The 124,839-nt window shown below is 45.9% G+C and overlaps 3 protein-coding genes across 7 annotated transcripts; 1 reads left to right on the forward strand and 2 right to left on the reverse strand.

The window, feature by feature from the left end:
• Window positions 1-18,459: 18,459 nt before the first annotated feature.
• On the reverse strand, window positions 18,460-67,123 carry TADA2B (transcriptional adaptor 2B). The gene is made up of 2 exons (XM_069744788.1): window positions 66,817-67,123; window positions 18,460-20,120 (listed from the first exon to the last, which is right to left on the reverse strand). Exons 1-2 carry the CDS (start codon window positions 67,084-67,086, stop codon window positions 19,128-19,130), a joined length of 1,263 nt encoding a protein of 420 aa, XP_069600889.1. The 5' UTR covers window positions 67,087-67,123; the 3' UTR covers window positions 18,460-19,127.
• A 16,309-nt stretch (window positions 67,124-83,432) lies between these two features.
• Window positions 83,433-97,759, reverse strand: LOC138657181 (TBC1 domain family member 14-like). Of its 5 annotated transcripts, none has more exons than XR_011317022.1 (5): window positions 97,461-97,730; window positions 94,143-94,261; window positions 86,466-86,575; window positions 85,665-86,343; window positions 83,433-84,670 (listed from the first exon to the last, which is right to left on the reverse strand). XR_011317022.1 is itself a non-coding variant. In XM_069744790.1 (5 exons), exons 3-5 carry the CDS (start codon window positions 86,573-86,575, stop codon window positions 84,605-84,607), a joined length of 435 nt encoding a protein of 144 aa, XP_069600891.1. In that variant the 5' UTR covers window positions 94,143-94,261; window positions 97,461-97,759; the 3' UTR covers window positions 83,433-84,604. The 5 variants fall into 5 exon arrangements, 3 of the variants coding, with proteins under 3 accessions (XP_069600891.1, XP_069600893.1, XP_069600892.1); XR_011317023.1 differs by having other exon boundaries at window positions 85,990-86,343; window positions 97,461-97,690; XM_069744790.1 differs by having other exon boundaries at window positions 86,085-86,343; window positions 97,461-97,759.
• A 96-nt stretch (window positions 97,760-97,855) lies between these two features.
• Window positions 97,856-100,338, forward strand: CFAP184 (cilia and flagella associated protein 184). The gene has a single exon (XM_069744789.1). It carries the CDS (start codon window positions 98,157-98,159, stop codon window positions 100,284-100,286), a length of 2,130 nt encoding a protein of 709 aa, XP_069600890.1. The 5' UTR covers window positions 97,856-98,156; the 3' UTR covers window positions 100,287-100,338.
• The last annotated feature ends 24,501 nt before the right edge of the window (window positions 100,339-124,839 follow it).

Genomic DNA, 124,839 nt, shown 5'->3' on the forward strand with positions numbered 1-124,839 from the left:
CAGATTTTTTTTTTTGAAGGATAATACCAGACTTGTGTGTGTTTTAGTGCGAGTTTCGTTTGTCAAGTTGTGTGTGTTGAGTTGTGTGTGGCGACATGCATGTAGCGACTTTTGTGAGATGAGTTTTGTGTGGCAACATGCGTGTAGCAACATTTTGTGTGTCGAGTTGCATGTGACAGGTTAGTGTAGCAAGTTGTGTGCAGCAAGTTTTGCGCATGGCGAGTTTTGCACGTGGTGAGTTTTATGTCTGGTGCCTTTTGAGTATGTACAAGTTTTGTGTGAGGCAACTTTTGCATGTGTTGCAAATTTTGTGCATGTGGCAATTTTTCCGCGTGTGCAAGTTTTGCGTGTGGCAAGTTTTCCATGAGGTGAGTTTTGCACTTGTGGCGAGTTTTGCATGAGCCTAGTTTTTGCATGTGGCGAGTTTTGCGCGTGGTGAGTTTTGAGCGGTGACTTTTGTGTTTCGACTTTTATGTGGCGAGGTTGGTGTATGTGTGGTGAAATGTGTGCTGAGGGTGGTATATGTGTTCAAGCACGTGGTAGTGTGTGGCGCATTTTGTGTGTGTGTTCATATCCCCATGTGTGGTGAGTATCCCATGTCGGGGCCCCACCTTAGCAACTGTACGGTATATACTCTTTGGCGCCATCGCTCTCATTCTTTAAGTCCCCCTTGTTCACATCTGGCAGCTGTCAATTTGCCTCCAACACTTTTCCTTTCACTTTTCCCCATTATGTAGATAGGGGCAAAATTGTTTGGTGAATTGGAAAGTGCGGGGTTAAAATTTCACCTCACAACGTAGCCTATGACGCTCTCAGGGTCCAGACGTGTGACTGTGCAAAATTTTGCGGCTGTAGCTGCGACGCCTCCAACACTTTTCCTTTCACCTTTTTCCCCATTATGTAGATAGGGGCAAAATTGTTTGGTGAATTGGAACGCGCGGGGTTAAAGCCGGTAATTCAATTGCCGGCTTTTGCTATCTCCTTCTTAAACCCGACATAATAATAATAATTTTTATTTATATATCGCCAACATATTCCGCAGCGCTTTACAAATTATAGAGGGGACTTGTACAGACAATAGACATTACAGCATAACAGAAATACAGTTCAAAACAGATACCAGGAGGAATGAGGGCCCTGCTCGCAGGCTTACAAACTATGAGGAAAAGGGGAGACACGAGAGGTGGATGGTAACAAATGCTTTAGTTATTGGGACCGACCATAGTGTAAGGCTCGGGTTTTCATGTAAGGCTGCATGAACCAGTTAACTGCCTAAGTATGTAACAGTACAGACACAGAGGGCTATTAACTGCATAAAGTGAATGAGAACATTCTTTTTTTTTTTTTTTTTTAAATAGGCCACACAGGAATCGTTACGTTAATGCATTGAGGCGGTAGGCCAGTCTGAACAAATGAGTTTTTAGGGCACGCTTAAAACTGTGGGGATTGGGGATTAATCGTATTAACCTAGGTAGTGCATTCCAAAGAATCGGCGCAGCACGTGTAAAGTCTTGGAGACGGGAGCAGGAGGTTCTGATTATTGAGGATGCTAACCTGAGGTAATTAGCGGACATGATATGAGACATGGTTTACATACAGTAAACCATCTCATATCCCCATTTTTTTGGCATATTCGACACTACTAATGTCAGTAGTGTGTATGTGCAAAATTTGGGCGCTCTAGCTATTAAAGGGTTAAATGGCGGAAAAAATTGGCGTGGGCTCCCGCGCAATTTTCTCCGCCAGAGTAGTAAAGCTAGTGACTGAGGGCAGATATTAATAGCCTGGAGAGGGTCCACGGTTATTGGCCCCCCCTGGCTAAAAACATCTGCCCCCAGCCACCCCAGAAAAGGCACATCTGGAAGATGCGCCTATTCTGGCACTTGGCCACTCTCTTCCCATTCCCGTGTATCGGTGGGATATGGGGTAATGAAGGGTTAATGTCACCTTGCTATTGTAAGGTGAGATTAAGCCAGATTAATAATGGAGAGGCGTCAATTATGACACCTATCCATTATTAATCCAATAGTCTGTAATGTTTAAAAAATACACAAACACATTATTACAAAGTCTTTTAATGAAATAAAAACACAGATTGTTTGAATATTTTATTATTCTGGTAATCCACCTGAAGACCCTCGCTCTGTAACAAAGGAAAAATAAAAAAAACAATATCTCATACCTTCCGATGATCTGTCACGTCCCACGATGTAAATCCATCTGAAGGGGTTAAATTATTTTACAGGCAGGAGCTCTGCTATAATGCAGCTGTGCTCCTGCCTGTAAAACCCCAGCGAATGAATGGAAATTAGGTCAATGACCTGTAGTTACCTTCATTCGCGGTGAGGCGCCCTCTGCTGGATGTCCTCATATGACCTCGAGGCTGGGAAAATATTCTGAGAAGTTCCCACGCTCGAGTTCATATGAGGACAACCAGCAGAGGGCGCATCACCGCTGTCAGAGCAATGCAGCTGTCAGAGCAATGCAGATGTCGGTGAATAATAATAATAATAATAATAATAATTTTATTTATATAGCGCCAACATATTCCGCAGCGCTTTACAAATTATAGAGGGGACTTGTACAGACAATAGACATTACAGCATAACAGAAATACAGTTCAAAACAGATACCAGGAGGAATGAGGGCCCTGCTCGCAGGCTTACAAACTATGAGGAAAAGGGGAGACACGAGAGGTGGATGGTAACAAATGCTTTAGTTATTGGGACCGACCATAGTGTAAGGCTCGGGTTTTCATGTAAGGCTGCATGAACCAGTTAACTGCCTAAGTATGTAACAGTACAGACACAGAGGGCTATTAACTGCATAAAGTGAATGAGAACATTCTTTTTTTTTTTTTTTTTTAAATAGGCCACACAGGAATCGTTACGTTAATGCATTGAGGCGGTAGGCCAGTCTGAACAAATGAGTTTTTAGGGCACGCTTAAAACTGTGGGGATTGGGGATTAATCGTATTAACCTAGGTAGTGCATTCCAAAGAATCGGCGCAGCACGTGTAAAGTCTTGGAGACGGGAGCAGGAGGTTCTGATTATTGAGGATGCTAACCTGAGGTAATTAGCGGACATGATATGAGACATGGTTTACATACAGTAAACCATCTCATATCCCCATTTTTTTGGCATATTCGACACTACTAATGTCAGTAGTGTGTATGTGCAAAATTTGGGCGCTCTAGCTATTAAAGGGTTAAATGGCGGAAAAAATTGGCGTGGGCTCCCGCGCAATTTTCTCCGCCAGAGTAGTAAAGCTAGTGACTGAGGGCAGATATTAATAGCCTGGAGAGGGTCCACGGTTATTGGCCCCCCCTGGCTAAAAACATCTGCCCCCAGCCACCCCAGAAAAGGCACATCTGGAAGATGCGCCTATTCTGGCACTTGGCCACTCTCTTCCCATTCCCGTGTATCGGTGGGATATGGGGTAATGAAGGGTTAATGTCACCTTGCTATTGTAAGGTGAGATTAAGCCAGATTAATAATGGAGAGGCGTCAATTATGACACCTATCCATTATTAATCCAATAGTCTGTAATGTTTAAAAAATACACAAACACATTATTACAAAGTCTTTTAATGAAATAAAAACACAGATTGTTTGAATATTTTATTATTCTGGTAATCCACCTGAAGACCCTCGCTCTGTAACAAAGGAAAAATAAAAAAAACAATATCTCATACCTTCCGATGATCTGTCACGTCCCACGATGTAAATCCATCTGAAGGGGTTAAATTATTTTACAGGCAGGAGCTCTGCTATAATGCAGCTGTGCTCCTGCCTGTAAAACCCCAGCGAATGAATGGAAATTAGGTCAATGACCTGTAGTTACCTTCATTCGCGGTGAGGCGCCCTCTGCTGGATGTCCTCATATGACCTCGAGGCTGGGAAAATATTCTGAGAAGTTCCCACGCTCGAGTTCATATGAGGACAACCAGCAGAGGGCGCATCACCGCTGTCAGAGCAATGCAGCTGTCAGAGCAATGCAGATGTCGGTGAATAATAATAATAATAATAATAATAATTTTATTTATATAGCGCTAACATATTCCGCAGCGCTTTACAAATTATAGAGGGGACTTGTACAGACAATAGACATTACAGCATAACAGAAATACAGTTCAAAACAGATACCAGGAGGAGTGAGGGCCCTGCTCGCAAGCTTACAAACTATGGGGAAAAGGGGAGACACGAGAGGTGGATGGTAACAATTGCTTTAGTTATTCGGACCAGCTATAGTGTAAGGCTCAGGTGTTCATGTAAAGCTGCATGAACCAGTTACCTGCCTAAGTATGTAGCAGTACAGACACAGAGGGCTAATACTGCATAAAGTGTATGAGAACATGATGCGAGGAACCTTTTTTTTATTTTTTTTTTTATTATAAATAGGCCACACAGGGATCGTTAGGTTAATGCATTGAGGCGGTAGGCCAGTCTGAACAAATGAGTTTTTAGGGCACGCTTAAAACTGTGGGGATTGGGGATTAATCGTATTAACCTAGGTAGTGCATTCCAAAGAATCGGCGCAGCACGTGTAAAGTCTTGGAGACGGGAGTGGGAGGTTCTGATTATTGAGGATGCTAACCTGAGGTCATTAGCGGAGCGGAGGGCACGGGTAGGGTGGTAGACTGATACCAGGTGAATGGTCTAAGGTCTGTTTTGTCACACACGGTCATTAGGTGCATCCGAATATGCTCAACTTCCAGCATTAGAGGTTGTATCCAGTCGCAATGTAGGGTAAAGAGAACCTTGGAGGGTCATTATTAGGACTCATTTACTTAACAATATTTTTGTTAAAGAAAAAAAAATAAAGACCACAGTTGGACCAATTTTATTAAATGGGGTGGTGCAGACTACTGTGCTGTTTTTGTTTTTTTTATTGTTAGTTTTTCACTCACCAAATCTGTGTGTTAAAAAAAATCTATTTTCTTCCGTAAATCGGACAAGACTCGCCCAGTGAAACTGGAGTGTGCAAAAAAAATCAGATGCCATATGGAACCACAGTATAGCATCTGATATTTATGTATATATTGCAATTCTATAACATATGAAACTATTGAAAATACTGTAATTGCTGCTGTAAAAAAACTGATTGCATATGGATAAGTTAGTAAAAAAAAAATCATCTGAGTTTTCGTGATGAAAATCTGACTAATTATATATATATATATATTTTTTTTATTACAATTATGCGAACCTGGCCTTAAAGGGAACCTGTCACCTGAATTTGGCGGGACCAGTTTTGGGTCATATGGGCGGAGTTTTCAGGTGTTTGATTCACCCTTTCCTTACCCGCTGGCTGCATGCTGGCCGGAATATTGGATTGAAGTTCATTCTCTGTCCTCTGTAGTACACGCCTGCGCAAAGCCGCACAGCCCTCCATGTGCTCTCCAGAGGTAAGCCTGACTGCCATTAGGTATCGAGATGAGATCCTCAGACCCCTTGTGAGACCATATGCTGGTGCGGCTGGCCCTGGGTTCCTCCTAATGCAGGACTATGCCAGACCTCATGTGGCTGGAGTGTGTCAGAAGTTCCTGCAAGATGAAGGCATTGAAGCTATAGACTGTCCCGCCCGTTCCCCAGACCTGAATCCGATTGAACACATCTGGGACATCATGTTTCTCACCAACCATCAACGTCACATTGCACCAGACTGTCTAGGAGTTGGTGGATGATTTATTCCAGGTCTGGGAGGAGATCCCTCTGGAGACCATCCGCAGCCTAATCAGGAGCATGCCCAGGTGTTATAGGGAGGTCGTACAGGCACGTGGAGGCCACACACACTACTGAGCATCATTTCCTTGTTTTGGGGCATTTCCACCGAAGTTGGATCAGCCTGAAATTTGTTTTCCACTTTGATTTGGAGTATCGTTCCAAATCCAGACCTCCGTGAGATATTAATTTTGATTTACATTGATAATTTTTAGGTTTTATTGTTCTTAACGCTTTCCACGATGTAGAGAATAAGGATTTACAAGTGGAATATTTTATTCAGTGATAATTAGGATGCTCCCTTTATTTTTTTTGGAGCAGTGTATTTAGCAATAGCCTGCGAAGCCCTAAGCTGTTGTGAATTTTGCTTTTGGGCTCCCTCCGGTGGTTGTAGGTGGTAATGCAGTTGTCCCTGAAGGGCAGTCTTGGTCAGGTGTTTCTGCTGATTGCAGTTCTGACTGGGGTATTTAGGTGTGCAGGATTCATTAGTCCTTGCCAGTTGTCCATGGTTCTGGGAGGAGTAGGTTCTCTGTCTGGTTCCTCCTGCCTTGCTGTTAAATCTGCAAAGATAAGTGTTTGGTTTCTTTTTCTGTGGCACACATGCTGTGTGCTAATAATTTTGTGCTATTCATTGTTTTCTCTCGTCCAGCTTAGATTGGGTCAGTGTTTTCTCAGTCTAGTTGGATTCTCAGGAGTTGCAGATATACGCTCCCATCTTTAGTTAGATGGTGGAGTTTTTTGTATCATCTGCTGTGGATGTTTTTTGGAAGGGTTTTAATACTGACATCTTAGTATTCTGTCCTATCCTTTCCTATTTAGCTAGAAGTAGCCTCTTTTGCTAAATCCTGTTTCCTGCCTGCGTGTGTCTTTCCTCTACCACTCACAGTCAATATTTGTGGGGGGCTGCCTATCCTTTGGGGTTCTGCTCTGAGGCAAGGTAGTATTCCTACTTCCATCTATAGGGGTATTTAGTCTTCCGGCTGTGTCGAGGTGTCTAGGATTTGTTAGGCACACCCCACGGCTACTTCTAGTCGCGGTGTTAATTTCAGGATTTGCGGTCAGTACAGTTTCCACCAGCTCCAGAGGAAGTTCCATGCGGCTCCAAGGCCACCAGAGCATAACACTAAGCCCTGCCTACAGGCTGTATTCAGCCACTCTCCCTGATCCAGCTGTCCCTAGGCTAAATGCAGAATGTATCGCATAGAAACAGCAAAGCAGAAGGTTAGCCCTAAGGATTTTTAGTATGATGGTTCAGCAAAGCTTAACTACTAGAGGACTCAAATTCCTAAAACTGTTGACACACAGGTATGGATAACTACTCTCTCCCTAGAATTGTCCAAGCTGTGCAATGGTGTCTGATGAAGTAATGTGGCCAGCCAATCATAGTAATGCCACTACCAAAATGGCTACGGCTATACAGTGACTGGAAGGCAGTCCCCAAGTTTATTGGCTGTGTAACAGGTGCCAAAAATGCAGGGATTCGAGCATTCAATCTGAGCACCAGCCACTGTTCGACGATCAGCAAATATTGCCGAGCATGTTCACTCATCACTAGTAAATCATCATCCATCATTGAGCTTGTTTTGATACTTTTAGGCTACGTTCCCATGATGAACTTTTGCTTCATTATTTGATGCTGTGTATTTTTGCTGTGACAGCATTGGGATTGGGACAAAAAGAAGGTTTGGTCAGGGCTGTAAGGACCAAGCTTAAATCACAAGGAGGAGTACTCCAAGAGGGGATGGGTCTAGGCCTGGCCGATGCCTAGATGAATCTGGATATTCACCGATTCCCAGCCAGGTCAGGATTGTATAGGGCCCCTAATGCGGTGACTTGAACTTTTAAAGTACTTGTAGCTAGCCCTTGTTCCAATCCCTTCTGCAAAAACTCCAAGATGGCTGTTAGTGGAATCCCCCTTCTAACTTGGAACCTGAAAGGAACTTTTGCCATGTTTTCCCATACAGTTAGGTGGTTATAGGTTTTCTACGTTGTAGCAACGTGATTGTATTTCGGGGAAAGCCCCTTCCTACTCAGGAGAGCTCTCTCAAATTCCAGGCTGTCATGTGTAAGTTTGTTACCTGAGGATGAAGAATAGGCCCCTGAGAAAGAAGCTCCGGAAGTACCCAGGGGTCGGGGACGGACATCTTCCTCAGCCAAGAAAACCACGTCCTCTTTGGCCAGAAGGGAGCTGTCTTCCTGGATTTTCCTCAGAACTGCCGGAATCAGGAAAATTGGAGGAAAAAGCATAAGCTAGGTCGTGATCCCATGGAATCATGAAGGCATCTAACGCTATACGGTTCCCTTTGGGATCTATTGAGCATTTACATCAGTGGTCCCCAACTCCAGGCCTCGAGGGCCGCCAACAGTGCAGGTTTTCAGGATTTCCTTAGTATTTCACAGGAGTTGGAATCATCACCTGTGCAGATGATCACATTACCACCGATGCAATACTAAAGAAATCCTGAAAACCTGCACTGTTGGCGGCCCTCGAGGCCTGGAGTTGGGGACCCCTGATTTACATAGTTTACATAGTTATTAAGATTGAAGGAAGACTATATGTCCATCTAGTTCAACCCATAGCCTAACCTAACATGCCCTAACATGTTGATCCAGAGGAAGGCAAAAAAACCCCATGTGGCAAAGAGTAAGCTCCACATTGGGGAAAAAAATTCCTTCCCGACTCCACATACGGCAATCAGACGTGTCTACCTTCCTGTTCTGACTGTTGGCGAGTAGAGCTATGGAAGGACATCCCCACCTTTCTGCAATCTGATCGAACACTGACTGATTAAGTTCCCACTCGCCCTGTCTCAATTCGGTCCAACTTAGGAAATTGGCCCTGCGAGTCTCTGTGCCTATTATGTGGAGTAAAAACACCAGGAAAACAGGCAAAAGGTGCTTACCTGTCAAGGCCTTGAATCAAATGCAGTATCATGGTGCAACAGGCCCAAGTAAAGATGGTATTACTGCACCTGTGTAGTTGCCAAGTAAGACCCAGCCTACAATCAGGGATTGGCCGTTTGTAACTAGTGCAAACAAATAATCTGCAGCAGTGTTCACACAGAGTATGCACAGCATCTGGATCATAGCCTATTAGTAATGCCCTGTGGCGGGCTGCCCAGTGCTAACTGTAATGCTTCCTGTGTGAACAGAGGCTACAGTCCACAAAGCCATCTGGGCCCATACTGGGGACGTGATGGTATGGTACTTTAGGTCCAGAACAGTCATGAAACAGCATTTTTACTGATGTTTTTATGGTTTCCATCTTGAAGGTTTGAACTTTCAGTCGCTTATTCAGTTTCTTTAAAATTTCAGATCGTTCTGAACATTCCATCTGGCTTTTTTCTCAGGAACAGAGGAGAGTAGAATCATTCGCCTCTTGAAGGACTGCTTTCTCTATCAGACCCAGAACATAAGCAGAAGGTGTCATGCCAAAGGGGAAAAAAAAAGAAAATGGCCCCAGACAATGTCAGACCTGGCTTTATCTGGGTGATATGGCAAGACCGATGTGTCTATCCAAGTCACACAGAGCTCACTGTCGCCATTTACTGTTATTCCAAGTGCAGGGGTAAGACAGCTGTGCTGCAAAAACATTACATATTCCGCTTTGCATCTATTCCAGACCTTGGATAACAATGCCCTGGTATTTAGATTAGATGCAGAATGATGTATATAAAATTCTGCAGCTCTGATTTCACAGCACTGACAGAATTGGGGTGAGAAGAGCAGAGTTGTGTCTCATTACATACAACCATCTGTATCCATCTCAGAAACACAGCTCTGTGCACCTCCTGCCTCTATTAGTCACAGATAATGCAGAGCTATGACGACACACTGCTCTGCTCTCCTTCCCCATATTGACAGTGCTCTGAGATGAGAGCAGCGTGTCAGATACATATCTATGTCTCCATCACTAATTCAATGCCAGCTATTACAGCAGTATTGCCCGATGCCTGTGATGGACACATACTGGCATACGTAATGATGCACAGCTCTGTTCTCCACCTGGTACTTGTAGTAATAGTAGTTGCTGGCAGGAAGAGGTGCGACCTGGGAAGCAAAGCAGAGCCGTTTGTCATTATGTCTTACTATATCACTCAGCAAAAGATCTTTTCCAGGGGGCATTTTTTTTTCCTCCTGCATGACACCTCTTGCTTATGATTGGGCACCATTAAACAGGGAAAAAAGTAACCTCCCCCCAAAGAAGAATCTCTGCTAATGTCCCCCTTGGCTATAATGGAAATTAACTTGTAAAGTTTACATGCTCATCTCTGCAACAGAGAAGAGAAATAAAACTTGTTCAGATCTTCAACAATTTTATCACAATGCAGGCAGGTTTAAAAAAAAAAAAAAAAAAAAAAAAAAAAAATGGTGAAAGGTCCTCAAGATCGCTCAGCAGGTCCGATGCCCGACTGCAGATTCGTTCGTTCATTATAGGGTTGTAAGCCCAGAGGTCAGCAGCCATTTAGGGAATCAATGAGGTGTCGGGTGAGTATGGGCACTGCTGACCCATTCTTGCAGGGATTGAAGGTCTGTGGAACGATACGGTTCGGAGTTGTCAGGCCTTCACCGATCAACAATTGCCCATCCTGATGGAATCAGTCATAAACAACACACTGTCCAATAATGAGGCTGCCAAAAGATACTTACAGGGCGGAGAAAAAGAAAAAAAAAAAAAAAGTGTGAGCATAGCCCAAGATCTAAAAAGACTATAAATATTTTGGGCTCAGAGTCATATCACATTGGAGAAGTTCAACAACACAGACAGAAGTCAGTTTCACAGAAACGTTTAATGTCATACAAAATGGAAATAATGTCTTGTGTACAGAGACCGGATTCACTTCAGCTGCCAAACAATAAATGAGGCCGATGCGTCCGGAGGACGAGGCTTTACCGAACATCACTAGACATCTGCGCTCCATGGACGCCCTTCTAGAAAACATGGCAATGTCCGGAACAATTGTGTAAACATTAATGTACAAAAGTGGTACAAAACCAGCACAAGAACTAAACAGAGAACCACACAAAGAAATCGAGGTATGCCGAGGAAGATCCGATCTGCGGGCGGGCGGGATTTGTTTTTGGTGGGGTCACGGTTACATAGAAAGCATGGTATATTTCATGGTTCGTATACGGACCGGCAAGTCTCCTGACCTGAACTTACAGTCTCTGATGTGTCTATAAGACTGCAATTTTGGGTCAGTTCTGACCATTGTGCTCCGTATACGCACCAAGAAATATGGCTCAGGGTGAACTCAGCCCAAGACAGTTCTCCTGATGCTCTGCTTACCATCTCCAGCATCATCATGTAATCTCTGCCCTCTGGTGTCGGACTGAGATTTTTTTGTTTGGCGCTTCTGTTGCACAGTAATTTGGCACATCTGGGGGGAAAATCAGCACTGTAAGGGTGTATTTAATTGTGTTTTGATTTGTTCATTAAGGCCCAACTAGAAAACATAGGTCAACGTAACTTGTGCTTCCATCTCCAAGCAAAAGTAACACAGCCAAATCAGGGCCAAGTACACCGGTGACTTAGGGGTGGTCACTCAATAGGTGAAAATGTAAAGATTTGGGATTATACGTGCCCTTACTGAACTGAGAATATAGCTTTAGGCAGGTAAGAGGAAACCAATCAGGTCCCGAAATCCCAATATTGAAATAATTGATCCCAAAAGAGTTAGAAGGACATCAAACCGAAATAGCTTACATTCATGCGCACTCTTTCGAAAATCAAAGCATATTATACTGAGTGAAAACTCAACCATAACCTGGAACACATCTAATTCACCGTACCCAAAGACCAACCAAGTGAAAGACAAGAACATGGACCAGCTCGCATGGAGAAATACAAAAAACAGAAAGGGTCTGGTGATGGAGGACGGCCATATGGACATGGATGAAGAGGCCTAAAGCCCAATGCTGGCTTTAAAGAGGACAAGCAACAGTGTAAATGGTAACTCAAATTAACAGTAATTTATTAAACCAATTATTAAAGGGTTTTTCCACCCCTGAAATGGTTTTAAAAATGAAAAACCAAAAAAAAAACAAAAAAACTTCACATTCTATAAAATTCTAATAGGAAAAAAAAAAATAATCAAGAGTTGACAACTCCCTTAAAGTAAAAATGTTCATTTCTTCTGGTAAACCTTGTGTGGCAAGATTAAACATTTCAGACAATAATAAAGGGCATGTTCCTAATTATCAAGTCCCTTTTGGTGAAATAAATGGATTGTGCATTTCATCTTTTGTTTTCTAGCCACCCGGTGATCTCTGGTGAAAAAGTATTGAAAGCAGAACTTTCACAAAACACAAAAAAAAAATCTATTTGTATCCTAAACCAAGCACTAAACACTATTACATCGAGAGGAGCAGAAAACCAGGACCAACAAAGTGATAACCCGCAGAAGGACACAATGACAGTTCATAGAGCAGTCTCTCGGGTATGTGGTCAGTCAATGACATCCCATCACACCGCACAAATATCTCCATTAACTTCCTGCACACATTTATTTGACATAAATCTTGCAATTTTCACCTTGGGTAAAAGGACTTGTTTATATTTCCTGTCCCTTCAGGATGACTTTTCAGAAGTCTCATGATCATCAGAGGCAGGAGTGCAATGACAGAACATATCTCTCTACTAGTGATGAGCGAGTGTGCTCGATACTTCAGATTTCCGAGAATGCTCGGGTGCTCTCCGAGTATCTTGGGCGTGTTCGTAGATTATGTTTGTGTTCCCGCAGCTGCACGATTTTCAGCTGCTAGACAGCCTGAATACTTGTGGGGATTCCCTAACAAACAGGCAATCCCTGCATGTATTCAGGTTGTCTAGCAGCCGCAAATCATGCAGCTGTGAGAACACAAACAAAACACGAGCATGCCCAAGATACTTGAACACCCGAGCATGTTCATTCATCACTACTCTCTACAAAACTGATAACCCAGGATCTACCAACCACAATAGGCGATGTCACAGCTCCATCCCAATTGCACACGCTCATTAGATGCTCCAATGTAAAAACAGAGTCAGTTTATTGCTGCTAATGTACATGTGAATTTCCTAAAAGGACAGAAAGTGTGGCTCTAAGTGTAAAAATTGCAAGATTTATTTTCAAGAATAGACTGAAACAGTAGATCATTTTCTGATGAAGCAATGTCTTTAATGCGCGCTGATGCATGAGGTAGGATATTAAGCCAAATCAAAGTCTTCTGCAAAAGGAAAAACCACTCATGCAAAGTTTGCAGTTTCAGGGGGTATTGGACTTCAGGTACTGGTTGGCAGGGTAAGAGGCTTTCTATGGAGGTCCGAGAGGAAAGAATGAACATGACCAACTTTCAAAGATCAATGGAGATGTTCAACCAATACCACTGAAGCTTAGAAAACTCAACTCAATAAAAAGACAAGCTGGAATAATCTCCGACCTCCTTGCATGTCTTCCAAACAATGGATAAAATAGTGATTTAGGAAAAGCCCAAGCATTTTATTTCAGCAAGTAACATCCCAAATAAGTTACAAGTGTTATTCTGTTGATCCCTCTTCAGCACGAGATCATCATTATCATCCTACCTGAATCAAAAGGGCTTCAACACAAACCAGGCCAACACTCCAGAGAGCATGCCAATGGGCCACATCACAGGGGGTCTCAATACTTTTTTTTCCCCCCATAGGTGACAAACTTTTGGATAGAAAGAATTGAGTGGAAGGATTAACAGGATCCCACTCCAACGGCCACCAGACCTGAGCCTTGCAACCTTCTCCTGCTAGCTGGCATCTTCTTTTTCTGATTAGTAAGTCTGGCCCAACGTCAGTCTTGGCGCAACGCAGACACGACAACGTTCCAGGCCTAAAAATCAAAAGCGGGGCTGGGAAGTTGGCACGGACTACAGACATGGCCATTGGACCAGGGTCTTGGGAATCATTTTTCTCAAGGCTAATAGAAAGTCATCTATACCCTATTTTTATTTCAACTGGAAAACTGGTCCTTCATCAATCAGGGTACAACGCCAGACACAAACACACTGCGGTAAAACTTTCCAGATCCCGGAAGTACTAAGTAACAAATTACACACATCCAACTTTCATAGCTAGTCACCATCTTCAAGTTGCAAAAAACTAATCACATCTGGTAAGAAAAAAAAAATAAAATAAAACGATTGATAAATAAATATTTTAAATGATGGAAATTATTGGAAAATCAATTGTTTAATTTTTTTTTGCCAAAAATTGATTTTCCAATAATTTCCATCATTTAAAATATTTTCAATCCTCTATAGTGGGCAAAAGATAATCAAAAAGATAGGAATTGAATGGATGAATGCATAGTATGGGTTTCCCTTTAACTTCACCACCATTACATTTCGTTGACAAAATAATATACGCCTCATATTAAAAAGATTAAAAAAAAAAACAAACAAACAAACAAAAAAACACTTAAACGTAAAAACAAATCCTGCACATATAATTACAAAGTAATCAAAATAAATAGGATACGCGCATGATGTACAGTCTTTATATCGGTGTATATATATATATATATATATATATATATATATATATATATATATATTTTTTTAGAGGGGAAGCAAGGAAACAAAGTGTTATAACGGGATCATTGTGACCATTTCTAAAGGTACCTTCACACATAACGATATTGTTAACGATATCGTTGCTTTTTGTGACGTAGCAACGATATCGTTAATGAAATCGTTATGTGTGACAGCGACCAACGATCAGGCCCCTGCTGGGAGATTGTTGGTCGCTGAACAAAGTCCAGAACTTTATTTGGTCGCTGGCTCTCCCGTGGACATCGCTGGATCGGCGTGTGTGACACCGATCCAGCGATGTCTTCACTGGTAACCAGGGTAAACATCGGGTAACTAAGCGCAGGGCCGCGCTTAGTAACCCGATGTTTACCCTGGTTACCATCCTAAAAGTAAAAAAAACAAACACTACATACTTACCTACAGCCGTCTGTCCTCCAGCGCTGTGCTCTGCACTCCTCCTGTACTGTCTGTGAGCACAGCGGCCGGAAAGCAGAGCGGTGACGTCACCGCTCTGCTCTCCGGCCGCTGTGCTCACACAGCCAGTACAGGAGGAGTGCAGAGCACAGCGCTGGAGGACAGACGGCTGTAGGTAAGTATGTAGTGTTTGTTTTTTTTTACTTTTAGGATGGTAACCAGGGTAAACATCGGGTTACTAAGCGCAGCCCTGCGCTTAGTTACCCGATGTTTACCCTGGTTACCGGCATCGTTGGTCGCTGGAGAGCGGTCTGTGTGACAGCTCTCCAGCGACCAAACAGCGACGCTGCAGCGATCCGGATCGTTGTCGGTATCGCTGCAGCGTCGCTAAATGTGAAGGGGCCTTAACTCATCTCTACAGTAAGGAGCGCACTTTATTATTTAAATTGAATTTACCAATTGTTAATCAAAAGGTCCCAATGACAAGTCACGATCAACAAGGAAACCACATAGAGTGGGGAGAATAAGTATTTGATACATAATTTTGCAAGTTTTCCCACCTACAAAGAATGGAGAGGTCTGTAATCTTTATCGCAGGTACACTTCAACTGAGTCAGAATTTAAAAAAAAAAAAAAAACACAGAAAAATCACATTGTATGATTTTTTCCATAACTGAATTGCATTTTATTGCATGAAATAAGTGTTTGATCACCTACCAACCAGCAGGAATTCTGGCTCTCACAGACCTGATAGTTTTTCTTTAAGAAACCCTTCTGATCTGCATTCATTACCTGTATTAATTGCTCCTATTTGAACTCATTAGCTGTATAAAAGACACCTGTCCACACAATCACAGCCTGACCTCTCCACCATGGCTAGGACCAAAGAGCTGTCTAAGGACACCAGGTACAAAATTGTAAACCTGCACAAGGCTGGGATGGGGTACAGGACAATAGTCAAGAAGACCTCTCCATTCTTCGTAGGAGGGAAAAAACTTGCAAAAATCGGCAGTGTATTAAATACTTATTTTCCCAATGTATGACCAGTCTATATGGCCAGAAACCAAACCAATGACCATACGGGGCACAAGACTGGGCCCTAAACGTCAGTGTGTGGCCAGCATAAAGCTAGCCATACAGAAGAGATGAAAAGCCAGACTTAGTGCGTATGGAAGCCTCACTCCATTTCTGGACAGAAGGATCAGACTTGGTCTTCAATATACCCATCCCCCGGCTCACATCCCGCAGTCGCTTACTCTTCTCTCCCCATTGAAATAAAGATGAGACCCGAGCGCTGCCTCTTCTGCTTCAACCCATTTTCAAGATAAGATGACTAATTAAAAAAAAAATGTAAACAAAGTTTTTTTGTTTTTTCTTTAAACTTTAATAACTGTATTTTAGACTAAAACATTTTGTAGTTGGGCATCCCTTAAAAGTTTTGCACCGTTAAAGCTTTTATTGCCTCTGTTCTGCACACTGATGTAACTGAGAATCTGTCAGTGAGCTCATTAGGACAGGGGACAGTTTGTAAGCCTGTCAGTGAGCTCATTAGGACAGGGGGACAGTTTGTAAGCCTGTCAGTGAGCTCATTAGGACAGCGGACAGTCTGTAAGCCTGTCAGTGAGCTCATTAGGACAGGGGGACAGTCTGTAAGCCTGTCAGTGAGCTCATTAGGACAGGGGACAGTTTGTAAGCCTGTCAGTGAGCTCATTAGGACAGGGGACAGTTTGTAAGCCTGTCAGTGAGCTCGTTAGGACAGGGGGACAGCTTGTAAGCCTGTCAGTGAGCTCATTAGGACAGGGGACAGTCTGTAAGCCTGTCAGTGAGCTCATTAGGACAGGGGACAGTTTGTAAGCCTGTCAGTGAGCTCATTAGGACAGGGGACAGTTTGTAAGCCTGTCAGTGAGCTCATTAGGACAGGGGACAGTTTGTAAGCCTGTCAGTGAGCTCATTAGGACAGGGGGACAGTTTGTAAGCCTGTCAGTGAGCTCATTAGGACAGCGGACAGTCTGTAAGCCTGTCAGTGAGCTCATTAGGACAGGGGGCAGTTTGTAAGCCTGTCAGTGAGCTCATTAGGACAGGGGACAGTTTGTGAGCCTGTCAGTGAGCTCATTAGGACAGGGGACAGTTTGTGAGCCTGTCAGTGAGCTCATTAGGACAGGGGACAGTTTGTAAGCCTGTCAGTGAGCTCATTAGGACAGGGGACAGTTTGTAAGCCTGTCAGTGAGCTCATTAGGACAGGGGGACAGTTTGTGAGCCTGTCAGTGAGCTCATTAGGACAGGGGACAGTTTGTGAGCCTGTCAGTGAGCTCATTAGGACAGGGGACAGTTTGTAAGCCTGTCAGTGAGCTCATTAGGACAGGGGACAGTTTGTAAGCCTGTCAGTGAGCTCATTAGGACAGGGGACAGTTTGTAAGCCTGTCAGTGAGCTCATTAGGACAGGGGACAGTTTGTAAGCCTGTCAGTGAGCTCATTAGGACAGGGGACAGTTTGTAAGCCTGTCAGTGAGCTCATTAGGACAGGGGACAGTTTGTAAGCCTGTCAGTGAGCTCATTAGGACAGGGGACAGTTTGTGAGCCTGTCAGTGAGCTCATTAGGACAGGGGACAGTTTGTGAGCCTGTCAGTGAGCTCATTAGGACAGGGGGACAGTTTGTAAGCCTGTCAGTGAGCTCATTAGGACAGGGGACAGTTTGTAAGCCTGTCAGTGAGCTCATTAGGACAGGGGGACAGTTTGTGAGCCTGTCAGTGAGCTCATTAGGACAGGGGGACAGTTTGTAAGCCTGTCAGTGAGCTCATTAGGACAGGGGGACAGTTTGTAAGCCTGTCAGTGAGCTCATTAGGACAGGGGACAGTTTGTAAGCCTATCGGTCTCTTTCTCAGCTGCTGTAGGACCACAACAAAGCGGAGCTGAACATGAACGTGGTCAGAAATCAGCTGAGAAGTTCAGAACGAAAAATAAAACCGATAATAGAGCGGCAAACTGTACTGACAGATTCTCAGTTTACTCATTCTGCAGCCAAGATGGGCAAGGAAGCAAAGGGCGGGTAAAAGTCAAACAGAGCAAAAAATTTTTAATGAAATTATAAAATTATTTTTTAGCAAAGAAAAAATTACACCCCTGAAAGGGTCCATATGCAAAAGATTTCAAAGATTTCACTGAATTCTCCTGCAAGATGGTCATTTCAGCATTCAAGCAGTCCAAGGAACGAATTGTAAAAAAAAAAAAAAAAAAAATCTATCCACAAACCTGACAGATCATGGCACAGATCAATGATTCTGGCCCTATCTGGTGGAGCAGACGCAGGTCCCCTAATGGCAGCGATAACTCACTTTATAGCCACAATAACAGAGCTATGAGTGAAGCACGGCCCTCGGCGCCTCCAATTTCCAAAAATCTGAGTTATATATGATGCTAAGATCAATGCCCAAAGGGAGTCTGTCAGCAGCAGCATTAATTAGATAATGAAGCTTCGTTCCGTGGCACAAAGCTCCCAAAAAGGTTTCAAAGGCCGTTCATTTAAGGCTAAATACAGGAAGCTGCGAGAGCGTTTATGGGGAAGACGGCACGAAATAAAACCCCATTTTCTCATTAATGCTGCTGCTAAAACTCTACGGTAACGTATATTTCAACTCCTCTACACCTTTCCATCTGCAGTAGCGCAGGGGCGAAACGACTGAGACTCCCCTACGGATCAAACGCCTGTGTGGCAGCGTATTCTCTTGCTAAAACGGATTTAAAAAAAACAAAAACATATGGTAAACCACAATCAACCGGATAACGATCTTTGCAAAAACTTTATAGAATTAAAAAATAAAATAGTATTTTTAAGGTTTCGTTGGTCTCCAGCAGTCACAGTGCAGAAGGTGGAATTCATCGTGTAGATTATTAAGCAGAGCAGTGCAAAATACAAATACCCATCCGTGGCCAATGAATTGTGTCCGGACATAAAGTCGTATACTCGGCCCACGTGCGCTCACTAGCGGTCTCACAGTGTGGACATCAAGTACCATCCAATGGCAGTATCACTATGAGGACCACCCAATCTATAGGGCATGTCGAGTGCCACCACTGCCACAAATATACCCCTTGATATGTTACCATTCCCCGATCCTTCACAGCCAAAGTTTTTGCAATAAATATAGACGACACCCTACTAGAAACTAGTTCTTGGCACGTTGCTCATGAAATTCGTATTCCATAAATGCCCCATTAAAGGTAAACTTTTGCCGTTTTAGACATTAGGTAGCACCTCTTTAGTATTGGAAAGAGAACCGTGGCTTTCATTCTAACGCATGTGAAAAATATATCGCTGTACAAATAAAACAAAGTGTATTTAAAAAATATATACAAGTAACGTCTCTGTCTGTACAAGGCTTTTATATATATATATTAGAGTTATTGTTTATATTTATATATTAAAAAGAAAATGTGGGAAAACCCCCTTCATGAAGCGTCTCGAGATATCCAGCCGCTCTCGGTCAAAAAGTTTAAAATCCTTTTTTTTAGCACTTTGTCTAAGTAGCTGGGAAGACGGCTCTTCGATGGGATGCCCTGCCTTTTCTGAAGGTGGTCCTTAATGATGATGGTTTTGACAGTCAGGTAACGGGTGGGGCTCAGATTCAAAGAACTGCACAGAACTTTTTCCCTGTCCGATAACATCTCGAAACCTTGAAGGTTTTCGATGGCGGAAAATTCTCCGTCTTTGCCGTCTTCCCTTCCTCTTTTGTTGCCTGCAGTGTTTTTATTCTCTTTCCGCTTTTCCCGCTTGTGGCGGGCAGCTTCGTACTCTGCCGACTCTTCCATCTTGTTGATGCCGCTTCGTCGGTACCTCTGTAGTTCTCGAAGCTTCGCCCTTAGCATTCGCTCTTTGTGCATATTCTCGAAGTAGTCCTCAATTTCCTTACAGGACATAAACTGATAAAGCGACCTTATTTTTAACCGCAATTCCTTCTCTTCTTTTGAGACTTTCCTTTTGGCAGGTTTCTCTTTATCCTTTTTATCTTTTCCCAAAAATGCTGGTACCAAGTTATAGTCCCGGGTGATATTTTTCCTCCTTTGCCGTTCTTTCAGTTTCCGGACATACATATCCACGCAAGATTCTTTAAGTTCTACTTCAACGTCGTCATCGTCGTAATTGACAGACAGGCTGCTGATTAGCGTTTCGGCCTCCTGATCATATTCGATCTCGTAGTCGTCACGTAGCGGCATGTACCCCAGCTGCTGCTGCTCCTGCACAGTGATGTCTAAGGGAGGTAATGGAGTGGTCAGGCTAGGCGACAGGGGACCACCTGTAGGACAGGTGTGGTCCGTTACTCTGTTGGGAATGTTGTCCGGTATGCATGCCTTGCCGAGGTTTCCATGGATGTACATACTGACGTAGTGCTCCATCACTTCCTGGGGAGTCCGGTTCGCACCAACATGGGCAGCCATATCCTCCTGATAGAAAGCACAAAATAAAAAAAAAAGTCACATTAGCCAAGTGGTACAATATACATGGTACATAGCTGACAACACAACCAACGTCCACAGATCATGAGTTAGAACACAACCAGAAACACCATGTTAAATTAGACAAACAGAACCTTCTTGGTGGAGCAAGTCCAAAATATGGTTGGAGTAGCCAAGATCAAAGGGCTACCAACAGGAAGGAGTATGCACATAGACACACGTAAGCTACAATCATTGTCAGGAGCCAAGGGTGATAACAGAGATGAGCGAGCGTGCTTGGATAAGGTGTTATCCGAGCACCCTCGTGTCATAATAGAGTATTTTCCGTGTGCTCCAATAAAATGCTTGAGCCGCTGCGGCTGTCGATAGCTGCAATATATGCAGGGATTAACAAACCGCCAATCCTGAATGTGTGGCAGCTGTCAAAAAGCCGCGGAGACGCATTTTTTTCGAACACACGGAAAATACTCGATTATAACACGAGTGTGCTCGGATAACGCCTTATCTGGGCACACACTGCAATAGCTGGTCTTCAGGTCCCAAGGTGAAAGTTGGCTTCTGAGTGCTGCAGTAACTAGGACCTAAGGGTCTGTTTACACAGGAGATCATGCAGCGTTAGGTGACCAGTGATTGGTAATTATTTACTGGTCAGAAGTCACTTAACAGCATGTTTACACAAGTCACCGCTCTAAAACACGCACCATGAACAATCTTGAATAAACCAATGCGATGCAGATTGCCATTGTTCTCGCCTGTTTACACAGCACTGTGCGCTGCCAAGAATAATGAGCTTTTTTGCAGCACAAAAGTTAAATTCACCCAATGAACAAGTGTTTTGCTCCTTCCTTCTGGGAATAAATCACCTGTTTACACTGCGAGATTATCAAGAAACGAACATTACCAAGAACTCTCACTGACAATTATCTTACGGCGTAAATTGACCAAGTTTTTGAGTAGATTTTCATTCCACGGCTGCGTGTTCATGGTTCTGCCATTTCCAATCATTGCACTTGGATAAGCATATTCTTATCGGGGACAATTATGGCATGTGTCGCCAAAAAAAACAAACAAACAAAAAAACCCCACTGCTTAGGCTACTTTCACACTAGCGTCGTACGACACACTGCGTCGTTGCGACGTACCGACGCAAGCAGTGAAGCGCCGCACAACGGAGGCAGCAGATGCAGTTTTACAACGCATCCGCTGCCCCATTGTGAGGTGCGGGGAAGAGGGGGCGGAGTTCCGGCTGCGCATGCGCAGTCGGAAGTGGCGGACACGACGCACCAAAAAACGTTACATGCAACATTTTTTGGTGCCGATGGTCCGCCACAACACGACGCAACCGTCGCACGACGGTTACGACGTGTGGCAAAGCGTCGCTAATGTTACTCTATGGGGAAAAAACGCATCCTGCAGACAACTTTGCATGATGCGTTTTTTCTCCAAAACGACGCATTGCGACGTGCATCGTACGACGCTAGTGTGAAAGCAGCCGTACAGTGCTGAGTAGAGCCTAAATCGTGTTTTAGATGTGGGGAAACAAAATGCTGCATTATACAGTGACAGCAAAAATGGATGGGATGTCCAAGATCTAATCCACACAGTACATTATTTTCTTTGCATTTTTTTCCCTTGTTGCTGTGGTGTGGTTTTTTAAATTTCAGCTTTTAAATTACAGCTTTAGTTCTCTACTGCAGATTTTTCCCCATTGAAATAGAAATGGGTTAGCACTGGTGGTGAGCGAACGTGCTCAGATAAGGTGACGAAATTGAGGTCTGAGATTTTCACTTTTAATTGACTTAATAGCAGATTGTCTTCTTACACTTAAGGTACCGTCACACTAAGCGGCGCTGCAGCGATACCGACAACGATGTCGATCGCTGCAGCGTCGCTGTTTGGTCGCTGGAGAGCTGTCACACAGACAGCTCTCCAGCGACCAACGATGCCGCTCCCCTGGTAACCAGGGTAAACATCGGGTTACTAAGCGCAGAGCCGCGCTTAGTAACCCAATGTTTACCCTGGTTACCGTTGTAAATGTAAAAAACAAACACTACATACTTACCTTCCCGGTGTCTGGTCATGTCCCTCGCCTTCAGCTTCCAGCACTGACTGAGCGCCGGCCGTAAATAACAGCGGTGACGTCACCGCTGTGCTCTGCTTTACGGCTGGCCGGCGCTCACCAGTCAGTGCGGGAAGCTGAAGGCGAGGGACATGACCAGACACCGGGAATGTGAGTATGTAGTGTTTGTTTTTTTACAATTACACTGGTAACCAGGGTAAACATCGGGTTACTAAGCGCGGCCATGCGCTTAGTAATTCGATGTTTACCCTGGTTACCAGTGAAGACATCGCTGGATCGGTGTCACACACGCGATGTCAGCGGGAGATCCAGCGACAAAATAAAGTGCTGGACTTTCCCCAGCGACCAACGATCTCCCAGCAGGGGCCTGATCGTTGGTCGCTGTCACACATAACGATTTAGTTAACGATATCGTTGCTACGTCACAAAAAGCAACGATATCGTTAACGATATCGTTATGTGTGAAGGTACCTTTAGCCAAGGAAAAAGGACGCCGGCTTTCTTCATTATGCCACTTGCATCATCTTATTTTATTTATTAGTCTTACAATTTAATTTAGAGGATTGACAATTTGCTGTAAATGTAAACTTTATCTTTATGTACCTGGGATTGATTAACGCTGCTTTATTTCTTTCAATTCTGCATGAAGGAAAGCGAAGTCTTATGCCCATAAAACCACAATGTAAATTACGTGCGTTTTTTAAATACAATTTTTGGTGCCAACTAGTGAGGAGTGTATGTGTACACACATTGGTTTTTTTGTCATCAGGATTTTGTGCTTTGCAGTGTATTTTTACATAGAGCATGTCACTTCTTTCAGCTATTTTTTCACTCACTGACTTGAATGGATGGTGAAAAAAATGCTGCAAATACACAGGTTGACTTTTTCTGCAGCAGAAAAGTCAAGGAGAGCCATATGCTTGACAGCGCGGCAAACACCGCTTCTGATCGGAGGGGAAACCATCCCGCCGGTCAGAGAGCCGCGGCTCCCCGCTGTCAGAAGACAGAGTAAGCGCTCAGCTGTGATCGGAGGTATAAGTTTACCTCCAATCACTGGTGTCAGCTGATGACAACTGCTCCCATCATCTGATACCTGCTGCCGCTAATAACAGTGAGAGCAGGAGCGGCGGATGGGAGTTTTCATCAGCCGCTCCTGCAATGTAAATAATTAAAAACAAAAAACCCTGTGTGGGTTCCCCCCTATTTTTTTTTTTATCAGATATTTTTATTGATCAATAAGGATAATACATGGAAATTGCATTATTGTAAACAGTAAACATATGTATTTTTACTTGTTGAGAAACATTTTAGCCCCAAACCATACTCCCCATCCTTTAGAGAACTGATGAGAGCCGCCCCAGTTTGCTACATCATACATAGATAAAAGAGAAAAGGAAGATGGCATATCGAGGGGACAAAAGGCCCAAGAACAGGAACAAGGTCACTTAAATCAAGTTGACTCAAGCCAAGGATTCCACAACCGGTGGAAGAGGTCCATCTTGTTTCTCTTAAAGTAGATACTCTTCTCCAAAGCAATAATATAATCCACTTGCGTCATGAAGTCTTTTCTTGTTGGTGGCTCTTCCCTAATCCAGAACCTGGCGATCAATTTTCGCGCAATAAACAGCAATCTAGCAATAACCATTTTATACAAATTGTCAGTTACAACAGAGGTGTCAAACTGCATTCCTCGAGGGCTGCAAACAGGTCATGTTTTCAGGATTTCCTTAGTATTGCACAGGATTCTGTGCAGGTGATTAAATTATCACCTGTGCAACACAAGGAAATCCTAAAAACATGACCTGTTTGCAGCCCTCGAGGAATGCAGTTTGACACCTCTGAGTTACAATCTCTTCTACGTAACCTAGAACACATACCAAGGGATCTCGCGGTATAGAACAATTATATGTCAGTCCCACTTTGCTCAGCACCACAATCCAAAAGGACAGCCTGGGGCATTGCCACATCATATGGAGGATACCCGCCTCGGACTGCGAGCACCTCGGGCATTCTGAATTAGGTCTCAGACCAGCCTTGAATAACATGTCCGGAGTTCTGTAAGCCCTATGGATAACAAATAGTTGTGACAACCTCCCAGGCTCACTCATCGAGATTTTGGGTACGTATTCCAATATTGAGTCCCAACGATCATTGTCGATCACCCCAGGTCATTTTCCCATTTTGCTCTGGCTCTAATAGGGTGCCGCTCTAAGAAAGAATAAAAGGAATTCATATATTCCCGAGATCGCCCCCTTCGTGCCTCCACCCATAAGGATAAAATCCAGCATGAGGTCTACCTGAATCTCCACAGGCCCTCTCCTACACTGTGCCTGAAACGCATGAGAGATGCGGCTATACTGATACACCTCAGAGTTTGGCAGTAAAAATTCTTCCTGCAGTACCTCGAACTTCTTAATTCTGCCCCGATGTAAAATTTGTCCCATCCGAGAAATGCCTGCCTCCTTCCAGACATGAAATCCCAGCATCTGTCTGAACGCTTGTAGAAAACAGTTATTCCAGATGGGTGAGAACCTAGTAAGTGCCCTCACTCCCCTAATTCCCTTTACTTTGTCCCAGACCTTATGAATAAGCCTAATAGTGCAGAATTTAGAACCTTTCTCCCGGAAATGTCCACCCTACAGACCCTCACTCAATACTTTCAACCCCATCAGTGTCTTCAGGCTACAGGGTGCCCACGCCCCACCAGACTCCTCGCCCCATCCCCTAAAATGCTGACACCGTGATGCCAAAAAGTATAACCAAGGATTAGGGAGCGCCAACCCACCCTCCGTCTTTAGCCTTTGTAGAATTTCCTGTTTAAATCTGGGGCTTTTTCCTCCCCAGATCAACTCACCAAACAAGGATCTGATCCTACGAAATCTATTCTGCGATATCCAGATAGGGGAGTTGTGTAACACATAAAGGAGTTGTGGCATCACAATCATCTTTATAAGATTTACCCTACTGATTACCGATAAGTGTAGCTTTTTCCACACCTGGATTTTAGTGCGTATTTTCCGCAAAAGTGGTGCCAAGTTCAGTTCCTCAAAACTAGTTAAAGGGAGAGCAATCTGGATCCCCAAATATTTAAAATTTATCAACTAACCTCAGCTCTGTAGAAGAATCTCTCATTTCACTATCTCCATAATCCCCATCAACATCATATTGAATTTGTCCCAACTGATCCTTAGTCCCAAATAGCTCCCAAATTCCTCAATGATGGCCTCCGCCCTAACCAGGGTCCCCTCAGAGTCCTCAAAAAAAGCAAAATATCATCAGCATATAACGCTACTTTTTCTTCTGAGTCCCCGTACATAAAACCTCTCACCTCCTGGGACCCTCTTATTTTGGCAGCAAGGGGCTCCACCGCCACTGCAAAAAGCAGTGGGGACAAAGGACAGCCCTGTCTAGTTCCCCTAGACAAAGAAAAGGTCTCAGAGAGAGCATTATTAATTCTAATTTTGGCCACTGGAGAAGAGTCGCACCCATGAGATGAATTTAGGTCCAAACCCCAATCGTTCCAGCACCGACCACAGGTAACTCCACTCCACGCAATCAAAAGCCTTATGGGCGTCCAAGGATACCACAACCCTTTTACCGACATTGTCGGAAGGAATTTGCAAATTTAAAAACCACCTTCTCAGATTGAGTGCTGTTGACTTATTGGGCATAAAGCCTGACTGATCCGGGTGAACTAGTTTGTCAATCACCCGAGTCAACCTATTTGCAAAGGCTTTTGCCAAAATCTTTATGTCAGCCGTCAGAAGTGATATTGGTCTATAGGATTCTGGTAGCTGTAAGTCCTTGTCGGCTTTAGGGATGACCACCACAATAGCCTCTCTCATTGACAAAGGTAGCTCCCCTCTTTCCAACGAACTATTGCACACCCCCGCCAATTTGGTCAACAAAGTTTCTTTCAAAATCCTATAGACCTCAGCTGGAATACCGTCCGCCCCCGGAGCCTTACCCCCAGCAACGCCCGCCAAAGCAGCCCCCAATTCTTCCTCCCCAATCGGCTCCTCCAACAACTCACATTCCTCTCTGCTCAACCTAGGCAAATCAATCCCCTCCAAGTACCTGGTCATGTCCTCTGACCCCCTCCCCACACTAGAAGTATATAACTTCCCATAGAATTTTCTAAACACTTCCAAAATTTGCTCCCCCCGAGTAACCAGAGACCCATCCTCAGTTTTTATGGAGTAGACATGCGAGGCACCTCTCTGTGCGGAAGCCACTACCGAAAGTAAATGCCCCACCTTTTCCCCTTCTGAATAAAAAGTTTCTTTTTGAAAAGCCCGCAACCTCTCCGCTTTTCTCAAATATAGCGGATTAACCTCCTGCTGAGCCAGCCTCATACGGCTCTGAGACTCCTTAGGGTACCGTCACATTAAGCGACGCTGCAGCGATATAGACAACAAGCCGATCTCTGCAGCGTCGCTGTTTAGGTCGCTAGGAGACGTCAGACACCGGCAACAGCAGAACGATGCAGGAGCGATCCAGTGACGTACTTATCGTTCTCGCTGGTTGTTCGCTCCATGAAGAAACATTGCTGGCATCGTTGCTTTTGCTGTCAAACATGACGAATCACGCCGACCTGACGACCAAATAAAGTTCCGGACTTTCAGCTACGACCAGCGATGTCACAGCGGGATCCTGATTGCTGCTGCGTGTCAAACACAACGAGATCGCTATCCAGGACGCTGCAACGTCACGGATCACTGTCGTTCTCGTTGGAACGTTGTTCAGTGTGAAGGTACCTTTAGTGCGATGGGCACCCAGTGCCACCTCAGCTGCCTTCAGTTCCTCCAAGATAGCTTGATCCTGTGCTCTAGTCTTCGTCTTATTTATTGAGATGTCTCAGAACAAAATTCCCCTTAAATACGCTTTCGTGTCCCACACTACATGGCGTTCAGCACTACCTTCACTGATCTTAAAAAATTCCTCAATCTCTGTCCCTACCCTTTCCATGTCCAAAAGTTGTAGCCAGGAGGGGTGAATTTTCCAACCCATCCTCCCCGATCCAGCCTGATCTGACAACTTCAGAGAAACCTGAACTGGGCTATGATCTGATAAAATCTAGGACTATATTCCACCCCGCTTAGCAATTTGTTCATCTCATCATTACCCAAGGCGATATCAATTCATGACAGAGCCGTAAGTAGTCGAATAACAGGAGTAAGAGTATGTGTTAACATTGCGAACCCGCCATAAGTCAATCCAACCTATTTCTCTAAGATAGTTTCCAAAAGGAGTGTCATTGCCGTCTCTGCGCAACAATGCGTGATTACTCTTGTCCCAGTGGTCATCAGCTATATTGTTCACATCTCCCACCACGAGAAGGGGAACCCCATCCCATCCTCTCAGACTCCAATATCTCCTGAATTTTCTTACCAGAGTATGGCGGGGGTATATATAATGAAACAATGCAGATCAAACGATTGAAGATTTTACACACTAAAAGAATATACTGACCGTCCTTTTTAACCTCAATTTTCCTTCACTAAATGGGTTTCTTGCAGGCATATCACCGAGGGCCTCTGTTTCAGTAGGTACTGAAATATTGCCGCACGCTTAGTAGCGTCCGCTAACCCCCTGACATTCCAACTTATAATATTAACATCCCCTCCCATTTCCTTAAAGAAAGATAATAAGGGAGTACAGTCTCCTCCAGGTCTCCGCCATTACCCCCCTCCCCCCCAACCAATCCAACCTCCCCCATCTGAAACTCAAAATTCAAATAAAACGAACTTTCTTTCTCTGTATGAGAACCGAGATCACTTAACCTAGAACTATGCCCTTCACTGTCCATCTCTCCTCCTCCCACGGCGACCAGTATGAACTATTCATTGCGCCGCCGAACACAATACTTTGACTTTTGGGTGCATTCTGTATGATAACACGAAGCACATTCAAAGATCAAGAAGAGGTAAAACCAGTAAAATTACGAATCCTCGGTATCAGTCTCATCGGTTCTGGTCCGTGCCAATTTTCTTGGCATTAGTATCCAGCCAATGCGTAGCTTCCTCCGTACTTTGGAAAAAATGAACACGATCCAGCGCCACCACCCTGAGCTTAGCCGGGTAGAGCATTGAATATTTTAAGTCCAGTTCTTGGATCCGCCGCTTGACTTCACCAAACTTCATTCTGAGTTTTTGCACCGATTCCGAGTAGTCCGGATAAGTGGACATCAGATTCCAGTTTATACTTAGGCCATCGCTGATCCTAGCCTTCCTTAGTAGGGTTTCTCGATCCCGGTAGTTCAAAATTTTTGCCAGTATAGCACGAGGGGCAGAGCCGGGTGGCAGGGGCCTAGTGGGGACTCTATGAGCCCTCTGCACCGCGAAGTGGTTGGTGAGGTCAACGCCGCCCACCGAGTTTTTAAGCCATGCCTCAATGTATTCAGTGGGATTATTCCTCTCCACCTTCTCCGGCACCCCAATTATTCTTAAATTGTTCCTTCGGGAACGGTTTTCGAGGTCATCTATTTTAAAGGGAACCCGTCACCCCGTTTTTTCAAGATGAGCGAAAAATATCGTTAAATGGGGCAGAGCTGGGCTTTACATTAGTGTACTTTGTGAGCCTTTATTTCCCACCTATCCCGCCGAAATACCTTTGTAAAGTTGCCGTTTTGCGCTGTCACTCACGCTGGTCTGGTCAGGTGGGCGTGGTGACAGCGCTGTTTCTCCCCCAGATCTCCATTGGTGGCGTAGTGGTGTGCGCATGCCCAATTGGCGAATCCACTACTGCGCAGCTGAAGGAAAGGAGCGCGATCTGCGCTATTCAGCCGTTTATCGGTGGGCGCGGCCATCTTTGTGAGGCCGAGCGTGCACAGATGGTTCTTCTCGGCTTCCCGGGGCTTCAGGAAAATGGCCGCGGGATGCCGCGCGTGCGCAGATGGATATCGCGGCGGCCATTTTCCTGCAGCCGAGATGCGAACTCTGCTTCAGGAAAATGGCCGCCGAGATCTCCATGTGCGCACGCGCGGCATCCCACGGCCATTTTCCTGAAGCCCCGGGAAGCCGAGAAGAACCATCTGCGCACGCGCGGCCTCACAAAGATGGCCGCGCCCACCGATAAACGGCTGAATAGCGCAGATCACGCTCCTTTCCTTCAGCTGCGCAGTAGTGGATTCGCCAATTGTGCATGCGCACACCACTACGCCACCAACGGAGATCTGGGGGAGAAACAGCGCTGTCACCACGCCCACCTGACCTGACCAGCGTGAGTGACAGCGCAAAACGGCGACTTTACAAAGGTATTTCGGCGGGATAGGTGGGGAATAAAGGCTCACAAAGTACACCAATGTAAAGCCCAGCTCTGCCCCTATTTAATGATATTTTTATATCATCTTGAAAAAACGGGGTGACAGGTTCCCTTTAAATTCCAATTCTGCAATACGTTGAATATATTTTTCTCTTTTTAGCAGTTCGTTTGTCTGATCCTCCACACTGCCCACACGTTCCTCCAGCAGAGTTAAGGGACTTCATTTCAACTTTTAAGTCATCCACCCTTAAGTTCAGCGCAGCCAGGGCAGATTTGCAGTATATAACAGAAAAAATGTCCTGCAATGTTGGTTCCCCCATGTTTGCTTGCTCCATACCATCAAAATCATTAGCCTGCACCGGGCTAGCAGCAGGTATCATATTGCCAGCACTGTGCACTTCCTGCACCCTCCCTGGGGAACGCTGCTCCTCCACCTCGCTGAGATTGTCCTCCCCTCCTCTGCGGGACCTCCTTCTCTCCAGGCCCCTCAGCGTCCAGCAGCAGGGCCCCCACCTCCTCAGTGAGGGCGAACCGCTCCAACCTGGTTATTACCTCCAGCGGTATGAAGCGCTGGCTCTGGCTGCCTCCTCCACTGCCACGGCGCCATCTTGGATTTTTGCGCCCACCGCAGGCGCCGACTGTTTACGGCGTGGCATCGCCGCTCCTCACCGCTCACTATCCCCGATGCTCTCCTCCGTTCGCTGGGGTCCTGCGGTGCTGCACTGCCCGGTTTCGGCGTTCGGCAGCGCCTTCAAGGGTAAGTATTAAGAGCGGTGCGGGGAGAGAGACCCGACACACGTCCGCTCACATAGCTCGCTAGGCCACGCCCCTTCCCCCCTATTTTTGATACCAAGCCAGGCAAAACTCACAGCTGGGGGTGTTGTGAATTCTGTGGTCGAGCTCCCTCCTGTGGTCATGGGTGGTACTTCGGCTGGTTCTGTCTATGAGCTTCCTCTGGTAGATGTGAGTGGGGCTGCGGCTTCTGAGTTTCCTTCCTCAGGTGATGAGGTTAAGTCGTTAGGTGCTGCTCTATTTAACTCCACCTAGTTCTTTGTTCCTGGCCTCCAGTCAATGTTCCAGTATTGGTCTAGCTCTCTCCTGGATCGTTCTCGTGGCCTGTCTGCCCTGCATAAGCTATGTTTTGCTTGTGTTACTTTTGTTTGCTATATTTTCTGTCCAGCTTGCTATATTGGTTTTTCTTGCTTGCTGGAAGCTCTGAGACGCAGAGGGAGCACCTCCGTACCGTTAGTCGGTGCGAAGGGTCTTTTTGCCCCTCTGCGTGGTTGTTTGTAGGTTTTTGTGCTGACCGCAAAGCTATCTTTCCTATCCTCGGTCTATTCAGTAAGTCGGGCCTCACTTTGCTAAAATCTATTTCATCTCTGTGTTTGTATTTTCATCTTTACTCACAGTCATATGTGGGGGGCTGCCTTTTCCTTTGGGGAATTTCTCTGAGGCAAGGTAGGCTTATTTTTCTATCTTCAGGGCTAGCTAGTTTCTCAGGCTGTGCAGAGTTGCATAGGGAGCGTTAGGAGCAATCCACGGCTACCTCTAGTGTGGTATGATAGGATTAGGGATTGCGGTCAGCAGAGTTCCCACGCCTCAGAGCTCGTCCTATGTTGGTAACTATCAGGTCACTTTGTGTGCTCTTAACCACTAGGTCCATTGTGGTTCTGAATCACCTGTTCATAACATGGGGGCTGCAACCCTCATTTTTGACAACCAGCCTTGCTAAAGCAGAAAGCCGGGGGCTGGTATTCTCAGGTTGCTAAGGGGCCATGGATTGTGGCTGCGCCCCAGCCTAAAAATAGCAGCCCACAGCCACCCAGAAAAGGTACATCTATTAGATGTGCCAATTCTGGCACTTTGCCCAGCTCTTCCCACTTGCCCTGTAGCGGTGGCAAGTGGGGTGATAGTTAAGTGGGTTGATGTCACCTTTGTATTGTCCGGTGACATCAAGCCCCGAGGTTAGTAATGGAGAGGTGTCTATAAGATGCCCCCATTACTATCCCCATAGTCACATTGTAGGAACACACAGTCACCCAGTAAAGTCCTTTAATTGAAAAAAAAACAAAAACAGATTCCTTTAATAATCTCAATTAAACCATACTTACGACCACACCTAATTCCACCGAAGCCGTCGTTCTCCTGTAATAAACCAAAAATAAAAAACAACATCTATCCCTCACCTCTCCGTTGTTCTGTCCCACGCCATAATCCACGTCTGGGGGATAATTAGTTTTCAACCTGGACGGTGCCAAGGACAGGTATGGTATATTGATGTTTTTTTATTTTCGTTTTATTGCAGGAGGGCTTCTGTGGAATTAGGTGAGGTCATAAGTATGGTTTAATCGAGATTATTAGTTACATAGTTAGCAAGGCTGAAAAAAAACACATTTGTCCATCCAGTTCAGCCTATATTCCGTCAGAATAAATCCCCAGATCTACGTCCTTCTAATGAACCTAATAACTAAGATACCATATTGTTACGCTCCAGGAAGACATCCAGGCCTCTCTTGAACCCCTCGACTGAGTTCGCCATCACCACCACTTCAGGCAACGAATTCCAGATTCTCCCTGCCCTAACAGTAAAGAATCCTGTATATCCATAGCCCCTTCCTAGGCCAATAATATCAGCCTGCTGCAGTCTGCATATCCTTTGCTGGCTATTAATCATAGGGGAACCCCATGTCATTTTTTTTGGGGTCCCCCATTTTCATTGCCAGTAAAGGCTAAGTATGCACCTGTGAGCTGATATTAATAGCCTGGGAAGCTCCATGGGTCTTACCACTTCTCAGGCTATTAACATCGGCTCCCAGTCGTCGGCTTTCCCTCTGCTAGTTAGGAAAATTGTGTGGGAGCACACGCCATTTTTTTCCCTAAAAATAATCTTTAATGAAATACATGTACAGTAATTTGCGCACACTGTACTAATTGTACTTATCACAGACATCAGTATATGTACCTATTCTATTTGTATGCAATCCATGTATTCTACTCTGGCGGCGTCTGCACTACACGGCTCCTGAATTGCAGGCTTTTATTCCATTTATGATATAAAATTATAATATGTATAATTTTTACTCAAAAAAAAATAAAGGGAACACTAAAATCCCACATCCTAGATATCACTGAATGAAATATTCCAGTTGTAAATCTTTATTCATTGCGTAGTGGAATGTCTTGAGAACAATAAAACCTAAAAATGATCAACGTAAATTACAACTAATATCCCACGGAGGTCTCGAGTTGGAATGATGCTCAAAATCAAAGCGGAAAATGAAGTTACAGGCTTATCCAACTTCAGTGGAAATGCCTCAAAATAAGGAAATGATGCTCAGTAGTGTGTGTGGCCTCCACGTGCCTGTATGACCTCCCTACAACGCCTGGGCATGCTCCTGATGAGGCGGCGGATGGTCTCCTGAGGGATCTCCTCCCAGACCTGGACTAAAGCATCCGCCAACTCCTGGACAGTCTGTGGTGCAACGTGACGTTGGTGGATGGAATGAGACATAACGTCCCAGATGTGTCCAGTTGGATTCAGGTCTGGGGAATGGGCGGGCCAGTCTATAGCTTCAATGCCTTCATCTTGCAGGAACTGCTGACACACTCCAGCCACATGAGGTCTGGCATTGTCCTGTATTAGGAGGAAACCAGGGCCAACCGCACCAGCATATGGTCTCACAAGGGGTCTGAGGATCTAATCTCGGTACCTAATGGCAGTCAGGCTACCTCTGGCGAGCACACGGAGGGCTGTGCGGCCCTCCAAAGAAATGCCACCCCACACTATTACTGACCCACTGCCAAACCGTCATGCTGAAGGATGTTGCAGGCAGGCAGATCGCTCTCCACGGTGTCTCCAGACTGTCACGTCTGTCACATGTGCTCACTGTAAACCTGCTTTCATCTGTGAAGAGCACAGGGCGCCAGTGGCGAATTTGCCAATACTGGTGTTCTGCGGCAAATGCCAAGCATCCTGCACGGTGTTGAGCTGTGAGCACAACCCCCATCTGTGGACGTCGGGCACTCAGTCCATCCTCATGGAATCGGGTTCTAACCGTTTGTGCAGACACATACACATTTGTGGCCTGCTGGAGGTCATTTTGCAGGGCTCTGGCAGTGCTCCTTGCACAAAGGCTGAGGTAGCGGTCCTGCTGCTTGGTTGTTGCCCTCCTATGGCCCCCTCCATGTCCCCTGGTGTACTGGCCTGTCTCCTGGTATCGCCTCCAGCCTTTGGACACTACGCTGACAGACACAGCAAACCACCTTGCCACAGCTCGCATTGATGTGCCATCCTGGAAGAGCTGCACTACCTGAGCCACTTGTGTGGGTTGTAGAGTCTGTCTCATGCTACCACTAGTGTGAAAGCACAGCTAACATTCAAAAGTGACCAAAACATCAGCCAGAAAGTATTGGTACAGAGATGTTGTCTGTGGTCCCCACCTGCAGAACCACGCCTTTATTGAGGGTGTCTTGATAATTGCCAATAATTTCCATCTGTTGTCTAATCCATTCGCACAACAGCATGTGAAATCGATTGTCAATCAGTGTTGCTTCCTTAGTGGACAGTTTGATTTCACAGAAGTTTGGTTTACTTGGAATTATATTCTGTTGTTTAACCCCTTCCCGACCCATGACGCCATGTAGGCGTCATGAAAGTCGGTGCCAATCCGACCCATGACGCCTATGTAGCGTCATGGAAAGATCGCGTCCCTGCAGATCGGGTGAAAGGGTTAACTCCAATTTCACCCGATCTGCAGGGACAGGGGGAGTGGTACTTTAGCCTGGGGGGGTGGCTTCACCCCCTCGTGGCTACGATCGTTCTGATTGGCTGTTGAAAGTGAAACTGCCAATCAGAGCGATTGTAATAATTCACCTTAAAAACTGGTGAAATATTACAATCCAGCCATGGCCGATGCTGCAATATCATCGGCCATGGCTGGAAACACTGATGTGCCTATCACAGTGATCAAAATAAAAAAAAAAGTAAATGAACCCCCCCTTTATCACCCCCATCGGTAGGAACAATAATAAAAGAAAGAAAATATTTTTTTTCTTCCACTACAGTTAGAACTAGGGTTAGGGTTAGGGTTAGAGAATGTGCACACGTATTCTAGTCCTCTGCGGATTTTTCTGCAGCGGTTTTTATAAATCCGCAGTGCAAAACCGCTGCGGATTTATCGCGGTTTTTCTGCAGATATCACTGCGGTTTTCTATTGGAGCAGTTGTAAAACCGCTGCGGAATCCACAGAAAAAAGTGAAATGTACGGAATGTAAACCGCTGCGTTTTCGCGGTTTTTTCTGCAGCATATGCGCAGCGTTTTTTGTAAACTCATGGGAAACTGCTGTGGACCCGCAGCGGCGGAAACGCTGTGGATCGGCAGTGTTTTCCGCATCGTGTGCACATACCCTTAGAATTAGGCTATGTGCACACGGTGCGGATTTGGCTGAGGATCCGCAGCGGATTGGCCGCTGCGGATTCGTAGCAGTTTTCCATCAGGTTTACAGTACCATGCAAACCTATGAAAAACCAAATCCGCTGTGCCCATGGTGCGGAAAATACTGCGCGGAAACACTGCATTTTATTTTCCGCAGCATGTCAATTCTTTGTGCGGATTCTTGTTCCTCAATAGGAATCCGCAGGTGAAATCCGCACAAAAAACACTGGAAATCCGTGGTAAATCCGCAGGTAAAACGCAGCGCAGTGCCTTTTACCTGCGGATTTTTCAAAAATGGTGCGGAAAAATCTCACACAAATCCGCAACGTGGGCACATAGCCTTAGGATTAGGGCTGGAATTAGAGTTAGGGTTGGAATTAGGGCTAGGGTTGGAAACAGGGTTAAGATTAGGCTTGTGGTTAGGATTATGGTTAGGGGTGTGTTGAGGTTAGTGTTGGAGTTAGAATTGAGGGGTTTCCACTGTTTAGGCACATCAGGGGTCTCCAAACGCAACATGGCACCACCGTTGATTCCAGCCATTCTTGCGTTCAAAAAGTCAAATAGTGCTCCCTCCCTTCCGAGCCCCGACGTGCGCCCAAACAGTGGTTTACCCCCACATTTGTGGTACCAGCATACTCAGTGCAAACTGGGCAACAACTATTGGGGTCCAATTTCTCCTTTTACCCTTGTGAAAATAAAAAATTGCTTGCTAAAACATCATTTTGAGGAAAACATCATTTTTTTATTTTCACGGCTCTGCGTTGTAAACTTCTGTGAAGCACTTGGGGGTTCAAAGTGCTCACCACATATCTAGATAAGTTCCTTGGGGGGTCTAGTTTCCAAAATGGGGTCACTTGTGGGGGGTTTCTACTGTTTAGGCACATCAGGGGCTCTGCAAATGCAACATGACGCCCGCAGACCATTCCATCAAAGTCTGCATTTCAAAGCGTCACTACTTCCCTTCCGAGCCCCGGCGTGTGCCCAAACAGTGGTTTACCCCCACATATGGGGTACCCCAGCATACTCAGGAGAAATTGGACCCCAATAGTTGTTGCCCATTTTGCACTGTTACCCTTGTGAAAATAAAAAATTGCGGGCTAAAAAATAATTTTTGAGGAAAGAAAAAAGATTTTTTATTTTCATGGCTCTGCGTTATAAACTTCTGTGAAGCACTTGGGGGTTTAAAGTGGTCACCGCACATCTAGGTTAGTTCCATGGGGGGTCTAGTTTCCAAAATGGGGTCACACGTGGGCGAGCTCCAATGTTTAGGCACACAGGGGCTCTCCAAACGCGACATGGTGTCCGCTAACGATTGGAGCTAATTTTTCATTCAAAAGTCAAATGGCGCTCCTTCCCTTCCGAGCCTTGTCATGTGCATAAACAGTGGTTTACCCCCACATGTGAGGTATCAGTGTACTCAGGAGAAATTGCCCAACACATTTTATCCTGTTGCCCATGTGGAAATGAACGAATTGAGGCTAAAAAATTTTTTGTGAAAAAAAAAAGAAGTACTTTTTCATTTTTACGGATCAATTTGCGAAGCACCTGGGGGTTCAAAGTGCTCAGTATGCATCTGGATAAGTTCCTTGGGGGGTCTAGTTTCGAAAATGGGGTCACTTGTGGGGGAGCTCCAATGCTTAGGCACACAGGGGCTCTCCAAATGCGACATGGTGTCCGCTAAAGATTGGAGCCAATTTTTCATTGAGAAAGTCAAATGGCGCTCCTTCCCTTCCGAGCCCTGTCGTGCGCCCAAACAGTAGTTCCCCCCCACATATGGGGTATCGGCATACTCGGGACAAATTGTACAATAACTTTTGGGGTCCAGTTTCTCTTTTTACCCTTGGGAAAAATAAAAAAATTGTTGCTAAAAGATCATTTTTGTGACTAAAAAGTTAAATGTTCATTTTTTCCTTCCATGTTGCTTCTGCTGCTGTGAAGCACCTGAAGGGTTAATAAACTTCTTGAATGTGGTTTTGAGCACCTTGAGGGGTGCAGTTTTTAGAATTGTGTCACTTTTGGGTATTTTCAGCAATATAGACCCCTCAAACTGACTTCAAATGTGAGGTGGTCCCTAAAAAAAAATGGTTTTGTAAATTTTGCTGTAAAGATGAGAAATCGCTGGTCAACTTTTAACCCTTATAACTTCCTAGCAAAAAAAAATTTTGTTTCCAAAATTGCGCTGATGTAAAGTAGACATGTGGGTAATGTTATTTATTAACTATTTTGTGTCACATAACTCTCTCGTTTAACAGAATAAAAATTCAAAATTTGAAAATTGCGCAATTTTCAAAATTTTAGCCAAATTTCCATTTTTTTCACAAATAAACGCAAAAATTATCGACCTAAATTTATCACTAACATGAAGCCCAATATGTCACAAAAAAACAAGCCTTCGCGGGCAGGGTCCTCACTCCTCCTGTACCAGTTATGACTTGTATTGTTTAAGATTATTGTACTTGTTTTTATTATGTATACCCCTCCTCACATGTAAAGCGCCATGGAATAAATGGCGCTATAACAATAAATAATAATAATATTTACCCCATATAATGCTGCACAAACCTTAATTATGGCCCCATAAGATGCTCCATACACTTGCCCCATATAATGCTCCACAAACGTTAATTATGGCTCCATAAAGATATTTGCGCCATATAGTGCTGCTCAAACGTTGATTATGGCCCCATAACATGCTCCATACAGACACTTGCCCCATTTGCTGTTGCTGCGATAAAAAAAAAAAAAAAAAAAAATCACATACTCACCGCTCCGTCACTCAGGCCCCCGACAATTTCAATATTCACCTGACTTCGTTCCAGCGCCACTCCATCTTCAGCGTCTTCTGCACTGACATTCAGGCAGAGAGCGCGCACTAACCACGTCAGCGCGCCCTCAGACCTGAGCGTCACTGCAGAAGACGCTGAAGACGGAGTGGCGCTGGAACGAGGAGCAGGTGAATATCGCGCAGCGCTGCGCTCCCCCTCCCCGCTATACTAACCTGCTCCTGGCACGGTCCCTGCTTCCCCGGCGCCGCAGCTTCTTCCTGTACTGAGCGGTCACCGTTACCGCTCATTACAGTAATGAATATGCAGTTCCACCCCTATGGGAGGTGGAGCAGCATATTCATTACTGTAATGAGCGGTACCATGTGACCGCTCAGTACAGGAAGAAGCTGCCTCCGCCGGGGAAGCAGGGACCTGCAGGGACCGCGCCAGGAGCAGGTGAGTATAATTAGACAGCCCCCGCTTCCCCTCCCCTGCCGACCCCTGGGTATGACTCGGGTAAAAGCCGAGAGGGGGACTTTCAACCCCAAAAAATGGGCTGAAAATCTCGGCTTATACTCGAGTATATACGGTAATTGAAAGTTGGCTTCTGGGAAAATTTAATTTTTCCTGTTTGCAGATATATTGGGGTATGTTCCCATGGTCAGTAAACGCTGCGGGTTGGATGCTGCATACATCTGCAGTGTCCAGCTGTTACAGCATAATGGATGGGATTTCAAGAAATCCCAGGCCCACGACTCACCCGCAGAGAGAAACATGCGGTGCGTCTTTCCAGACCGCAGCACGTCAATATATGTAGCGGAGACGGTTAGTCTCCACTGCGCAAATTACCCATGCACTTTCATTAGATGCGGTAAAGCCGCATTATCTTCCTAGTTACGTGTATTAAGTGCGGGAACGCAGCTTACTACGCATGTGTACTAATTTGCATAATCGTGAATCTTATGACACAGCTGGAAGTACATGACACAGGAAATGGAGGAAAGCAAAGACAGAGGTCACCTCCTTTTTAATAAATAATTAAAAAGAAGCGTGGGGTCCCCCTAGATTTGTTAACCAGCCAGAATAAGGCAGCCTACTGGGACTGGTATTTTGGGCTGGTAAAGATCCAATATCCATGAACCTTACCATCGTGATAACACCAGGCCACAGCAGTCTGCTTACCTTGGATGGTTAGCAAAAATAGTGGGATCTTCGCAAAAAAAAAAAAAAGTGTGAGGTCCTCTTGTTTTCGTTAACCAGCCAAGGATAAAAGCAGACAGCTGTGGCCTGGTATTCTCAGGCTGGTGAGACCCATGGATTTTGGCCCTCACTAGCCTAAAAATAGCAGTCCGCAGCCACCCCACAATTGGTGCATCCAAAGATGCGCCAATTGTGACACTTTACCCGACTCTTCCCACTTGCCCTGTAGCGGTGGCAAGCGGGGTAATATTTGTGGAGTTGATGTCACCTTTGTATTGTCAGGTGACATCAAGCCCACAGGTTAGGAATGGAGAAGAGTCTATAAGACACTTAATCATTACTAATACTATAGTTGCATGGTAAAGACACAGCCAGAATAAAGTTCTTTAACAGAAATAATGACACAGACTCCGTTAACCCCTTTCTGACCTCGGACGGGATAGTATGTCCGAGGTCAGATCCCCTGCTTTGATGCAGGCTCCGGCAGTGAGCCTGCATCAAAGCCTGGACATGTCAGCTGTTTTGTTTTGAACAACCAGAGGTCTATTGAAGAAAATTATGGTTGTTAATGCCAGATTGCTGTGAGCGCCACCCTGTGGTCGGCGCTCATAGCAATACCGCAATTCTTCTACATAGGAGCGATCTGAGCTTCGCTCTTATGTAGCAGAGCCGATCCAGTTGTGCCAGCTTCTAGCCTCCCATGGAGAGTATTGAAACATGGCAAAAGTAAAAAAAAAGTTTTAAAAAATATGAAAAAAAATGAAAATATAAAAGTTTAAATCACCCCCCTTTCGCCCCATTCAAAATAAAACAAAAAACCCCAAAATATACACATATTTGGTATTGCCGCGTTCATTATCGCCCGAACAATAAAAATAAAAGGATTAACCTGATTGCTGAGTGGCATAGCGAGAAAAAAATTAGAAACGCCAGAATTACATTTTTTTTTTGTTGCCGCGACATTGCATTAAAATGCAATAACAGGCGATCAAAAGAACGTATCTGCACCAAAATGGTATCATTAAAAACGTCAGCTCGGCACACAAAAAATAAGCCTGCACCCGACCCGAGATCACAAAAAAATGGAGACGCTACGGGTATTAGAAAATTACGCAAATTTTTTTTTTTTTTTTTTAGCAAAGTTTGGATTTTTGTTTACCACTTAGATAAAACGTAACCTAGACATGTTTGGTGTCTATGAACTCGTAATATTGAAAAAGAGAAGCGGGCGGGGGCGTGGCCTAGGCAGCAATGGTGTAAGGTGTGCGGTGCCTAAGCTCCTGAGTGACATCGTCTGAAATCAACTCAAACCGTGGAAAAACAGCATCCTTTGGTAAAAATAATCGAGGATATGTTCCCAGTATCTCTCTAGGATAACAGAGAGCCTAAATTTGTGACTTAATTGTCTCTTCTGAGAGAAATTCCTGTCAGCATTTTGAGGCCTGTCAATCTTTGTGACAGGAATCCTCAGCTGTTTTTCCTGCCGGTTTTCTCCCTGTTAAATTGACTGTGATTCCTCAACTTGTCCACCCAGTACTGTGACAACCCACCTGACAACAGAAGAACCCTCAAAATTAACGGGTCACAGAGTTTATTACCTTCACCCCGACACCGGCTCGGCTAATTAGAGAAGTACCAGCTCTCCGGGCGCCATCTTAGAAAATCGTCATCTGACACAATAGGAGTATTTACCTGCCCATCTCTATACAGCACCAAGCCTCCCCGGTCTGAAAGGCGGAGGCAGAAGAGAACAATTAAGGATTCAGGGAGGATCCGGTGAAGTGACAGACAGCGCTTCTCGCCACCTCCAACACTCCCCTGGACTTTGCATCATAGGAGAAAACAGAAGACGCCGCCATTTTATTGGTGGCCAGCGGCGGACCAGGCGGCACACACGACCGACTCCTGTTAAAGCTGCGCTGGACAACCCAAGCTGGACCCGATCAGCTGCAAATCTAATCGGCGGTAAGTTCCAGCTCCTGGCTGGGAAAGTCCCTGCACCGGAAGACGACAACGCGGCAACACAAGCTGAGGACTTAGACAGCCGGCCGGACTGCTTCAGCGCCATTTCTGGAGGTGGTGAGTTCCAGCCGTTGGCTTTGAAGACCCTGCCAGATCCACTAGCAAGAAGAGGAGACTACAACACAACTAATCCTGCTGACGACTAGTTAGGAGCCTGAAGGGCTTTTAATGCAAAAGAGCTATAACCTAATTTCTCTGGTAGGATTAAACCCAGGTGAATAGTATTAGTTTACACACCCCTCTGCATCTCTGCATAGTCATAACTACTGCCTGCCTATATAGTACCTTCTCTCTCCTAAATTATATTCTTAGGGTTATTCTAATAAGCAACCCTTTGTCTCTTACTTCAGAGTTACCAGTAGAGAATTCTGATTAATCCTCCCTAAAATTCTTCCACGACAACATATAAATCATTCTATATAACTCCAACTTTGCTGGGAGATTTAGAGTGTGGGCAACCCTCCTACCCTATTCTGTGACTGTCTTAGTTACTACTATCTGAATTCTAGAGCACGGATCGGGGATAATTATGAGTAAATCCTCGGCCAAACCCCAATTCTCAAACATGGCCTTATCTAATTCTCAAAAAGCCCAAAAATTTAAAGGGGTAGGGCGAAATACATCAAAAGACTTGATAACTAAAACAAGTCCCAATAGGTCCAGGTCCCCACTAAAAGATGAGGAAGATTCAGACCACGAAAAACTCTCTAACCAAAATGAAGTAAAACAATCCTCCCCCACTACTATTATAGAGATGGATTCATCTACCTCTTTAAAGAGGAAAATTCCAGAAGTTATAGCCGAAAAATACACTACTCCACATGACTCATCTGACGAGGTCTCAGAAACCTCTCCTAACTTGAGTCCAGCTAAATCCAAGCAAAAAATAAGCAACCCAAACATAGACGATACCCAGGGATTTGATCTGAATTCTGTGGGGATTCTTATATCTAAATTGACAGAGAAAATGGACAAATTCGAAAATGGTATGAATGAAAAATTTGATAAACAAAATAAATTACTAGAAGACTCATTGTCCCTCCTCAGCAAAAGGATGGACGGGTTTGAGGACAGAATTAAAAAAATAGAAGAGAGGCCAGATCTAACCTCTAAAATAAATAAAGACATCACAAAAGAGTTGCACAAGCTGAAGCTCAAAGTAGCGGATTTAGAAGATCGAAATCGCAGAAACAATATTAAAATTAGGGGCATCCCCGAGACCATAGGCCCAAACAAACTGGAGGAATTTACCAAAAAATTATTCAGGAAAATTATTCCCTCCCTAACAGAGCAAGAGTTAGAAATTGACAGAATACATAGGCTGCGAAAACCGCCCACCATCCCTAAAGACCTACCCAGAGACACACTCATTAGAGTGCACTTCTTCAAAACAAAAGAAAGAATCCAAAATTACTTTAGAGAAAATAAACATTTCCCTGAGCCATTTGAAAAACTAAAAATATATGCTGACCTCTCCAAAGAAACGATTGAAGGGAGGAAAACTTTTCAAAGCATTACCATACCTCTCAGGGACAATGAAATCTCCTATAAGTGGGGATTCCCACTCAAGTTAATAGTCAACTACAAAGGCAACTTTATCATTCTTAATTCTCCAGAAGAAGGCAGAGACTTCTTGCACTCCATCAGTATTCCTCTTCAACCACGACATAAGGATCGCCTTGACTCTGATAGTAAAACATGAAGAGTTTTTGTTCAAGTTTATTGTTTACTTAAATGGGAAACTATCCCGATAAGAAGCTAATACCTATTTTTGGTCGTTCTTGTTAATGTTACATGGGTATAAGTTCAACAACCAAGAAGGTGTTGCTTGGGAGCTAGTAACACGAACTTTTCCCCCAACAGGTGAAGTCAGGTTCACCGTAGTGGATCACTTCAAGTGGACATTACAGTTTATTGTTTATTGTTCTTACTCTTACTTAACGTATATTGATTTCTTAATCCTCACAGGTTTGCTGCTAAACAATGAGTTTAAAGATATTATCTTACAATGTTAGAGGCTTAAATAGTCCACACAAAAGACACACCCTTTGGAGAGAACTATCCAAAAGCCATGCCGATATAATTTGTTTACAGGAATCCAAATTTAAACACTCAGAAGAAATAGAAAGAACCATTCGTCAACTCAAGGACTTTAAATCGCCAGGCCCTGATGGTTTTGGAAACGAATATTATAAAACCTTCACCAAATTACTCTCCCCAAATCTACAAAACCTTTTTAATATAGCTAGTTCCTCAGGTAAATTCCCAGCAGAAATGTTAGAATCGACAATTATTTTAATTCTTAAACACAATTCGGACTTAACCCTTGTTAATAATTACAGGCCAATTTCCTTAATCAATACAGATCTGAAAATTTACTCCAAGCTAATTGCAAATAGGCTCAAATCCTATTTGCCGTTATTGGTTCATGGGGACCAAATGGGTTTTATAACAGGTCGTCAAGCGTCAGATGGTACTAGAAGACTTATCAACTCAATTAAATTGATTCATTCCTCTAAAGTGCCATCTGTAATTATTACTCTAGACGCCGAAAAGGCTTTTGACCGATTAAACTGGCTTTATTTAACATCAGTACTTCAAAAATTTGGGTTTAATGAAAAATATATCAACAGCGTAATGGCACTCTATTCAAAACCAACAGCCAAAATTTATGCAAACAACTACTCCTCTACACCATTTAACATTTCAAATGGTACAAGACAAGGGTGCCCTTTATCTCCGCTGCTTTTTATTTTATCAATGGAACCACTAGCGCAATCAATTAGGCAAAATAATTCCATAAAAGGTCTACAAACGCGAACACGCCATTATAAGATAGGGCTCTTTGCCGACGACATGATGTTTACCCTGACGGACCCCTATGAATCAGTTTCGGAGCTACAAAAAACCCTTCAATTTTTTTCAACTATTACCCTTTTTAAGATAAAAAAAAATAAATCCAAAATATTGCCATTTTACTTGACGGAATTAGAAACAAAGAAAATAAAAGATATAGTTTCATTCAGTTGGTCGGAAGGAGACCTAGACTATCTAGGTATAATCATTTAAAAAAACTTAGACACATTAATAAAGAAAAACTTGAACAAACTCTTGGAAAATATAAACAAAGACCTGGGTTTCCTCGGTACAAAAGACCTCTCATGGTGGGGCAGACTATTGGCAACTAAAATTTTTATTGTCCCAAAAATCTCTTATATACTGAGAACACTTCCCCTAAAAATCAACACTTCCTACCTGACTAGCTTCCAATCAACAATAAATACATTTATTTGGAATAAAAAAAGGGCCCGCATTTCCACAAACATTCTATATAAATGCAAGGAATTTGGGGGCATAGGCTTACCAAACATTACAGCTTTATATCTATCGAATTTAATAAAACAAAGCCAGTATTGGTTCATGAAAGAAGATCCTCCGAATTGGCTTGACCTTGAAATTGAACTTAACCATAGGAAATCTCCCAAAGAATTGGTTTTTGACCATATTCTCAACAGACCTTATAAGGCCTACGCCCATCACCCTATCTTTTCTCCCATTATATATGCCTGGAATAAATTGTCCAAACGAAAGAGAGGCTCCAACAGGAAAATCCTCCTCCAAAATACCCCTATAGAGATTATCATGCTTACCCAAAATATTAACCCCTCCCCCATATGGAGAGACAATGGGATTCAAAAATTAAATGATATTCATGATGGGGTTAAATTTCTCACCTTCAGCTCTATTAGACAAAAATTTAAAATACCCTCCTCAGCCTTTTTCCCTTACATGGTACTAAAGGACCAAGTTCAAAAATTCATTACAAACAAACCAAAAATATCTGAAGCAACTATTAATTTACTAAAAAATCCCACACACAATTTATTTTGGAATAACAAGCAAATATATCGGTGGTTTTTTTTTTTATCAGATAGATTTTTATTATCCGCAAAGAATAAACAATCAGAATATTTCTCATGGCAATGTTTCATTAAACATTTACAGATAACTTTTTCCCCCCGACTCAGAGCCCCCCCACCCCGCCCAACCCCAGAGACCTCAGCCAGAGCCACCCCACTTCCCATCATCATACAAACATTTGAATAAACATCTGTTATATTTCCATTGAATACTAGGTTCCCTAAATTCTCATTTATCATCCTAATTCAAGTCCATCCACGGTTGCCACAGCTTGTGGAAGATGTCCAGCTTATTCCTTTTGGTGTAGATACTTTTCTCCAAAGTAAGTATATGCTCCGCTTGCTTAAGAAAGTCTTTTCTTGTTGGAGGTTCCTCTCTAATCCAAAATTTGGCGATCAATTTCCTAGCAATGAATAACAATCGTGCAATAGCTATTTTAAACATGTTGTCCGTAACAATTTCCTCCACATATCCCAATATGCAAGTCAGTGGAACCCTAGGGACAGAACATCCATACACCAGTTCAATACGATTTAAAACAACTATCCAGAAGGAGGACAGTCTAGGGCACTGCCACATCATATGCAATATCCCCGCCTGGGATTGTGAGCACCGAGGGCATTCCGAGTTCTGCCTAAGCCCAGCCTTGAACAACCTGTCAGGGGTTCTATAGGCCCTATGGATTACGAATAACTGTGATAGCCTGCCTGGTTCACTCATTGATATCTTGGGCACATATTCTAGGACCGACTCCCATCTATCATTGTCAATTATTCCCAATTCAGCTTCCCATTTCCCTTTGGCTCGGATGGGATATTTTTCCAGGAAAGAAAAAAGTAGAAACCCATATATTTCTGAAATCGCCCCCTTCGTGCAGCTATTCTTAAGGATATAGTCGAGCATGAGATCAATCTGTACCACTATGGCTCCCCTTTTATTCTGTGCCTGATAAGCATGAGAGATACGATTATACTGGAACAATTCAGACCATGGCAACTGAAATTCTTCCTGCAACTCCTCAAATGTTTTAAGTCTGCCCTGACTTATCAGCTGCCCCAGCCGTTTAATACCTGCTGCAGACCAAAAGTGAAAACCCTCCCTCTGCCTAAATTCCGGTAGATAAATGTTGTCCCAAATAGGCGAGAATCTGGTGAACCCACTCACTTCCCTAATGAGTTTGACTTTTTCCCATACTCTGTGAATTAATTTGATAGTGCACCCCTGTGAACCCATTTGTTTGAATTGTCCTCCCTCCAAACTGTCACTCAAAACGTCTGCCTGTAGTAAGAACCTCAAGCTATTAGGTATTTGCACACTCCCTGCCTCCTCCCCCCATCCTTTGAGATGTTGACACTGTGCTGCTAAGAAGTATAGCCATGGATTAGGAAGTGCAAGACCCCCCTCTGTTTTGGCCCTCTGAAGTATCTCCTGTTTAAACCTAGGACTCTTTCCTCCCCATATTAATTCCCCAAACAAAGCCCTAATCTTACGGAATCTGCATTGTGTAATCCAAATGGGAGAGTTATGTAGCACGTACAACAACTGTGGCATTACAATCATCTTTAAGAGGTTCACCCTACCAACCACCGATAAATGTAATTTGTTCCATGCCGCAATCTTGGTACGAATTTTCTGCATTAATGGACTTAAATTCAGTTCCTCAAAGGTAGTTAGAGGAAGAGCAATCTGAATACCCAAATATTTGAATTTTTGAACAATCTTTAATTTTGTGGTTATCGCCCTCTCTCCACTGCCAATACTGTCCCCCTCAATCAACAACATACAAGACTTATCCCAGTTTATTGTGAGACCCGAAAACCGACCAAACTCCTCAATCAAAGCAACCGCATTGCACAGGGACCTTTCAGAATCCTCCAGGAACAACAAAATATCGTCAGCATATAATGCAATTTTGTCTTCCCTCCTACCATAGATGAAACCTCTAACCTCCTGAGCACCTCTTATTTTAGCCGCTAACGGCTCTACGGCCAGAGCGAAGAGCAACGGGGACAGCGGACACCCCTGTCTGGTACCCCTAAACAGCGGGAAACTCTCTGACAAATTATTATTAACTCTAATTTTTGCCGTTGGGAACGAGTACAGCAACTTAACCCAGGAGATGAATTTTGGACCAAACCCCAGGCGATCCAGTACCGACCACAAGTAACTCCACTCCACACAATCAAAGGCCTTGTGGGCATCTAAAGACACCACAACTCTTTTTCCGGCATTGTCTGCAGGAATTTGCATATTTAAAAATAGCCTTCTCAAGTTAATTGCCGTGGATTTATTGGGCATAAAGCCAGACTGGTCTGGGTGAATCAATTTATCGATCACTTGGGACAGCCTGTTCGCCAGGGCCTTCGCCAAAATCTTTATGTCAGCCGTTAGAAGTGAAATTGGTCTATACGACTCCGGCTGTTGAGGATCTTTATCAGCTTTAGGAATAACCACCACGATGGCCTCTCTCATTGATGGAGGCAGCACTCCCCTCTCCAACGACTCAGAGAACACTCGCTCCAATTTGGACATTAACTCTGCATTAAGAATTTTATAAACCTCTACTGGGATACCGTCCGTCCCCGGAGCCTTGCCCCCCGCCATATCCGCCAAAGCCGCCTTCAATTCTTCCTCCCCAAGCGGTCTATCCATCCACTCCCTTTCCTCTCTACCTAGTCTGGGTAAGTCAACCTCTTTCAGATATCTATTCATTTCCTCAGGACTTTTATCCACCCTAGAAGAATATAATTTACTATAAAATCTCCGAAAAACGTCTAAAATTTCCTCCCCTTGAGTAACCGTTTTACCTTCCTCTGTTCTTATGGAGTATACATGTGAAGAATCCCGCTGCGCAGAAACCACCACCGAGAGCAAATGTCCCACCTTCTCTCCCTCAGAATAAAATGTTTCCTTTTGAAAGGCTCTCAACCTATTTGCCCTACGCATATGGAGTTCATCGACCGCTACCTGAGCCGCCCTCATACGAAGTTGCGCTTCTCTTGAATTCTGAGAGGCCAGTGTCTCTTCCGCCACCCTCAGTTCCTCCATCACTGCATTGTCTTGAATTTTAGACTTAGTTTTATGTCTCGAGATGTCCCGGAATAAAATTCCTCTCAGGTATGCCTTCATGGTGTCCCACACTACAAGATTCCCCGCACTCCCTTCATTAATCCTGAAAAACTCCCCGAGTTCAGTTCCCACCTGTTCCATATCCAAATACTGTAGCCAGGAGGGGTGAAATTTCCATCCCAACCCCGTCAGACCACTCTTCCCAGTCATTTGTACCGAGACCAGTACTGGGCTATGGTCCGATATTACTCTAGGCCTATACTCCACCTCGTGTATTAGATTATTCACCCCCCCATTTCCCAAAGCCACATCAATGCGAGATAAAGATCCGTATGTAGCTGAATAACATGAGTAGGCATATGTCCTAGGATTACGCACCCGCCACAAATCTATCCATCCTATTTCTCTTAGATAATTTCCAAAAGGAGTAGAGTTCCCTTCACTTCTCAACTCCGCATGTCTACCCTTGTCCCAGTGATCATTAGATATATTGTTCACATCCCCCACTATAAGGAGGGGCACCCCATCCCACCTACCCGTAATTTCCAGAATCTCCTGTATCTTTTTCTTGGAATATGGTGGTGGAATATAAATTGACACAATACAAATTAACCTGTTAAATATCTTGCATACTAAAAACACAAATTGGCCGTCTTTATCGGTGGTTACCTCAATCTCTTCAAACGGAACACTAACGTGTATCAAAATGGACACACCTCTGGCATAATTTGAGAACAGTGAGTGATACGCCTTTCTCACCCATCTCTTCTGTAGAATAGCAACCTTTTCCTTCACTAGGTGAGTTTCCTGCAGACATATCACTGAAGGCCTCTGTTTCAGTACATATTGGAAAATAGCTGTTCTTTTAGTAGCATTTGCAAGGCCCCTAACATTCCAACTTAGGATTTTAACCTCCCCACCCATTGTAGCTTATAGAAACAATGAATGAGTTCAAGCTCCCTAAGGTCTCAACCCCAACTCCCACCCCCTCCCTCCTCCCCCCCATCCCCAATTCCCAACTGAAATAACTCTCCATCTCTCCCCTCTCTTAAGCCCACCCAACTCCTCTCTACTCTTAGAATATCAAAATAAACTCTCCCTCTCAATTTGAGATCTGGGAACGCTGTTTCACAGCCTAACGATAAAAACTCTGCGTTCCTTCAGCTCCCCCGCCCACCATAGCCAAAATGCAAATTCCGTTGCGCCGCCGAACACAACCTGATGATATCAATATACCATAAAGTCACAGTATAAGTACCAGTTAACTATCAAACCAAACATAACAGTGAAGGGTTAACAATTGCCTCAGTAGCACTTAAATCAGTTTCAGCGGGTCTGCCCCGCTCTGACATGCTTAGTATTGAGATCCAGCCATTGTAACGCCTCCTCTGGATTTTGGAAAAAATGCACCCGATCCAGAGCCACCACCCTTAATTTTGCTGGGTAAATCATTGAATAACGGACATCTAAGTCTCGCAACCTCCTCTTGACCTCTCCAAACTTCATCCGAAGCTTTTGGACCGCCGCAGAGTAATCCGGATAAAGGGAGACCCGATTACCATCAATGGTCAGCTCATCACAATTCCTGGCTTTCCTCAACAAAATGTCTCGGTCCTGATAGTTCAGAATTTTAGCCAAGATAACTCTTGGGGCCGAGCCGGGGGGGAGGGGTCTGGTGGGCACACGGTGCGCTCTTTCAACGGCAAACATCTTAGTAAGGCCATCTCCACCCACAGCGTTTTTTAGCCATGCCTCAATATAAGCCGTGGGGTTGCTCCCTTCCGCCTTTTCTGGGACCCCCACAATCCTTAGGTTGTTCCTGCGGGATCGGTTTTCAAGGTCATCAGTCTTAAACTCCAGATCAGCAATACGTTGAATATACTTTTTTTCCCTGTTTAACAATTCACCAATCCGATCTTCTGCACTCCCAACCCTTTCTTCCACCTCTTCCACTCTCTTTTCAACTTTACGCATAGCAGAGTTTAAAGCGACCATCTCTCCCTTTAATTCATCCGCTCGTAGGTTTAGAGCCCCCAGGGCAGACTTACAGTACATCACCACTGAAAATATGTCCTTCAGAGTCGGCTCCTCCATTTCTGGCATGTCAGACTGTGCAGGCAGAACAGCTCCTGCGGCCCTTGTAGGAGATCCCTGGTCTGACCCACCGCACTGTAGCTGAGCCCCTCCTTCCTGCTGTTCTCCGGGGGCACCAGCTGCTCCAGACTTCACACCTCCAGCCTCTGACTGCAGATTTACAGCCTCCTCTGACCTGGCAAATCGCTCCAACTTAGCGATCACATCCATCTTCCTCTGATAAGCAGTGCTTGCCCTCGCCACCTCCTCTGCAGCCTCGGCGCCATCTTGGGCCTGTGAGCTTCCCGCAGCTGTCAGCTCCTTCTGTCTCCTGCGTGTCATCCTCAGATAAGATTCCGTTCCTTCGGGTCACACCTCGCTCCCCGAGACTATGTGCACTCCTGAGAGTATGATTTGCGTTCGGCGGCGCCTCTAAGGGGTTAATACAGAGATAATGAAGCGGGAGAGCTCTGTTGCACGTCTGTTCACATCGCCTGCCAGGCCACGCCCCCCATATATCGGTGGTTTAACAATGACATACAATTCAATAAGTTAGCTCATATGATAAAATGGGAAGGGGATCTGAATGTAACGTTCACTCCAGAACAGTGGGAAAATGCAATCCACTTTACTTATGCATCAAACATCTGCATGACACTGAAAGAGGCCTATTATAAAATAATAACAAGATGGTACTATACTCCGGCTCGCCTTTCTCATCTGCCGTCAGGAGGATCTCCATTATGCTGGAGAGAATGTGGAGAGCGTGGAAGTTTGCTACATGTGTTTTGGTCATGCCCCCGGGTAAAACCCTTATGGAGGCAAGCCATAAAATTAATTAACAAATTATTAACAGGTAATATTATAGTTACCCCTGCAATGGCCTTGTTGTCCCTGAACTGGGAAAAAATAGACACAAATGTGAGATCTCTTATCATCCATATCTGCCTTGTGGTCAAACAAATCATAGCTTTCCATTGGAAGAATCCGACTTTACCGGCTTTTACTGAAATTATAGACCAAATTAACTTACACAAGACATACGAAGAAAACTTCGCAATAGTAAATAATTACTATACGAAACATGATAGGAAATGGAAGAAATGGGTTGAGGTAAACTCCAATCTATCGCATTAAAGGAAAGATGATGGCTTCTACATACCTGTGAGGTTATTACGACTTATTATATGCTCTTTGCTATTATTATATGCTATTATATGTTACTATATGTTAATCTGTTAAAAATTGTTAATCATTATCAAATTTTGTTTAAAATGGACAGTGTGTCCACAATGTTGTTCTTACCTTTCCCCAAACCCCCCCACCTCCTTCCCTCTCCTTCCCCTATTCCCTTGTGAGCTGACTCCACATGCTAATATTACATTTCAAAGATATAATAAAATTATTTGAATAAGTATGATCACAGGTTACCATTCCCCAAACCCATCTCCCCTACCTCCCTCCCTCTCCTTACCCTTATTCCCTTGCGAGCTGACTATATGATTATTTCCACATGCTAATATTAAATTTCAAAGTTATAATAAAAATTATTTGAACAGAAAAAGAGAAGCTGGCACTCAACTAACGTTTTAAACAGCACTCAATATATTTGTAGTACCAGTAAACGTTTCAGTCACAGGAGACCTTCATCAGTATGAGATGGACTAGAGGTGGACTCCGCGCCGCACTCGGTACCTCCTGACCTCCAAGCATAGTCCCCTTTTGCATCTGGATAGATGGACGGTTTGTCTAAGCAATAAGAGCAGGTGATCACGGATTTATGATCTACCCCGATGCATATCTTACAACCTCACCAGTACGTTACTGATGAAGGTCTCCTGTGACTAAAACGTATACTGGTACTACGAATAAATTGAGTGCTGTTTAAAACTTTTTAGTTGAGTGCCAGGTTCTCTTTTCCTATATACACGGTGTGGGAACCTACCTGTGCACCTCTCTCAGTAGTGCTCACGCCTTGCTCTAACATATGAACTCGTAATGACCTGCAGAATCATAATGGCAGCTCAGTGTTAGCATTTAGTGAACCTAGCAAAAAAGCCAAACAAAAAACAAGTGTGGGATTGCACTTTTTTGCAATTTCACCGCACTTGGAATTTTTTTTCCCGTTTTCTAGCACACGACATGCTAAAACCAATGATGTCGTTCAAAAGTACAACTCGTCCTGTAAAATATAAGCCCTCACATGGCCATATTGACGGCAAAATATAAAAAGTTATGGCTCTGGGAAGGAGAGGAGCGAAAAACGAAAAAACAAAACTACCCCGGGTCATGAAAGGGTTAATAGATCTTAATTAAACCATACTTACAGCATCACCTATTCCACCAATGCCCTTGCCTCCTGGAAGAGAATTAAATAAAAAAAAAGCAACAATATCCTTACCTGTCCGCTGAGAAGATATACATACAGTCCCACGACGAGTCCAGCTCTGCTACATCTGGATGCCTTTGGCATTATGCCACCATTCAGCCTGACATCCAGACACAGTAGAGTTTGGAGATGATGACCGGAGAGAACTCGGTCCCCGGCGGTCACGTGCACTGTAGTTCTCACAATCAGCAGATCGCGAGAACTGCAGTGTATGTGAACTTCCGGCTGAAACAAGGTGCACCTTTATTTAAATTAGTACACATGCACAGTAAGCTGCGTTCCCGCACTTCATACGCATAAGACTAGAAAGATAATGCGGTCTTAAGGTACCGTCACACTGAGCGACGCTGCAGCGATACCGATAACGATCCGGATCGCTGCAGTGTCACTGTTTGGTCGCTGGAGAGCTGTCACACAGACCGCTCTCCAGCGACCAACGATGCCGGTAACTAGGGTAAACATCGGGTTACTAAGCGCAGGGCCGCGCTTAGTAACCCGATGTTTACCCTGGTTACCAGCGTAAAAGTAAAAAAAAAAAAAAAAAAAAACACTACATACTTACCTTCCGCTGTCTGTCCCTCGGCGCTCTGCTTCTCTGCCCTGTGTAAGCACAGCGGCCGGAAAGCAGGTCGGTGACGTCACCGCTCTGCTTTCCGGCCGCTGTGCTTACACAGGGCAGAGAAGCAGAGCGCCTAGGGACAGACAGCGGAAGGTAAGTATGAAGTGTTTGTTTTTGTTTTTACTTTTACGCTGGTAGCCAGGATAAACATCGGGTTACTAAGCGCGGCCCTGCGCTTAGTAACCCGATGTTTACCCTGGTTACCAGTGAAGACATCGCTGAATCGGTGTCACACACGCCGATTCAGCGATGTCTACAGGAGGTCCAGCGACGAAATAAAGTGCTGGCCTTCTAGCTCCGACCAACGATATCACAGCAGGATCCTGATCGCTGCTGTGTGTCAAACTGAACGATATCGCTAGCGAGGACGCTGCAACGTCACGGATCACTAGCGATATCGTTCAGTGTGAAGGTACCTTTACTGCATCTAATGATAGTGAATGGGTAATTTACGCAGCGGAGACGGAGCGTCTCTGCTACATAGACATACTGCAGTCTGGAAAGACGCACCGCATGTCCATCTCCACAGGTGAGCCGGAGGCGTTCAGGCACGCAGAGTGGAGATGGGATTTCTTCAAATCCCATCCACTATGCTGTAATATCTGTCCGCTGCGGGTTGGACGCTGTGGATGTGCGCAGTGTCCAACCCCCAGTGCTTAGTGACCGTGGGAACATACTCAGCTTTAGAATGAAGCAGAGCTGAGAAAGCTAACCCCGCCTACACGAGGCTCTCTATGTACAAAGTCCATAGATAGCGAGCTGCCCGTCACAGGAAGGGAATGTTAACCCCTTCATGACCCAGCCTATTTTGACCTTAAAGACCTTGCCGTTTTTTGCAATTCTGACCAGTGTCCCTTTATGAGGTAATAACTCAGGAACGCTTCAACGGATCCTAGCGGTTTTGAGACTGTTTTTTCGTGACATATTGGGCTTCACGTTAGTGGTAAATTTAGGTCGATAATTTTTGCATTTATTTGTGAAAAAAATGGAAATTTGGCTAAAATTTTGATAATTTCACAATTTTCAAATTTTTAATTTTTATTCTGTTAAACGAGAGAGTTATGTGACACAAAACAGTTAATAAATAACATTACCCACATGTCTACTTTACATCAGCACAATTTTGGAAACAATTTTTTTTTTTTTGCTAGGAAGTTATAAGGGTTAAAATTTGACCAGCGATTTCTCATTTTTACAGCAAAATTTACAAAACCATTTTTTTTTAGGGACCACCTCACATTTGAAGTCATTATGAGGGGTCTATATGGCTGAAAATACCAAAGGGACACCATTCTAAAAACTACACCCCTCAAGGTGCTCAAAACCACATTCAAGAAGTTTATTAACCCTTCAGGTGCTTCACAGCAGCAGAAGCAACATGGAAGGAAAAAATTAACATTTAACTTTTTAGTCACAAAAATGATCTTTTAGTAACAATTTTTTTTATTTTCCCAAGGGTAAAAAGAGAAACTGGACCCCAAAAGTTATTGTACAATTTGTCCTGAGTACGCTGATACCCCATATGTGGGGGGGGGGAGGGGGGGAAACCACTGTTTTGGGCGCACGACAGGGCTCGGAAGGGAAAGAGCGCCATTTGACTTTTTCAACGAAAAATTGGCTCCAATCTTAACGGACACCATATCGCGTTTGGAGAGCCCCTGTGTGCCTAAACATTGGAGCTCCCCCACAAGTGACCCCATTTTGGAAACTAAACCCCCAAAGGAACTTATCTAGATGCATAGTGAGCACTTTGAATCCCCAGGTGCTTCACAAATTGATCCATAAAAATGAAAAAGTACTTTTTTTTTTTTTTTTTCACAAAAAATTTCTTTTAGCCTCAATTTGTTCATTTCCACATGGGTAACAGGATAAAATGGATCCTAATATTTATTGGGCAATTTCTCCTGAGTACACTGATACCTCATATGTGGTCACAATCCACTGTTTGGGCACATGGTAAGGCTCAGAAGAGAAGGAGCGCCATTTGACTTTTTGAATGAAAAATTAGCTCCAATCGTTAGCGGACACCATGTCGTGTTTGGATAGACCCCGTGTGCCTAAACATTGGAGCTCCCCCACATATGACCCCATTTTGGAAACTAGACCTCCCATGGAACTAATCTAGATGTGCTGTGACCACTTTAAACCCCCAAGTGCTTCACAGAAGTTTACAACGCAGAGCCGTGAAAATAAAAAATCTTTTTTCTTTCCTCAAAAATTATTTTTTAGCCCGCAATTTTTTACTTTCACAAAAGTAACAGGAAAAATTGGACCCCAAAAGTTGTTGTCCAGTTTGTCCTGAGTACGCCGATACCCCATATGTGGGGGGGAACCACTGTTTTGGCACACGTCGGGGCTCGGAAGGGAAGTAGTGACGTTTTAGAATGCAGACTTTGATGGAATGGTCTGTGGGCATCATGTTACGTTTGCAGAGCCCCTGGTGTGCCTAAACAGTAGAAACCCCCCACAAGTGACCCTATTTTGGAAACTAGACCCCAAAAGGAACTTATCTAGATATGTGGTGAGCACTTTGAACCCACAAGTGCTTCACAGAAGTTTACAACGCAGAGCCGTGAAAATAAAAAATAATTTTTCTTTCCTCAAAAATGATGTTTTAGCAAGCAATTTTTCATTTTCACAAGGGTAAAAGGAGAAATTGAACCCCAATAGTTGTTGCCCAGTTTGTCCTGAGTATGCTGGTACCCCATATGTGGGGTTAAACAACTGTTTGGGCACACGTCAGGGCTCGGAAGGGAGGGAGCACCATTTGACTTTTTGAACGCAAGATTGGCTGGAATCAATGGTGGCGCCATGTTGCGTTTGGAGACCCCTGATGTGCCTAAACAGTGGTAACCCCTCAATTTTAACTCCAACACTAACCCCAACACACCCCTAACCCCAACCCTAACCCCAACCCTAACCCCAACCCACCCATAACCCTAACCACAAGCCTAATCTTAACCCTATTTCCAACCCTAAGGCTATGTGCCCACGTTGCGGATTCGTGTGAGATTTTTCCACACCATTTTTGAAAAATCCACAGATAAAAGGCAATGCGGATTTACTGCTGATTTCCAGTGTTTTTTGTGCAGATTTCACCTGCAGATTCCTATTGAGGAACAGGTGTAAAACGCTGCGTAATCCGCACAAAGAATTGACATGCTGCGGAAAATACAACGCAGCGTTCCTGCGCTGTATTTTCCACACCATGGGCACAGCGGATTTGGTTTTCCATAGGTTTACATGGTACTGTACACCTGATGGAACACTGCTACGAATCCGTAGCGGCCAATCCGCTGCGGATCCGCACTGTGTGCACATAGCCTAATTCTAAGGCTATGTGCACACGCTGCGGATCCGCAGCTGTTTCCCATGAGTTTATAGTTCAATGTAAACCTATGGGAAACAAAAAACGCTGTGCACATGCTGCGGAAAAAAATACGCGGAAGCGCAGCGGTTTACATTCCGCAGCATGTGCACTTATGTCTGCAGATTCCGCAGCGGTTTTAAAACTGCTCCAATAGAAAACCGCAGTTGTTAAACCGCAGTGAAATCCGCAGAAAAACCACGGTGAATCCGCGATAAACCCGCAGCGGTTTTGCACTGCGGATTTATTAAATCCGCTGCGAAAAAATCCAGAATACGTGTGCACATAGCCTTGCCCTAACCCTAGTTCTAACCCTGGTGGGAAAAAAAAAAATATTTTCTTTATTTTATTGTTGTCCCTACCTATGGGGGTGACAAAGGGGGGGGGGGGGGGTGTCATTTACTATTTTTTTTATTTTGATCACTGTGTTAAGTTCTCACAGTGATCAAAATGTACATTGAACGAATCTGCCGGCCGGCAGATTCGGCGGGCGCACTACGCATGCGCCCGCCATTTTGGAAGATGGCGGCGCCCAGGGAGAAGATGGACGGACTCCGGGAGGATCGGTAAGTATGAGGGGAAGGGGGGGGGGGGGTTAAATCGGAGCACAGGGGGTGGGGTGGATCGGAGCACGGGTGGATCGGAGCACGGGGGGAGCGGACAGGAGGATGGAGGGGAGCAGACCACCGAACGGAGGACTGGGGAGTAGATCGGGGGCGGTGGGGGGGTTAAGGCAGACCAGCCATGGCCGATGATATTGCAGCATCGGCCATGGCTGGATTGTAATATTTCACCAGTTTTTTAGGTGAAATATTACAAATCGCTCTGATTGGCTGTTGAAAGTGAAACTGCCAATCAGAGCGATCGTAGCCACGGGGGGGGCGGGCTGTGAAGCCACCCTCCCCCCCCCGGGGCTAAAGTACCACTCCCCCTGTCCCTGCAGATCGGGTGAAATTGGAGTTAACCCTTTCACCGGATCTGCAGGGATGCGATCATTCTGTGACACAGCATATGCGTCACAGGTCGGATTGGCACCGACTTTCATGACGCATACGCTGTGTCACAGGTCGGGAAGGGGTTAAACCCTTAGGGATAAATCCTTCAGAGTCAGTAAGCAGCACGCACGTTGACAAGTGGCTAGTGATGAGAGTGTGTACTCCTTGCTCTGGCGACCTCCGAGTATTTATGACTGCTCGGAGATTTAGTTTACATCGCGGCAGCTGAATGATTTACAGCTACTAGCCAGGCTGAGTACATGTGGGGGTTGCCTGGTTGCTAGGGAATCCCCATATGTAATCAAGCTGGATAGGAGCTGTAAATCATTCAGCTGCCGTGATGAGAACTAAATCTCCGAGCAGTCATAAATACTCGGAGACCACCCGAGCGTGATCGGGGAAAACCAGGAGCAACGAGTATACTCGCTCATCACTACAAGTGACACATCCCTGAAATCTGTGCTTCAGCCTCTACCTCCTGCTGTGTGGAGATCCATGGAAAACAAGCACGTGGGGAGGTGGATATAAATAACTGCTTGCCATGATGCACCGATCGCCTGTACTTGGTTTGAACAGTCATTCCTTGCTGGCAGAGTCCCTTTAAACACTGTTGTTCTAGTGCCTGCGGCTCACACCCCTCCATCCCCCAGGATGACCATGGAGTGTTATAGGGTTGCTACTGCCGCCATCTTGTTGCTCCTGTGAAACCCTGGGCCTCACAGTCAATTCATACAAAGTACTGCAATGCTGAAGTGTTACAGTATATAGTGCAAGGACTAAAAAAAAGAAAGTGATAAAAATAAATCTCTAAAATCCAAAGATAAACACATTAGGTATCACTAATTGTCCTGACTGGGAGAAGTGGATTATTAGGTTGTTTTCACCGCACAGTGAGAGCTGTAAAATAAAACCCCAAAATAAACACTGCACAATTTGAGTTTTTTTCCTACCAGTTTGATTTTTTTCGGTACATTTTTTATTGTAAAATGAACAATGTTACACAAAACGACAACCTGTGCTGCAAAAGAAAGAAAAAAAAAAAAAAAGGTTATGGCTGTTGGAAGAAAGGGGGAGGGGAGAAACAAGAGCAAAAAAAACAAAACAAAAAACTCTTCCTAAATAAATGAATGTATATAATATGCAAATTGCCTCTGAGAAAAAAGAGGACTTAAACTCTATAGTGCCACCTGTTGGAAGTAGCTTACCTAGCCAAACCAGTTCTCATGCTTCGCACTGACGAGGGCCAACAGCCCGAAACACAGTGTCTGCGAATTGAGATATTGATTTGGCTTTTATCCTAAATCATATTGCACGACTCGTTAAAGGGTTGATTGTGACTTGTAGGATCGCTACTTCCAACAGGTGGCGCTATAGAGTTTAAGTCCTCTTTTTTCTCAGAAGAGGCAATTTGCATATTATATTTCCCAGAGGAGCATTGCACGGCGAATAAGCCTCCTTACCTTGACAAGCCAGAGATGGTATGTCACTCTCCATAAGGAGAAACGATACCCCTTAGACCCCTGAATGTATATACAGAGTACAGACCAAAAGTTTTGACACACCTGCTAATTTAAAGATTTTTCTGTATTTTCATGACTATGAAAATTGTACATTCACACTGAAGGCATCAAAACTATGAACTAACACATGTGGAATTTTAGACTTAACAAAAAAGTGTTACTACCTCTTAAAGCTCAACAAGAGAATGCCAAGAGTGTGCAAAGCAGTCATCAAAGCAAAAGGTGGCTACTTTGAAGAACCTAGAATAGAAGACATAATGTCAGTTGTTTCACACTTTTTTGTTAAGTACCGTATATACTCGAGTATAAGCCGAGATTTTCAGCCCAAATTTTTGGGCTGAAAGTGCTCCTCTCGGCTTATACTCGAGTCAAGGTGGGTGGCAGGGTTGGCGGGTGAGGGCGCTGAGGCATACTTACCTGCTTCCAGCGATCCTGGCGCTCCCCCTGCCGTCCCACGGTCTTCGGTGCTGCAGTTCTTCCCCTCTTCAGCGGTAACGTGGGACCACTCATTAGAGAAATGAATATGCGGCTCCACCTCCCATAGGGGTGGAGCCGCCTATTCATTTCTCTAATCAGTGGTGCCGGTGACCGCTGATAGAGGATGAGGCTGCACCACCGAAGACCAGCTGTCCGGGAGAAGGAGCCGGACGCCGGGACCAGGTAAGTATGCCATATTCACCTGTCCCCGTTCCAGCCGTCAGGCGCCGCACCATCTTCCCGGCGTCTCTGCTCTCTGACTGTGCAGGTCAGAGGGCGCGATGACGCATATAGTGTGCGCGGCGCCCTCTGCCTGATCAGTCAGTGCGGAGAGACGCCGGGACGAGACGCCGGGAGCTGCAATCAAGAAAGGTGAGTATGTATTTTTTTGTTTTTTTTTATTGCAGCAGCAGCAATGGCACAGATATATGTGGAGCATCTATGGGGAAATATGAACGGTGCAGAGCACTATATGGGGCACAGCTATGGGGAAATATGAACGGTGCAGAGCACTATATGGGGCACAGCTATGGGACAATATGAACGGAGCAGAGCACTATATGGGGCACAGATATGGGACAATATGAACGGAGCAGAGCACTGTATGGCACAGCTATGGGACAATATGAACGGAACAGGGCACTATATGGCACAGCTATGGGGCAATATGAACGGTGCAGAGCACTATATGGCACAGCTATGGGACAATATGAACGGAGCAGAGCACTGTATGGCACAGCTATGGGACAATATGAACGGAACAGGGCACTATATGGCACAGCTATGGGGCAATAATGGACGGTGCAGAGCACTATATGGGGCACAGCTATGGGACAATATGAACGGAGCAGAGCACTATATGGCACAGCTATGGGGCAATATGAACGGTGCAGAGCACTATATGGGGCACAGCTATGGGACAATATGAACGGAGCAGAGCACTATATGGGGCACAGCTATGAAACAATATGAACGGAGCAGAGCACTATATGGGGCACAGCTATGGGACAATAATGAACGGTGCAGAGCACTATATGGGGCACAGCTATGAAACAATATGAACGGAGCAGAGCACTATATGGGGCACAGCTATGAAACAATATGAACGGAGCAGAGCACTATATGGGGCACAGCTATGGGACAATAATGAACGGTGCAGAGCACTATATGGGGCACAGCTATGGGACAATAATGAACGGTGCAGAGCACTATATGGCAGAGCTATGGGGCAATAATGAACGGTGCAGAGCGCTATATGGCACAGCTATGGGACAATAATGAACGGTGCAGAGCACTATATCGCAGAGCTATGGGGAAATATGAACGGTGCAGAGCACTATATGGGGCACAGCTATGGGGAAATATGAACGGTGCAGAGCACTATATGGGGCACAGCTATAAGACAATATGAACGGTGCAGAGCACTATATGGCACAGCTATGGGACAATATGAACGGTGCAGAGCCCTATATGGCACAGCTATGGGGCAATATGAACGGTGCAGAGCACTATATGGCAGAGCTATGGGACAATAATGAACGGTGCAGAGCACTATATGACACAGCTACGGGACAATATGAACGGTGCAGAGCACTATATGGCACAGCTATGGGGCAATATGAACGGTGCAGAGCACTATATGGCACAGCTATAAGACAATATGAACGGAGCAGAGCACTATATGGCAGAGCTATGGGACAATAATGAACGGTGCAGAGCACTATATGACACAGCTACGGGACAATATGAACGGTGCAGAGCACTATATGGCACAGCTATGGGGCAATATGAACGGTGCAGAGCACTATATGGCACAGCTATGGGACAATATGAACGGAGCAGAGCACTATATGGCACAGCTATGGGGCAATATGAACGGTGCAGAGCACTATATGGGGCACAGCTATGAAACAATATGAACGGAGCAGAGCACTATATGGCACAGCTATGGGGCAATATGAACGGTGCAGAGCACTATATGGGGCACAGCTATGAAACAATATGAACGGAGCAGAGCACTATATGGGGCACAGCTATGGGACAATATGAACGGTGCAGAGCAATATATGGCAGAGCTATGGGACAATATGAACGGTGCAGAGCACTATATGGCACAGCTATGGGACAATATGAACGGTGCAGAGCACTATATGGCACAGCTATGGGACAATATGAACGGTGCAGAGCACTATATGGCACAGCTATGGGACAATATGAACGGAGCAGAGCACTATATGGCACAGCTATGGGGCAATATGAACGGTGCAGAGCACTATATGGGGCACAGCTATGAAACAATATGAACGGAGCAGAGCACTATATGGGGCACAGCTATGGGACAATATGAACGGTGCAGAGCAATATATGGCAGAGCTATGGGACAATATGAACGGTGCAGAGCACTATATGGCACAGCTATGGGACAATATGAACGGTGCAGAGCACTATATGGCACAGCTATGGGACAATATGAACGGAGCAGAGCACTATATGGCACAGCTATGGGGCAATATGAACGGTGCAGAGCACTATATGGGGCACAGCTATGAAACAATATGAACGGAGCAGAGCACTATATGGGGCACAGCTATGGGACAATATGAACGGTGCAGAGCACTATATGGGGCACAGCTATGGGACAATATGAACGGTGCAGAGCACTATATGGGGCACAGCTATGAAACAATATGAACGGAGCAGAGCACTATATGGGGCACAGCTATGGGACAATATGAACGGTGCAGAGCACTATATGGGGCACAGCTATGAAACAATATGAACGGTGCAGAGCACTATATGGGGCACAGCTATGGGACAATAATGAACGGTGCAGAGCACTATATGGGGCACAGCTATGGGACAATAATGAACGGTGCAGAGCACTATATGGCACAGCTATGGGGAAATATGAACGGTGCAGAGCACTATATGGCACAGCTATGGGGAAATAATGATCTATTTTTATTTTTGAAATTCACCGGTAAATGCTGCATTTCCACCCTAGGCTTATACTCGAGTCAATAAGTTTTCCCAGTTTTTTGTGGCAAAATTAGGGGGGTCGGCTTATACTCGGGTCGGCTTATACTCGAGTATATACGGTATATAATTCCACATGTGTTAATTCATAGTTTTGATGCCTTCAGTGTGAATTTACAATTTTCACAGTCATGAAAATACCGAAAAATCTTTAACCCCTTAAGCCCCGAGGGTGGTTTGCACGTTAATGACCGGGCCAATTTTTACAATTCTGACCACTGTCCCTTTATGAGGTTATAACTCTGGAACACTTCAACGGATCCCCGTGATTCTGACATTATTTTCTCGTGACATATTGTACTTCATGATAGTGGTAAAATTTATTCGATATAACTTGCGTTTATTTGAGATAAAAAAACGGAAATTTGGCGAAAATTTTGAAAATTTCGCAATTTTCCAACTTTGAATTTTTATGCCCTTAAATCAGAGATATGTCATGCAAAATACTTAATAAGTAACATTTCTCACATGTCTACATTACATCAGCACAATTTTGGAACCAAAATTTTTTTTTGTTAGGGAGTTATAAGGGTTAAAAGTTCACCAGCAATTTCTCATTTTTACAACACCATTTTTTTTTAGGGACCACATCTCATTTGAAGTCATTTTGAGGGGTCTGTATGATAGAAAATACCCAAGTGTGACACCATTCTAAAAACTGCACCCCTCAAGGTGCTCAAAACCACATTCAAGAAGTTTATTAACCCTTCAGGTGTTTCACAGGAATTTTTGGAATGTTTAAATAAAAATGAACATTTAACTTTTTTTTCACACAAAATTTATTTCAGCTCCAATTTGTTTTATTTTACCAAGGGTAACAGGAGAAATTGGACCCCAAAAGTTGTTGTACAATTTGTCCTGAGTACGCTGATACCCCATATGTGGGGGTAAACCACTGTTTGGGCGCATGGCAGAGCTCGGAAGGGAAGGAGCGCCATTTGACTTTTCAATGCAAAATTGACTGGAATTGAGATGGGACGCCATGTTGCGTTTGGAGAGCCACTGATGTGCCTAAACATTGAAACCCCCCAAGTGACACCATTTTGGAAAGTAGACCCCTTAAGGAACTTATCTAGATGTGTGGTGAGCACTTTGACCCAACAAGTGCTTCATAGAAGTTTATAATGCAGAGCCGTAAAAATAAAAAATCATATTTTTTCACCAAAATGATGTTTTTGCCCCCAATTTTTTATTTTCCCAAGGGTAAGAGAAGAAATTAGACCACAAAAGTTGTTGTGCAATTTGTCCTGAGTACGCTGATACCCCATATGTGGGTGTAAACCATTGTTTGGGCGCATGGCAGAGCTCGGAAGGGAAGGAACGCCATTTGACTTTTCAATGCAAAATTGACTGGAATTAAGATGGGACACCATGTTGCGTTTGGAGAGCCACTGATGTGCCTAAACATTAAAACCCCCCACAAGTGACACCATTTTGGAAAGTAGACCCCCTAAGGAACTTATCTAGATGTGTTTTGAGAGCTTTGAACCCCCAAGTGTTTCACTACAGTTTATAACGCAGAGCCGTGAAAATAAAAATTCCTTTTTTCTTTCACAAAAATGATTTTTTAGTCCCCAGTTTTGTATTTTCACAAGGGTAACAGGATAAATTGGACCCCAAAAGTTGTTGTCCAATTTGTCCTGAGTACGCTGATACCCCATATGTGGGGGGGGGGGGAACCACTGTTTGGGCGCATGGCAGAGCTCAGAAGGGAAGGAGCGCCATTTGGAATACAGACTTAGATGGATTGGTCTGCAGGCGTCACGTTGCATTTGCAGAGCCCCTGATGTACCCAAACAGTACAAACCCCCCACAAGTGACCCCATATTGGAAACTAGACCTCCCAAGGAACTTACCTAGATGGGGGTTCAAGGTTCTCACAACACAAGTGTTTCACTGCAGTTTACAACGCAGAGCCGTGAAAATATAAAAATCTTATTTTTCCCACAAAAATGATTTTTAGCCCCCAAAATTGTTATTTTCCCAAGGATAACAAGAGAACTTGGACCACAAAAGTTGTTGTCCAGTTTGTCCCGAGTACGCTGATACTCCGTATGTTGGGGTAAACCCCTGTTTGGGCACACGGGAGAGCTCGGAAGTGAAGGAGCACTGTTTTACTTTGTCAACGCAGAATTGGCTGGAATTGAGATCGGATGCCATGTCGCGTTTGGAGAGCCCCTGATGTGCCTAAACAGTGGAAACCCCCAATTATAACTGAAACCCTAATCCAATATCACCCCTAACCCTAATCCCAACAGTAACCCTAACCACACCTCTAACCCTGACACACCCCTAATTCTATATAGAAAAGAAAGAGCAGCATCCATACCAGGTGATGATTGTCCAAAACTAGTCTTTATTCTGCCATGGTAAAATACAACGTTTCGGCCTGGTTGGCCTTTGTCAAGTATATATACGTTTTTGTCCGATTGGATCCTTGGACTTTGGAGCGTGCATCCCTTGTCTGAGTGCTGATGGTTGACTTCTGTGCACACCCCTAATTCTAATCCCAACCATAAATGTAATCCAAACCCTAACCCTAACTTTAGCCCCAACCCCAACTTTAGCTCCAACCCTAGCCCTAACCCCAGCCCCAACCCTAGCCCTAACCCCAGCCCTAGCCCTAACCCTAGCGGGAAAATGGAAATAAACATTTTTTAAATTTTATTATTTTTCCCTAACTAAGGGGGTGATGAAGGGGGGTTTGATTTACTTTTATAGCTTTTTTATATCGGATTTTTATGATTGGCAGCCGTCACGCACTAAAAGACGCTTTTTTATAGCAAAAAAGTTTTTGCATTACCACATTTTGAGAGCTATAATTTTTCCATATTTTGGTCCACAGAGTCATCTGGGGTCTTGTTTTTTGCGGGACGAGTTGACGTGTTTATTGGTAACATTTTCGGACATGTGACATTTTTTGATCACTTTTTATTCCGATTTTGTGAGGCAGAATGACCAAAAACCAGCTATTTATGAATTTCTTTTGGGGAGGCGTTTATACCGTTCCGCGTTTGGTAAAATCGATAAAGCAGTTTTATTCTTCGGGTCAGTACGATTACAGCGATACCTCATTTATATCATTTTTTTTTATGTTTTGGCGGTTTTATACGATAAAAAATATTTTATAGAAAAAATAATTATTTTGGCATCGCTTTATTCTCAGGACTATAACTTTTTTATTTTTTGCTTATGATGCTGTATGGCGGCTCGTTTTTTGCGGGACAAGATGACGTTTTCAGCGGTACCATGGTTATTTATATCTGTCCTTTTGATCGCGTGTTATTCCACTTTTTGTTCGGCGGTATGATAAAGCGTTGTTTTTTGGCTTGTTTTTTTTTTTTCTTACGTGTTCACTGAAGGGGTTAACTAGTGGGCCAGTTTTATAGGTGGGGTCGTTACGGACGCGGCGATACTAAATGTGTACTTTTATTGTTTTTTTTTTTTTTAGATAAAGAAATGTATTTATGGGAATAATATTTTTTTTAATTTATTTAGGATTTTTTTTTTTTTTTTTTTTACACATGTGGAATTTTTTTTTTTTTACTTTTTTACTTTGACCCGGGGTGGGGGGGGGGGGGTGGACATCACAGATCGCCGATCTGACAGTTTGCACAGCACTCTGTTAGATCGGCGATCTCAGTCAAATCGCTGCAGGCTTAGCCTGGCTTACCAGCGCCTGCAGGCGACCCGGAAGTACTCTCTGCAGGACCCAGATGCAGCCCCGCGGCCATTTTGGATCCGGGGACTGCAGGGAGAAGACGCTCGGTACACGGTGAGTACATCACCGTGTACCGATCGTCTCAGGGAAGCCCGCAGGGAGCCCCCTCCCTGTGCGATGCTTCCCTGTACCGCCGGTACACTTCGATCATGTTTGATCGCGGTGTGCCGGGGTTAATGTGCTGGGGCGATCCGTGACTGCTCCTGGCACATAGTGCCGGATGTCAGCTGCGATAGTCAGCTGACACCCGGCCGCGCTCCCCCCCTTGAGCGCGGCCGATCGCTATGACGTACTATCCCGTCACTGGGAATTAAGGCCCACCCCACCTCGACGGGATAGTACGTCATATGGGATTAAGGGGTTAAATGGGAAGGTGTGTCCAAACTTTTGGTCTGTACAAATATATATTTTGGACATTGTGCAAATTTTGTAAAAGTTGTTATATATTATTATTATTTATTATTATAGCGCCATTTATTCCATGGCGCTTTACATGTGAGGAGGGGTATACATAATAAAAACAAGTACAATAATCTTGAACAATACAAGTCACAACTGGTACAGGAGAGAGAGGACCCTGCCCGCGAGGGCTCACAATCTACAAATATATATATATATATAGTAAATAAGTAAAATAAAATGAATGAAAATAACACTAAAAAAGAGGAGCGGGGATTGCTGGGACTTGTAGTGCTCTCGCACACCCCCTGCAGGCCGCAGTACGCCACTTACCCAATTCCCAAAGCCGAACTGTTCGATGGCATCCAGCAGCAGCTGCTCTTCCCTGCTCGTCCAGCCTCCCTCCGCCTCGGGCCCCCAGAGAGTGAAGCGCCCCCCGTCCACCAGCTGGTATCCATGCCACCGCCGGTGATTGCCAATCTCTGCCCCCGCTGAGAAGCACTGGATGCACAGCTCGATGTCCTGGCACTCGGTGCAGCGGATGCGCAGGCTTGTCACGTCGTCCAGGCAGTAAACGCAGTACTTCTTGCCCAGGTCCGCCATCTTGGCCGCCGAGCTGTTGTTGCTCCGCTCGCGAGTATTGAATTCGCAGGTTGAATGGTAAATGCTAGAGTGTATGGGCTCCTTCCAGGTGTGACGTCATTTCCGGGGGCGTGTCATACGGGAGGGGGCGTGTTCTGAGTTCACATCATGGGCGTGTTCTCTTTTTACAAGGCGGCAGATGAAAGCAGCATGAAATGAAAGCAGCATGATAGCAGCATTAGCTTGTGGACGCCATGGAGGTCAGTGGTTTCAGGCTGAGAAAATGCTACTTGCTGATCGCTATTGGGGGCAGGCCCTGCGGTGGGATTTTGGGGGGCTCTGCTGCTGCTGGCTATTGGGGGGGACCCCTGCGGTGGGATTTGGGGGGGCTCCGCCGCTGCTGGCTATTGGGGGGGACCCCTGAGGTGGGATTTTGGGGGGCTCTGCTGCTGGCTATTGGGGGGGACCCCTGAGGTGGGATTTTGGGGGGCTCCGCTGCTGGCTATTGGGGGGGACCCCTGCGGTGGGATTTTGGGGGGCTCTGCTGCTGGCTATTGGGGGGGACCCCTGAGGTGGGATTTTGGGGGGCTCCGCTGCTGCTGGCTATTGGGGGGGACCCCTGCGGTGGGATTTGGGGGGGCTCCGCTGCTGCTGGCTATTGGGGGGGGGACCCCTGCGGTGGGATTTGGGGGGGCTCCGCTGCTGCTGGCTATTGGGGGGGGACCCCTGAGGTGGGATTTTGGGGGGCTCCGCCGCTGCTGGCTATTGGGGGGGACCCCTGCGGTGGGATTTTGGGGGGCTCTGCTGCTGGCTATTGGGGGGGACCCCTGAGGTGGGATTTTGGGGGGCTCCGCTGCTGCTGGCTATTGGGGGGGACCCCTGCGGTGGGATTTGGGGGGGCTCCGCTGCTGCTGGCTATTGGGGGGGGGACCCCTGCGGTGGGATTTGGGAGGGCTCCGCTGCTGCTGGCTATTGGGGGGGGGACCCCTGAGGTGGGATTTGGGAGGGCTCCGCTGCTGCTGGCTATTGGGGGGGGGACCCCTGCGGTGGGATTTGGGGGGGCTCCGCTGCTGCTGGCTATTGGGGGGGACCCCTGCGGTGGGATTTGGGGGGCTCCGCTGCTGCTGGCTATTGGGGGGGACCCCTGAGGTGGGATTTGGGGGGGCTCCGCTGCTGCTGGCTATTGGGGGGGACCCCTGCGGTGGGATTCTGGGGGGCTCCGCTGCTGCTGGCTATTGGGGGGACTCCTGCGGTGGGATTTTGGGGGGCTCTGCTGCTGCTGGCTATTGGGGGGGACCCCTGCGGTGGGATTTGGGAGGGCTCCGCTGCTGCTGGCTATTGGGGGGACCCCTGCGGTGGGATTTTGGGGGGCTCCGCTGCTGCTGGCTATTGGGGGGGACCCCTGCGGTGGGATTTTGGGGGGGCTCCGCTGCTGCTGGCTATTGGGGGGGACCCCTGCGGTGGGATTTTGGGGGGGCTCCGCTGCTGCTGGCTATTGGGGGGGACCCATTTTAGTGGGGGGCAACCTGCTTGTGAGGGGGTGACCTGCTGCTGGCAATTGGGGGGGCCCCTGTGGTGGGATTTAGTGGTGACCTGCTGTTTATGGGGTGACCTGTTTGGGGTGGGAGACCTGCTGCTGGCTATTGGGGTGACCCCTATGGTGGGACCCCTGTGGTGTGATTTGGGGGCGACCTGCTTGCGGGGGACCCCTTTTAGGGAGGGTGACCTGCTTATTGTTGAGTTTGGGGAGGCGACCTGATTGTGGCGGGACCCCTTTTAGTGGGGGCGACCTGCATGTGGAGGGGTGACCTGATGGCTATTGATGGGCCCGTGGTGGGGTTTGGAGGTGACGTGCTGCTTACGGGGTGGACCCCTTTTAGTGGGGGCTATTGGGGAGACCCCGGTGGTGGGGTTTGAGGGCGACATGCTTGTGGTCGGGTTTTGGGAGGGCGTGACCTGCTGTCTATTGGGGGGACCCTTGTGGTGGGATGTGGGGGGAGACCTGCTGGAAGCTATTGGGGGACCCCTGTGGTGGGATGTGGGGGTGACCTGCTTGTGGTGGGATGTGGGGAGGCGACCTGCATGTGATGAGTGACCTGCTGCAGTCTATTGGGGGGACCCCTGTGGTGAGATTTGAGGGCGACCTGCTTGTGGGGTGCGACCTGCTTGTTGTTGAATGTGGGGAGGCGACCTGCTTGTCGTTGAATGTGGGGAGGCGACCTGCTTGTCGCGGAATGTGGGGAGGCGACCTGCTTGTCGCGGAATGTGGGGAGGCGACCTGCTTGTCGCGAAATGTGGGGAGGCGACCTGCTTGTCGCGGAATGTGGGGAGGCGACCTGCTTGTCGCGGAATGTGGGGAGGCGACCTGCTTGTCGCGGAATGTGGGGAGGCGACCTGCTTGTCGCGGAATGTGGGGAGGCGACCTGCTTGTCGCGGAATGTGGGGAGGCGACCTGCTTGTCGCGGAATGTGGGGAGGCGACCTGCTTGTCGCGGAATGTGGGGAGGCGACCTGCTTGTCGCGGAATGTGGGGAGGCGACCTGCTTGTCGCGGAATGTGAGGAGGCGACCTGCTTGTCGCGGAATGTGGGGAGGCGACCTGCTTGTCGCGGAATGTGGGGAGGCGACCTGCTTGTCGCGGAATGTGGGGAGGCGACCTGCTGCTGGCTATTGGGGAGGATCCCGTGGTGGGATTTGGGGTGGACCTGCTGCTTACGGATGGAACCCTTTTATTTGGGGGCGACCTGCTTATGGGTTGGGTTTGGGGGGGCTGAAGAGAGTTTAAGCTGGGTGGGGGGGTGGACATCCGAAGGGGGTGTGTGCTGGGTGGGGGGGTTGGACGTCCGATGGGGGGTTGGACATCCGATGGGTGGGGGGGTCCACGTCTGATGGGGGTTTGTGCTGGGTGGGGGGTCTGCATCTGGGGGTTTGTGCTGGGTGGGGGGGTCTGCATCTGGGGGTTTGTGGGGGTTGGACGTCTGATGGGGGTTTGTGGGGGTTGGACGTCCGAAGTGGGGGGGGTGCTGGGTGGGGGGGTCCACGTCCGATGGGGGTTTGTGCTGGGTGGGGGGGGGGGTCCACGTCCGATGGGGGTTTCTCCTGGGTGGGGGGTCTGCATCTGGGGGTTTGTGCTGGGTGGGGGGGTCCGCGTCCGATTGGGGTTTGTGGGGGTTGGACGTCCGATGGGGGTTTGTGGGGGTTGGATGTCCGATGGGGGTTGGATGTCCGATGGGGGTTGGACGTCCGATGAGAGTTTAAGCTGGGGTGGCGTTCGATTTGGGGGGGGGGGGTGTCTGATGGGATTTATGGTTGGGGCAGGGGGCGTTGTGTTTGGATTTACGCTTGAGGGGAGGGAATGTCTGGTGGGCTTTGGATTTATGCTGTGTGGACCCGCTGGTAAATGTGAGGTGGAGGTTTCTGACTGGGGGAGCGAGGTTATGCTGTGTGGCCTGCTGGTTAATGTGAGGTGGAGGTTTCTGACTGGGGGAGCGAGGTTATCCTGTGTGGCCTGCTGGTTAATGTGAGGTGGAGGTTTCTGACTGGGGGAGCGAGGTTATCCTGTGTGGCCCGCTGGTTAATGTGAGGTGGAGGTTTCTGACTGGGGGAGCGAGGTTATCCTGTGTGGCCCGCTGGTTAATGTGAGGTGGAGGTTTCTGACTGGGGGAGCGAGGTTATCCTGTGTGGCCCGCTGGTTAATGTGAGGTGGAGGTTTCTGACTGGGGGAGCGAGGTTATCCTGTGTGGCCTGCTGGTTAATGTGAGGTGGAGGTTTCTGACTGGGGGAGCGAGGTTATCCTGTGTGGCCCGCTGGTTAATGTGAGGTGGGGGTTTCTGACTGGGGGAGCGAGGTTATCCTGTGTGGCCCGCTGGTTAATGTGAGGTGGAGGTTTCTGACTGGGGGAGCGAGGTTATGCTGTGTGGCCCGCTGGTTAATGTGAGGTGGAGGTTTCTGACTGGGGGAGCGAGGTTATGCTGTGTGGCCCTCTGGTTGATGTGAGGTGGAGGTTTCTGACTGGGGGAGCGAGGTTATGATGTGGGGGGGCTAATGCTTCACTGGGGTACACAAAAAAACATGGGTGTATGCTGCTTATGCTATGCAAAAAAAAAAATGAGGTATTTCCCTGTAGAGTAGGCTACACCACCAACTGGCACGACGCTAATCCTTTTTAGCTTAAAGGGACTCTGTCACCTGAATTTGGCGGGACTGGTTTTGGGTCATATGGGCGGAGTTTTCAGGTGTTTGATTCACCCTTTCCTTACCCGCTGGCTGCATGCTGGCTGCAATATTGGATTGAAGTTCATTCTCTGTCCTCCATAGTACACGCCTGTGCAAAGCAATCTTGCCTTGTGCAGGTGTGTACTATGGAGGACAGAGAATGAACTTCAATCCAATATTGCAGCCAGCATGCAGCCAGCGGGTAAGGAAAGGGTGAATCAAACACCCGAAAACTCCGCCCATATGACCCAAAACCAGTCCCGCCAAATTCAGGTGACAGGTTCCCTTTAATGTCAGTAGGAGGCAGACGTGGGTCTGGACCGCCCAGCCCAGTTTCTGACTTAGGTTTTGGGTTTTTTTTATTAACGATTTTCCTTTTTCTCTTTAATTTTTTTTTTTTCCAGATACGGCTTTTGAGGGCGACAGTGGAATTGTCACTCTAATCTCCCACCTAGAATTGTCACTACCGTATCATCTGTGGTCTAAGAGGCAAGGCCCTAACACGTCAAGAGTGTTTGTGGTTCCCCAGAGGACGGTCCATGCCACGAATCCCCCTACCCTCTCGCCCCCCCAGAGCCAGATAGAGTAGGGAGGAAAGATGAATCCGTTATTTGCCAGCCGCCGAAAGGTCTGCGTCCAGGTTATTCCATGCCCATCTTCATCATCGGTCTGCGAAGAATGATGTGTGATCTTCAGGACAGGTATATCCTACCTGGCAATGAGGGGGCTACTTTAAAAAAAAAAAATGGAAAGGACAGGACAAATATGTCCTAGTTTGCCCCTGAGCAATATGGACATCTCCTGGGGAAACCTTCCTATTCATGCAGCCTCCATGTTTTCCAGAGGTTCCTGTGACCCTGCTCTTAAAATATCCAGGCTTCGGTCTAGGCCTTCTCTGGTGGCCGGTCCACACCGCCAGCGCCCTGAACAATCATGCACGCCAACTTTCTAGTGCGTCCTACTCTGCGCCTATCAGTTTAAGAGTTCTTCGCTTCTGCAGCAGAGGACTAAAGTCTGCCTCCCAAGAGATCTGCAGTTCAATTTTGGTTGTTTTGGAAATGTTCTGTCCAAAAAACCGACGGGACAACTCTCCAACCCGCCAGGAAAAGACGAGACCTTCCTTTAGGCCAGCCCCCTCCTGGCATCCATGAACCCACCAGCACTGGTCTGCTAGGCCTGGATCTAGCAGACTCTCTTCGACATGATGGGGCTTTCCCACCTTGGATGTTTCTCAGGGTCGGCTGCCGTGTCCTTCACTATTCAAGGCCGGTATTATGATCTCTGGTCTGGGACACCGAAACCTCAGACACCGGAGGCAGGCCTGGGGGGAACAGAGCCACATACCAAACCGACAGTCCAGCCTGCAAGCACCAACAGCATATTACAGTTTTACAATACTTTAGAAATGCATAAAATGAAACAAGCAAAGGCTGAACTGGATGGACAAATGTCTTTTTTCGGCCTTACTTACTTACTAACTAAAAAAAATTTTCAACAGCGCATGTGCGGCGAAACTCCGCCCCCTCCTCCCCGGAACTCACAATGGGCCACGGATGCGTTGTAAAACTGCCTCCGCTGCCCACGTTGTTCTACATAAAACACACTGTCCGACGGTTTGCGACGGCCCGTACCGACGGATTACTGTGAAAGTAGCCTAAGCCCCGCTCACTGCCACACCTCTTCCTTCAGTTCCTCCTACGGCTGCATGCGTCCTGCATACCCTATCTTTAATATTGGGTACGCAGACCAATCGGATGCCTCCACATGCGTTGTTTTAACGCTGCGCCGACCGCAATAAAATGCAACATGTTGCGCTCGACGCAGTTCAGCGCATCTTCAAAATGAGGCATGCCTGCGTACCCAATGTTAAAGATAGGGGACGCATGCAGACTTAGGCGGAGCTGAAAGAAGAGGTGCAGCAGTGGGCGAGGCTTAATGGAGGAAGAAGGCTGGCGAACGCTGGTGTGAAACCTGCCTGAGACAGGTAAACCACTTTTGAAACAATGTTCACTTGTACAAGCTCTTAGCCCCTTTGTGGCGGGGCCAATTTTTTAAAATCTGACCAGTGTCACTTTATATAGTAATAACTCTGGAATGCTTCAACAACCCATTGATTTTGAGATTAAATTTTTTTTTTTCGTATGATAATGGTAAACTTGGGTTGATATGTTTTGCTTTATTTTGTAAAAAAATCAGTAATTTTACAAATTTTAAAATACAGAAATTTTGAATGATTTTCCCTTTAAGGCCGGAGTCACACTAGAGAGGAATACGGACGAGTGCTATGCGAGAAAAAAATCGCATAGCACTCGGACCAATGTTAATCTCCCATCACTTTTTTTTTTTCACGGCTGTATTATATGTATTATATTATACCTTCTTTCATTCTCTATCAAGAACTGCCATCCCGCTCAGGTCACCCCCACTTTCCACACCTATAGAAACATACAGGCCATTAACACCCAGAAACTTATGATGAACTTGCAGTCCTCATTGGCCCCTATTTCCTCCATCTCATGTCCTGATTCTGCATTGAAGCATTACAATGAAACCCTGCAAAGTGCTCTGGATGAAGCTGCTCCTCCTATACATAAAACAACTCGGCACAGACGGCAACAACCGTGGCACACGCTGCAAACACGTTTCCTGCAGCGGTGCTCCAGGTGCGCAGAACGTCTGTGGAGAAAATCTAATCTACCCGAAGATTTCATCCATTATAAGTTCATGCTAAAGACATACAATTCTGCCCTTCACCTCTCCAAACAAACCTACTTCAACACCCTCATCACCTCCCTGTCCAATAACCCTAAACGTCTCTTTGACACGTTCCAGTCCCTACTCAACCCAAGAGAGCAGGCCCCAACCACGGATCTCCGTGCTGACGATCTGGCCAATTACTTCAAAGAAAAAATTGACCACATTCGACAGGAAATCATCTCCCAATCTCTTCATACCATGCACTGTCCTCCCTCCCCCACTGCATCTAGTTCACTCTCTGACTTTGAAGCAGTTACAGAAGAAGAAGTAAGCAGGCTCCTTGCATCTTCTCGCCCGACCACTTGCACCAGTGACCCCATTCCGTCACATCTCCTCCAGTCCCTTTCCCCGGCTGTCACCTCTCACCTAACAAAAATATTCAACCTTTCCCTCACTTCCGGTATTTTTCCCTCCTCATTTAAGCATGCCATCATACATCCATTACTTAAAAAACCATCCCTCGATCAAAACTGTGCCGCTAATTATAGACCTGTCTCTAATCTTCCCTTCATCTCTAAACTCCTCGAACGCCTGGTCCACTCCCGTCTTACCCGCTATCTCTCAGATAACTCTCTTCTCGACCCTCTTCAATCTGGCTTCCGCTCTTTACACTCTACTGAAACTGCCCTCATTAAAGTCTCTAATGACCTACTAACAGCTAAATCTAATGGTCACTACTCCATGCTAATTCTCTTGGATCTCTCTGCAGCATTCGACACTGTGGATCATCAGCTCCTCCTCACTATGCTCCGCTCCATCGGCCTCAAGGACACCGTTCTCTCCTGGTTCTCCTCCTATCTCTCTGACCGATCCTTCACTGTATGTTTTGCTGGTTCCTCCTCCTCTCACCTTCCCCTTACTGTTGGGGTTCCTCAAGGATCAGTCCTAGGCCCCCTACTCTTCTCGTTGTATACTGCCCCTATTGGACAAACAATCAGTAGATTTGGTTTCCAGTACCATCTCTATGCTGACGACACCCAATTATACACTTCTGCTCCCGATATCACACCGACCTTTTTAGAAAACACCAGTGATTGTCTTACCGCTGTCTCTAACATCATGTCCTCCCTCTATCTGAAACTAAACCTGTCAAAAACTGAACTCCTCGTGTTCTCTCCCTCTACTAACCTAACTTTGCCTGACATTGCCATCTCCGTGTGCGGTTCCACCATTACTCCAAAGCAACATGCCCGCTGCCTTGGGGTCATCCTTGATTCTGACCTTTCATTCACCCCCTACATCCGATCACTGGCTCGCTCTTCTTACCTGCATCTCAAAAACATTTCTAGAATTCGCCCTTTTCTTAATTTCGACTCTGCAAAAACTCTGACTGTTTCACTTATTCATTCTCGTCTGGACTATTGTAACTCTCTACTAATCGGTCTCCCTCTTGCAAAACTCTCCCCGCTCCAATCTGTCCTGAATGCTGCAGCCAGGATCATATTCCTCACCAACCGTTACACCGATGCCTCTACCCTGTGCCAGTCATTACACTGGCTACCCATCCACTCCAGAATCCAGTACAAAACTACTACCCTCATCCACAAAGCACTCCATGGCTCAGCACCACCCTACATCTCCTCCCTGGTATCAGTCTACCACCCTACCCGTGCCCTCCGCTCCGCTAATGACCTCAGGTTAGCATCCTCAATAATCAGAACCTCCCACTCCCGTCTCCAAGACTTTACACGTGCTGCGCCGATTCTTTGGAATGCACTACCTAGGTTAATACGATTAATCCCCAATCCCCACAGTTTTAAGCGTGCCCTAAAAACTCATTTGTTCAGACTGGCCTACCGCCTCAATGCATTAACCTAACGATCCCTGTGTGGCCTATTTATAATAAAAAAAAAAAAAAAAGGTTCCTCGCATCATGTTCTCATACACTTTATGCAGTATTAGCCCTCTGTGTCTGTACTGCTACATACTTAGGCAGGTAACTGGTTCATGCAGCTTTACATGAACACCCGAGCCTTACACTATAGCTGGTCCGAATAACTAAAGCAATTGTTACCATCCACCTCTCGTGTCTCCCCTTTTCCCCATAGTTTGTAAGCTTGCGAGCAGGGCCCTCATTCCTCCTGGTATCTGTTTTGAACTGTATTTCTGTTATGCTGTAATGTCTATTGTCTGTACAAGTCCCCTCTATAATTTGTAAAGCGCTGCGGAATATGTTGGCGCTATATAAATAAAATTATTATTATTATTATTATTATTATATGTGCGAGTGAAATTGCAGTATGCTGTGACTTGCACCGTATATCAGCCGAGACTCGCCAATGAAAGTCTATTTGTGCAAGAAAAACTCGCACCACACGGGCCATCAGTGTGACTTGCGAGAAATACGCAACGCTGTCCTTTGAAAGGCCGACAATTCAGGTGCAGTGTACAGTAAAATCACTCTGACAGGTTAAAACAGAATAGACATATACACACAGTATAGGTGTATATAAAATCTAAAGAGATACACTACAGACCAAAAGTTTGGACACACCTCATTTAAAGATTTTTCTGTATTTTAAAGACTATGAAAATTGTACACTCACACTGAAGGCATCAAAACTATGAATTAACACATGTGGAATTATATGCTTAACAAAGTGTGAAACAAATGAAATTATGTCTTATATTCTAGGTTCTTCAAAGTAGCCACCTTTTGCTTTGATGACTGCTTTCAACACTCTCGGCATTCTCTTGAAGAGCTGCAAGAGGTAGTCACCGGAAATGGTTTGTGTGCCCTGTCAGGTTTAATAAGTGGGATTTCTTGCCTTATAAATGGGGTTGGGACCATCAGTTGTGTTGTGCAGAAGTCTGGTGGATACACAGCTGATTGTCCTACTGAATAGACTGTTAGCTGCTTTTTTTTCTTGCCATAATACAAATTCTAAGTAAAGAAAAACGAGTGGCCATCATTACTTTAAGAAATGACGGTCAGTCGGTCCGAAAAATTGGGAAAACTTTGAAAGTGTCCCCAAGTGCAGTGGCAAAAACCACCAAGCGCTACAAAGAAACTGGCTCACAGGAGGACCGCCCCAGGAAAGGAATACCAAGAGTCACCTCTGCTTCTGAGGATAAGTTTATCCGAGTCACCAGCCTCAGAAATCGCAGGTTAACAGCAGCTCAGATTAGAGACCAGGTCAATGCCACACAGAGTTCTAGCAGCAGATGCATCTCTACAACAACTGTTAGGGCTTGTTTCCATTTGCGAGAAACACATCCGTATCTCGCATGTGGAAACCAAGCTATAGCACCAGCACTTTGGAGCGGAGCGTGCAGCTCCACGTGTTCCTATGCGGCCGCACGCTCCGCTCTGGAGTGCCGGCGCCACATCTTGGTTTCCACATGCGAGATACGGACGTGTTTCTCGCAAATGGAAACACGCCCTTAAGAGGAGACTTTGTGCAGCAGGCCTTCATGGTAAAATAGCTGCTAGGAAACCACTAGCAGTGGGAAACCAGCAGTGGGAAAGCTGACAGCTGATGTTACTATTCTGGAAAGGAGCCAATAACCATAAAGGTTCCCAGGCTATTAATATCAGCTCACAGCTGTTTGCTTAGCCTTTACTGGCTATTTTACAGGGGGACACAAAATATTGACATGGGGTCCCTCTATAAAACCCAACCAGCAAAGGCTAGGCAGACAGCTGTAGGCTGATATTTATAGCCTGTGAAGAGGCCATGGATATTGGCAGCCCCACAGGCTAAAAACCATCAGCTCTCAGCCGTCTCAGAAATGGCGCATCTTATAGATGTGCCAATTCTGACACTTAGCCCCGCTCTTCCCACTTGCCCTGTAGCAGAGGGGTTCATAATTGTGCGGTTGATGTCACCTTTTTATTGTCAAGTAACATCAAGCCCACAGGTTAGTAATGGAGAGGCATCTATCAGCCATCTCTCCATTACTAAGCTGGCCTAATGTCACCTTACAATACAAAGGTGACATTAACCCCTTATTACCCCATATGCCACCGCTACAGGGCAGTGAGAAGACAGAGGATGAGTACCAGAATTGGCGCATCTAACAGATGCACCTTTTCTGGGGTGGCAATAACCACGGTCCCTCTCTAGGCTATAATATCTGTCCTCAGTCACTGGCTTTCCCTCTGTGGCACAGAAAATTGTGCGGGAGCCCACGCCAGTTTTTTCAGTGAAAACATTTTTGTTAAATACATACAGGCCCCAAATTATACACACACACACACACTACTAACCGTATTAGTCACTGACCTATATAAGTCTAACTGTTCTGCAATGGTTTACTGTATGTAAACCATGTCTCCTATGCTGTCAGCATCTGCAATGATTTGACAGAAGCCGACAAATTAACTATCGGCTATTCTGCTGTCCGTGTGAGATAGATATATATATATATATATATATATATACAGTGGGGCAAAAAAGTATTTAGTCAGTCAGCAATAGTGCAAGTTCCACCACTTAAAAAGATGAGAGGCGTCTGTAATTTACATCATAGGTAGACCTCAACTATGGGAGACAAACTGAGAAAAAAAAATCCAGAAAATCACATTGTCTGTTTTTTTATCATTTTATTTGCATATTATGGTGGAAAATAAGTATTTGGTCAGAAACAAAATTTCATCTCAATACTTTGTAATATATCCTTTGTTGGCAATGACAGAGGTCAAACGTTTTCTGTAAGTCTTCACAAGGTTGCCACACACTGTTGTTGGTATGTTGGCCCATTCCTCCATGCAGATCTCCTCTAGAGCAGTGATGTTTTTGGCTTTTCGCTTGGCAACACGGACTTTCAACTCCCTCCAAAGGTTTTCTATAGGGTTGAGATCTGGAGACTGGCTAGGCCACTCCAGGACCTTGAAATGCTTCTTACGAAGCCACTCCTTCGTTGCCCTGGCAGTGTGCTTTGGATCATTGTCATGTTGAAAGACCCAGCCACGTTACATCTTCAATGCCCTTGCTGATGGAAGGAGGTTTGCACTCAAAATCTCACGATACATGGCCCCATTCATTCTTTCATGTACCCGGATCAGTCGTCCTGGCCCCTTTGCAGAGAAACAGCCCCAAAGCATGATGTTTCCACCACCATGCTTTACAGTAGTTATGGTGTTTGATGGATGCAACTCAGTATTCTTTTTCCTCCAAACACGACAAGTTGTGTTTCTACCAAACAGTTCCAGTTTGGTTTCATCAGACCATAGGACATTCTCCCAAAACTCCTCTGGATCATCCAAATGCTCTCTAGCAAACTTCAGACGGGCCCGGACATGTACTGGCTTAAGCAGTGGGACACGTTTGGCACTGCAGCATCTGAGTCCATGGTGGCGTAGTGTGTTACTTATGGTAGGCCTTGTTACATTGGTCCCAGCTCTCTGCAGTTCATTCACTAGGTCCCCCCGCGTGGTTCTGGGATTTTTGCTCACCGTTCTTGTGATCATTCTGACCCCACGGGGTGGGATTTTGCGTGGAGCCCCAGATCGAGGGAGATTATCAGTGGTCTTGTATGTCTTCCATTTTCTAATTATTGCTCCCACTGTTGACTTCTTCACTCCAAGCTGGTTGGCTATTGCAGATTCAGTCTTCCCAGCCTGGTGCAGGGCTACAATTTTGTTTCTGGTGTCCTTTGACAGCTCTTTGGTCTTCACCATAGTGGAGTTTGGAGTCAGACTGTTTGAGGGTGTGCACAGGTGTCTTTTCATACTGATAACAAGTTTAAACAGGTGCCATTACTACAGGTAATGAGTGCAGGAAAGAGGAGACTCTTAAAGAAGAAGTTACAGGTCTGTGAGAGCCAGAAATCTTGATTGTTTGTTTCTGACCAAATACTTATTTTCCACGATAATATGCAAAAAAAATGATAAAAAAACAGACAATGTGATTTTCTGGATTTTTTTTTCTCAGTTTGTCTCACATAGTTGAGGTCTACCTATGATGTAAATTACAGACGCCTCTCATCTTTTTAAGTGGTGGAACTTGCACTATTGCTGACTGACTAAATACTTTTTTGCCCCACTGTATATACACACACACACACTACAGACCAAATGTTTAGACACCTCATTTAAAGATTTCTCTGTATTTTCATGACTATGAAAATTGCACATTCACACTGAAGGCATCAAAACTATGTGGAATTATATCTATAATATAACGCTGGGAGCGTCACTCTGTCCGAAGCCTTTATAGACTGCGCAAGTGCCGGCACAGTCTGGCCCCCACAGAGTGACGCTCCCAGGAGATCGCGGTATGCGTAAACACTGAACGCATACCGCGATCTCCACCGGAGAGTCAGGGACCGCCAGGAGGGTAAGTATATTCACCTTTCCCCGTTCCAGCGCTGCGTGCGGCTCCGTCTCCTCTGCTGTGACAGTTCAGAGGACGCGCTTAATGCGTGCTGGCGCCGCCCTCTGACTTACCAGTCACAGGCAGAGGAGCCGGAGTGTGTCTTCAAGAAAATGGCGCCGGAAAGCGCGGACTGCGCAGGCGCCGATTCCTGCTGCCGGAATCGGCGCCTGCGCAGTCCGCGCTTTCCGGCGCCATTTTCTTGAAGACACACCTGCAGTGGAGCCGGACGATAGGTGAGTATGGTATTTTTTTTTTTTTTTTTTATATGGCAGCAGCATACGGGGGCATACACACTGGAGCGTCTTATGGGGGGCATATCATACAATGGTGGCGCAGGATGGGAGCAGCACATGACAGAACGGGCGCAGGATAGCAGCAGCACATGACAGAACGGGCGCAGGATGGCAGCAGCACATGACAGAACGGGCGCAGGATGGGAGCAGCACATGACAGAACGGGCGCAGGATGGGAGCAGCACATGACAGAACGGGGGCGCAGGATGGGAGCAGCACATGACAGAACGGGGGCGCAGGATGGGAGCAGCACATGACAGAACGGGGGCGCAGGATGGGAGCAGCACATGACAGAACGGGGGCGCAGGATGGGAGCAGCACATGACAGAACGGGGGCGCAGGATGGGAGCAGCACATGACAGAACGGGGGCGCAGGATGGGAGCAGCACATGACAGAACGGGAGCAGCAAATGACAGAATGGAGGCGCCGGATGGGAGCAGCACATGACAGAACGGGGGCGCAGGATGGAAGCAGCACATGACAGAACGGGGGCGCAGGATGGGAGCAGCACATGACGGGAGCAGCACATGACAGGATGGGGACGCAGGATGGAGCAGCACATGACAGGATGGGGACGCAGGATGGAGCAGCACATGTCAGGATGGGGATGCAGGATGGAGCAGCACATGACAGGATGGGGGCGCAGGATGGGAGCAGCACATGACAGGATGGGGACGCAGGATGGAGCAGCACATACCAGGATGGAGACCATATACCAATATAAATGCTCGCCACCCGGGCGTAGAACGGGTTCAATAGCTAGTACTTAATAAAAGTGTAAGACATCTGAAAATATGTCTTATATTCTAGGTTTTTCAAAGTAGCCACCTTTTGCTTTGATGGCTGCTTTGCACACTCTTGGCATTCTCTTGATGAGCTTCAAGAGGTAGTCACCGGGAATGGTCTTCCAACAATCTTGAAGGAGTTCCCAGAGATGCTTAGCACTTGTAGGCCCTTTTTGCCTTCACTCTGCGGTCCAGCTCACCCCAAACCATCTCGATTGGGTTCAGGTCTGGTGACTGTGGAGGCCAGGTCATCTGGCGTAGCACCCCATCACTCTCCTTCTTGGTCAAATAGCCCTTACACAGCCTGGAGGTGTGTTTGGGGTCATTGTCCTGTTGAAAAATAAATGATGGTCCAACTAAAAGCAAACCGGATAGTATAGCATGTCGCTGCAAGATGCTGTGGTAGCCATGCTGGTTTAGTATGCCTTCAATTTTGAATAAATCCCCAACAGTGTCACAAGCAAAGCACCCCCACACCATCACACCTCCTCCTCCATGCTTCACGGTGGGAACCAGGCATGTAGAGTCCATCCGTTCACCTTTTCTGTGTACAAAGACACGGTGGTTGGAACCAAAGATCTCAAATTTGGACTCATCTGACCAAAGCACAGATTTCCACTGGTCTAATGTCCATTCCTTGTGTTCTTTAGCCCAAACAAGTCTCTTCTGCCTGTTTTTTGCATGTCCTTAGGAGTGGTTTCCTAGCAGATATTTTACCATGAAGGCCTGCTGCACAAAGTCTCCTCTTAAGGGCTTGTTTCCATTTGCGAGAAACACGTCCGTATCTCGCATGTGGAAACCAAGATGTGGCGCCGGCACTCCAGAGCGGAGCGTGTGGCCGCATAGGAACACGTGGAGCTGCACGCTCCGCTCCAAAGTGCTGGCGCCACAGCTTGGTTTCCACATGCGAGATACGGATGTGTTTCTCGCAAATGGAAACAAGCCCTAACAGTTGTTGTAGAGATGCATCTGCTGCTAGAACTCTGTGTGGCATTGACCTGGTCTCTAATCTGAGCTGCTGTTAACCTGCGATTTCTGAGGCTGGTGACTTGGATAAACTTATCCTCAGAAGCAGAGGTGACTCTTGGTATTCCTTTCCTGGGGCAGTCCTCATGTGAGCCAGTTTCTTTGTAGCGCTTGGTGGTTTTTGCCACTGCACTTGGGGACACTTTCAAAGTTTTCCCAATTTTTCGGACCGACTGACCGTCATTTCTTAAAGTAATGATGGCCACTCGTTTTTCTTTACTTAGAATTTGTATTATGGCAAGAAAAAAAAGCAGCTAACAGTCTATTCAGTAGGACAATCAGCTGTGTATCCACCAGACTTCTGCACAACACAACTGATGGTCCCAACCCCATTTATAAGGCAAGAAATCCCACTTATTAAACCTGACAGGGCACACAAACCATTTCCGGTGACTACCTCTTGCAGCTCATCGAGAGAATGCCAAGAGTGTTGAAAGCAGTCATCAAAGCAAAAGGTGGCTACTTTGAAGAACCTAGAATATAAGACATTTTCAGTTGTTTCACACTTTTTTGTTAAGTATATAATTCCACATGTGTTAATTCATAGTTTTGATGCCTTCAGTGTGAGTGTACAATTTTCATAGTCATTAAAATACAGAAAAATCTTTAAATGAGGTGTGTCCAAACTTTTGGTCTGTAGTGTATCTCTTTAGATTTTATATACACCTATACTGTGTGTATATGTCTATTCTATTTTAACCTGTCAGTGTGATTTTACTGTACACTGCACCTGAATTGTCGGCCTTTCTAAGGACACCGTTGCGTATTTCTCGCAAGTCACACTGATGGCCCGTGTGGTGCGAGTTTTTCTTGCACAAATAGACTTTCATTGGCGAGTCTCGGCTGATATACGGTGCAAGTCACAGCATACTCATCGTCCGAGCAGTGCTCGCTGTGTAGGGACATGGTTGTCCATTCATGAATGACCAGAGGTTTAAGATTACCGTAAATGAATACAAATATTCGCTAAAATAGAGAAGGGACAGGACGTCTTACGATTTATTGTGAAAGTATTGAATAACATGATTATTTCCTTTATTTGGAAGCGGGCCATAGTTTGGCAAAAGAACACCCCCTCAACAGGTATTGTGGCCACTGAGGGGCCATTGTGTTCGGTGACCCCACAAGCAGAGTACATTTATACAGGTCGCTGGTGTCCTATTGATTTATTTGACACTTCCTCATCCTTTTCAACAAGTAGCAGCATATACAGTGTATAGTGATGTTCTGCAGCAGCTGAGGCACATTCTGTATAATTCACTGCAGACTACACAGTCACAGGAGACGAAACACTTGGGCCGCAAAATAGTAGTAGGAACGTTGAAGTGAAGGAACCCAATAGAGCCAAAGCCATATTGGCCTCCACAGCTCCACACACCTGAGTACTGCGCAATACTTGTAGTAATGTATATAGCACCAACATATTCCACAGCGCTGCACATCTGTGTCTGGAGGAATGTTACATTTATCAGCCAATCAAATAGCATCTTTAATTTTCAACAGGGTTTCCTAAAATTGTTTTCTGGAATCTGACTGCTATGTACACCTCCCTATTTTCTTTTTGGATTAGTTTCTGCTTTCCCAGATGCAAGTAAAAAATAGGGGAGATTTATTATCAGATTTTTGGGTACACACTGACTCCTCAGCCCTACTGATGGGACCTGCACCGATAAGCAGAATGGGGAGCGTCTCCTTTAGAATGGAGCTGCTGTGCGAATGCTCGACCGCCGCTCTAGTCATCATCTATGGAGCTGCAGAGCGTTGCGCTTGGCTGTTTGTAGCAGCTCAATAGAAAATGGAATGACTCAAGTATCCGACCTGCCACTCCTTTCTTCCATTGCCAATCGGAGCAAGTCCCAGCAGTCGGATGCCCACAGATCTGCAAGTTATCACCTATCTATGATGACTCAACATCAATCTGGCCACTTGTGCGGGGGTAATAACTAATACACTACTGCTCAGGCTGAGGCCCGGCCTCACGGATTCAAGACAATATTTGCCAAAGCCTGGTCCCCGCCGATCAGCAAGTACTGACTTCAATGTCTTAAGGCCATTTCCAGTGTTACACAAAGTCCTGAAGTAGAATTATGTTCTCTCTCTTGGTGGAAAACAAGAATCCCTTGTGTTCTGTCCTGAGTGAGCATTCAGCGCTTCAGAGCGGGGCTCCTGCTCTCGGTGTCGCGGGTGTCTTTCTGTAGAGCGGAAAGGATCTGGAATAGAAGAAAGGAGAGGCAGTGAATGCAGTACCCCAGGTATACACAGTATGGCGGGGCGTAGGACCCAGCGGTCACCCAGCGCACATCGCATGCTAGACCCCAGGCCGTGTGTTATTAGGGGATACTGACGTCAGACATGGGGAGTCCTCTGACTTTGGAGGACTGCGCACGTCTATGTATTACATGCAGGGGCCACAAGGCAGGGTGTGGTCCTAGCGGGACACCATGTAGGAAGTTTCAGGTGTGGTTAATCTGCAGTGGTCACTAGGAGGTGAGGTGTACAGGGCCAGGTGTTTTATTCATTTACTCGATGGCATTGTGCCCCTCACTGGGGTAGGAGGGGTGCGGGGTTGGACGGCTGAGGCTGGATGTCCCATCTTAGAGTTTAGGCTGCAGGAAAATCAGGTCATCTCTAACCCCGGGGATCAGGGGTTCAGCCCATAAATTACATACGGTTTGATTCCCAGGAATCATAACATTGTGATCCCCACTGATCATGAAAAGGAGTCTTGTATCCCCCTCTGAATGGTGGGTATTCGAGTTGAGCAAAAAAGATTTGCAGGCCAGGTCAGTAATCTGTGGCCCTACTTGTCAACATCCCCCGACGCGTCTCTGGTCTGGCAGCCACGGACCACCTAAACGGGTGCTGGGCCAGGGTGGGGAGCAGGTACGGTCTGGGGCTGAAATTCAGTCCTGGCATTTGAAATCACACAGGCCCATGGTGTCCCCGTCTCCATGAACCAGATGGGATATATTACTAATATGGAGGAAAGGAAGATTTTCTACAAAGACCAATAATTCTAATGATACCGGGCCTGCTGGGGTAAGTGATGGAGTCAGTGACTTTGTGCTCCATCACAACTCTTAACAGTATGGGTATCTTGAGAACACGGATTCTGTTATCATAGCAGACAAGGCGGCCCACGACCAGAGCGGCCCATCTGGCATTTGCCAGTCTGGCCCTGGTGTGGAGAATATTTGTGCTCACCTTTGGTGGTTACCCATGCACCATGCTGCTCCAGTCGCCCTCTATACTCGGGTTCAGCACCCCCAGCTGTTGTGAAATAACACCTGTGAAAGAATGCTGGGAGTTGTAGTTTTACAACAGCTGTAGGAGTGCTAAAGACTGTGGACTACGGGACAGCTATCTCCATCAGTCTCATAGACTTTCAAAGTAGCAGTAGTGCACGTGTCCACAGCTTCCTTCAGACAGGACCCCGATTCTCATGAGCAATGGGGGTCCGTGCAATCATGTTGACCAACTATATTGAGTATAGATGATAAATGCTGGAGGAAGCGCTGCTCAGGATTACATGGTGGCGGAGGGAGCAGTTGTGTGCGGACCCCAGTACCCCGCATGATGGTAAGACATTTTGTATAATCCACCAGCTCATCGGCACCACCGTACTTGAGACCATTTCTTATTCCGGCTCTGCATCTGAATTGCAGCGATGGAGGCAAATAAATCGTCAGCAGTTAAGTCCTCCGGAAGCTTGGTGAGAAACTGAGCGATGTGAATAAAGTCCATCCTAGTTAAGATGTCTTCGAAAAGTCTAAGTATCCCCAAAGCAGTTCTGAACAGAAACTCCTCGCCGTCCCGGCAGAACACGTCCCACACCCGGCACGCTAAATCCAGTGGTAGAGACTTGCTGTACAGCGTGAAGATCCTGCAGGGAACAGTAACGTCCATAGTGTAACAGCGTGCAGGGAATCTAAAGCAATACTCATTCTAACCAGTAGATGGCAGCAGAGTATAAATGACGCCATATGGCGGCACGCAATCACTTACCAGTCTATTAGGTAGATATCTGGGGTCAGGTTATGTTTCTTAAAGTGGGCAAATAATCTCGGCAAATTTTCTTCAAAAAATACTTCAAATGCCGCAAAGTAAGTTAACATCTGCAAAAGAAAGTGCAGAAAAAGTAAAAAAAAAAAAAGGGCAACAAGCCTCTAATCAACAATAGGCTCATTCCTACTGCTATGTAGGCGCTAGTAATGGAAAGTAGAAAACGAAACGATATTTTCCATATGCTCCTGGTTCTACGTATATTGCTAAAGGGGGTCTATCACCTCAAAAAGTTGACTAAACCCCCCATATACAGATATGTAGTGGACTTGACTGATAATCATAATTTTATTATAGATTTTAGTGATTTAGTTGCCAGAAAAATGAATATATGCAAATGAGGGGGTTTTCGTGCACCCTTGATGTGGCCTTCGTTACACCCCTTCAGTTTGCATTCGGACCTCCATCTGCGACTTTGCACCTGCACACGGACACTGCAGAATCCCAGGCATGCGCATAGTCATTGTGGGCTTTCATTGCTGGCTCCTGTCTGCGGTTGCTGCTTGATAATATTCTGAAGAGAGGAGACCGTGCACACGGACACTGCACCTTCGCACGGACACTGCAGAATCCTAGGCATGCACATAGTCATTGTGGGCTTTCATCGCTGGCTCCTGTCTGCGGCCACCAGTTGGTGCTATACCGCAGACAGGAGCCGGAGAGACGAGAGTGCACACGGACACTGCACCTTCGCACAGATACTGCAGAAGCCCAGTCATGCTCACAGTCATTGCGGGTTTTCATCTCCGGCTCCTGTCTGCAGCCGCTGCTTGATACTATACTGCAGACAGGAGCCAGGGAGGAGCCCGTGCACACGGACACTGCACCTTCGCACAGATACTGCAGAAGCCCAGTCATGCTCACAGTCATTGCAGGTTTTCATCGCTGGCTCCTGTCTGCAGCCGCCGCTTGGTTCTATACTGCAGACAGGAGCCAGAGAGGAGACTGTACACATGTCCACTGAGTGCAGCTCTCTGTGGTGTATGGATAAGATTTCAGGAAATCTGCTACATATACATCCCATGGGAACATACTCGCAGTAAGAAAATAAATAGAGGTTTGTTCACATTTGACTTTTGCCATTTTGTATGGCAAGAATAGCGTCAATGGAAACTGAGCTTTCACTATTAAAGTCATCATAGTCCATCAGTGTCTCTATATAGCATCATGATCACATTATAGGTAGCCTGGTGTGAACAGTCTTAAATGAGTTGACCATCTTTACAAAACCATAGCGGCTTTCATTCAGAAACAACATCTCCCCTGACCGTGGGTTGAGCATGGTACTGCAGCTCCGCTACATCCACTTCAATGGGGCTGAGCTGCAGTACCAGATGACACATGGTCAAGGGTAAGCGCTGTTTTCTTTTAAAGAAAACCGGTTTTTACGTACCGGTAGTAGGATTTTACGGAGCCACAACAGCACCCCTACGAGAGAGGGGATCCGCCCACCTTCCGGACAGGAACCTACAGGATTTAAAGGGGCGGTCCCCCTCATCAGTCCAGTTTGTGTTTCAGAGCATAAGGGACACCGCCATTGAGTTAGTACATAAACATATGTACTTAAACATTACTAAATACCATCACCTTCTAAAGAGTGATTTTTTAACAAATTCACAGAAAACAATCCCCAGTGTAAACTAGATAAAAATACCTTTATTAGTTAATCTTAAAACCTATCAAAAATAAGTGCACTTAACGTAAACCGTCACCATGACAACAACATATAATAGAAAAGACGAGGGTGATGCCTAGCCCTATACTGCACTACCTGCACCCTACCTACCAGCGGAGGTTGGCACCCTATAATCCTGCGCAGTTGGCGCCCCCGCTCACCGTCGACTATCCCTCCTACCCCTATTGGGCCCTAATAGGATGGGATGGGAACACATAAACAGTCATACAGAAATGCCATAGTATATATGATAGAGAGAAAGGGGGAGTCTATATTACTACCTGCTCTACCCCTACCTATCAGCGGAGGTTGGCACCCTATTATAGTACATTATATTATAGGATCCATACATGTATGTTTAACCCTTGGGAGTGTTTAGACATGGTTTATAAGCACTACAGCACTTTATTATTATAAATACAATATCGTATTTCCCTAAACATCTAATAAGGGACAGGCTAGTGGACAGTCGTCGTTGAGCGGGGGCGCCACTGTCGTACTATAATAGGGTGCCAACCTCCGCTGATAGGTAGGGGTAGAGCAGGTAGTAATATAGACTCCCCCTTTCTCTCTATCATATATACTATGGCATTTCTGTATGACTGTTTATGTGTTCCCATCCCATCCTATTAGGGCCCAATAGGGGTAGGAGGGATAGTCGACAGTGAGCGGGGGCGCCAACTGCGCAGGATTATAGGATGCCAACCTCCGCTGATAGGCAGGGTGCAGGTAGTGCAGTATAGGGCTAGGCATCACCCTGGTCTTTTCTATTATATGTTGTTGTCATGGTGACGGTTTACGTTAAGTGCACTTATTTTTGATAGGTTTTAAGATTAACTAATAAAGGTATTTTTATCTAGTTTACACTGGGGATTTTTTTCTGTGAATTTTTTAAGGATAGAGGTCCCCATAGATATATTTCTTTCTTCTCTGTGAATGTGATTTTTTAACAAGCACACTTTCCCCAAAAGGGTGCAGAAACCAGTGATCAACTACGGGGGGGAATGTATGGGTGCTGTCGTGGCTCCGTAAAATCCTATTACCGGTACGTAAAAACCGGTTTTCCTATCGCCACGACAGCACCCCTACGAGAGATTTACAAAGATCAATCACCTGGGAGGGAGTACAGCACTAAGTACTGTACGGCCAAAAACTAAATTAGCCTCTGAAGATAAGTCAAGACGATAATGTCTATAAAAGGTGGAAGGAGATGACCACGTTGCCGCCTTACATATTACGTCTATGGAGACGTCCGCTCTTTCCGCCCAGGATGAGGCCATGGCTCGAGTGGAGTGGGCCCTGATGCCATCTGGTGGTGTCTGGCCTTTAGCAGTATAAGCAAGATATATGGCATCTCTTATCCATCTGGCGATAGACGCTTTAGTTACACTCGCCCCTTTCCTTGGATTCTGAAAGGAAACAAACAGAGCCCTACTCTGCCTCCATGGTTCTGTTCTATGTAGGTACTCTAATAGAGTTCTTCTGACATCTAACATGTGATATTTCTGCTCATCAGCTGAATTCGGATTGTCACAGAAAGATGGTAAAATTATTTCTTGACTTCTATGAAATTTGGAAGCTACTTTTGGTAGGTATGCTGGATCTGGTTTTAACACTACCCTATCCTGAAAGACCATTAAATAAGGAGGATCTATCGACAAAGCTTGTAAGTCACTCACTCTCCTAGCAGAGGTCAGGGCTACTAGGAAGGCTGTTTTTAAAGTTAAATTTTTAATTGAGACAGAATCTATTGGCTCAAAGGGGGGTTCTGTTAAGGCGTCTAAAACCAAATTTAAATCCCATGGGGGTAAACTAGGAATATACACTGGGTTACTACATTCGGTGGCCTTAATAAATTGGGAAACCCATCTATTTCCCGCCACATCGCTGTTCTATAACGCCCCCAAAGCTGATACTTGGACTCTAAGGGTATTTACCGCCAAGCCCAATTCTCGGCCCTTCTGTAAAAACTCCAGAATAGCCGGAATTGGAACCCTGCCTGAAAAGGGATTTTGGTAGAAGGCAAGGAACTTTTTCCAAGTTTTAGCATAGATCTTGGTAGTAACCTCTTTTCGACTATTTAAAAGGGTAGATATGAGAGCCTCTGAAAACCCTCTTCTCAATAACTCCCTCTCAAATTCCACGTCGTCAGATGCAGGGATTCCACATTGGGGTGACTGAACGGACCCTGAGAAAGAAGCTCCGGACTGATCGGCAGTACCCAGGGGTCGGACACAGACATTGCCCTGAGTAACGAGAACCATACCCTCCTGGGCCAAAAGGGGGCAATCAGGATCACTCTCACCCTCTCCTCCCTGATCTTCCTGAGGACTATAGGGATCAAACACATTGGGGGGGAACGCATAAGCCAGAGGGAAATCCCAGTGTATTTGAAGGGAGTCTATTATACAGGGCTTGTCCGCCACCCGAAGAAAAGCGAACCTCCTGGTCGTTGCAAATAGGTCTAACACAGGCAACCCCCATAGGTCTACTATCTGTTTGAAGACTCGTCGATTTAGAACCCATTCTCCCTGACGCAGAGAATGACGGCTGAGGTAATCTGCCTCTGTGTTGAGCTCTCCCCGAATGTGAACGGCTGACAGAGAGCGAAAGTGGGCTTCGGCTATTTCGAGTATGTCTGTGGCGGTGTTCATTAGAGATCTTGACCTTGTACCTCCTTGATGGTTGAGATACGCCACTACTGTTGTGTTGTCCGACTGGACTCTTATATGTGAATCCTGCAGAGATGGAAGCAACCTGAGTAAGGCCTTTTTTACTGCCGTCAGCTCTTTCCAATTCGAGGACTCTTGGGCCTCTAAGAGAGACCATTGCCCTTGAGTCCAAACATCTCCTATGTGAGCTCCCCATCCTATCGGACTGGCATCGGTTGTAACCGTGTTGTCTGGAACTATACTCCAGCGTACTCCTTTTTCTAAATGTCCCCTGTTTAACCACCATCTCAGACTGTGTAGAGTGGCGGTGGATAGCCTGAGTCTTCCGCCTAATTGCCCTTGAAGACTCCTCTCTGCTTCCAAGACCTGGGCCTGCAAAACTCGAGTGTGGAATTGAGCCCACTGAACGGCTGGTATGCAAGATGTTAGGGATCCCAGAAGGGACATAGCGTCTCTCAAAGTCAGATCTGGCCTTTTTGTTACCGTACTGACTTTGTGCACAATCCTCTGCTTTTTGTCTTCCGGAAGGAAACATTGTTGCTCTTCTGAATCTAGCAGAATACCCAGGAAAGTCTGAGTTGTTGATGGTTCCAATCTTGATTTTTCCATATTGACTATCCAACCCAAGTCCTGTAAGGAAGATATTACATGATTTAGGCGACTACTACACTGAAAAAACGAATTTCCCACTACCAGGAAGTCATCCAAGTAGGGTATAATTAACGTATCCTGTTCTCTGACATAGGCCATTACTTCTGCCATGACCTTAGTAAACACCCTCGGTGCCATAGATAGACCAAATGGCATTGCAGTAAACTGAAAGTGTCTGACCTGGTCGTTTAAGCGCACCGCCATTCTGAGGAATTGTTGGTGATCCTGGTGAATGGGCAGATGGTAATACGCATCTTTTAAATCCAGGACTGTCATATAACATCTGGGAAAAAGAAGTTTAGTCGCCGTTTTAATAGATTCCATTTTAAAGGCATGGTAATTTAGATGTTTGTTCAATCTCCGTAAATTTATGATGGTTCGAAAGGATCCATCCATTTTGGAGATTAAAAATAAAGGGAAATAGAACCCCTTCCCATGCTGATGTTTTGGAACCTCCACTATAACGTCCTTCCGTCTTAGCATTTGGACCTCTTTTTCAAGGGCCTTTTGTTGGTCTAAGGAATCAGGGGCAGTCAAGATATAAAAATCAGAAGGTTATTCCCGGAATTCTAATTTTAACCCTGAATTAATTATACCTAAAACCCAATTGCTCGCAGTTATTTTAGCCCACTGAGCATAGAAATATTTTAACCTGCCCCCTACTGGAAGATCTTTATTAGCGATAATTTCTTCTTCTTCTTGAGGAAGATGATGAGGCATTAAAGTCCGAAACTTTCTTTTTCGGGTCCGTTGGTTCCCAGTCTCGGTTGTGGTAAGGTCTTCGGTATTGGAAGCGTCTCCTGAAGGTATTCCTAAAGGTAGGACTGAAAGCTTCAGGAAAACCTTTCTTCATATCCTCAGCTAGGATGTCATCCAATACCGGGCCAAACAAGTACTCACCCCTACACGGTATTGTACACAGTTTAGCTCTCGCCTGGGCATCTCCTTTCCAGGTCTTAAGCCATAGGGCTCGGCGAGCAGCGTTTGAGAGACCTGCTGATCTTGCTGCTAATTTTAAAGAATCCACCGAGGCATCCGCTAAATACGCCACCCCTTCCCGTATTTGCGAAAGGGTGTTTAGCATCTTGTCTCTGGGCACCTTGGATTTCAGCTGTTCCTCCAGCTGGGATATCCATACCATGACGGATCTAGCCGTACACGTACTAGAGATCGCCGGTTTGAACGCCCCCGCAGATGATTCCCACACCTTCTTCAAAAACATGTCCGCCTTCCTATCCGACGGATCTTTCAGAAGGCCCACGTCCTCCAGTGGCAAAGCACCGGCTTTAGACGTAGAAGCCACTGCTGCATCCACTTTCGGGACTTTCATCCATTCTGCCAGATCATTGTCGCCAAAGGGATACCTTCTTTTGGCTGATGACGGCAGGAAACCTTTATCCTGTTTATCCCATTCCCGTTTTATAAGGGTCTTAACTGTATCCACTACCGGGAATGCCTTACGACTCCTCTGGCACAAGCCCGCAAACATTATGTCCTGTGCGGACCTTGGTTCCTTGTTCTCTGCAACGCCCATGGTTGCTCGGACTCCCTTAACTAATATGTCCATGTTATCCACCGAGAAACAAGGCCTTCCCTCTTCATCTGAGGAGGATGGAGATGAGGAGCGGGAACATTCACCTTCTTGCAGGGACAGACTAGATCCTGGCGATATGTCCCTGCTCGACCTTTCATGGCGGCTGCCTCTAAGGGAATAACTTATTTCCTCCCTGATGACCGCTCTAAGGTCTGATGACCTAAGGGGAGCTTCCTCTTCTAAGGTCTGACAGATACAAGTCTGACAAAGCCTTTTGGTATAACTGTCAGGCATTGGAGTCATGCATAGAGCACATTGCTTGTGCTTAGATTTAGCTGATTTTTTCCCCTAAAACAAAGCACAAAACAACAGACCATATCAGCAGCAGGTGTTTTGTTAACACTCACCATAAGGCTGATTCCGTGAATACCGGTTCTGGAGGAGTAGGATCCAAATGTGACGCTGGGGCGCTCGCACGCTGCTGCCCCCGTACCACGCTGCTGCTGCTTCTTCTTGAGCGGCCGCTATCATTTTTGCTGCGCTGCTCCGTTCCCTCTCCATGAGGGTGCTCGGCGTCCCCTACTGAGGACATTGTAGCACGCTTCCTTCCATAGCCGCCCTTTTAACAGCTCTGCCGCGCTCCTCCCCCGGCTTACCCCGGAAGTGTAAGAACTACTTCCGGGTTCACCAGCGCCGGTGTGCACCGCGCTCCACTGCGGACCAGGACGGCACTGCCCGACTCCTGGGACGCACTCCGCATGGCCAGACGAGGGAGGGTCTGCAAGCAGGACACCCCCAACGCTGCTTCCGAGCCCCCGATTCTGCCGTTCCTAAAAGACACCGCGCAAAGGCATGGAGGACCCGGGTGAGATCGATGATCTGATGATCATTCCTGCAGGCTCCCGCCATCCGGACAGGAACTCAAACTGGAGTGGTGAGGGGGACCGCCCCTTTAAATCCTGTAGGTTCCTGTCCGGAAGGTGGGCGGATCCCCTCTCTCGTAGGGGTGCTGTCGTAGCGATAGGAAAAATCTGCTGTTCTAGAACTCTCTCGATAAACTTCCCAGCATATCGGAATGATGTACTCACGCCGGCCGGTCTTCCAATATGAGGGCTGTGGTGGACAGAGGCTCGATCACCAGGCTCTTCCTCACATTCTGCTTTGGGGATGGAGACTTAGACACTCGCCCAACTCTGTCTTCATATTCCTTTGAAGAAAAAAGGAAAAAAAAATCGAAATGAAACATCTAAGTCGTGTATATACTCATCCATATCCAAAAGCAGAACCAACAATATCATCAATAAACCCGGCTGTGAATCCATCCAACTACAGCGATTCACGGGGAGGAAACTGGTGGAAGCACATGCGATGCCCATCCTGCAGATGTAGCAGAGCCGGATGTGTCATTTCACTGCATAAGCCGAAAAGTAAATGGTTAATAAAGGAAGTAAATGATGAGAGGGATGAGACAATGGCCGTGCTTGTACCATAGTCAATAGGTTTAGCAGCGGGTGGCTGATAAATCAATAGATTACAGCATGAAAAACCCAAACCAGGCAGATGATTAATGGCCGATGTCAGTAAGAAATGAATAAGCCAATATCAGAAGGACAAATGAAATCGGCAAATATTCCGCTCCTGAAAAGTCCGAAATGTTTATTTTTCTCAGATTATAGATGAAATTTTGGTTATCCAGATTTTCTAACCCAATGCATCATTTACATTTTATCAAAACTTTGTGCCATTTTTTCACATCCTCGTGGATTACAAAACCTGTATAAATATTTTATTTTCGGCAGTTAAAAACTAAATGTGCAACATATAAAAAAAAAACAAAAAACTTGACAGGATCCAGTGATTTTAAAGGGCCTCTGTCACCCCCTCCAGCCGTTATAAACTAAAAGAGCCACCTGGTGCAGCAGTAATGCAGCATTCTAACAAGGTGGCTCTTTTAGTTTTAGGTGCATGTATTCCCAAAATAAAGCATTTTATAACTTCTCCAAAATACCTGTCTTTGGCCAGGGAGGCGGGTCCTCATCCCCCCTGCTTGAAACGCCACACTGCCGTCACTCAAGTCTTCGGGGGCCGCCCCCTCCGCGCTGTTTTCGCATGAAATCCGGCACCTGCGCTGTGTAGTACTGTCTGGTGCAGGCGCAGTGAGCAATGGCCGTCTGACCTCCGATGCAGGCTTGCAGACTGCGCCTGTGCGGCCGCCCTGCTTGTAAATCCCAGCCCCGCACTCTGCATAATGCATAACACACTGCGGGGCTGGGATTCAGAAGCAGGGGCGGCCGCACAGGCGCAGTCTGCAAGCCTGGCTGTGACGTCAGATGGCACCAGACAGTACTACACAGCGCAGGTGCCGGATTTCATGCGAAAACAGCGCGGAGGGGGCGGCGCCTGGCGGCCCCCGAAGATTTGAGTGACGGCAGTGTGGCATTTCAAGCAGGGGATGAGAACCTGCCTCCCTGGCCAAAGACAGGTATTTTGGAGAAGTTATAAAACACTTTATTTTGGGAATACATGCACCTAAAACTAAAAGAGCCACCTTGTTAGAATGCAGCATTACTGCTGCACAAGGTGGCTCTTTTAGTTTATAATGGCTGGAGGGGGGTGACAGTGGCCCTTTAACGTTACAGTAAAAAAAAAATATATATATATATTTTTTTTTTTATTTGAGGCATATTGTTTTGATTAATTTGGCACAACATCGTGCAAAACAGGAATATCAATAAAAATGACTTACTGAAAATGCAAAGATTCCGGCCAAAAATGTACAATATGTAGTGCATATTCTAAGTCCTATTATTTTTAGTTAAAGGAGTTGGGACGCCGCCTGGCCACTGGGCACAGAGCAGGGACGCCGCCTGGCCACTGGGCACAGAGCAGGGACGCCGCCTCATCACTAGGCACAGAGCAGGGATGCCGCCTGGCCACTGGGCACAGAGAAGGGACACCGCCTGGCCACTGGGCACAGAGAAGGGACACCGCCTGGCCACTGGGCACAGAGCAGGGACGCCGCCTCATCACTAGGCACAGAGCAGGGACGCCGCCTCATCACTAGGCACAGAGCAGGGATGCCGCCTGGCCACTGGGCACAGAGAAGGGACACCGCCTGGCCACTGGGCACAGAGAAGGGACACCGCCTGGCCACTGGGCACAGAGCAGGGACGCCGCCTGGCCACTGGGCACAGAGCAGGGACGCCGCCTGGCCACTGGGCACAGAGCAGGGACGCCGCCTCATCACTGGGCAGAGAGCAGGGACGCCGCCTCATCACTGGGCAGAGAGCAGGGACGCCGCCTGGCCACTGGGCACAGAGCAGGGACGCTGCCTCATCACTAGGCACAGAGCAGGGACGCCGCCTCATCACTGGGCACAGAGCAGGGATGCCGCCTCATCACTAGGCACAGAGCAGGGACGCCGCCTCATCACTGGGCACAGAGCAGGGACGCCGCCTCATCACTGGGCACAGAGCAGGGATGACGCCTCACCACTCAGCACAGAGCAGGGATGCTGCCTCGCCACTGGGCACAGAGCAGGGATGCCGCCTGGCCACTGGGCACAGAGAAGGGACGCCGCCTCATCACTAGGCACAGAGCAGGGATGCCGCCTGGCCACTGGGCACAGAGCAGGGACGCTGCCTCACCACTGGGCACAGAGAAGGGACGCCGCCTCATCACTAGGCACAGAGCAGGGATGCCGCCTCACCACTGGGCACAGAGAAGGGACGCCGCCTCATCACTAGGCACAGAGCAGGGATGCCGCCTGGCCACTGGGCACAGAGCACGGATGCCGCCTCACCACTGGGCACAGAGCAGAGATGCCGCCTCATCACTGGGCAGAGAGCAGGGTTGCCGCTGCACATCTTGGCACACAGATACCACCATGGCAATGCAATTAACCCCAGAGCAGGAATGCTGCTGCACCACTGTGCACAGAGGCCACCATGCAATTGGGCAGAGAGCAGTGATGGGGAAGTGCCACTGGCGCACACACAGCAGGCATGCCATCGCCCTTTTAAGGTTCTCTGTAAATTAATGTTGGTAAGACTGCTTTCCTCTGAGCGGTCACCATCCAAGGCTCCCATGTCTCCCAGCGGCACCAGCCTGCACCGTACAGCCAGGTACAGAGCGCCGTCAGCAGGTTTCCGCTTTCACAGCCCCATTAATTATCCAGGAGACCCCACATGTACCGCACATGGGACAAAGAAGAAACGGAATCCTGTAATGATCTTAATAGCACTAAACACCTTGTACCAATTCCATACAAATGATATCCTGCACTTACACCGAGCAAGGTGACCTGGCGTAGCAGGCGATGCCCACCGGCGGGGCAGCATCTGTGGGGTCCCACTGGGAATGTGACGGGAAAGTAATAGACGTAGTGATGCTGCACCGTCACTCACCATGAAAGCTGCAGTCTCTCAGAGACCCAGAACCTGCTGCCCCATCCGGACCGCCATCACTAGGAGCCCCCAGCACTCAGGAGAGCGGCTGCACCAGAAGCATCCTGGCAGTCCCATGCCAGGGGGAGCAGCATGCCAGGCTGCCCTCAGAGGCCCATCACGTGCATCCCTGCCCTCAGCTGCTTCCTCCCAAGGAGCACACACAGGGCTGGGAGATGGGCGAGCTGCCTGCGACAGCCATTCTAATCAGCTGCAGATACAACGCATCCAATCCACTCGCTCCACATTCTGCACACACGCCTGGCTACAGAACACACAACTATGGCTCCACAGAGACTCCACGGGACCGGACAGATGGGAATCCTCTTCCAGGATGTGCTTTATCCTCTACCGCGCTGACACCGTGCAGGGAACCGGACATTTACAATGGTAACCAGGGTAAATATCGGGTTGCTAAGAGCGGCCCTGCGCTTAGTAACCCGATGTTTACCCTGGTTACCAGTGAGCGCTCTGGCGGTTGGTCGCTGGTTTAGTAATTGATGACGTCACTGCCCTTTAACCTATCACCGTCTGGTAATATAGCGAGTGCTGTACCGTGGCTCCTCCCATCACAACGCGTCTCCATGGAAACCCATAAAAAGGTAAATACACAAGCTGCAGCCATCCAGTCCGGGAAGAAAGTGACGGCTCGGGAACATGGAAGACGTGAGCGGCGGTGACAGCCCGCCTGCCGTTATTCCTGAGCCTGTTATACAGCCGGGCACTAGTCAAGAGGCTGCCAGAGAGTCGGGCACTGGTCAGGAGGGTGCCAGAGAGCCGGGCACTGGTCAGGAGGGTGCCAGAGAGCCAGGAACCAGCCAGGAGGGTGCCAGAGAGCCAGGTACCAACCAGGAGGGTGCCAGAGAGCCAGGTACCAGCCAGGAGGGTGCCAGAGAGCCAGGTACCAACCAGGAGGGTGCCAGAGAGCCAGGAACCAGCCAGGAGGGTGCCAGAGAGCCAGGTACCAACCAGGAGGGTGCCAGAGAGCCAGGTACCAGCCAGGAGGGTGCCAGCAAGCCAGGAACCAGCCAGGAGGGTGCCAGAGAGCCAGGTACCAGCCAGGAGGGTGCCAGAGAGCCAGGTACCAGCCAGGAGGGTGCCAGAGAGCCAGGAACCAGCCAGGAGGGTGCCAGAGAGCCAGGTACCAACCAGGAGGGTGCCAGAGAGCCAGGTACCAACCAGGAGGGTGCCAGAGAGCCAGGTACCAGCCAGGAGGGTGCCAGAGAGCCAGGAACCAGCCAGGAAAGTGGCAGGGATCTGAAAACTAACCATGAGGGCACCACAGAGACAAGTACCACTTTAGAAGGCGCAAGACCGCCGAATACCAGCCTGGAGGGTGCCAACGAGTCAAGCAGGGGACTGGAGGGCACCAGAGACCCAAGTACAAGCCAAGAGGACACCAGAGACCCAAATATCAGCCAGGAGGACACCAGAGACCCAAGTACCAGCCAGGAGGACACCAGAGACCCAAGTACCAGCCAGGAGGACACCAGAGACCCTGAAGCTTCTGTCAAGCCAGAAAGTGTCAGAGATCCTAGCACTGAGCACATAAAGAGCAATGAGGCAACGGATGAAGATGGCGAGATTGGCTCATCACAGCAGCAAGGTGAAGTACCAGAGGGCACCAATGATGACCCATCACAATTCCTCCATGAAAGTGAAGAATATGCCGCTGAGACAGATCAGAAACCCAAGGAAGATACTCATTGTCATCTAGAGGAACAGGAAGAAGATCAGGAGGACACAGAGCAGAACCAGGACCACGAGCTGCAGGAGATGGTCCATGAAGAGCAAATTCGAGAAGAACTGATCCAGCAGTACCATGCTCTGGTCCAGGAACGTGATAGGATCCTACAGCACAATGCTCAGCTCCAGCACAAGCTCTGTGAGTATTTCCACAAGAAGAAAGGAGAGGAGACCCGTCCTGAGACAACATTGAAACGTGCAAGTGACCAGGAGCAACGCTACGTGAAGTATCTAACCAGCCTGGAGGAGATGAAGAGGAGGTACAAAGAAGAAGCTGCTTTGCATCAGGAGCAGATGGAGGAGGTGAGAGCTCAGTGCCAGGACATTGTGGGCAGGGTGGACAAGGAATGGGAGGCTTTCCAAGAGCAGAAGAAGAAAATAGCTTTGTGTAGCCTGAGTAAGCAAGGAGCTGGAAAACACGCCGCCTCATCCCTGATCCAAGAAGTCGACTTACTACAGTCCAGGGAAGAGCGCAAGGAGAAGGAAGTCATCCAAGTCCGCCTAGAGAACATCAAGCTGAAAAATCACATCTACCGCTATGAATCCACCCTCCGCTCCAAGGAGGAGCTGGCAGAAGGTCTGCACCTCATCGACTTCGAGCAACTGAAAATTGAAAACCAAACCTACAACGAGAAGATCGAGGAAAGGAACGAAGAACTGTTAAAACTCAGGAAGAAAATTACCAACACAGTGCAAGTTCTCACTCACGTCAAGGAGAAGCTCCAGTTTGTCCAAGCAGAGAATCAAGAACAAAAAGAGAAACTCATGGAGGTGGAGGCCCTAGTGGGCAACAAACGGGACATTTTGACAAAGACTAAACAGGCCAGAGATAGTTTGAGAATGGATAACCTGAAACTGAAGCAAAAGTGTGGCCTTCTGGGTAACAATGTTCTTCTCAGGGACTTTGAAGATAAGGTGGACGCATCTGAAGAACTCAGACAGACCTTGGAGAATCTGAAGCGACAGCATGCAGAGCTAACTCTGTCCAGTAAGGGGTTAGAGAAGAAAATCACCGAGGTGAAGCTGGTGATGGATGATTGACGTATCCTGAACGTGTGAGCCAGAAGACTAATAAAACCACTTATGATGGAAATATCTTGGTCACGTGATTTTGTAATGTTTCATATTTTCTGACTACTAGATTGGCGGACATGGGTCGTTATAGGGGTTGGCTTCTTACAGTGCCCTATTGTTGTGACAGATCTATAGAGCCATAAATGCCCCCATTTCTAACCACTGAGGCCACCTGCCTACAGATCAGAGGTGTACAAGCTGGATGGTGAATGGACCATGTCAATAGCAATCAGGGTGTCTGTGGTTATCCAAAAAAAAGGAAATAGTTACAAGTTTCCAATATACTTTCTGTGAAAAGATCAAGATCTCTGCTTTCCGTCTTGAGATAGGAACTTTTATTGTTTACCTGTCATGTGATGGACGTACAGGTGCCTGGCTCTCACCTTCTATCTTCAGGAGGACATCTCTGCTTCCCGGCTTCCTGCTCTCCTGAGGGAGGTGCTTGTGGCACGGTTCAGTCACTGGGCCGATCTGCGCAATTGGAAATGTTGATCTAAAGGCCCCTTCACATTTAGCGACGCTGCAGCGATACCGACAACGATCCGGATCGCTGCAGCGTCGCTGTTTGGTCGCTGGAGAGCTGTCACACAGACCGCTCTCCAGCGACCAACGATGCCGGTAACCAGGGTAAACATCGGGTAACTAAGCGCAGGGCTGCGCTTAGTAACCCGATGTTTACCCTGGTTACCATCCTAAAAGTAAAAAAAAACAAACACTACATACTTACCTACAGCCGTCTGTCCTCCAGCGCTGTGCTCTGCTCTCCTCCTGTACTGTCTGTGTGAGCACAGCGGCCGGAAAGCAGAGCGGTGACGTCACCGCTCTGCTTTCCGGCTGACCGACGCTCACAGACAGTACAGGAGGAGTGCAGAGCACAGCGCTGGAGGACAGACAGCGGTAGGTAAGTATGTAGCGTTTGTTTTTTTTTACTTTTAGGATGGTAACCAGGGTAAACATCGGGTTACTAAGCGCGGCCCTGCGCTTAGTTACCCGATGTTTACACTGGTTACCAGTGAAGACATCGCTGGATCGGTGTCACACACGCCGATCCAGCGATGTCCACGGGAGAGCCAGCGACCAAATAAAGTTCTGGACTTTGTTCAGCGACCAACAATCTCCCAGCAGGAGCCTGATCGTTGGTCGCTGTCACACATAACGATTTCATTAACGATATCGTTGCTACGTCACAAAAAGCAACGATATCGTTAACAATATCGTTATGTGTGAAGGTACCTTTAAGGTCCCTGCGCTTAGTTACCCGATGTTTACCCTTGTTACCGGCATCGTTGGTCGCTGGAGAGCGGTCTGTGTGACAGCTCTCCAGCGACCAAACAGCGACGCTGCAGCGATCCGGATCGTTGTCGGTATCGCTGCAGCGTCGCTAAATGTGAAGGGGCCTTAAGACTCTGCCACATCGGAGGAGCTCAGGGACACTGAAGCTGGCTGAATTCAGCTTCAGAGCAGCAAGCACGCACTCCTTGCCTGGGAAACTGGCCACCACTGATAGACTGCAGAGATGGCCGGTTACCTTACCAACAAGAGCACTGGAAAATGGAGATAATTTTTAATAAGGGGTAATTTGCAAGATTGCTGGTTTTTTTACAAGGACTTTGCAATTTTACCCATTATAGATGGTGAGATGGCCCCATAATCATTAAAATTGGTCAAGCCTGCCGAAATTGGTCCGACAATTTGAAGTGTGAGGCGGATCTCAAATCTCCAATAACACATGATCTTCATGATCCCTTTGTCCTCCCATGGGTTCTAAGGGATAATGTAACGTTTCTCCCTGTTGAGAGTGACAAGCCAGGCCTGGCATGTCAGAGTGAGGCGACCTTTAAGCCATGCATGCACCACTGCCAATTTAAATACACAAATTGCCTCTTCAGAGAGGTAGAGGGCTAGAACTCTAGTGCCACCTATTGGAAAAAGTGATCCTAAATGTCAATATCGACTCTTTAACGAACCTTGAAACATGGCTTCGGATAAAAGCCAAACCAGGATCTCAGTTTGCAGACACAATATTTCGGGGTATTACCCCTCATCAGTGCAAAGTATGAGATCTAATATGGTTAGGTGAGAGGCTCAGGACTGGGGTCTAAGGAGTAAAGTTTCTCCTTGTAAAGAGTGAAAAGCCAAGCCTGGCTTGTCAGAGTGAGCAGACTTATAAGCCATGCATGCTCCTCTGGGACACTAAATATTCTCCCCATGGAAAACACATGCCGAGCCAAACATTCACGTGTATGGGGGGGATCGGGAGGGAGAGTTGTCTAATGTGTTTGGTCACTGACCCACGTGTCCATCACATGACCAGGAATGATTTTCTGTCCTGTAAGCAATCAATAAATGATCCTACAGGATGACAGCAAGCAGAGCTCTTGAAAACGGTGAAGAAGTGTATATTGGATACTATTCCTTATTCACATTGTAGTATGGTGAAAATATTTAAAGGGGCTTTATCATTAAATACAATTCTCACCCGTGCTCAGGGTATGAAATGTATTATTGAAGGGGTCCGGCTACGGAGATCTACACAGATCACGACAACCGCTGTCAACCACATAGATAATGGAGTGGTGGTCCGGAATGCTCCTCACAACTCCACAAAGGAATCAGGGACCCCCTGCTCTCAGGATCTCGTCTTAGTGGTCGGACCCCCTGGAATCATACACTTGTCACCTCTTGTTCGGTGCTCAGTTTATTCTTGGAAACAAATAGATCCCCTTGTAATTGGGGCATGTCCCTACTCATCGTCCGAGCAGTGCTCGCTGTGTAGGGACATGGTTGTCCATTCATGAATGACCAGAGGTTTAAGATTAAAGGCTCCAGAATTTGAGGTGAATACAAATATTCGCTAAAATAGAGAAGGGACAGGACGTCTTACGATTTATTGTGAAAGTATTGAATAACATGATTATTTTCTTTTTTTATTTGGAAGCGGGCCATATTTTGGCAAAAGAACACCCCCTCAACAGGTATTGTGGCCACTGAGGGGCCATTGTGTTCGGTGACCCCACAAGCAGAGTACATTTATACAGGTCGCTGGTGTCCTATTGATTTATTTGACACTTCCTCATCCTTTTCAACAAGTAGCAGCATATACAGTGTATAGTGATGTTCTGCAGCAGCTGGGGCACATTCTGTATAATTCACTGCAGACTACACAGTCACAGGAGACGAAACACTTGGGCCGCAAAATAGTAGTAGGAACGTTGAAGTGAAGGAACCCAATAGATCCAAAGCCATATTGGCCTCCACCGCTCCACACACCTGAGTACTGCGCAATACTTGTAGTAATGTATATAGCACCAACATATTCCACAGCGCTGCACATCTGTGTCTGGAGGAATGTTACATTTATCAGCCAATCAAATAGCATCTTTAATTTTCAACAGAGTTTCCTAAAATTGTTTTCTGGAATCTGACTGCTATGTACACCTCCCTATTTTCTTTTTTTTTTTTGGATTAGTTTCTGCTTTCCCAGATGCAAGTGAAAAATAGGGGAGATTTATTATCAGATTTTTGGGTACACACTGACTCCGCAGCCCTACTGATGGGACCTGCACCGATAAGCAGAATGGGGAGCGTCTCCTTTAGAATGGAGCTGCTGTGCGAATGCTCGACCGCCGCTCTAGTCATCATCTATGGCAGAGGTGTCAAACTGCATTCCTCGAGGGCCGCCAACAGGTTATGTTGTCAGGATTTCCTTGTATTGCACAGGTGATAATTTAATCACCTGCACAGATAATGATTCCAGCACCTTGTGGAATGCTAAGGAAATCCTGAAAACATGACCTGTTGGCGGCCCTCGAGGAATGCAGTTTGACACCTCTGATCTATGGAGCTGCAGAGCGCTGCGCTTGGCTGTTTGTAGCAGCCCAATAGAAAATGGAATGACTCAAGTATCCGACCTGCCACTCCTTTCTTCCTGTGCCAATCGGAGCAAGTCCCAGCAGTCGGATGCCCACAGATCTGCAAGTTATCACCTATCTATGATGACTCAACATTAGTGTTGAGCGATACCTTCCGATATTCAAAAGTATCGGTATCGGATTGGATTGGCCGATATCCAAAAAATATTGGATATCGCCGATACCCATACAAGTGAATGGGACACAAGTATCGGAATGTAAATCAGCCCTTTCTGTCCTTCTATATGGGGTTCTGGAGGGTGGGAAGAGTGTGGGCGGTGCGTGGGCGGACACTGAGTGTCTGTGTGCGGGTGGGGTCTGTGCGGGCCTGCCAGGGATCTCATTCTATGCGGCGCTGTATCCGGGCTGCCCAGGCTCGATGCGGCGTGGGGGGGTCTCTGCAGCGTGGTGGGGGGTCTCTGCGGCGTGGGGAGGGGTCTCTGCGGCGTGGGGGGGTTTCTCTGTGGCGTGGGGGGGGTCTCAGTGCGGGCATTGTCGATGGTGGACCGTCGGCACGAAAAAACGTTCAAGTGAACGTTTTGTCCGTCGCGTCCGCCATTTTCTACCGCGCATGCGCAGCAGAAACTCTGCCCCCTCCTCCCCGCACTTCAGAATGGGCAGCGGATGCGTTGAAAAACTGCATCCGCTGCCCACGTCGTGTACAAATTTCACAACGTGCGTCGGTACGTCGGCCCGACGCATAGCGACGGACCCGTACCGACGCAAGGGTGAAAGAGGCCTTTATGAGCGTTGAAAAAAAAAAAAAAAAACCGGCGTGGGCTCCCGCGCAATTTTCTGCGCCAGAGGGGAAAAGCCGACGGCCGGGGGCCAATATCTGTAGCCTGCTATGAATATCAGCCCGCAGCTGTCTGCGTAGCCTTTACTGGCTATTAAAATAGGGGGACCCCCCAAAAAAATTACGTTGGGTCCCCCTATATTTTATAGCCAGAAAGGCTACGCAGACAGCTGCAGGCTGATATTCACAGCCTAGAGAGGGGCCATGGATATTGCCCCCCCCCCCCCCCCGGCTACAAATACCAGTCCGCAGCCGCCCCGGAAATGGCGCATAGTAAGAAAAGGGTTAATAAAACACACACACATTAGGAAAAAGTATTTTAATATTCTTCATTTTAACATACTTACCATACTTCAGCGCCTGCAAAAAACGTAAAATAATAAACCGCATACTACCTGTCTGCCGTAGTCCAATTAATAACGAGTGTCCCACGACGATCTCCCCTATAGAACAGTGATATCAGGTGATGTCACTGCTCTATAGGACCCTCAGTGACACACTGACACGAGACAATGGCTCCTGCAGTGTATCACTGAGGTTACCTGAGTTCAAAGTGTCACTTTATGGCAATTGCTGCATGGGAAAATGTCTCATACAGCAATGCCATAAAGTGAGACTAGGGACTTTTTTTTTCTTACAGCGGCGGAGGAATACAGTGGCGGAAGGATACCTTCCTCCCGTCATTGTGTTCCTGGCGCCCCTGGAGAGCAGTCGCATTATCTGCAAACCAGCAGAAGGATGAGACTCTGTCATTGCCTTGCTGGGAATGTAATATATGCTGCTAACTGTTGGTGACCTGAGTCTTACAGGAGTGTGGTACCCTCAATATGTGTTGTCTGAGTAGTGTTTGGTCCACGGGGAAGGAGTGCGGGCGTTCAGTGGGATAAGCCCCAACTGAGTTGGGGTCTTTGCAAGGGGCATTGCTGCCAGTAATTATGCAAAGCAGCCTAAAGACAAACTCACGGTATACAGAGTCGCTCCACGTCGGTAAATACCATGAAAATTAGCATTTCGGCATACTAAATAAAAAAAGGTCCATATCTGAGAAACCATACGACAGATTAAAAAAAATGACAAAAGCAGAATAATAATCTTTATTTTTATATAGCTCGAACATATTCCGCAGCGCTTTACAGTTTGCACACATTAGCATCACTGTCACATTAGCTCACAATCTAAATTCCCTATGTCTTTGGAATGTGGGAGGAAACCGGAGAACCCGGAGGAAACCCGCAAACACGGGGAAAACATACAAACTTCCTGCAGATGTTGTCCAAGGTGGGATTAGAACCCAGGACTCCAGCGCTGCAAGGCTGCTGTACTAACTACTGCGCCACCGTGCCGCCCAGAACACAGAGGAACAACATTAGAGTGGAAGAAAAACTAATTTGACCTAGCGACAGGTTCTCTTTAAAAGGCAAGCACCTCCTAATAACTTACTACAGCAAAAAATTATCCAACACTAAGGACACGTTCAGTATTTGGTCAATATTTTACATCAGTATGTGTAAGCCAAAACCAGGAGTGGGGGGTCCAACCACTGGGACTCCCAGGATTGGGTTTCCTGAAATGTCCTGTGGCCATTTGGCCTTTTACAGCAGTCGTGTAGACAGTGAATAGAGCGGTGGTGCACGAGTGGCCAAAGCTCTGGTTCATCCGGATTAATAAAGGGACTGTCATCACAGAACGACTGATCAAACCAAGCACAGGCGCTCGGTGCGTCATGGTGTGGCTAAACATTTCGATACATCTTTCCACCTGCTCGTTTTCCATCTATCGCCACCTTTCTCCGGCTCTAGGACGCCAGAGCTGTCAATCAAAGAATTGGGGTAGATGGAGGGAAAACTAGCAGGTTAAGAAGTGCATATAAAGGTTTGGCCAGGTCGTCTTGTGCTGACACAGTCCCTTTAAGAGTAGTTTTTGGAATTTGTGATAATAATCCTTGTAAGCCGCCGACTGACAGGTTGGCCGGTGTCTTATCTCCGGGAGGACAATGTCATCGGCAGCCTGAAACCCGATATGTCCAATCAACATTTCTCCTGACCATCAGTCGGCCCGCGGACCCATACACATTAGAACGTTGCCCGAACCTGTCACAATAACTGACACCATGCTGTAACTGCCACAATCGGTGTTGGTACCACGCACCGCCGTTTAACTCCTTCCAGCAAAGTCTATGAGATTTCAAAAAAATCTCAACACACCTTGGGGGGTTTTTTTTTTCGATTGATTTGGAAAGCTGTTGCATCCTTGAAATCAGCAGCACGTCATTTCTTTCAGCTTTTTTTGCAGAGCTTTTTTTCACCCTAAGGGTATGTTTCCACGGTCAGGATGGCCGGCGGTATCGCCGGAGCGGCTTAGCCGCTCTGCGGTAGCCCCGCCCCCTTTCTGGGACGCGATGATGCCGGATGTGTTCACAGCACACATCCGGCATCATCGCTCCCCACCATAGGGCCCTGTGCTATATCTTGCGGCGACGCAGCGTCGCCGCAAGATATACGGACATGCTGCGATCTGAAAAGACGCGCAGCATGTCCGGAGTCGCAGGGCCGCCGCGTGCGTGTTACCACGCATAGTGGAGACGGGATTTCATTAAATCCCCTCCACTATGCTGTAACATCTGGACGCTGCGTGTCTGACGCTGCGGCTCTATGCAGCGTCAGACACGCAGCGTTTCCTGATCGTGGAAACAGACCCATAGAAACCAATGAGTACGTGCAAAAAAAAAAAAGGAAAAAAATAGGTTTTGCTACGTTTTTGCTGCAAAAACCTTAAGGAAGTTGCATCATGACTTTTTTGGTGGCACTAAACTTTATCAGCATGCACAAGAGACAACAAAAACGCAGTAAAACTGTTTTTTGTTTTTTTTTTTACTGCCAAGAGAGCAAGGTTTTTTTTTTGCAGAAATTAATGCAGCAAAAATGCAATGTGTGAACATAGCCTTAGCTGGTAAAAAAATAAACATTTTTCATTCTTGTCTTCCCACTTTGCATTAATTCATGAAAAGCATAGGAAGGGTTAATGAATGACCCTTAAATATGTTGAGGGGTGCCATTTTAAAATGGTATCACTTTGGGGGCTTTTCCAATATATAGATCCCAAAAATCACTTAAAAACTTAGTCTCAAGAAAATAAGTTTTGTAAGTTTCTTTGAAAAAAAAAAAATGAAACATTGCTGCTACATTTTTAAATCTCCTAACAAAATAAAAAAAAAACATTTTACAGATGGTGCTGATGTGAAACAGACAAGAGGTAAAGGTTATCGATTAACCTTTTTTTGTGTGGTATGACTATCTGGATTAAAGGGATAATCAAAGATTGAAAATTGCTAAGTTTTTGTCAAATTTGATATTTTTTATTAATTTAAAACATATCGACCTAAATTTACCATTAACAAAGTATAATGTGTCACGAAAAAAAAGTCTCAAAATCAATGGGATATGTAGAAACATTCCAGAATTATTGCCACAAAGTGACATAAGATTTGACAATATGTGGCCTGGTCACTAAGGAGTTAAATATTTCAGATCCCCCACCTCAGCAAGTACACTGCTCAAAAAAATAAAGGGAACACTGAAATCCCACACCCTAGATATCACTGAATGAAATATTCCAGTTGTAAATCTTTATTCATTATATAGTGGAATGCGTTGAGAACAATAAAACATAAAAATGATCAATGTAACTCACAACTAATATCCCATGGAGGTCTGGAGTTGGAATGATGCTCAAAATCAAAGTGGAAAATCAAATTGCAGGCTGATCCAACTTCAGTGGAAATGCCTCAAGAAAAGGAAATGATGCTCAGTAGTGTGTGTGGCCTCCATGTGCCTGTATGACCTCCCTACAATGCCTGGGCATGCTCCTGATGAGGCAGCGGATGGTCTCCTGAAGGATCTTCTCCCAGACCTGGATTAAAGCATCAATCAACTCCTGGACAGTCTGTGGTGCAATGTAGCGTGGGTGGATGAAAAGAGATATGAAGTCCCAGATGTGCTCAATTAGATTCACGTCTGGGGAACAGGCCAGTTAGTCCATAGCACTGCTGACACACTTCAGCCACACTTCAGCCTTGGATTGTCATGCATCAGAAGGAGCCCATTGTCCACTGCACCTGCATATGGTCTCACAAGAGGCTCTCATCCCGGTACCTAAAGGCAGTCAGGCTGCCTCTGGTTAGCACATGGAAGGCTGTGCGGCCCTCCAAAGAAATGCCACCCCACACCATTACTGACCCACTGCCAAACCGGTTAAGCTGGAGGATGTTGCAGGCTGCACAGCGTTCTCCACAGCGTCTCCACTCTGTCACATGTGCTCTGTGTGAACCTGCTCTCATCCATAAAGAGCACAGGGCACCAATGTCAAAGCTGCCAATCTTGGTGTTCTCTGTCAATTGCCAGTCACCCTGCACGATGTTGGACTGTAAGCACAACACACACTTCTGGACGCACCACCCTCATGGAGACACATGGATGTTAGTGGCCTGCTGGAGGTCATTTTTGCAGGGCTCTGGCACTGCTCCTTACACAAAGGAGGTAGCGGTCCTGCTGCTAGGTTGTTGCCCTCCTACGGCTCCCTCCACGTCTCCTGGTACTGCATCTGCTCCATGCTCTGGACACTGTGCTGACAGACACAGTGTCATGGTTTGGACAGGATTAATGCCCTGCCCTCTCAGGGTTAAATGGTGAGGCCTCCTTTTAGATCTGGGAGGGGATTTATACCCACACTGGACTAGGATTCGCTATCAGTTATACTTTCGCTTTGTCTTTGTGCCTGACCCCCCTGGTGAGCATGTGCATACTGTGTTGATTGTTTGCCCTCCGTGCTTGATCTGGTCTGTTTGATTCTATTGGCTTTCTCACATCCGGCTTCCACCTGACTATCCTTCTGCCTCACCCTCGCTTATCTCCCGGTTATTAACCTCGGCACGTTTGACTACTCTCCGGCACCATGCGCCTCCACTGCACCCCGACCCCTGCCTCCGTCCCTGGCCACTCCCCCTGTCACATTGTTCAGGTCCTGTTTGCTACGTGGCGAGTTCCCCACCGTTCTGCTCTTGGCATCCTTACTGCGGCGTTTAGTCTCCCGGCAGTAGTTTCACCCGGGATCCTTGACACATAGCTACTCTTCTTGCACTGCTCACATTGATGTGGCATCCTGGATGAGCTGCACTGCCTGATCAACTTCTGTGGGTTATAAACCCTACCTCATGCTACTGTACTTCTAGCAATGAGAGCAATGACAAAATGCAAAAGTGACCAAAACAGTCAAAAAGGATGAGAACAGAGAAATGGTCTGTGGTCAAACCCTGCAGAACCACTCCTTAAGGTTATGTGCACACGTTGTGGATTTTGCTGCAGATCTGCAGCAGTTTTCCATGAGTGTCCACAGTGCACATGCTGCGGAAAAAAAGCGCAGAAAAGCAGTGGTTTATATTCTGCAGCATGTCAATTCTTTGTGCGGATTCTGCAGCGGTATACACCTGCTCAATAGGAATCCGCAGGAGTAAAATTGCAGGTGGAATCCACGGTAATTCCGCGCTAAATCCGCAGTGCGGTTTACCTGCGGATTTACCAAAATCAGTGCGGAAAAATCCACACACCGTTCCGCCGTTTGTGCACATAGCCTTATAGGGGTTGTCTTGCTAACTACCTATTATTTTTTACCTGTTGTCCGTATGTATGTATGTGTATATATATATATATATATATATATATATATATATATATATATATATATATATATATATATATATATATATATATGTATATATATATATATATATATATATATATATATATATATATATATATATATATATATATATATATATATATATCTCAAACAAAAAAGAAGGCAGCACTCCAATAGGTTGTAAGGGTGAAAAAGCTGTGAAGTTTATTTCAGACCCACATCTCGCGACGTTTCGGCTCGCACTGAGCCTTTCTCAAGCAATGGGTGGTAACAAATTGAGTGCTTATATACATATTTCCTTCAATCATTTACATAGTAAATAGCCATACATATGCTTACAGTTATTGTGATAAATATACATTATACTTATAAAACGCTCCATGTGTTATCCTAGTGTATAAAGTGCAATGTGCTAAGGTGCTTTAGACTTCTCTTAATTCCACATATCCACTGATATTTCTGCTTTTAAAGCTATTTATGTTTCATTCTCTGATATATATATAATAATTCGTATCCTCTGATATTAATAAAGCATAGCGCTTACCCTGCTGGACAGATGGAGTCACATGGAGGACTGTATAGCCGCTGAATTCGGCGTTCACTAAAGTTTACTGCGCATGACAGTGCCTCCCATACCCACGTGTTGTGAAACCAGCCAGTGAGATTACACGTGCTCCTGCCTTCTGCCTGCGCGTGCGCATAGGAGCTATGTCTCCCCCACACATCCATCTTACTTGTGGCAGCGCCGACCTCTATGTTATACAGCGGAGCTCTCTCATAAACATTCCTCCGCACTTTTCTGTTATGTTATTTTCTATGTATGCAGATACCAATTGGGTCATCACTCTAATCCACTTTCAGCTAGCAGGACGGCACCTTATTCAGGCTGTCTCCCGCTGCCAATGGGCTTCTACCTTGACCTGTGACCTTCTCAGATCACACAGTCTCCGTAGTAAGACCCACATAAGTGTACTCTTACTCTGCCCAGTATCTCTGATAGGAAGAAACTGACTTCCAATATGTACACAGGTAATTGCTAATTTCATGTTTATTAACACATATATAGACAATCTCAACTGGCCAGCAAATCAACAACAAGCAAAAATGGGAAAAATATTTTGGGACTAAAATATATATAAATATTAAAGTATATTGATAACTGTGTCCTCCTCTGAACTTCCAATCCATTGGTAGCAGGGCAAGAACCTTTTCATTGGGAGTGGAATTATATCTAAAAAAAATACAAACATAACACTTATTAAAATCGGAGCAGTAGAACAGTCTTCATTCTGCATGATCCATAATAACAACCGGAGTGTATATACAACCAATTCAAATGAACATCTCCCTTTAGGAAAGGACCATTTGTGGATGGATTTTAAACTCTACATTTAAGCCTTTCGGCTTTAGTGTGTCTAACTCATAAATCCAACGTAGTTCCAATTTTTTTAAAAGACACATTCTGTCCCCCCCTCTTCTTTGGGCTGGAACTCTATCTATTATTCTGAACTTTAAATCTTTTTCCGTATGATTAAAATCTAGAAAATGTTTTGAGACCGGTAGATCTTGTCTTTTCTTCCTTATTGAGTGACGGTGGTTATTTATGCGAGTTTTAAATTCACACGTCGTTTCCCCAATATACCACAATTTGCAGGGACATTCTAGTAAATATGTGACATGGTCCGAGTTACACATAAGATATTCCCGGATTACATATTGTTTGTTTGTAACTGGATGTTTAAAACTAGATCCCTTTAACACGTGCTTACAATTTACACATGATAAACATGGGAAACAGCCACGTTGTTTATTACCTGTAATCGTGGGTTGGACAATATTTTTAAAGGAACCAATATCTGATTTTACCATATGGTCTCCAAGATTCTTATTTCTGCGGTATGAGAAGAGTGGGGGTTCCCTAAATTCCTTAATATTCGGTAGGCATTTGCCCAGCATACCCCAATGTTTCCTAATCACCTCCGAGATTGGCCCGCTCTCTTCCGTATACGTCATTACACATGGGATTCTACTCAACGTTTTTTTCTCTGTGTTTTTCTCAATTAGTTCCCTTCTATTTCTATTAAGGGTCCTATATTTCACTCTGTTAACCCCTTCCCGACCTTTGACGCATACGCTGCGTCATGAAAGTCGGTGCCATTCCGACCCATGACGCAGCATATGCGTCATGGAAAGATCGCGTCCCTGCAGATCGGGTGAAAGGGTTAACTCCCATTTCACCCGATCTGCAGGGACAGGGGGAGTGGTAGTTTAGCCCAGGGAGGGTGGCTTCACCCCCTTGTGGCTACGATCGCTCTGATTGGCTGTTGAAAGTGAAACTGCCAATCAGAGCGATTTGTAATATTTCACCTAAAAAAATGGTGAAATATTACAATCCAGCCATGGCCGATGCTGCAATATCATCGGCCATGGCTGGACACACTAATGTGCACCCACCCCACCCCTCCGATCGCCCCCCCAGCCCCCCGATCTGTGGTCCGCTCCCCTCGGTCCTGTGCTCCGCTACCCCGTCCTCCTGCCCGCTCCCCCCGTGCTCCAATCACACCCTCCGTGCTCCAATCAAACCCCCCCGCACTCCGATCCCCCCCCGCACAGCGATCCCCCCCCCGCACAGCGATTCCCCCCCCCGTGCTCCGATCCACCCGCCCGCACAGCGATCCCCCACTCCGTGCTCCAATCCACCCCCCCGTGTTCCGATCCACCTCCCCCCCCCCGTGCTCCGACGCCCCCCCGTGCCCTGATCTCCCCCCCCTTATACTTACCTGGCCTCCCGGGGACCGTCAGTCTTCTTTCCTGGGCGCCGCCATCTTCCAAAATGGCGGGCGCATGTGCAGTGCGCCCGCCGAATCTGCCGGCCGGCAGATTCGTTCCAGAGTGAATTTTGATCACTGAGATAGGTTATATCTCAGTGATCAAAATAAAAAAAAAGAAAATGATCCCCCCCCCCCTTTGTCACCCCCATAGGTAGGGACAATAAAAAAAATATATATATATATATATTTTCCACTAAGGTTGGGGTAAGAACTAGGGTTAGGGGTAGGGTTAGGGGTAGGGTTAGGGGTAGGGGTAGGGTTAGGGGTAGGGTTAGGGGTAGGGTATGTGCACACGTATTCTGGTCCTCTGCGGATTTTTCCGCTGCGAATTTGATAAATCCGCAGTGCTAAACCGCTGCGGATTTATGGCGGATTTACCATGTTTTTTCTGCGCATTTTAATGCGGTTTTACAACAGCGATTTTCTATTTGAGCAGTTGTAAAACCGCTGCGGAATCCGCAGAAAGAAGTGACATGCTGCGGAATGTAAACCGCTGCGTTTCCGTGCAGTTTTTCTGCAGCATGTGTACAGCGATTTTTGTTTTCCATAGGTTTGCATTGAACTGTAAACTCATGGGAAACTGCTGCGGATCCGCAGCGTTTTCCGCAGCGTGTGCACATACCTTTAGAATTAGGCTATGTGCACACGGTGCGGATTGGCCGCTGCGGATCCGCAGCAGTATTCCATCAGGTTTACAGTACCATGTAAACATATGGAAAGCCAAATCCGCTGTGCCCATGGTGCGGAAAATACCGCGCGGGAACGCTGCGTTGTATTTTCCGCAGCATGTCAATTCTTTGTGCGGATTCTGCAGCGTTTTACACCTGTTCAATAGGAATCTGCAGGTGAAATCCGGACAAAAAACACTGGAAATCCGCGGTAAATCCGCAGGTAAAACACAGTGCCTTTTAGCCGCGGATTTTTCAAAAATGGTGCTGAAAAATCTCATACGAATCCGCAACGTTGGCACATAGCCTTAGGGCTAGGGTTGGGTTGGAATTAGGGTTGTGGTTAGGGGTGTGTTGGGGTTACGGGTGTGTTGGGGTTAGGGTTGTGATTAGGGTTACGGCTACAGTTGGGATAAGGGTTAGGGGTGTGTTGGAGTTAGAATTGAGGGGTTTCCACTGTTTAGGCACATCAGGGGGTCTCCAAACGCAACATGGCGCCACCATTGATTCCAGCCAATCTTGTATTCAAAAAGTCAAATGGTGCTCCCTCACTTCCGAGCCCCGACGTGCACCCAAACAGTGGTTTACCCCCACATATGGGGTACCAGCATACTCAGGACAAACTGCGCAACAATTACTGGGGTCCAATTTCTCCTGTTACCCTTGTGAAAATAAAGAAATGCTTGCTAAAACATCATTTTTGAGGAAAGAAAAATGATTTTTTATTTTCACGGCTCTGCGTTGTAAACGTCTGTGAAGCACTTGGGGGTTCAAAGTGCTCACCACATATCTAGATAAGTTCCTTAGGGGGTCTAGTTTCTAAAATGGGGTCACTTGTGGGGGGTTTCTACTGTTTAAGCACACCAGGGGCTCTGCAAACGCAACGTGACGCCCGCAGACCATTTCATCAAAGTCTGCATTTCAAAAGTCACTACTTCCCTTCTGAGCCCCGACGTGTGCCCAAACAGTGGTTTACCCCCACACATGGGGTATCAGCGTACTCAGGAGAAACTGGACAACAACTTTTGGGGTCCAATTTCTCCTGTAACCCTTGGGAAAATAAAAAATTCTGGGCTAAATAATTATTATTGAGGAAAGAAAACGTATTTATTATTTTCACGGCTCTGCATTATAAACTTCTATGAAGCACTTGGGGGTTCAAAGTGCTCACCACACATCTAGATAAGTTCCTTTCGGGGTCTAGTTTCCAAAATGGGGTCACTTGTGGGGCACTTCCTAACAAAAAAAATTTTGTTTCCAAAATTGTGCTGATGTAAAGTAAACATGTGGGAAATGTTATTTATTAACTATTTTGTGTCACATATCTCTCTGGTTTAACAGAATAAAAATTCAAAATGTGAAAATTGCGAAATTTTCAAGATTTTCGCCAAATTTCCGTTTTTATCACAAATAAACGCAGAATTTATTGACCTAAATTTACCACTAACATGAAGCCCAATATGTCACGAAAAAACAATCTCAGAACCGCTATGATCCGTTGAAGCGTTCCTGAGTTATTACCTCATAAGGTCTTTAAGGTCAAAATAGGCTGGGTCATGAAGGGGTTAAGTAACTCCTTCAGGTATCCTCTCTGTAAAAAAAATTTTGCCAAATTATCCACCACTCCCTCTATTTCATTTTCTTGTTTTACTATTCTACGTATCCTCAGCATTTGGCTGAGGGGTATAGACCTCACCATAGTGCGGGGGTGTTGGCTGTTGAACATTAGGAGATTATTTTTATCCGTTTCCTTTACAAATAGAGTTGTATTAAGTTCCCCATTCTCCTGTCTTATCAAGACATCTAGGAACTGTATACTTGACTTTGAAGAGATTAACGTAAATTTAATGGTTCTATCTATTGTATTTAGGTACTCATGAAAATACTCGAGTTCTTTTTCTGTTCCTGTCCATAGGAGGAAGATGTCGTCTATGTATCGCCACCACACCAGCACATGCCGGAAGTGGCGGGACACATAGACGAGATCCTCCTCCAGGACGCTCATTACAAGATTTGCATAAGCGGGGGCCATACTGGCCCCCATTGCTGTACCGCGTTGTTGTGAATAGAACGTATCTCCAAAAAGAAAATAGCTCCGCCCCCAAAATAATTTCCAATAATTTTAATACAAATTCTTTTCCTTCCATAGACACTTCTATAGTATCAAGCTTCTTTCCTATTGCTTTTAATCCAGTCTGATGTTCAATTGACGTATAAAGTGAAACGACATCATAAGATGCCAAAATCACCTCCCCCTCTAATTTTAAGTCTTCTAATTTTTTTTAAAAATCTGTTGTATCTTGGATATAGGATTTGCTTTTCTTGGCAATCGGGTTAAGGATCTTATCGAGGAATGTTCCCATCCTACTAAACACTGAGTCCACCCCTGACACTATAGGTCGTCCAGGGGGATCCATCAGTGTTTTGTGGATTTTTGGGGTTGTATATATTACAGGCGTTCTCGGAAATTCTATGTATAGATAGTTCATAAGCTCCTGATCTATTACATTGTTTTTTACTGCTTCTTCTAGACACTTCTTAATTTCAGTCATGATATTGAATTTGGGATCACATTCCAATTTGTGATATACTTTATCATCCCTTAGTTGGCTCTCAATCTCTGCAATATATTTCTGCCTGTCCATGATGACGACAGCACCACCCTTATCCGCGGGTTTAATGATGATGTCGCCATCATGGACAAGCTCCTTCAATGCCCTAGATTCCTCCACTGTGATGTTCGGGTGTTTAAATTTATTTATAGCCCCATTCCTCAGTTCCTCAATCTCCCCTCTTACTGCCTTTTCAAAGGCATTAATGACCGCAGAATTTACCATCGGTGTAAACTCACTGTGTTTTCTAAGCCCCATGGATTTTGAATTGAACTCACTATTTTCTTCTATATTTAAGATGTTTTTATCTTGGAACCACTCCTTCAGTTTTATAGATCTAAAAAATCTCTCCAGGTCCATTTGTAAATTAAACCAATCGGTATGTGAGCATGGAGAAAATGATAGTCCTTTACTAAGGATAGAGATCTGTGCCGGAGTGAGTACCTTATCAGAGATGTTAACTACGAGGTCTGATCCCGTTTCTTGTTGGCCGCCTGTCTCTGTGGCTGAAGTCTGTTTTTTTTTCTGTTCCCGGTGGTGCCGCTTGCCTCCTCTCCTTTTGTGCTTGTTGGTCCTTCTGTTATTTTTTCCTGGTCTATAAGAAAAATCATCATTAAAAACATGTCCCACATTTTTATCATTATATCGGTTCTTTCCATGTCCACCTTTCTTCTTCCACATGGGTTTATTACTTTCTCTCTGCCATGAATAAATATGTCCCGCTTCATAGTCCTCCAGATCTCTATTCCATTTTTTTCTTTTGATCTCTTCCAATTCATTACGTAATTTTACACTTTCTTTCTCAACCTTTTCTTTAAAAATATCCCATTCTTCTATAGTTATTAATGCTTTAATTTTTTGTTCAACTCCTTCCGTGTTTTGTTGCAATTTCTTACTCTCTTCTTGTAAATACTCTATATTTAGCAAAATAGTGTCCATGGCATATTTATTAGATAGCATGACAAAGCGTGCACAATATATAGTGTTGCCTTGGAATAGGTTTGGGCGTATGTTTGACCTCAAACCCCTAGGAATTTTACCTTCTTTATAGTATTGAGTCAAGGTAACCATATGCAGCTGTAGGTTAATCATACGTTTAGTGTCGCTCTCATACTTGCGTTTAAGTTCTGATATAGATGGTGTTTTAAGAAAAATTGCCTCTCCACCAAGTCCACCAAGGATACGCTCCTCATCCTCAGATGTATATTTAAACACTCCATGTTCCATGGCTCCTTCCTCCATAGAACAACAAAAATGGCTTCAGAGTAAATAATTGTTGTAAATACAGCAATATATCAATGCAATTGTGCACGCAACTCCGGACAAAAATAGATAAGAAAAAATGAGTGCAGCACACTGCTCACCGGTGGGTGCCAAGCCTCCCAGACAAGACCATCCTCATGTCCATCCAAGTAATATGTCAAACAAAAAAGAAGGCAGCACTCCAATAGGTTGTAAGGGTGAAAAAGCTGTGAAGTTTATTTCAGACCCACATCTCGCGACGTTTCGGCTCGCACTGAGCCTTTCTCAAGCAATGGGTGGTAACAAATTGAGTGCTTATATACATATTTCCTTCAATCATTTACATAGTAAATAGCCATACATATGCTTACAGTTATTGTGATAAATATACATTATACTTATAAAACGCTCCATGTGTTATCCTAGTGTATAAAGTGCAATGTGCTAAGGTGCTTTAGACTTCTCTTAATTCCACATATCCACTGATATTTCTGCTTTTAAAGCCATTTATGTTTCATTCTCTGATATATATATAATAATTCGTATCCTCTGATATTAATAAAGCATAGCGCTTACCCTGCTGGACAGATGGAGTCACATGGAGGACTGTATAGCCGCTGAATTCGGGAGATGTTCATTTGAATTGGTTGTATATACACTCCGGTTGTTATTATGGATCATGCAGAATGAAGACTGTTCTACTGCTCCGATTTTAATAAGTGTTATGTTTGTATTTTTTTTAGATATAATTCCACTCCCAATGAAAAGGTTCTTGCCCTGCTACCAATGGATTGGAAGTTCAGAGGAGGACACAGTTATCAATATACTTTAATATTTATATATATTTTAGTCCCAAAATATTTTTCCCATATTTACTTGTTGATTTGCTGGCCAGTTGAGATTGTCTATATATGTGTTAATAAACATGAAATTAGCAATTACCTGTGTACATATTGGAAGTCAGTTTCTTCCTATCAGAGATACTGGGCAGAGTAAGAGTACACTTATGTGGGTCTTACTACGGAGACTGTGTGATCTGAGAAGGTCACAGGTCAAGGTAGAAGCCCATTGGCAGCGGGAGACAGCCTGAATAAGGTGCCGTCCTGCTAGCTGAAAGTGGATTAGAGTGATGACCCAATTGGTATCTCCATACATAGAAAATAACATAACAGAAAAGTGCGGAGGAATGTTTATGAGAGAGCTCCGCTGTATAACATAGAGGTCGGCGCTGCCACAAGTAAGATGGATGTGTGGGGGAGACATAGCTCCTATGCGCACGCGCAGGCAGAAGGCAGGAGCACGTGTAATGTCACTGGCTGGTTTCACAACACGTGGGTATGGGAGGCACTGTCATGCGCAGTAAACTTTAGTGAACGCCGAATTCAGCGGCTATACAGTCCTCCATGTGACTCCATCTGTCCAGCAGGGTAAGCGCTATGCTTTATTAATATCAGAGGATACGAATTATTATATATATATCAGAGAATGAAACATAAATAGCTTTAAAAGCAGAAATATCAGTGGATATGTGGAATTAAGAGAAGTCTAAAGCACCTTAGCACATTGCACTTTATACACTAGGATAACACATGGAGCGTTTTATAAGTATAATGTATATTTATCACAATAACTGTAAGCATATGTATGGCTATTTACTATGTAAATGATTGAAGGAAATATGTATATAAGCACTCAATTTGTTACCACCCATTGCTTGAGAAAGGCTCAGTGCGAGCCGAAACGTCGCGAGATGTGGGTCTGAAATAAACTTCACAGCTTTTTCACCCTTACAACCTATTGGAGTGCTGCCTTCTTTTTTGTTTGACATATTACTTGGATGGACATGAGGATGGTCTTGTCTGGGAGGCTTGGCACCCACCGGTGAGCAGTGTGCTGCACTCATTTTTATATATATATATATATATATATATATACACACACATACATATACACATACACAGTGCAGACCAAAAGTTTGAACACCTCATTTAACCCCTCTGTGACCTTAGACGTACTATCCCGTCAAGGTGCCCTGGGCTTATCTGACCCTGGACGGGATAGTACATCATAGCGATCGGCAGCGCTCACGGGGGGAGCGCCGCCGATCGCGGCCGGGTGTCAGCTGCTTATCGCAGCTGACATCCAGCACTATGTGCCAGGAGCGGTCACGGACCGCCCCCGGCACATTAACCCCTGGCACACCGCGATCAAACATGATCGCGATGTGCCGGCGGTGCAGGGAAGCATCGCGCAGGGATGGGGGCTCCCTGCGGGCTTCCCTGAGCCCCCGCAGCAACGCGATGTGATCGCGTTGCTGCGGGGGTCTTACCTCCCTCCCTCCCTGCTCTAGCCCCGGATCCAAGATGGCCGCGGATCCGGGTCCTGCAGGGAGGGAGGTGGCTTCACAGAGCCTGCTCAGAGCAGGCACTGTGAAGCCTGCAGCGCTGCTAGTGAGATCAGTGATCTGACAGAGTGCTGTGCAAACTGTCAGATCACCGATCTGTGATGTCCCCCCCTGGGACAAAGTAAAAAAGTAAAAAAAAATTTTTCCAAATGTGTAAAAAAAAAAAAAAATTCCAAAATAATGAAAAAAAATATATATATATATTATTCCCATAAATACATTTCTTCATCTAAAAAAAAAAAAAAAAAAAAACAATAAAAGTGCACATATTTAGTATCGCCGCATCCGTAACGACCCGACCTATAAAAGTGGACCACTAGTTAACCCCTTCAGTAAACACCGTAAGGAAAAAAAAAAAAAAAAACGAGGCAAAAAACAACGCTTTATTATCATACCGCCGAACAAAAAGTGGAATAACACGCGATCAAAAAGACAGATATAAATAACCATGGTACCACTGAAAGCTTCATCTTGTCCCGCAAAAAACGAGCCGCCATACATCATGATCAGCAAAAAAATAAAAAAGTTATAGTCCTGAGAATAAAGCGATGCCAAAATAATTATTTTTTCTGTAAAATAGTTTTTATCGTATAAAAGCGCCAAAACATAAAAAAATGATATAAATGAGATATCGCTGTAATCATACTGACCCGAAGAATAAAACTGCTTTATCAATTTTACCAAACGCGGAACGGTATAAACGCCTCCCCCAATAGAAATTCATGAATAGCTGGTTTTTGGTCATTCTTCCTCACAAAAATCGGAATAAAAAGCGATCAAAAAATGTCACGTGCCCGAAAATGTTTTCAATAAAAACATCAACTCGTCCCGCAAAAAACAAGACCTCACATGACTCTGTGGACCAAAATATGGAAAAATTATAGCTCTCAAAATGTGGTATTGCAAAAAATATTTTTTGCAATAAAAAGCGTCTTTCAGTGTGTGACGGCTGCCAATCATAAAAATCCAATTGGGAAAATACAAAACTGGGGGCTAAAAAATAATTTTTGTGGGAAAACAAAAAGATTTTTTATTTTCACGGCTCTGCGTTATAAACTGTAGTGAAACACTTGGGGGTTCAAAGTTCTCACAACAAATCTAGATAAGTTCATTGAGGGGTCTAGTTTCCAATATGGGGTCACTTGTGGGGGGTTTCTACTGTTTAGGTACATTAGGGGCTCTGCAAACACAATGTGACGCCTGCAGACCATTCCATCTAAGTCTGCATTCCAAATGATGCTCCTTCCCTTCCGAGCCCTCCCATGCGCCCAGACGGTGGTTCCCCCCCACATATCGGGTATCAGCGTACTCAGGACAAATTGGACAACAACATTTAGGGTCCAATTTCTCCTGCTAACCTTGGAAAAATACAAAACTGGGGGCTAAAATATAATTTTTGTGGAAAACAAAAATATTTTTTATTTGCACGGCTCTGCGTTATAAACTGTAGTGAAATACTTGGGGTTCAAAGCTCTCACAACACATCAAGATGAGTTCCTTAGGGGGTCTACTTTCCAAAATGGTGTCACTTGTGGGGGGTTTCTACTGTTTAAGTACATTAGGGGCTCTGCAAACGCAATGTGACGCCTGCAGACCATTCCATCTAAGTCTGCATTCCAAATGGCGCTCCTTCCCTTCCGAGCCCTCCCATGCGCCCAAACGGTGGTTCCCCCCCCCCCACATATGGGGTATCAGCGTACTCAGGACAAATTGGACAACAACTTTTGGGGTCCAATTTCTCCTGTTACCCTAGGGAAAATACAAAACTGGGGGCTAAAAAATAATTTTTGTGGGAAAAAAATTTTGTTTTATTTTTATGGCTGTGCATTATAAACTTCTGTGAAGCCCTTGGTGGGTCAAAGTGCTCACCACACATCCAGATAAGTTCCTTAGGGGGTCTACTTTCCAAAATGGTGTCACTTGTGGGGGGTTTCAATGTTTAGGCACATCAGTGGCTCTCCAAAGGCAACATGGCGTCCCATCTCAATTCCTGTCAATTTTGCATTGAAAAGTCAAACGGCGCTCCTTCCCTTCCGAGCTCTCCCATGCGCCCAAACAGTGGTTTACTGCCACATATGGGATATCAGCGTACTCAGGACAAATTGGTCAACAACGTTTGGGGTCCATTTTCTCCTGTTACCCTTGGTAAAATAAAACAAATTGGAGCTGAAGTAAATTTTTTGTGTAAAAAAGTTAAATGTTCATTTTTATTTAAACATTCCAAAAATTCCTATTAAACACCTGAAGGGTTAATAAACTTCTTGAATGTGGTTTTGAGCACCTTGAGGGGTGCAGTTTTTAGAATGGTGTCACACTTGGGTATTTTCTATCATATAGACCCCTCAAAATGACTTCAAATGAGATGTGGTCCCTAAAAAAAAAATGGTGTTGTAAAAATGAGAAATTGCTGGTCAACTTTTAACCCTTATAACTCCCTAACAAAAAAAAAATTTGGTTCCAAAATTATGCTGATGTAAAGGAGACATGTGGGAAATGTTACTTATTAAGTATTTTGTGTGACATATCTCTGTGATTTAATTGCATAAAAATTCAAAAGTTTGAAAATTGCAAAATTTTCCAAATTTTCGCCAAATTTCCGTTTTTTTCACAAATAAACACAGGTACTATCAAAGAAATTTTACCACTATCATGAAGTACAATATGTCACGAGAAAACAATGTCAGAATCACCAGGATCCGTTGAAGCGTTCCAGAGTTATAACCTCATAAAGGGACAGTGGTCAGAATTGTAAAAATTGGCCTGGTCATTGACGTGCAAACCACCCTTGGGGGTAAAGGGGTTATAGATTTTTCTGTATTTTCATGACTATGAATGACTCTTATGTCTTATATTCTAGGTTCTTCAAAGTAGCCACCTTTCGCTTTGGTGACTGCTTTGCACACTCTTGGCATTCTCTTGATGAGCTTCAAGAGGTAGTCACCTGGAATGGTTTTCACTTCCCAGGGGTGCGCTGTCAGGTTTAATAAGTGGTATTTCTTGCCTTATAAATGGGGTTGGGACCATCAGTTGTGTTGTGCAGAAGTCTGGTGGATACACAGCTGATAGTCCTACTGAATAGACTGTTAGAATTTGTATTATGGCAAGAAAAAAGCAGCTAAGTAAAGAAAAACAAGTGGCCATCATTACTTTAAGAAATGAAGGTCAGTCAGTCCGAAAAATTGGGAAAACTTTGAAAGTGTCCCCAAGTGCAGTGGCAAAAACCATCAAGCACTACAAAGAAACTGTCTCACATGAGGACCACCCCAGGAAAGGAAGACCAAGAGTCACATCTGCTTCTGAGGATAAGTTTATCCGAGTCACCAGCCTCAGAAATCGCAGGTTAACAGCAGCTCAGATTAGAGACCCGGTCAATGCCACACAGAGTTCTAGCAGCAGATACATCTGTACAACAACTGTTAAGAGGAGACTTTGTGCAGCAGGCCTTCATGGTAAAATAGCTGCTAGGAAACCACTGCTAAGGACAGGCAACAAGCAGAAGAGACTTGTTTGGGCTAAAGAACACAAGGAATGGACATTAGACCAGTGGACATCTGTGCTTTGGTCTGATGAGTCCAAATTTGAGATCTTTAGTTCCAACCACCGTGTCTTTATGCGACGTAGAAAAGGTGAATGGATGGACTCTACATGCCTGGTTCCCACCGTGAAGCATGGAGGAGGAGGTGTGATGGTGTGGGGGTGCTTTGCTGGTGACACTGTTGGGGATTTATTCAAAATTGAAGGCATACTGAACCAACATGGCTACCACAGCATCTTGCAGCGGCATGCTATTCCATCCGGTTTGCGTTTAGTTGGACCATCATTTATTTTTCAACAGGACAAAGACCCCAAACACACCTCCAGGCTGTGTAAGGGCTATTTGACCAAGAAGGGGAGTGATGGGTGCTACGCCAGATGACCTGACCTCCACAGTCACCAGACCTGAACCCAATCGAGATGGTTTGGAGTGAGCTGGACCGCAGAGTGAAGGCAAAAGGGCCAACAGGTGCTAAGCATCTCTGGGAAGTCCTTCAAGATTGTTGGAAGACCATTCCCGGTGACTACCTCTTGAAGCTCATCAAGAGAATGCCAAGAGTGTGCAAAGTAGTCATCAAAGCAAAAAGTGGCTACTTTGAAGAACCTAGAATAGAAGACGTATTTTCAGTTGTTTCACACTTTTTTGTTAAGTATATAATTCCACATGTTAATTCATAGTTTTGATGCCTTCAGTGTGAATGTACAATTTTCATAGTCTTGAAAATACAGAAAAATCTTTAAATGAGAAGGTGTGTCCAAACTTTTGGTCTGTACTGTATATACATATAGATATATAGCTACATGCATACATACAAATTGTGATCCTGG

This window comes from Ranitomeya imitator, chromosome 1 (genome assembly GCF_032444005.1).
Source record: "Ranitomeya imitator isolate aRanImi1 chromosome 1, aRanImi1.pri, whole genome shotgun sequence".
In the NCBI taxonomy this organism is placed as follows: domain Eukaryota; kingdom Metazoa; phylum Chordata; class Amphibia; order Anura; family Dendrobatidae; genus Ranitomeya; species Ranitomeya imitator.

Bases quoted from the DNA above. Each gene is read 5' to 3' on its own strand.
- TADA2B (XM_069744788.1), bottom strand. From the start codon at position 67,086: ATGGCGGACCTGGGCAAGAAGTACTGCGTTTACTGCCTGGACGACGTG. The intron at 20,121-66,816 runs GTAAGTGGCGTA...GCTTTCTATCAG, and splicing joins AGTTCGGCTTTGGGAATTGG to GAGGATATGGCTGCCCATGT.
- LOC138657181 (XM_069744790.1), bottom strand. From the start codon at position 86,575: ATGTTAACTTACTTTGCGGCATTTGAAGTATTTTTTGAAGAAAATTTG. The intron at 86,344-86,465 runs GTAAGTGATTGC...TGTTCCCTGCAG, and splicing joins GATATCTACCTAATAGACTG to GATCTTCACGCTGTACAGCA. The intron at 84,671-86,084 runs GTACGGTGGTGC...CTTCTATTCCAG, and splicing joins GGAATAAGAAATGGTCTCAA to ATCCTTTCCGCTCTACAGAA.
- CFAP184 (XM_069744789.1), top strand. From the start codon at position 98,157: ATGGAAGACGTGAGCGGCGGTGACAGCCCGCCTGCCGTTATTCCTGAG.